Source organism: Salmo trutta, chromosome 31 (assembly GCF_901001165.1).
Source record: "Salmo trutta chromosome 31, fSalTru1.1, whole genome shotgun sequence".
Lineage (NCBI taxonomy): Eukaryota > Metazoa > Chordata > Actinopteri > Salmoniformes > Salmonidae > Salmo > Salmo trutta.
The window spans coordinates 2,890,866-3,035,044 of NC_042987.1; the positions used below are offsets into that span (position 1 = coordinate 2,890,866).

Consider the following 144,179-nt stretch of genomic DNA (forward strand, 5'->3'; position numbering starts at 1 on the left):
ACAATATAAAATACCATAGTTTAAAAACATCAGTGGCAGCGATACTATGGTATAGTGCAAATGTAGTAGATAAAACAAGCCATACATGTTGGAAGTGTGAAACTATGCTGTCTTATAATCACAGTGATCAGAATAATGTAAAGATATTTACATGCCTGACTACCTGTCTACCACCCCCACTTACCTACAGACTGGAGCAGAGGAATTACACTAGTATTAAAGGAATTACACTAGTATTAAACACTAATCAGGCTACTACAGTGGTGTTTACCTGTCAATCATCTAAGGGAAGTTGCCTAGGGGAGAAGACGGAAATGCCTTATCACATTTCAATCAAATTATGACATCAAAATACAGTGCATTTGGAAAGTATTCAGACCGTTTGACTTTTTACACATTGTGTTACGTTACTGCTATAATGTTTCAGGTAAGACCCAGATGCAGATAACGTCGAACTAACAACAGTTTATTAATCCAACAGGGGCAGGCAAAAGACAGGTAGGTCAAGGGCAGGCAGGGGTCAGTAATCCAGATAGGTGGGGCAAAGGTAGAGGACGGCAGGCAGGCTCAGGGTAGGCAAAGTTCAGTTATCCAGATAGGTTGGCAAAGGTACAGGACGGCAGGCAGGCTCAGGGTCATGGCAGGCAGAAAAAACGGGAAAACAGGAACAATCGAGAGACAGGAACAGAGGGGAAAACGCTGGTAGGCTTGATGAAACAAAACGAACTGGCAACAGACAAACAGAGAACACAGGTATAAATACACAGGATAAAGGGGAAGATGGGCGACACATTTACATTTACATTTAAGTCATTTAGCAGACGCTCTTATCCAGAGCGACTTACAAATTGGTGCATTCACCTTATGATATCCAGTGGAACAACCACTTTACAATAGTGCATCTAAATCTTTTAAGGGGGGGGTTAGAAGGATTACTTTATCCTATCCTAGGTATTACTTAAAGAGGTGGGGTTTCAGGTGTCTCCGGAAGGTGGTGATTGACTCCGCTGTCCTGGCGTCGTGAGGGAGCTTGTTCCACCATTGGGGTGCCAGAGCAGCGAACAGTTTTGACTGGGCTGAGCGGGAACTGTGCTTCCTCAGAGGTAGGGAGGCGAGCAGGTCAGAGGTGGATGAACGCAGTGCCCTTGTTTGGGTGTAGGGCCTGATCAGAGCCTGAAGGTACGGAGGTGCCGTTTCCCTCACAGCTCCGTAGGCAAGCACCATGGTCTTGTAGCGGATGCGAGCTTCAACTGGAAGCCAGTGGAGATAGCGGAGGAGCGGGGTGACGTGAGAGAACTTGGGAAGGTTGAACACCAGACGGGCTGCGGCGTTCTGGATGAGTTGTAGGGGTTTAATGGCACAGGCAGGGAGCCCAGCCAACAGTGAGTTGCAGTAATCCAGACGGGAGATGACAACTGCCTGGATTAGGACCTGCGCCGCTTCCTGTGTGAGGCAGGGTCATACTCTGCGAATGTTGTAGAGCATGAACCTACAGGATCGGGTCACCGCCTTGATGTTAGTGGAGAACGACAGGGTGTTGTCCACGGTCACGCCAAGGTTCTTAGCACTCTGGGAGGAGGACACAATGGAGTTGTCAACCGTGATGGCAAGATCATGGAACGGGCAGTCCTTCCCCGGGAGGAAGAGCAGCTCCGTCTTGCCAAGGTTCAGCTTGAGGTGGTGATCCGTCATCCACACTGATATGTCTGCCAGACATGCAGAGATGCGATTCGCCACCTGGTTATCAGAAGGGGGAAAGGAGAAGATTAATTGTGTGTCGTCTGCATAGCAATGATAGGAGAGACCATGTGAGGATATGACAGAGCCAAGTGACTTGGTGTATAGCGAGAATAGGAGAGGGCCTAGAACAGAGCCCTGGGGAATACCAGTGGTGAGAGCACGTGGTGCGGAGACAGATTCTCGCCACGCCACCTGGTAGGAGCGACCTGTCAGGTAGGACGCAATCCAAGCGTGGGCCGCGCCTTAGATGCCCAATTCGGAGAGGGTGGAGAGGAGGATCTGATGGTTCACAGTATCAAAGGCAGCAGATAAGTCTAGAAGGATGAGAGCAGAGGAGAGAGAGTTAGCTTTAGCAGTGCGGAGAGCCTCCGTGACACAGAGAAGAGCAGTCTCAGTTGAATGCCCAGTCTTGAAACCTGACTGATTAGGATCAAGAAGGTCATTCTGAGAGAGATAGCAGGAGAGCTGGCCAAGGACGGCACGTTCAAGAGTTTTGGAGAGAAAAGAAAGAAGGGATACTGGTCTGTAGTTGTTGACATCGGAGGGATCGAGTGTAGGTTTTTTCAGAAGGGGTGCAACTCTCGCTCTCTTGAAGACGGAAGGGACGTAGCCAGCGGTCAAGGATGAGTTGATGAGCGAGGTGAGGTAAGGGAGAAGGTCTCCGGAAATGGTCTGGAGAAGAGAGGAGGGGATGGGTCAAGCGGGCAGGTTGTTGGGCGGCCGGCCGTCACAAGACGCAAAATTTCGTCTGGAGAGAGAGGGGAGAAAGAGGTCAAAGCACAGGGTAGGGCAGTGTGAGCAGGACCAGCGGTGTTGTTTGACTTAGCAAACGAGGATCGGATCGACCTTCTTTTCAAAATGGTTGACGAAGTCATCCGCAGAGAGGGATGAGGGGGGGGAGGGGGAGGAGGATTCAGGAGGGAGGAGAAGGTGGCAAAGAGCTTCCTAGGGTTAGAGGCAGATGCTTGGAATTTAGAGTGGTAGAAAGTGGCTTTAGCAGCAGAGACAGAAGAGGAAAATGTAGAGAGGAGGGAGTGAAAGGATGCCAGGTCCGCAGGGAGGCGAGTTTTCCTCCATTTTCGCTCGGCTGCCCGGAGCTCTATTCTGTGAGCTCGCAATGAGTCGTCGAGCCACGGAGCAGGAGGGGAGGACCGAGCCGGCCTGGAGGATAGGGGACATAGAGAGTCAAAGGATGCAGAAAGGGAGGAGAGGAGGGTTGAGGAGGCAGAATCAGGAGATAGGTTGGAGAAGGTTTGAGCAGAGGGAAGAGATGATAGGATGGAAGAGGAGAGAGTAGCGGGAGAGAGAGAGCGAAGGTTGGGACGGCGCAATACCATCCGAGTAGGGGCAGAGTGAGAAGTGTTGGATGAGAGCGAGAGGGAAAAGGATACAAGGTAGTGGTCGGAGACTTGGAGGGGAGTTGCAATGAGATTAGTGGAAGAACAGCATCTAGTAAAGATGAGGTCAAGCATATTGCCTGCCTTGTGAGTAGGGGGGAAGGTGAGAGGGTGAGGTCAAAAGAGGAGAGGAGTGGAAAGAAGGAGGCAGAGAGGAATGAGTCAAAGGTAGACGTGGGGAGGTTAAAGTCACCCAGAACTATGAGAGGTGAGCCATCCTCAGGAAAGGAACTCATCAAGGCGTCAAGCACATTGATGAACTCTCCAAGGGAACCTGGAGGGCGATAAATGATAAGGATGTTAAGCTTGAAAGGGCTGGTAACTGTGACAGCATGGAATTCAAAGGAGGCGATAGACAGATGGGTCAGGGGAGAAAGAGAGAATGTCCACTTGGGAGAGATGAGGATCCCAGTGCCACCACCCCGCTGACCAGAAGCTCTCGGGGTGTGCGAGAACACGTGGGCAGACGAAGAGAGAGCAGTAGGAGTAGCAGTGTTATCTGTGGTAATCCATGTTTCCGTCAGCACCAAGAAGTCGAGGGACTGGAGGGTAGCATAGGCTGAGATGAACTCTGCCTTGTTGGCCGCAGACCGGCAGTTCCAGAGGCTGCCGGAGACCTGGAACTCCACGTGGGTCGTGAGCGCGGTGACCACCAGGTTAGAGTGGCAGCGGCCATGCGGTGTGAAGCGTTTGTATGGCCTGTGCAGAGGGGAGAGAACAGGGATAGACAGACACATAGTTGACAGGCTACAGAAGAGGCTACGCTAATGCAAAGGAGATTGGAATGACAAGTGGACTACACGTCTCGAATGTTCAGAAAGTTAAGCTTACGTTGCAAAAATCTTATTGACTAAAATTATTAAAATGATACAGTACTGCTGGCTGGTGAAGTAGGCTAGCTAGCAGTGGCTGCGTTGTTGACTTTGTTTGAAAGTGTAGCTGGCTAGGTAACCTCGATAGTTTCAGTACTACACCTTATCATGATACAAAGGCAACTATGTAGTTAGCTACCATAACACTAATCAAGACGCTCCTTTGTAATGTATTTAGTTTCTACAATGCAGCTCGTCGGTAATAGTTGGCTAGGTTTGGAAATGGCGTCGCGGGGGACGAAAATAGCTGGCCAGCTAACCTCGATAATTACTCTAAACTACACAATTATCAAACTATGACAAACTATGACAAAGATAACTTATTGACTAAAATGACTAAAATGATACAGTACTGCTGGCTGGTAAAGTAGGCTGGCTAGCAGTGGCTGCGTTGTTGACTTTGTTTGAAAGTGTAGCTGGCTAGGTAACCTCGATAGTTTCAGTGCTACACCTTATCATGATACAAAGGCAACTATGTAGCTAGCTAACACTAGCTAACCTGGCAAGCTAACCTCGATAATTACTCTAAACTACACAATTATCTTAGATACAAAGACGGCAAAGGCAACTATGTAGCTAGCTAACACTACACTAATCAAATTTCGTTCCGTTGTAATGTATTAGTTTCTACAGTGCTGCTAGTCGGTAGAAGTTGGCTAGCTAGCTAGCAGTTGTTGACTAAGTAGGAGAACGGTGGCGCGGCGCGGCACGGCGGACGAAAATAGCTGGCTAGCTAACCTCGATAATTACTCTAAACTACACAATTATCTTTGATACAAAGACAGCTAAGTAGCTAGCTAAAAAAATTGCTCAGATCAAACAAATCAAACCGTTGTAATGTAATGAGATGTAATATTACCTGCGGAGCGGAGTGCATTACATTTAAGTCATTTTTGCAGCACGACTACTCACTCCAAACCCGGAAGCAGAGGGATGGAGACAATCACCAAGACAGGTGAAACAGATCAGGGTGTGACATGGGTTTAACTCTGGACACATGAAAGGTGGGATGTATACAAAGGGTACGGGGCAACAGAAGACAAACAGCAGAGGGGCTAATAATTTTGGAGATGGGAAATGGGCCAATAAACCGGGGGGGGGGTTTGCGGGATTACACCCTGAGGGGCAGATCCCGTGTGGATAGCCATACCTTCTGCCCGAGACGATACCGGGGAGCCGGGGTCTGATGGCGATCCGCTTGTCATCGATCCCTGGAGGTGGTCTTGAGGAGGGCCGACCGGGCTCTCCTCCAGGTACGACGACAGCGGTGGACAAACATCTGGGCAGAAGGTATGCCGACCTCTTCTTCCTGCTCGGGGAAGAGGGGGGCTGATACCCCAGGGAACACTCAAATGGTGATAGGCCCATGGCAGAGCAGGGAAGGGTGTTGCGGACGTATTCCACCCACACAAGCTGCTGGTTCCAGTTGCTAGGGATGGAAGAGACCAGGCAGCGCAGAGTAGTCTCGAGGTCTTGGTTGGCTCATTCCGACGGCCCATTGGTCTGGGGGTGGAACCCAGATGACAGGCTGGCCGATGACCCAATGAGGGTGCAGAACGTCTTCCAGAACTGAGATGAGAACTGATGACCCCGGTCGGAGACCATGTCCACGGACAGTCCATGGATCCGGAAGACGTGCTGCACCATGAGCTGGGCTGTCTCCTTGGCCGTGGGTAGTTTGGGGAGAGAAATGAAGTGGGCGGCTTTGGAAAACACGTCGACCACAGTCAGGATGGAAGTGTTTCCCTCAGACGGGGGGAGACCCATGACAAAATCCAGGGATATGTGGGACCAGGGACTGTGGGGGACAGGCAGTGGTTGTAGAAGACCAGCCGGAGCTTGCCGAGGAGTCTTGTTCTGAGCACAGACCGTGCAGGCAGGTGATGAACGCGGCGACATCCGGAACCATAGTAGGCCACCAAAAGCGTTGTTGCACGAAGGCCAGGGTCCGACGGGAGCAGGGTGGCAGGCAAGCCTGGAGGAATGGGCCCACTCCAGGACCTTGGAGGGGACAGCGTCAGGCACAAACATCCGGTTATCTGGGCCCCCCCAGGGTTCGGCTGGGACCGCTACGCTTCCCGGACCTGTTTCCCTATACCCCAGCAGAGTGCCGTCACCAGGCACGAGGTGGGATGGGTGGTCTCGAGCTCCGGGGTGGTAACCGTGGGGCTATAGCGGCGAGACAGGGCAAACGGCTTGACGTTCTTGGACCCAGGCCCTTAAGAGAGGGAAAAGTTGACCTGGGTAAACAACAAGGCCTATCTCGCTTGCCTCGAGTTGAGGCACTTGGCGGTGCGGAGATACTCCAGGTTTTTGTGGTCAGTCCACACAATGAATGGATGGTCCGCCCCTTCCAGCCAGTGCCTCCATTCCTCCAACGCCATCTTCAACGGGTGAAGCTCTCCATTCCTCCAACGCCATCTTCAACGCGTGGAACTACGGGGGTTCCACCCCCGTAGTTCCTCTCCGTGGCATTGAGGTGGTGGGAGAAGGCACAGGGATGCAGCTTAATTAACTCTTACATCTAGATGTTCCGCTAGCGGAACACCGCTCCAATATCCAATGATAGGGCGTGGCGCGAATTACAAATTCCTCAAAAATCCAAAAACTTCAATTTTTCAAACATATGACTATTTTATACCATTTTAAAGACAAGACAATCCTTTATCTAACCACATTGTCCGATTTCAAAAAGGCTTTACAACAAAAGCAAAACATTAGATTATGTCAGGAGAGTACCCAGCCAGAAATAATCACACACCCATTTTTCAAGCTAGCATATAATGTCACAAAAACCAAAACCACAGCTAAATGCAGCACTAACCTTTGATGATCTTCATCAGATGACACTCCTAGGACATTATGTTATACAATACATGCATGTTTTGTTCAATCAAGTTCATATTTATATCAAAAACCAGCTTTTTACATTAGCATGTGACGTTCAGAACTAGCATACCCACCGAACACTTCCGGTGAATTTACTAAATTACTCACGATAAACGTTCACAAAAAACATAACAATTATTTTAAGAATTATAGATACAGAACTCCTTTATGCAATCGCGGTGTCCGATTTTAAAATAGCTTTTCGGTGAAAGCACATTTTGCAATATTCTGAGTAGATAGCCCGGCCATCACAGGCTGGCTATTTTGACACCCACCAAGTTTGGCACTCACCAAACTCAGATTTACTATGAGAAAAATTTGATTACCTTTGCTGTTCTTCGTCAGAATGCACTCCCAGGACTTCTACTTCCACACCAATGTTGTTTTTGTTCCAAATAATCCATAGTTATATCCAAATAGCGGCGTTTTGTTCTTGCGTTCAAGACACTATCCGAAGGGTGACGCGCCGGCGCATATCGTGACAAAAAATATCAAAATATTCCATTACCGTACTTCGAAGCATGTCAAACGCTGTTTAAAATCAATTTTTATGCGATTTTTCTCGTAAAATAGCGATAATATTCCGACCGGGAGACGCCGTTTTCGTTCAAAGACTGAAAATGTAAAATGGACTCTTCACGTGCATGCGCGCACCCGTTTCATTGTTCTCAGATCGACCACTATCCAAATGTGCTACTGTTTTTCAGCCAGAGACTGCAGAGTCATCATTCCCCGTTCTGGCGCCTTCTGAGAGCCTATGGGAGCCTTAGAAAATGTCACGTTACAGCAAAGATCCTCTATTTTCCATAAAGAGGCTATAGAAGGCCAAGAAATGGTCAGAGAGGGCACTTCCTGTATGCAATCTTCTCAGGTTTTGGCCTGCCATATGAGTTCTGTTATACTCACAGACACCATTCAAACAGTTTTAGAAACTTTAGGGTGTTTTCTATCCAAATCAAACACTTATATGCATATTCTAGTTTCTGGGCAGGAGTAATAACCAGATTAAATCGGTTACGTTTTTTATCCGGCAGTGAAAATACTGCCCCCTATCCTAAACAGGTTAAGGTCCAGGGCAGAATGTTGGGACAGGACAGCCCCCACTCCGACATCCGAAGCATCGGCCTCCACCACTAACTGACGGGAAGGGTCAGGATGAACTAAGATAGGAGCAGTGGTGTTTGAGGTCCCGGAACGCCCAGTCAGTGGCAGAGGACCACGTGAACGGAACCTTGGTAGAGGTGAGTGCAGACAGGGGGAAGCCAGGGTAAAGGCAGAAACCCCGGATAAAGGCAGAAAAGGTCAAAACCGTGAAAACAGGAACAATCCAGAGATGGGAACAGAGGGAAAAACGCTGGTAGGCTTGACGAAACAAAATGAACTGGCAACAGACAAACAGAGAACACAGGTATAAATACACAGGGGATAATGGGGAAGAGGGGCGACACCTGGAGGGGGGTGGAGGAAATCACAAAGACAGGTGAAACAGATGAGGATGTGACAACGCCCTTATTCTAAAATGGAATAAATAATTGTTTTTCCTCATCAATCTACTACACACATTACCACATAATGACAGAGCTAAAACAGGTTTTTAGAAATCTTTGCAAATGTATTACAAATAAAAACAGAAATATGTTATTTATGTAAGTATTCAGACCTTTTCCTATGATACTCGAAATTGAGCTCAGCTGCATCCTGTTTCCATTGATCATCTTGGTGTTTCTACAACTTGACTGGAGACCACCTGTGGTAAAGTCAATTGATTGAAAAAGAAAAAGAGAGCCTCGCACTCTAGGAGTTCAGATGCAATAATTGAATAACTAATAACCAACGTTTCGACAGACACGCTGTCTTCATCAGAGTATAGACAGCTTGTCTGTCGAAACGTTGGTTATAGATTATTAAATTATTGTGTCTGAACTCCTAGAGTGTGCGTCTCTCCTTTTCTTTTTCAAGTGTTCTACTCCGCTAGCCAGCACCTCACCTAAACAGGTGTGGGTTTCTTTCGCCTCCAAATTCAATTGATTGGATATGATTTGTAAAGGCACACACCTGTCTCTATAAGTTGACAGTGCATGTCAGAGCAAAAACCAAGCCATGAGGTCAAAGGAATTGTCTGTAGAGCTCCGAGACAGGATTCTGTTGATGCACAGATCTGGGGAGGGCCTTGGTCAGGGTAGTGGCCAAGAACCTGATGGTCACTCTGACAGAGCTCCAGAGTTCCTCTGTGAAGATAGGAGAACCTTCCAGAGGGATCACCATCTCTGCAGCACTCCACCAATCAGGCCTTTATGCTAGAGTGGCCAGATGAAAGCCACTCGTCAGTAAAAGGTACATGACAGCCCACTTTGAGTTTGCCAAAAGGCATCTAAAGGACTCTCAAACCATGAGAAACAAGAATCTCTGGTCTGATGAAACCAAGATTGAACTCTTTGGCCTGAATGCCAAGCGTCATGTCTGGAGGAAACCTGGCACCCCCATGAAGCATGGGGGTGGCAGCATCATGCTGTGAGGATGTTTTTCAGCATCAGGGACTGGGAGACTAGTCAGAATCGAGGGAAAGATTAAATTAGCAAAGTACAGAGAGATCCATGATGAAACCCTACTCCAGAATGCTCAGGACCTCAGACTGGGGCAAAGGTTCACCTTCCAACAGGACAACGACCCTAAGCACACAGCCAAGACAACGCAGGACTGGCTTCGGGACAAGTCTCTGAATGTACTTGACTGGCCCAGCCAGAGCTCGGACATGAACCTGATCTAACATCTCTGGAGAGACCTGAAAATAGCTGTGCAATGACGATCCCCATCCAACCTGACAGAGCTTGAGAGGATCTGCAGAGAAGAATGGAGAAACTCCCCAAATACAGGTGTGCCAAGCTTGTAGCATCATACCCAAGAAGACTCAAGGCTGTAATCGCTGACAAAGGTGCCTCAACAAAGTACTGAGTCTGAATATTTATGTAAATGTGATAGTTCAGTGTTTTATTTTTTATAACTGTTTTTTGCTTTTTCATTATGGGGCATTGCTTGTAGATTGATGAGAGAAAAAAACTAAAAATGTAATCCATTTTAGAATAAGGCTGTAATGTAAAAAAATGTGGAAAAGGCGAAGGGGTCTGAATACTTTCCAAATGCACTGTACATCTGAAAACAACTAAACAACAACAAGGATGCTAAAAACACCAATGTTCTGGAGAATAATTCCACTACTTTGGAAAACATTTATTGTGGCTTCATACTTTATTCATGGGTTTCTGATTTGTTCTTGGCAATTTCACATAGGCTACACATGTGAACGCATATGTTGCTAAACCAAGATGATGTTTCACTTAATGGATGTTTACTCTTATGGGGAACCATCTGTTGTGCTGGCAGTCGGGAGGCTGGCTACAACAGGGGGTGTGATGATGGAGTTTAGGAAGTTGTCTGATCCTGGGTCAGTTTTTAAGTCCCATCCATCCCAGAGCCATCTGGCTCTGATCCACCCTAACCCTCACTGCAATAACCCCCTAGGATAGGTTAAGGGTAATCTGATCCTAGGTCAGTTTTGAGTCCCCATCCATCCCAGAGCCATCTGGCTCTGATCCACCCTAACCCTCACTGCAATAACCCCCTAGGATAGGTTAAGGGTCATCTGATTCTAGATATGTTCCTACGGTGTTTATATGTTTGCAGCAGAGCGAGGTGATGGTTTCTCTTATATTTCAAGGGGGAATGGAAGGATAGAACATGAGCAGTGGTATAGAGAACCAGTACCAGGTCAATGTGCTGGGGTATGAGGTATTAGTGTTAAATATATACAGTACATGAAGGCAGTGTAAAGGGACTAGGCATCAGGATAGATAATAATAAGGTATTTTAGGTAGATATGTACATGAAGACAGGGTAAAGGGACTAGGCATCAGGATAGATAATAATTCGAGTAAAATAAAGAACAGAGTAGCAACAGCATATGATGAGTGTAAAATAGTTTGTTTGTGTGTATGTGTTTGTGTTGAGTTGGTATGTGTGTGTGTGTGTGTATGTGTGTTTGTGTTGTATGAAGTGTCAGTGTAATGTGAGTGTGCGTTTGCATATAGTCAGTGCAAGATAGGGTCAGTGTAGATAGTCCGGGTAACCATTAATTTACTATTTAGCAGTCCTATGGCTATTTAGCAGTCTTATGTCTCGGAGCCTGTTGGCTGGAGAGTCGATGCTTCGGTACTGTATTCCGGACAATAGCACAGTGGACAATCAATGGCTTGGGAGGCTGGAGTCTTTGGACATTTCTCGTGCCTTCCTCTGTCATCGCCTGATGGCAGGGAGCTTGGCCCCAGTGATGTACTGGGCTGTCTGCACCACCGTTTATAGCGCTTTGTGGTCGAGGGTGGTGCATTTGCCATACTAAGCAGTGATGCAGCCTGTCAATATGCTCTCAATGGTGCAGCTGTAGAACTTTTTGAGGATCTGAGGGCCCATGCCATATCTTTTCAGCCTCATGAGGGGGAAGAGGCGCTGTCGTGCCCTCTTCATGACTGTGCGGGTTTGTGTAGATCATGTTAAGTCCTTAGTGATGTGGACACCAAGGAACTTGAAGCTCCTGACCCACTCAACTACAGCCCCCAGCGATGTGGATAGGGGCGTACTCTCCCCTCTTTCTCCTGTAGTCCACGATTAGCTCCTTGGTCTTACTGACGGAGAGGGGAGGTTGTTACCATGGCACACAGCAAAGTTTCTGACCTCCTCCCTGTAGGCTCTCATCACCGTCGGTGATCAGGCCTACCACCTTCGCGTCATCAGTGTTGTTGCCTACACTCACCCTCACCGCCGTTTTGTCAGGAAGTCTAGGATCCAGTTACAGAGGGAGGTGTCCAGTCCCAGGTTCCCCAGCTTGGTGATGAGCTTGGAGGGGACTATGGTGTTGAACACTGAGCTGTAGTCTATGAACAGCATTCTCACATAGTTATTTCCTCTCTTGTCCAGGTGGGAGAGGGCAGTGTGAAGTGCATTTGAGATTGTGTCATCTGTGGATCTGTTGGGGCGGTATGCGAATTGGAGTGGGTCCAGGATGTGTCTAGGATGATGGTATTGATGTATGTCATGACGAGCCTTTCGAAGCACTTCATAATTACAGATCACAGATAAGTAATTTAGGCAGGTTACCTTGGAGTTATTGGGAACAAGGACAATGGTGGCAGTTTGAAACATGTTGGGATTACAGATTGTTATTATTAAAGGTAAGCATACCACTATTGCCCATGATTCAATTCCCTTTCTTTTTATTCTAATGTAGAGTCATTACATCAAAACCTCAGACATTTTTGTCAGGTTATATAGCAATAAACCCACATGGATTTCATACTGGAGAATAAAAACAGTGTCTCAAAGGTTTATCAAGATCAATTTGTATCTATGACATCTTTACAATTAACCTGACTGTGTGATCTAATAAATCCAGTCTGTGATTCTTCTCACATCTCATCTCACCCACATGTCATGAACCTATGGATTTATATGTGATGATGTCATTTCAGGGCATATTTCTACAATATTGTTAGGGTTACTGTACCAAACAGATGTGGCACAAGCCAGATTGTTTTCTATTTGATAAAGAAATAAATCAAGTAGGCTATGGTCTTGGCATTAGAAACCCTTGGCCATTGTATAGTGGGTTTACAAACTATTTGAAGTGGGTAAAGCTGACTGTGCCTTTTGAGGGAGAGCAAAGGGACAACAAGAAAAGTAAAGATGTTTCAATAACTTCTTGATTATGTGTGATGTGTTTTATGACATTGGTTACATTATTTCCCTATTTCTTCAGTTTGAAGCTTAAATTATTATACGGATACTGTACAGTGTAAGGCAGGTCACTGTACTCTGTGCAGTCTGGATTATGATTCTGTTTTCTAGTGCCCCCCTCTGGTTCATCGCAGGAATCGCAAGGCCCATCTGTTTGCAGGCGAATGCCATGGGGCTAGCTCGAGATTCTGCAAACCCAGCAAAACATTAACAAACATAGATAGCTAGCTTTGAATGAAAACTCACTTTATATAGAGACGTCCGCAGAAAAGTAATTATTAAACTACAGAAGCGGGCGTATCGGCTTGCTTGCAAACACAATTACAACACACGTTCAGCTAGCTAGTTAGCCTGCTAGCAACTTTCTCCAGCACGCCTCCCAGTTCCTGCACCACGAGCGTGAGGTAGGGTTAATTGTCGAACATTTGGGTATGTTGTGAGAGTGGGAAAACTATTCCAATATAATGTTATCGTAATGGGTAAATGTACCATAGATGACTGCATTGTCAAGTTTGGTAGCAAAGTGTTTTCACAAATCACTGGTGTACCACGAAACAATGCTAGCTAGCTGCTCGCTAATAACGTCGTTAGTGTAGTTCAAAGGCCTTGCTAGACATCAGGGTCGAGTAGCAGAGTGATCCGACTTGCTCCATGTTATGCTAGGTAGCATTTAGCACCTACATAGCTATGCTTAATGCTACATTTTTGCATAGATCTCCAGTTAGATGGCTGGCTAGCTAGCTAGCTAACTAGCTATATATATGCTAAATTAGAACATCTAGCTAGCCACTGTACATATAATTTAGCTAAGTTAAAATATATATAAACATTCAATAGAATGCCATGTTTTGTGGGGTTTGTTGTTGGAAACGGGCAATGGTTTTTATTTTCTGTTATTCCCCTTTTGACATTATGCTAGCTAACATGCTAGGCTAGCAGGTGCAGTGATTTCATACATTATTGTTTGTGAACTGCACAAATACCATGTAGGGAAATGTAATAAACTTCTAACAAGCTAGGTTGTTATTTGATTACCTGGAATAATATTGAGAACTCAGCAATTGTTGCTGCTACAAGATAAAAAGCTTACTGCCAGCATCTTCTCCATTTTAGTTATTGATAAATATATCTAGCATATATCATAGAGCAAGCAACAGGGACATGGTTTCCAGAGCACAGAGGTTGAAGTGACACATTGCCGTTGTCTTTGTCTCTCAGTCAATCATGTCAGGCATCAAGAGGAAGATTGAAGACAAGGACCCAGACTATGAAGACATCTCACAGGTTCAGGAGAACAAGCGACACAAAGTAGTGGAACAAAATGGTAAGACTGGAAGTTCTACAACACATGCTATTGTACTATTAAAGCCTTCCTGTACTTATGCACTTAGGCTGTATGGACAATTGCTGGTTCACAGTATCTTTAGGCTGATGCTAACATGTGACATAGCTCACACTGTCTGCTTTTTCATACTTTTTTCAAACTTGCCAGCGAGGGAAGCTACGGTGCAGAAGATTGAGGCCATTATCAAAGACCAGTTCTCTTTGGAGATGAAGAACAAAGAACATGAGATCGAAGTGATCGGACAGGTAACTGTTAACCTCATCTGCTGAATGAGTATCATGTCACCATACATGAATCACATCAGAACCATGAGGATACAAAAGTACGAACACCTTAAATGCATGCAAAGACAAACACTCTGTTTTCATGTTTATTACCTTTAATTGTGTGTAATTACAATATACAATATAGAGCTGGGATGATAAACCAAAAATTACTGACACCGACATCACCTTCCACTTATCGAAGCATTTCGCTTACTTCAGTAATTTTTGGTGATTTTGCTACCCAACGTTCCTGTAGATTATTCCACAACCATCATTTGGTCAACATTAATAGCCTATGCATTATGTTGACTCCTGCTATGAAATTATCTGCCTGTCCCTGTTTTGGCTGCTGTGTGAGCGAGCCACTCGCTCTTCCTCTCCCCACTGTGCGCACAGAGGAGGAGGGAGAGATGCATTGGGAAAAATACAATTTTCAAGGCAGAGAGTAGAGGCACAGCATTCTGTGAGTATATCATGTACAGTTGAAGTCGGAAGTTTACATACACCTTAGCCAAATACATTTAGCCAAATACACAACTCCTGACATTTAATCCTAGTTAAAGTTCCCTGTCTTAGGTCTGTTAGGATCACCACTTTATTTTAAGAATGTGAAATGTCAGAATAATAGTAGAGAGAATGATTTATTTCAGCTTTTATTTCTTTCATCACATTCCCAGTGGGTCAGAAGTTTACATACACTCAATTAGTATTTGGTAGCATTGCCTTTAAATTGTTTAACTTGTGTCAAATGTTTCGGGTAGCCTTCCACAAGCTTCCCACAATAAGTTGGGTGAATTTTGGCCCATTCCTCCTGACAGAGCTGGTGTCACTGAGTCAGGTTTGTAGGCCTCCTTGCTCGCACATGCTTTTTCAGTTCTGCCCACAAATTTTCTATAGGATTGAGGTCAGGGCTTTCTGATGGCCACTCCAATGCCTTGACTTTGTCCTTAAGCCATTTTGGAAGTATGCTTTGGGTCATTGTCCATTTGGAAGACCCATTTGCGACCAAGCTTTAACTTCCTGACTGATGTCTTGAGATGTTGCTTCAATATATCTACATAATTTTCCTACCTCATGATGCCATCTATTTTGTGAAGTGCACCAGTCCCTCCTGCAGCAAAGCACCCCCACAACATGATGCTGCCACCCCCGTTCTTCACGGTTGGGATGGTGTTCTTCAGCTTGCAAGCATTTTTTCTCCAAATATAACGATGGTCATTATGGCCAAACAGTTCTATTTTTGTTTCATCAGACCAGAGGACATTTCTCCAAAAAAGTACGATCTTTGTCCCCATGTGCAGTTGCGAACCTTAGTCTGGCTTTTTTATGGCGGTTTTGTAGCAGTAGCTTCTTCCTTGCTGAGCGGCCTTTCAGGTTATGTCGATATAGGACTCGTTTTACTGTGAATATAGATACTTTTGTACCTTTTTCCTCCAGCATCTTCACAAGGTCCTTTGCTGCTGTTCTGGGATTGATTTGCACGTTTCGCACCAAAGTACGTTCATTTCTAGGAGACAGAACTCGTCTCCTTCCTGAGCGGTATGACGGCTGCGTGATCCCATGGTGTTTATACTTGCGTACTATTGTTTGTACAGATGAACATGGCACCTTTAGGCATTTGGAAATTGCTCCCAAGGATGAACCAGACTTTTTTCTGAGGTCTTGGCTGATTTCTTTTGATTTTCCCATGATGTCAAGCAAAGAGGCACTGAGTTTGAAGGTAGGCCTTGAAATACATCCACAGGTACACTTCCAGTTGACTCAAATGATGTCAATTAGCCTATCAGAAGCTTCTAAAGCCATGATATCATTTTCTGGAATTGTCCAAGCTGTTTGAAGGCACAGTCAACTTAGTGTATGTTAACTTCTGACCCACTGGAATTGTGATACAGTGAATTGTAATTGAAATAATCTGTCTGTAAACAATTGTTGGAAAAATTACTCGTGTCATGCACAAAGTAGATGTCGTAACCGACTTGCCAAAACTATAGTTTGTTAACAATACATTTGTGGAGTGGTTGAAAAACGAGTTTTAATGAGTGTATGTAAACTTCTGACTTCAACTGTATTTCTCCCCTCTTAATATTGAGTTCATGGTACTAGGGTTTGGCGATGTCAACCTTGTGATTATGTACCCATAAAACATAGTGATATATAATAATAATTATAGTAATAATAATACATTGGACTTATATAGTGCTTTTCAAGGACCCATAAAAGAAAAAAAAAATGGGAGTCAAAACTAAACATGACTAAACAATACATGAATAAAAAGAGGGGTGGGCTCAAAAAAGGGAAAGAGTGTGATGTATTAGTGGATGGGGAGGGTTGGGATTTGGATACGAACCCGGTATGGGGTCGAGATTGGGGTTAGGATTCAAACCCGGTTTAGGGTAAGAGGTAGGGTAAGGGTTTGGTTAGGGTGCTGCTCAGTATGGGTGAAGAGAGGAGTGTATTTTTTTTTGGGGGGGGGGGGATTAAGGGTATACGGTGCATTCGGAAAGTATTCAGACCCCTTCACTTTTTCCACATTTTGTTATGTTACAGCCTTATTCTAAAATTGATTAAATAAATCATTTTCCTTATCAGTCTACACACAATACCCCATAATGACAGAGAAAACAGTTTTTTTAAATATTTTTTGGGCAAATCTATATAGCACATTTATTGAAATAGGCTACAGCAAATAGGAATTGGCAAATTACTCACAATGTCACTTGTATGCGGCCCTGCTGTGCACTTGATTTGAACTTGACTATCTGTTGTTTACAAACAGTGGAATGCTTACTTACGGGCCATTCTCAACAATGCAGAGAGAAATATAGAAAAGAATACACAATGAGTATTATTGTGGACGGGGCACCAGTACCGAGTTGATGTGTAAAGGCTCCAAGGTAATTGAGGTAGATATGTACATATAGGTAGGGATAAAGTGACTAGGCAACAGGATAGATAATAAACAGTAGCAGCAGCGTATGTGATGAGTCAAAATAGTTAGTGCATAAAGGGTCAATGCAGATAGTCCAGGTAGCTATTTGGTTTGCTGTTTAGTAGTCTTATGGCTTGGGGTACAAGCTTTCAGGGTCCCGTTGGTTCCAGACTCGGTTCATCGGTACCGCTTGCAATGCTGTAAGTTCAAAATTTAGGCTAAACCATCGTCAGTCACATTACAGTGTCGTCGCAATTTGACGATGGCTGTCAATCATTGTCGATAGACAATGTTATTGTAATATCGGCCAACCCTACATGGTACCACTTTACTACCTGAGTAGGCTATGTAGCATGGTTTTGATATGCCCGCGGAGCGTAGCTGAGCAGAGCACGCCATTTGTCGGTAATAGGCCTACATCAATTAGCCTAGGCCTAGTGCTTGAAAGTTTTTGTCAGACATTGTATTTATTTATAGATGAATCAATTAGCCTACATGGCTATCTAGCAACAAGATCATATTTACAGTAATCAACCTATCTAAAGAGTTCCCACTTCCTCAGGTGGTGAATAATAGGTATAACCTAGGCCAATATGCACAAAGATGTCTGCAAATTCATCTCCGCAGAGCCAGAAATAAATTGGATCATTTTGGATCCTATTTAGACAGGTTGCACATAAAAATATCAATCTTCTTTTTCCTGGATATGTTAGATGGAATAGCTTACCTTTTGAGTCATAGGCTACCATCTCAGTTGTCTTACTTGGCACTGGAAAAAAAATTGTCTAGACCATAATAAAAAAAAAAATGGTATGTTGTATTTATTGGTATCGAGCAAAATAGTTACATTTATTGCAATATGAATTTTTGTCCATATCTCCCAGCTCTAATACAATACTACTTTATTGTCCATATGTTACAGAGAACAATGGAAATGTGTAATCTCCGTTCTTAACACCCTCAGACAGCACACATCACACATACAGTTGAGACGAGCGCATGATCAAGCTGCAGTCCAGCACCCCTAGATGGAGAGCATGTTGCGCGGTTAAGGGCCTTGCTCAAGGGCCCAACGATAGGGGAATGTCTTGAGGATGTGAACCCAGCAGCCATCCATTTGCCAGATCAATTCCACCCTTTTTCCAAGGCCCGACCTGGGAATCAAACCGGCCTTTCGGCTACAGGTCCAACCCCTTAGCCGCTTGGCTACTTACATGCTTAAACTGTAGGAGAAAGGTTAATTACACGTTTATACTGCAGGAGAACGTTTCAGTGTTGCTGTTCTTTTCTCCGTTACAGCGTCTGAATGAGGCCAGGCGAATGATGGACAAGCTCAGAGCCTGTATCGTGGCCAATTATTATGCCAACGCTGGTGTGCCCAAGCTCCAAGAGGTAAGGTTGTTTTAAGTCTTATTTCTTATTTGTACCCACTTTGTATTCAACAACTATAAATCCTACAACTTCATCCCCTCTCCTTTCCTACGTTTACCAGCAGGCATCCAAGAGCGACCCGGCGGTGCTGAACCACCCGGCCATCAAGCGTTTCCTGGAGTCACCCTCCCGCTCCTCCTCCCCTCTCAACCAGGGCTCGGACGCCCACTCCCTGGGGCCCTCGGAGTCTGAGTCCCTGTCCCAGCAGGGTGAGGGGCCGGATAGGGACGGGGAGGGGGCCTGGAGAGAGGACAGGGGCAGGCAGGAGCGCAGGCCGGGCCGCAACACAGGGAAGGTGAGTGGACTCTAGAGTCTGAAGTGGCTTCCTCTCCCCGTCTCCTTTCCTTCATCTAAAAACCTGGTCAGGTATAAGCAAATTGCTTTCACCCATCCTGTATTTTCAGACCTATGCAGATGAGGCAAAGGAGCTGAAGAGAGGGAGGAACTGTAGATTATTGAGACGCACCCTTGGGAAGGCAATCATACGATGACCCTCATGATTATTACTGCAGCGGTAAAAGGCTTCTGATACACCCTCTAACATTAATACTATGACTGTCTTCTTTGTTGTAGGACACGTTTGGCATCCCGTCGTCAGGTGTCCTGTCGTCAGACGGGGGGGAGCAGAGGGTGACCTACCACACTACAGGAGATGAGGCTTCCAGGCTCTACATAAAGAAGACCATCGTGGTGGGAAATGTCTCCAAGTACGTGAATGACATTATCAATGAGTTTTTCAGTTTTTTTACTCAGTAGAATCTGAGTGCTTTTCAAGGCAGTGGTCCCATTCTTTTTTTTGACACAGTGAACTTTCTAAATCATTTCACAATGTTTCTAGTCCTTTGTGACAGATACAGGAAGATATGAACAACAGCAGTGTGTTGCAAGCCCTTGTTATACAGTTGCAGGGATGCAAACTCATAACTTTTGGGCAATATTTGCCGTTTGGATGTCTAAGTAGGTCAACCACATGAATCGTGTAGATCCGTAAAAAAGTGCGCAGACCCAAGACTGTCGCCCATCGACCAATCAGAGAGAGATGTGAACAGATCTTCTCCAGTGTGATCACTAAATATAATGGTGTATCTTTCTGATATCGACATTTATGACTGAGCACAGAATGCATCCCTACGCGTTCTACAAATACCACTGTAGAGCGTGATGTCAGATATTTCATATCAGAATGAGAGTTTCATCCAATATCACGTGTGATAGCTGTGAGCAGCCATCCCGCATCCCCTAACCAGCCATTAGCCTACTTAGCTGCTTCTCTCCGTCCGTTCTTTCTGCGCATCTCCATCAGTTTTTAAATGTTATTTAGCCGTGATGGCACGCCGCCGTGTACAGACAGCAATGCGTTTTCTGTTGTTACATCTGTTTTATTATTGGAGCGGCTCGCAGCGCGAGGGAGGTGAATACGTATCTTTTAATTTAGCCTGTAGGAACAAGCAGGCCGGTCGGACTAGGCAGAATGCTACTGCCGTAGAGAAAAAACGGAGCACAGTGACAGCCATGATTGCACCTTTACATCACTGAAAACCGCAAGTTTCTAACCCAAACCACCGGAGTTACCTTCTCCCCTTTCTACCGCGAATTGGCGCACATTTTATATACTTTTATTAACCCTGTCGCTGGCTGTTTTAAACTACTTGCGGGTCGCACGTTTTTGGTTTGATAGCAAACAACCTTGTTTAGTCATGTTACCTAGCTAGCTAGCTAACAACATGGTACTAATTGGCTATGCACACATTTGAATGGCACAGGAAAAACTGAAAAGGGATAAATAGCCAACTCAAGGAGATGCTTCAAAGGTAGGATGCATATGCCTTGTCAAATTATAAGCTACATTTAAAAAAATATTTTTCTGTTGTTCCTTCAATTCTGTTTAGCGCTTAACATTTGGGAGCATTGTGTGGGAGAGGGAATGAGAGTGGTGTGTGTGTGAGAGAGAGAGGAAGAGGGTGTGTGTGTGTGTGTGTGAGTTGTCTGAAGAGTAGGCTAACGATGGTTTCATATAGGCCTAGTGTGTTTTCTCCTTACTGCCACAATGAAATGCAGCTCATTATGCATTTATATTCCTCCTGCCCAATCACAGGTAGGCCTTTGGATATAAGCATTTTATACAGTAAAATGCAGTAAATTGTTAAGTAAAAAGTGTGAGGGGCAGGGGCAAACCCTGTGGTATCACAATACTACTTGCTTGGCCTGTTATCACATTGTTTGTAAAATGTTGGTATTGTCACAACCCCACTCTGAAAATAGGCACATTTTCGTGCAGTTTACAGATTTTTCACGTGTGTCCATGCAGGAAAATAGTGTCACCTTTTTGGGCCCTCACCAGTTTGCATCCCTGCAGTTCAGTTTCTCAGTAGGCAGTCAGCACACCTTGTTTTTGTGACCTCCCACCACAGTGAGCAGTTGGGTAACTGGGTGCCTGTCATGCAAGCCCAGTCAGAACTACACTATACAGAACTCCTGATCACTGACATGTTTTCTCCCTGGATCACAAGCCTGTGTTTAGCGGTTAGAGGGAGACACTCTACTAGAACGCAACAAGTAGGCTATGACGTGTGTCATAACGGTGACATGAAACAGTAATTGTTACTTATGTCCCTTGACTTAACAAAGTAGCTAGACTCCCTATCTGTAAAAGCTTCATCATGTACTAGCATCTTACTTTACTCTATGAAATGGATTTCAAATGTTAGCTACTGTTTAGAAGTTTGGGGTCACTTAGAAATGTCCTTGTTTTTGAAAGAAAAGCACATTTCTTGTCAATTAAAATAACATTAAATTGATCAGAAATACAGTGTAGACATTGTTAATCTTGTAAATGACTATTGTAGCTGGAAACGGCAGATTTTTTTAATGGACTATCTACATAGGCGTACAGAGGCCCATTATCAGCAACCATCACTCCTGTTTTCCAATTGCACGTGGTGTTAGCTAATCCAAGTTTATCATTTTTAAAAGGCTAATTGATCATTAGAAAACCCTTTTGCAATTATGTTAGCACAGCTGAAAACTGTTGTTCTGATTAAAGAAGCAATAAAACTGGCCTTCCTGCATACCTCTTTGTGTTTTCTCATTGTTTTTTATTCTCTACTTTTCTCTCTTTCTCTCGCTCTTTCTCCCCGTCCCCCAACTTATCTTTCCTTCTTCTTCCCCTTCTCCCTACCCTCCTTGCTTTTTCTCGATATCTTTGGTGGTCCTACAGTATGTGGCTCAGTTAGTAAGAGTGTGGCGCTAGTAATGCCAGGGTCCTGGGGCCACATATTCCTACCTAAAAACGGCTGCTAAATGGCTGAAATATATTATCTCCCTCCTGTCTCCCAGGTATATCCCTCCTGATAAGCGGGAGGAGAATGACCAGTCAACCCATAAGTGGATGGTGTACGTCAGAGGCTCCAGAAGAGAGCCCAGCATCGATCACTTTGTCAAGAAAGTCTGGTTTTTCCTGCACCCCAGCTACAAGCCCAATGACCTGGTGGAAGTCAGGTATGTTTGTGTGTGCGCACGTGTCTGTACTTTGGAGGTAGTGCTCGTCTTGTTATTGAATAGATCACTGGGGTGTTGTTTTTAAATTCAGGCCTCATGCAACAGCAGACAGATTGAGACTCTCTGTGCAACATGTTTTGATCTGATGCGCTACGACAGGGATGGGTAACTTTGATGGGGTGGGGGAAACAAAAAAATCTGAACTCATCATGAGGGGCAGCAGTGGCATGTGGGTCTGTGTACCCACATCCATACCAACACATGCAGTCAGAGCCGGCCCCAAAGCAAAAACATTTTGGGGGCACTCCTCCACCTTGCGGGCAAAATATTTTAGCCCCCCCTTGTCAGCGGAGTGAGTTAATTTCCTGCAATTATGCACATTTTGCCATGGGGTGTAGAGAATATTCTGCAGTTTTAAAGCAAATTTGCAGCAATTCTACACATTTTTCCATTCATCGGAGAGAAGATTTAGTAATTTTATAACACATTTCCTGCAATTCTACACATGCTGCCCTGATACATGCCATGTTAATATGATATCTGAGTGAGAGTGACTAACAAAATGTGCCCTGCATGCCCGGTTGGTCATTTGACCATGATTACTAGTTTAGATAGCTGGCTAGACTAATTTAGCAATCTAAAGAAAGGTTAGCTGACATGGGCTAATTGAGTGACTGTCAGTAACTGCTGATGCACAGCCAAATTTCAAAATTACACCTTGTGTATTCTAATGTTATACCTTTCAACAGTAAGTTGAGACCCCAAATTAGTTCCTTTTATTTATTATTAATTCGGGAGCCATTTGCCCTACCCTGAGCTAAGATGTAGTTTTGCCCGTATTTACACCATTTTCATTTCATTTTATAGATCAACAAAAGTTTTCTGAACAACTTCTGTTTGGCCAGACGACGATGTAGGCATAGCTAGTGCAGATATAGGCCTGTCTACTGTTAGACCAGGGTTTTTTCTGTATTAAAAAGGGGCTAAGGTGGTGGGCTTGGCAGGGGTCGTGGTCAGCGAGGCTGAAGTTTAGAGAACATTTTCTCAAATTTCTCCATGGAGCTGTGCGAAATCTTTGCAGTTTAAAGCAAATTTCTTGCAATTCTACCTATTTTGCCATGCAGGTGAGAGAAAACGTTACAGTTTTAATGGAAGTTTCATGCAGTTCTACATATTCTGCCATGGAGCTGAGAGAACATGCTGTTTTAAAGCTAATTTCCACCAATTCTATGCATTTTGCTATGGATAATCCTGTGTTCTTTTGCTCAAACATAATAACAAAATATAGTGCTTTCGGAAAGTATTCTGACTGCTTGACTTTTTCCACATTTTGTAACTTGATTACATTTTTTTTAAATTTTTTTTGCTTTTACATAAAGATTCAGACCCTTTGGTAGCGATTACAGCCTTGAGTCTTCTTGGGTATGACACTAGAAGCTTGACACACCTCTATTTGGGGAATTTCTCCCATTCTTCTCTGCAGATCTTCTCAAGCTCTGTCAGGTTGGATGGGGAGCGTCGCTGCACAGCTATTTTCAGGTCTCTCCAGAGATGTTTGATCAGGTTCAAGTCCGGGCTCTGGCTGGGCCACTCAAGGACATTCAGAGACTTGTCCCAAAGCCACTCCTGCGTTGTCTTGGCTGTGTGTTTAGGGTTGTTGTGCTGTTTGAAGGGGAACCTTTGCCCCAGTCTGAGGTCCTGAGTGCTCTGGAGCAGGTTTTCATCATGGATTAAAACATTTTTTAATAATGTTTTACCTTTATTTAACAAGGCAAGTCAGTTAAGAACAATTTCTTATTTTCAATGACGGCCTAGGAACAGTGGGTTAACTGCCTGTTCAGGGGCAGAACGACAGATTTGTACCTTGTCAGCTACAGGGATTTGAACTGGCAACCTTTCGGTTACTAGTCCAACGCTCTAACCACTAGGCTACCCTGCCGCCCCAAATAGATCTCTCTGTACTTTGCTCATTTCATCTTTCCCTCGATCCTGACTAGTTTTCCAGTCCCTGCCGGTGAAAAACATCCCCACAGCATGATGCTGCCACCACCATGCTTCACCGTAGGGATGGTGCCAGGTTTCCTCCAGATGTGATGCTTGGCATTCAGGCCAAAGAGTTTCATCAGACCAGAGATTCTTAATTCTCATGGTCTGAGAATCCTTTAGGTGGCTATTGGCAATCTCCAAACGGGCTGTCGTGCCTTTTACTGAGGAGTGGCTTCTTTCTGGCCACTCTAGCATAAAGGCCTGATTGGTGGAGTGCTGCAGAGATGGTTGTCTTTCTGGAAGGTTCTCCATTCTCGACAGAGGAACTCTGGAGCTTTGTCAGAGTCACCTCCCAGACCAAGACTCTTCTCCCCCGATTGCTCAGTTTGGCCGTGCGGCCAGCTCTAGGAAGAGTCTTGGTGGTTACAAACTTCTTCCATTTAAGAATGAATGAGGCCACTGTGTTCTTGGGGACCTCGACACAATCCTGTCTCGGATGCTCTACGGACAATTCCTTCAACCTCATGGCTTGGTTTTTGCTCTGACTTGCACGTTCAACTGTTGGACCTTATATAGACAGGTGTGTGCACCTTTCCAAATCATGTCCAATCAATTGATTTTATCACAGGTGGACTCCAATCAAGTTGTGCAAACATCTCAAGGATGATCAATGGAAACAGGATGCACCTGAGCTCAATTTCGAGTCTCATTGCAAAGGGTCTGAATACTTACGTTAATAAGGTATTTCCGTTATTATTTTTATACATTTGCAAAAAAATCTATAAACCTGTTTTCTTTTTGTCATTTTGGGGTATTGTGTGTAGATTAACGAGAAAATGTTTTATTTAATCCATTTTAGAATAAGGCTGTAGCGTAACAAAATGTTGAAAAAGTCAAGAGGTCTGAATACTTTTCGAATGCACTGTATATACTTCTAAATTCATTGTTTTTGATATTTTCAATTCTCCCTCACTGTCTAGCTTTTATTTTTATGATTTTTATTTCTCAAAGATTCCATAAAAGAAATATATAGGTCCATTGTCTTTTCTACATACTTTATCTTGTTTTAGATCTATAAGTTGACACTGGAAGGGTTTTTCCATCCCATTTTTTGGGGTTATTTTTTATTATTATTTTACAGTTTGGACTTAGACAACCTGGAAAAAAAGGCTACTGCGGTACACCCAAAGATTTAAGTTGCAGAAAAATCTCTGTTTGACTGGTTGAGTAGTAAACATTAGAGGTATTCACGAGTCCACCCAAACACGAAAAACCAACACAGGACCCAAAATTCTAACTTTTCACTCCGGTCCAGGTAGCTTGTCATCGGATCTCGGGTCTATGTAACTACAGCTGAGAGACCCGAATGGAGCCAACCACGGCTCTGCATAGCCTATTGCAGCCAAACTCAATTTGCGGTCCGGGTCCGGACCCAGAGAAGGGTCAATCCGGACATTTTATTATATAAAAGTCAATACATCATTTTTAGACAGCTTTAAAAAATAATCAACCGGGCGCAGCGGCCTCTTTACCTCATTAACATCTCTTTCTCTGTCTCTCTCGAAGCAACTGCTTCTAGTGCCCTGTCTAATCCAATCGCGTGGTTATATGCAAATACAAGAGGCCGCATCTTACCCAATCACATTAATCCAAATATCCTCAGCGGAACCTTGGTACAAGCAGGCAGAAAGAAACAGAAAGATTTGACTGCAGTTCAACTGTAAATATCACAGATAGAAGGAGCTTAGTTACCAGTAACTTTGTTAATATGGCTTGTTACATTTTTTACAAGTTTATTCTGAAAACCGTATATTCAAAGGCGAGTGGACGGAACAGTAATTATTCATTCTCCCCGCAACTAGCACAAAACCAATGTGCCTGATATGCAGTGAGTCCGTAGCTCTCGTGAAAAGTGCCAATGTTAAGCGCCATTATTACACCAGGCATAGTAAATTCGATCAGACGTATCCCCTGAGAACAAACAAGATAAACCAACTCAAATCCCAATATGAGAGGTCCACCAAAGTCCTTGTCAATTCCATGACAGCCCAACAGTATGCAGTGGAGTGTTCAGTGAGGATAGCTTGGGTTTTGGGAAAACACCCCAAAAAATGTTTCAGATGCTGAGATGGTAATATAATGCATGTGTGAAGTTGCTGACACCTTGCTCGAAGGTAAACGAAAAGATCAAATAGATCCCACTGTCAGATTCCACAGCAATGAGGAGAACTGAAATATTAGCTGAATATTTAACTTGATGAGGCCATTCAAAATGCACCATGCATTTCATTAGCTCTGCATGATACAACAGATAACACTGATAATGCCCAGCTTCTGGTGGGAATTCTGTGAGGAACTGTTGGACTTAACAAATCTAGAAGCACACACACGGGGAGAAGATATCCATGAGGCCATCAAAGGGATGCTGACCAAAAGGGGGATAGATCTGAAGTCTGTGGTCTCAGAGGCCAATGCCAGTTTCAATTACTTACTTCTGTACAACAATGTCAGATGGCTCAGCAAAGGCAGGGTTTTGGAACGCCTTTGGGCCATTCAGCTGGAAATCAAAGCTTTCTTATCAGAGCAAAAGATTGACAAGGCCACTCAGTTTCTGAGTTTTTGGAAGATGAGTAGAAGAAATTTTGACAGACATTACACCACACCTTAATCAACTGAATGTTAAGCTGCAGGGACGAGACAGTGTGTGATATGATAACAGCGGTCTGGGCTTTCCAGAATAAATTTGAGCTTTTTAAGGGAGAACTTGTCCACTTCCCCAATCTTTTGGTGCAAACGCTGGGAGACAAAGATGTTCCCAACCATGTTGATTTCATCCAGAAGCTGATGGATAACTTCAAGGCTCGCTTTGGTGACTTCATTGTTGGAAGAGAACTGCTGCTGCTCACCCAGATGCCCTTCTTGGTCACAAATGTGACAAAGTTGTCAGAAGAAGCAAAACCGGTCTTCCTGGTGGGTAGCTGTTGCGTCACTGCAAATGGAGTTGATTGAGCTGCAAGAAAATGTCTCTTTGAAGGAGCAGGCTGGTGGTTGTGACCCTGTCACTTTCTGGGGAAAGATGGTGCCTGCAGCTGATGTCTCTGTCCTCAAGAAACTGGCACTATACATATTGACCATGTTTGGCACCACATACAGTGGGGGGAAAAAGTATTTGATCCCCTGCTGATTTTGTACGTTTGCCCACTGACAAAGAAAAGATCAGTCTATAATTTTAATGGTAGGGTTATTTGAACAATGAGAGACAGAATAACAACAAAAAAATCCAGAAAAACGCATGTCAAAAATGTTATAAATTGATTTGCATTTTAATGAGGGAAATAAGTATTTGACCCCCTCTCAATCAGAAAGATTTCTGGCTCCCAGGTGTCTTTTATACAGGTAACGAGCTGAGATTAGGAGCACACTCTTAAAGGGAGTGCTCCTAGCCGCAGCTTGTTACCTGTAAAAAAGACACCTGTCCACAGAAGCTATCAATCAATCAGATTCCAAACTCTCCACCATGGCCAAGACCAAAGAGCTCTCCAAGGATGTCAGGGACAAGATTGTAGACCTACACAAGGCTGGAATGGGCTACAAGACCATCGCCAAGCAGCTTGGTGAGAAGGTGACAACATTTGGTGCGATTATTCGCAAATGGAAGAAACACAAAAGAACTGTCAATATCCCTCAGCCTGGGGCTCCATGCAAGATCTCACCTCGTGGAGTTGCAATGATCATGAGAACGGTGAGGAATCAGCCCAGAACTACACGAGAGGATCTTGTCAATGATCTCAAGGCAGCTGGGACCATAGTCACCAAGAAAACAATTGGTAACACACTACGCCGTGAAGGACTGAAACCCTGCAGCGCCCGCAAGGTCCCCCTGCTCAAGAATATACAGGCCCGTCTGAAGTCTGCCAATGAACATCTGAATGACTCAGAGGACAACTGGTGAAAGTGTTGTGGTCAGATGAGACCAAAATTTAGCTCTTTGACAACAACTCAACTCGCCGTGTTTGGAGGAGGAGGAATGCTGCCTATGACCCCAAGAACACCATCTCCACCGTCAAACATGGATGTGGAAACATTATACTTTGGGGGTGTTTTTCTGCTAAGGGGACAGGACAACTTCATCTCATCAAAGGGACGATGGACGGGCCATGTACCGTCAAATCTTGGGTGAAAAGCTCCTTCCCTCAGCCAGGGCATTGAAAATGGGTCGTGGATGGGTATTCCAGCATGACAATGACCCAAAACACACGGCCAAGGCAACAAAGGAGTGGCTCAAGAAGAAGCACATTAAGGTCCTGAAGTGGCCTAGCCAGTCTCCAGACCTGCATCCCATAGAAAATCTGTGGAGGGAGCTGAAGGTTCGAGTTGCCAAACGTCAGCCTCAAAACCTTAATGACTTGGAGAAGATCTGCAAAGAGGAGTGGGACAAAATCCCTCCTGAGATGTGTGCAAACCTGGTGGCCAACTACAGGAAGCGTCTGACTTCTGTGATTGCCAACAAGGGTTTTGCCACCAAGTACTAAGTCATGTTTTGCAGAGGGGTCAAATACTTATTTCCCTCATTAAAATGCAAATAATTTCACAACATTTTTGACATGCGTTTTTCTGGATTATTTTGTTGTTATTCTGTCTATCACTGTTCAAATAACGTTACTATTGAAATTATAGGCTGATCATTTCTTTGTAAGTGGGCAAACATACAAAATCAGCAGGGGATCAAATACTTTTTTTTTAAAAATACCCCCACTGTACAACTGTGAATTAACTTTATTAAAACCAAATATCGCACCGGGCTCACCAATGAACACCTGCACCATTTGTGCAAAGATTCAAAGCATTGGCAGGAGACCGAAAGTGTAATTTCTCTCATTAATGCAGGGCTAGGCCCAGAGTGACTTTTACATGAATATTGCATGGCCCACAGTGACGTTCTGTGCATTCAGATTATTTTTGTTGTTGTTAAACTCTCCTTTGTTCTCCAGAAAATATGTGACCGACTGGCTCAAATTGGTCTCATGTAGCAAAATTTGAAAGTGTTTTTTACATTGGACAAAAGTAGAGACTCAGAGCTACAAAATGGTATATCATACACTGCAGTTGAGGAACAATGGGAAAGTAATTTTTCTTTGAAAGTTGATCAACTTGTAAACTCACTTTTGTGAAAAGGGCCTTTGAATGTGTTGGTACTACTATTAGAGAGCCCTTCTTTGTCTACACCCATTCAACATCATTCACACCCTCTTAAGCTTTAGCCCCACCCATCTTTTTAAAGGTTGATCCGAATGTACTTACAGCAGTCAAGCACCCAAGCTAACTTACTAGCTACTTCCAGACATCTAAGTGAGAGAGAACAGCTCACTGAACATGACTCGCCCTAGCAGAGCTGGTTAGGCTGTTTACATGTTATCCAGAGCGTTGGTGACTGTAACTGTACTGCTGGCAACAATTGAATTACGTTTTTTTTGCCAACGTTTACTGTAGCTAGCTATACTATCTTAACCGTATACGTCATTCATGGTTGGACGCGTCTCCTGACGGATGCCATGGTTGTCCGTTTGAAGATGTAATCCGGAGACTGGTGTTTTCTCCATCTCCTAAGCTATCATAATCGAATTACACTGATTTCAAAACTCAGTCCTCCAGAAAGTGGAGAGCAACGCTTATGAAGTTTTAATACACGATACATTTAAAAACAATAGCCACGTTAGACAGGATTACCTAGACATACTGACCAGCTCAAATAGACAGAAGCGTGTTATATTGCAGACCATTATCTCAGCCAATCATGGCTAGCGGCAAGGTTGTTGGCTTCATCTTTGGCTAAACCAACTAGGCTCATAATTTAACCATTTTATTCGTATTTAAAACGACTCGTCTCTCGTTTAATGACAACAAAGACTTTACTGAAGAATCCCTACTGTTGACCAATCACCGACAAAGGGGCGTGGACTTCGGCTTCCGACTTTGGCTTGCCTCAAGACATTTATTTGTGCCCGAACAGTCGAAAAACCCTTGCCGAAGTCCAAAACAAACAAAAACGGCACAAAATGTCTTCATAATACTGTATATGCACAAACTCTTCCGAACTGTTCTGCTGGGAATGTCTTAACACTCCCAATGTAGTAATCAAACTGAAATGCCTTGGAGTAATAGTGCCCCATGTGACATGAGAAAATGCAGATAAACCTTCCAGCCAGCCAACAGGCGTTAGGTCAAGTTGCCCATAGACACTGCTCTAAGACCAGCTTGCCCTTTGGGATTTGTGGTGGGAAAGGTGATCCTAAACCTGTGCCTAAGGGCAACTTCTGCACAGAGCCCCCTGACGCATCTGAAACATATACTTTAGTTCCTATGATTTGTGTGAGCAGTATGAGTCAGAAATGGAGTCAACAGTACACATGAGTCATGACTAACCGTGCTGACACATCCTTTACCTACAAACAGTGTAATCACTCAGAAAACTAATATCTAATACCTCAGAATAGTTCAGGCCCCGGATTACTTAGAGCCCTTGTCACGGCATGCAGGTTGATCCTGCTTTACATCCCCATTCTGAATCAAAGTATCAGTCAGTGTTTTAAAAAAAATCCTCAGCCCTCTGGCTGTTTTTAGCTGACGAGACACAATGGTTTTCAGTAACCCCGATAGATGCATCCTGACTGACTGAGCAGAGGATTCAAACTTACTGAACCCCACAGAGATGTAGCTCAAGCTCTTTGCTGATTCTAACACATCCAAGGTCTTCAAGTGTGGGAATAACACAAGCGGACACACTGTCAGCTCAGGCTCTGGGCCACAAGGATGAGAACCGCAGGCTTCAAAGAGAGAGGAGATGAGAGAGAAAGCCTCCCGCTCATTGAATTTGGGGTAGAATGTCTACAAAGAACAATGAGTCAAGAGTATAGGGGGTGATGGGATACCTTCTCTGTCTGTCTGTATTTAATACTTAAAGGGGTAGTTATGATGTTTTCATGGATGATGTTTATTCTCAACCATGGTGTGTCTGTGTGTGTGTGTGTGTGTGTGTGTCATAAAGTATTCAAAATGTGTTTGTCCCTGATCTAAGTGTGTGTGTTTTCATGACTCTAATTGTGTCTGTTGTTAGTGAGCCTCCGTTCCACCTGACACGTCGTGGCTGGGGGGAGTTCCCTGTCCGCATCCAGATCCACTTCAAAGACCCCCGCAACAAACGCATAGACATCATACATCACCTCAAGGTCCGATTGTAGATTCATTACATCTTTATTTGCACTGGAAACGCATGTTTCGTTCACAGAGGAGCACTTCTGTCTCTCTGCATCACTCTGCCTTCCACTCTGTGTCTCTCTCTGTCTTCCTCAAAAGAGGACTCTTGGATGCCAATTAAGTGTAGTGGTTCTTTAAAGTTGTATAAGTCTAGCTACTTGAGAATGTTCTAAAGGTTCCTCACAGGCCTTTTGATTTCATAAGTGAGATTCACTGATATGGTTTCTTTCTTCTTTTTTTACACAGTTTTGAATGTTTTTTGTTACTCAGTCATTCTCTTTCTCTATATAAAAGTGCATAATAAATCCTACTGTCTCTCCCTTTCTCCCTATAGCTCGACAGAACTTACACAGGCCTGCAGACACTGGGGGCAGAAACAGTAAGTCTGTTATTCATTTACTGTGTTCAAACTTCAAGTCTACTAGCGAGACACATGTCTTACATTTCATGGGACCATAGCCCCAGCACTGATCTCAAACTTGACTCGTTGTGTTGAATACACCGGGTTGTTTTTTTACCACTGTGAACTTTGACCCTTGAACTTACTTTCCTCTCAGGTGGTGGATGTCGAGCTCCACAGGAACTCCCTAGGGGACGACTATGTGCTCTCTTCCTCCTCCCATGCCCACCACCACCAGCGTGCAGCCAGCCCCTCGTCCCCATCCTTCCTGCCCCAAACCCCGGGCCCTCTCTCTGGCCGCTGCAGCTCTCCACTCCCCCTCTCACAGGACAACCACCCCACCATCGCAGAGAAAGGTGAGATACATGGGAGGTTGTATACATTCAAGTCTCCTTTTTACTCACCTTTTCTATCAGCTAGGGATGTGAATGAGACTTTTAACTCTAGTCTACACCAGGTTCCCCCCCCCGGGTGCACGTTTTGGTTTTTGCCCTAGCACTACACAGCTGATTCAAATAATCAGAGCATGATGATGAGTTGGTTATTTGAATCAGCTGTGTAGTGCTAGGGCAAAAACCAAAACGTGCACCCAGGGGGGACCCTAGGACTGTGTTTGGGAAACCCTGGTCTACACCATAGAAGATCCAAACACACTGAACTGCAGAACATGTAGCTGTAACTGTTTCCATTGGAATTATGTCAATTTCTCCTTTTCAGTGAATCACGACCTGTCCAAGTGTGCCATGATTTTCTCTAATTTCTCTTTTTTGTTTCTTTAAATCCTTTCCTCCGCAGGCCTATAGTGAATTATTGATGATACTGGACTGAGAAATCATCTCTCTCTGCCTCTCTCTCTCTCTCTCTCTCTCTCTCTCTCTCTGTGCCAGGATGAGGATAATTATAATGAAGATTATGCCTAGAGTGGATTTTAATGGTTATCATCCTCCTTCTCACTCCTCTCTCTCCCTTTCTTTCTCTTTATTATCTTCCCCTTCTGTCCAGGTCTGCCCGTCAAAGCAGAGACTGGAAGGTCTGGGGTATACAGCGCGCCCCCCTCGGCTTCGGAACGCACCCCATCCCGTCCTAAAGTCACAGAGAAGATCACACTGGGTTCCCATGGCAACTCAGCCTTCCAGCCAATCACGGCCAGCTGTAAGATCGTCCCTCAGGGACAGGTGCCCAGCCCCTCCGAGTCCCCCGGGAAATCCTTTCAGCCAATCACCATGAGCTGTAAGATTGTGTCAGGTAACTATCTCCCAATGGGATCTGGCCGTATTGGAGTGGGGGGAGGGAAGGGGTTGTGAGTTGATTAATAATTCAATGGTGTTATTTAGATTTTTGTTTTCATAGTCAGTCAGACCCACTCTTAGTGTCAGTGGAGACATTTGTTTGATTTGTTTCGTTATTCCCCCAAAATTAAGAAACTATAGGCCAATCTCAGTTTAAAAACAGTCTTTTAAGATTGAAAAGGTTTTTAATTTCAAATGTGAGGCACAAGCGCCTTAAGGAAATCTTTAGATCGATTTTTGTTCATGGGCTTTTTTTTTAAGATACAGAGCTTTAGAAAAATGCATGTTTTAAAATGATAATATCTTTATAATGAGCATGTTGTTTGTGATTTTGTTTTGATCCCAAAGGTTCACCCATCTCCACACCCAGCCACTCGCCCCTCCCCCGTACCCACACCTCCACCCCAGTACACACCAAACAGGGCTCCTCCGTACTCAACAACCCTTACATCATTGTTGACAAGCCCGGCCAGGTCATCGGCATGGCAGCGAACTCCACGGGTACGCTACTGCTCCACTCCACAGCTCCACTCTTGCCCCTAGATTCTAGACACTGATCTCACTGATCTTCCCTAATGGTTAAAGTTATGATTTGGGTTAGGTTTTTGGATTATCTCCTGCAGCACAATGTGAGGATGTACTGTAGACTGTGCCTCCCACACAGCACATGATAATGGTGTTGTAGGCTCTCCTCGGCCACTGTAGGGCCAACGTTCCCCTCCCACACACCACCATTGCAAACATCCCAAGGCTGAATCTAGTGCACTCTTACTTCTCTCCTCTGATACTGATAAACCTCCACAGTTGACTATATTCTCTAACGTTCCTAAACCCTTTCAGTTGTCTCAAATCAAATGTATTTATATAGCCCTTCTTACATCAGCTGATATATCAACGTGCTGTACAGAAACCGAGCCTAAAACCCCAAACAGCAAGCAATGCAGGTGTAGAAGCACGGTGGCTAGGAAAAACTCCCTAGAAAGGCCAAAACCTAGGAAGAAACCTAGAGAGGAACCAGGCTATGAGTCCTCTTCTGGCTGTGCCGGGTGGAGATTATAACAGAACATGGCCAAGATGTTCAAATATGACCAGCATTGTCAAATAATAGTAATCACAGTGAACAGGTCAGGGTTCCATAGCCTCAGGCAGAACAGTTGAAACTGGAGCAGCAGCACAGCCAGGTGGACTGGGGACAACAAAGAATCATCATGCCAGGTAGTCCTGAGGCATGGTCCTAGGGCTCAGGTCCTCCGAAAGAGAGAATTAGAGAGAGCATACTTAAATTTGCACAGGACACCGGATAAGACAGGAGAAATACTCCAGATATAACATACTGACCCTAGCCCCCGACACAAACTACTGCAGCATAAATACTGGAGGCTGAGACAGGAGGGGTCAGGAAACACTATGGCTCCATCCGATGATACCCCCAGACAGGGCCAAACAGGCAGGATATAACCCCACCCACTTGCCAAAGCACAGTCCCCACACCACTAGAGGGATATCTTCAACCACCAACTTACCATCCTGAGACAAGGCCGAGTATAGCCCACAAAGATCTCCGCCACGGCACAACCCAAGGGGGGCGCCAACCCAGACAGGAAGACCACGTCAGTGACTCAACCCACTCAAGTGACACATCCCTCCTAGGGACGTCATGGAAGAGCACCAGTAAGCCAGTGACTCAGCCCCTGTAATAGGGTTAGAGGCAGAGAATCCCAGTGGAGAGAGGGGAACCGGCCAGGCAGAGACAGCAAGGGCGGTTCGTTGCTCCGGTGCCTTTCCGTTCACCTTCACACTCCTGGGCCAGACTACACTCAATCATAGGACCTACTGAAGAGATGAATCTTCAATAAAGACTTAAAGGTTGAGACCCAGTCTGCGTCTCTCACATGGGTAGGCAGACCATTCCATAAAAATGGAGCTCTGTAGGAGAAAGCCCTGCCTCCAGCTGTTTGCTTAGAAATTCTAGGGACAATTAGGAGGCCTGTGTCTTGTGACCATAGCGTACGTGTAGGTATGTACGGCAGGACCAAATCGGAAAGATAGGTAGGCGCAAGCCCATGTAATGCTTTGTAGGTTAGCAGTAAAACCTTGAAATCAGCCCTTGCCTTAACAGGAAGCCAGTGTAGGGAGGCTAGCACTGGAGTAATATGATCACATTTTTTGGTTCTAGTCAGGTTTCTAGCAGCCGTATTTAGCATTAACTGAAGTTTATTTAGTGCTTTATCCAGGTAGCCGGAAAGTAGAGCATTGCAGTAGTCTATCCTAGAAGTAACAAAAGCATGGATTAATTTTTCTGCATCATTTTTGGACAGGAAATGTCTGATTTTTGCAATGTTACGTAAATGGAAAAAAGCTGTCCTTGAAACAGTCTTGATATGTTCGTCAAAAGAGAGATCAGGGTCTAGAGTAACGCCGAGGTCCTTCAGTTTTATCTGAGATGACTGTACAACCATCAAGATTAATTGTCAGATTCAACAGAAGATCTCTTTGTTTCTTGGGACCTAGAACAAGCATCTCTGTTTTGTCCGAGTTTAAAAGTAGAACGTTTGCAGCCATCCACTTCCTTATGTCTGAAACACAGGCTTCCAGCGAGGACAATTTTGGGGCTTCACCATGTTTCATTGAAATGTACAGCTGTGTGCCATCCGCATAGCAGTGAAAGTTAACATTATGTTTTCGAATGACATCCCCAAGAGATAAAATATAGAGTGAAAACAATAGTGGTCCTAAAACGGAACCTTGTGGAACACCGAAATGTACAGTTGATTTGTCAGAGGACAAACCATTCACAGAGACAAACTGATATCTTTCCGACAGATAAGATCTAAACTAGGCCAGAACTTGTCCATGTAGACCAATTTGGGTTTCCAATCTCTCCAAAAGAATGTGGTGATCGATGGTATCAAAAGCAGCACTAAGGACATTGTTTGTCTTCAGGAAGGCAGTGAGTTGCTGCGCAACAGCTTCTTCTAAAATTTTTGAGAGGAATGGGAGATTCGATATAGTCCGATAGTTCTTTATGTTTTCTGGGTCAAGGTTTGGCTTTTTCAAAAGAGGCTTTATTACTGCCACTTTTAATGAGTTTGGTACACATCCGGTGGATAGAGAGCCGTTTATTATGTTCAACAAAGGAGGGCCAAGCACAGGAAGCAGCTCTTTCAGTAGTTTAGTTGGAATAGGGTCCAGTATGCAGCTTGAAGGTTTAGAGGCCATGATTATTTTCATCATTGTGTCAAGAGATATAGTACTAAAACACTTGAGTGTCTCCCTTGATCCTAGGTCCTGGCAGAGTTGTGCAGACTCAGGACAACTGAGCTTTGGAGGAATATGCAGATTTAAAGAGGAGTCCCTAATTTGCTTTCTAATGATCATGATCTTTTCCTCAAAGAAGATCATGAATTTATTACTGCTGAAGTGAAAGCCATCCTCTCTTGGGGAATGCTGCTTTTTAGTTAGCTTTGCGACAGTATCAAAAAGACATTTCGGATTGTTCTTATTTTCCTCAATTAAGTTGGAAAAATAGGATGATCGAGCAGCAGTGAGAGCTCTTCGATACTGCACGGTACTGTCTTACCAAGCTAGTCGGAATGCTTCCAGTTTGGTGTGGCGCAATTTCCGTTCCAATTTTCTGGAAGCTTGCTTCAGAGCTCGTGTATTTTCTGTATACCAGGGAGCTAGTTTCTTATGACAAATGTTTTTAGGGGTGCAACTGCATCTAGGCTATTGTGCAAGGTTAAATTGAGTTCCTCAGTTAGGTGGTTAACTGATTTTTGTCCTCTGAAGTCCTTGGGTAGGCAGAGGGAGTCTGGAAGGGCATCAAGGAATCTTTGGGTTGTCTGAGAATTTATAGCACAACTTTTGATGCTCCTTGGTTGGGGTCTGAGCAGATTATTTGTTGCGATTGCAAATGTAATAAAATGGTGGTCTGATAGTCCAGGATTATGAGGAAAAACATTAAGATCCACAACATTTATTCCATGGGACAAAACTAGGTCCAGAGTATGACTGTGGCAGTGAGTAGGTCCTGAGACATGTTGGACAAAACCCACTGATTCGATGATGGCTCCGAAAGCCTTTTGGAGTGGGTCTGTGGACTTTTCCATGTGAATATTAAAGTCACCAAAAATTAGAATATTATCTGCTATGACTACAAGGTCCGATAGGAATTCAGGGAACTCCGTGAGGAATGCTGTATATGGCCCAGGAGGCCTGTAAACAGTAGCTATAAAAAGTGATTGAGTAGGCTGCATAGATTTCATGACTAGAAGCTCAAAAGACGAAAACGTCGGGGTTTTTTTATAAATTGAAATTTGCTATCGTAAATGTTAGCAACACCTCCGCCTTTGCGGGATGTGCAGGGGATATGATCACTAGTGTAACCAGGAGGTGAGGCCTCATTTAACACAGTAAATTCATCAGGCTTAAGCCATGTTTCAGTCAGGCCAATCACATCAAGATTATGATCAGTGATTAGTTCATTGACTATAACTGCCTTGGAAGTGAGGGATCTAACATTAAGTAGCCCTATTTTGAGATGTGAGGTATCACGATCTCTTTCAATAATGACAGGAATGGAGGAGGTCTTTATTCTAGTGAGATTGTTTAGGTGAACACCGCCATGTTTAGTTTTGCCCAACCTAGGTCGAGGCACAGACACGGTCTCAATGGGGATAGCTGAGCTGACTACACTGACTGTGCTAGTGGCAGACTCCACTAAGCTGGCAGGCTGGCTAACAGCCTGCTGCCTGGCCTGCAACCTATTTCATTGTGGAGCTAGGGGAGTTAGAGCCCTGTCTATGTTCGTAGATAAGATGAGAGCACCCCTTCAGCTAGGATGGAGTCCGTCACTCCTCAACAGGCCAGGCTTGGTCCTGTTTGTGGGTGAGTCCCAGAAAGAGGGCCAATTATCTACAAATTCTATCTTTTGGGATGGGCAGAAAATAGTTTTCAACCAGCCATTGAGTTGTGAGACTCTGCTGTAGAGATCATCACTCCCCCTAACTGGCTGGGGGCCTGAGACAATTACTCGATGCCGACACATCTTTCTAGCTGATTTACACGCTGAAGCTATGTTGCGCATGGTGACCTTTGACTGTTTCATCCTAACATCGTTGGTGCCGATGTGGATAACAATATCTCTATACTCTCTACACTCGCCAGTTTTAGCTTTAGCCAGCACCATCTTCAGATTAGCCTTAACGTCGGTAGCCCTGCCCCCTGGTAAACAGTGTACGATCACTGGATGATTCGTTTTAAGTCTAATACTGCGGGCAATGGAGTCGCCAATGACTAGGGTTTTCAATTTGTCAGAGCTAATGGTGGGAGGCTTCGGCGTCTCAGACCCCGTAACGGGAGGAGTAGAGACCAGAGAAGGCTCGGCCTTTGACTCCGACCCGCTGCTTAATGGGGAGAACCGGTTGAAAGTTTCTGTCGGCTGAATAAGCGACACCGGTTGAGCATTCCTACAGCGTTTCCTTCCAGAAGCCATGAGAAAGGTGTCCGGCTGCGGGGACCGTGCGAGGGGGTTTATACTACTATCTGTACTTACTGGTGGCACAGACGCTGTTTCATCCTTTCCTACACTGAAATTACCCTTGCCTAACGATTGCGTCTGAAGCAGGGCTTGCAGCACAGCTATTCTCACCGTAAGGCGATCGTTCTCCTGTATATTATGAGTACAGCGACTGCAATTGGAAGGCATGTTAATGTTACTACTTAGCTTCGGCTGTTGGAGGTCCTGACGAACCATGTCCCGATAAAGCGTCCGGAGTAAAAAAGTTGAATGAAAAAAACTTGAGAGGGATAACTAAAAATATAAACAGTAATTAAAAAGTAAAAATGTGCAGTTTTACAGCAAATGTTCTGCAATTCTACACATTTTGCCATAGGTGGAGAGAAATGTTTGCAGTTTTTAATATGGTGTCTGAGTAAGAGTGACTAACAAAATCAATGGGTGACCCCCGGTCTGTTTAGACTAACTTACCAATCTAAAGAAAAGTTAACTGACATGGGCTGTTTGAGTGACTGACATAACAAGAGCAAAACTGCTGATGCACAACCAACATTCGAAATTGCACCTTGTGTATTCTACAGTAAATTGAGACCCTGACTGATTTCCCCAAAAAATGTATATATATACACAGTACCAGTCAAATGTTTGAACACACTTACTCATTCAAAGGTTTTTCTTTATTTTTACGATTTTCTACATTTTAGAATAATAGTGAAGACATCAAAACTATGAAATAACACACATGGAATCATGTAGTAACCAAAAAAAGTGTTAAACAAATCAAAATATATTTTATAAACTCAGCAAAAAAGAAACGTCCCTTTTTTAGGACCCTGTCTTTCAAGATAATTCGTAAAAATCCAAATAACTTCACAGATCTTCATTGTAAAGGGTTTAAACACTGTTTCCCATGCTTGGTTCAATGAACCATAAACAATTAATGAACATGCACCTGTGGAACGGTCGTTAAGACACTAACAGCTTACAGACGGTAGGCAATTAAGGTCACAGTTATGAAAACTTAAGACACTAAAGAGGCCTTTTTGCTGACTCCAAAAGAAAGATGCCCAGGGTCCCTGCTCATCTGTGTGAACGTGCCTTAGGCATGATGCATGAGGACTGCAGATGTGGCCAGAGCCAGGGCAATAAATTGCAATGTCCGTACTGAGACGCCTAAGACAGGGAGACAGGACGGACAGCTGATCGTCCTCGCAGTGGCAGACTATGTGTAACAACACCTGCACAGGATCGGTACAGCCGAACATCACATCACAGGATGGCAACAACAACTGCCCGAGTTACACCAGGAACACGCAATCCCTCCATCAGTGCTCAGACTGTCTGCAATAGGCTGAGAGAGGCTGGACTGAGGGCTTGTAGGCCTGTTGTAAGGCAGGTCCTCACCAGACATCACCGGCAACAATGTCGCCTATGGGCTCAAACCCACCATCGCTGGACCAGACAGGACTGGCAAAAAGTGCTCTTCACTGACGAGTCGCGGTTTTGTCTCACCAGGGGTGATGGTCAGATTCGCATTTATCGTCCAAGGAATGAGCGTTACACCGAGGCCTGTACTCTGGAGCGGGATCGATTTGGGGGTGGAGGGTCCGTCATGGTCTGGGGCGGTGTGTCACAGCATCATCGGACTGAGCTTGTTGTCATTGCAGGCAATCTCAACGCTGTGCGTTACAGAGAAGACATCCTCCTCCCTCATGTGTTACCCTTCCTACAGTCTCATCCTGACATGACCCTCCAGCATGACAATGCCACCAGCCATACTGCTCGTTCTGTGCGTGATTTCCTGCAAGACAGGAATGTCAGTGTTCTGCCATGGCCAGCGAAGAGCCCAGATCTCAATCCCATTAAGCACGTCTGGGACCTGTTGGATCGGAGGGTGAGGGCTAAGGCCGTTTCCCCTAGAAATATCCGGGAAGTTGCAGGTGCCTTGGTGGAAGAGCGGGATAACATCTCACAGCAAGAACTGGCAAATCTGGTCCATGAGGAGGAGATGCACTGCAGTACTTAATGCAGCTGATGGCCACACCAGATACCGACTGTTACTTTTGATTTTGACCCCCCCTTTGTTCAGGGACACATATTCCATTTCTGTTAGTCACATGTCTGTGAAACTTGTTCAGTTTATGTCTCAGTTGTTGAATCTTATGTTCATACAAATATTTACACATGTTAAGTTTGCTGAAAATAAACGCAGTTGACAGTGAGAGGACGTTTCTTTTTTTGCTGAGTTCATTTAAGAATCTTCAAAGTAGCCACCCTTTGCCTTGATGACAGCTTTGCACACTTTTGGCATTCTCTCAACCAGCTTTATGAGGAATGCTTTTCCAAGAGTCTTGAAGGAGTTCTCACTTATGCTGAGCACTTGTTGACTGATTGTCCTTCACTCTGCGGTCCATCTCATCCCAAACCATCTCAATTGGTTTGAGGTTGGGAGATTGTGGGGGCCAGGTCATCTAATGGATGGTGTATCGCTGCAGAATGATGTGGTAGCCATGCTGGTTAAGTGTGCCTTGAATTCTAAATAAATCACAGACAGTGTCACCAGCAAAGAACCCCTACACCATCACACCTCTTTCTCCATGCTTCACGGTGGGAACGACATATGCGGAGATCATCCATTCACCTACTCTGTGTCTCACAAGGACAGCAGTTGGATCCAAAAATCTTAAATTTGGACTCATCAGACCGAAGAACAGATTTCCACCGGTCTAATGTCCATTGCTCTTGTTTCTTGGCCCAAGCAAATCTCTTCTTATTATTGGTGTCCTTTAGTAGTAGTTTCTTAGCAGCGATTTGACTATGATTCACAGTCTCCTCTGAACAGTTGAGGTTGAGATGTGTCTGTTACTTGAACTCTGAAGCATTTATTTGGGCTGCAATTTCTGAGGCTGGTAACTCTAATGAACTTATCGTCTGCACCAGAGGTAACTCTGGGTCTTCCTTTCCTGTGGCGGTCCTCATGAGAGCCAGTTTCATCATAGCGGTTTTTGCGACTGCACTTGAAGAAACTTTCAAAGTTCTTGTAATTTTCCCCATTGACTGACCTTCATGTGTTAAAGTAATGATGGACTGTCATTTCTCCTTGCCTATTTGAGCTGTTCTTGCCATAATATGGACGTGGTCTTTTACCAAATAAGGCTATCTTCTGTATACCACCCCTACCTTGTCACAACACAACTTATTGGCTCAAACGCATTAAGGAAAGAAATTCCACAAATTAACTTTTAACAAGGCAAACCTGTTTACTGAAATGCATTCCAGGTAACTATCTCATGAAGCTGGTTGAGAGAATGCCAAGAGTGTGCAACGCTGTCATCAAGGCAAAGGGTGGCTCACCTTGGCTTTATCATACCAGAGAATCTTCTTTCTTGGTCAGAGTCCTTTAGACCTCTTGGCAAACTCCAAGCAGGCTGTCGTGCCTTTTACTGATGAGTTGCTTCCCTCTGGCCACTCTACCATAAAGGCCTGATTGGTGGAGTTCTGCAGAAATATTTGTCCTTCTGGAAGGTTCTCCCATCTCCACAAAGGAACTCTGGAGCTCTGTCAGAGTGACCATCGGGTTCTTGGTCATCTCCCTGACCAAGGCCCTTCTCCCCCGATTGTTCAGTTTGGCTGGGCGGCAAGCTCTAGAAAGAGTCTTTGTGGTTCCAAACTCCTTCCATTTAAGAATGATAGAGGCCACTGTGTTCTTGGGGACTTTCAATGCTGCAGAATTTTTTAGGTACCCTTCCCCAGATCTGTGCCTCGACACAATCCTGGCTCGGAGGTCCAAGGACAATTCCTTCAACCTCATGGCTTGGTTTTTGCTCTGACTCTGTGGGACCTTATATAGTCGGGTGTATACCTTTCCAAATCATGTCCAATCAATTGAATTTACCACAGGTGGACTCCAATCAAGTTGTAGAACCATCTCAAGGATGATAAGTGGAAACAGGATGCACCTGAGCTCAATTTCGAGTCTCAAAATGGTCTGAATACTTATGTAAATATGTTTTTCCTGTTTTTTTTATTGTTTTTTAATTATCAAAGAAATCTAAAAACCTGTTTTCGCTTTGTCTTTATGTGGTATTGTGTGTAGGTTGATGAGGAAAAAAATATATTTAATCAATTTTAGAATGAGGCTGTAACATAACAAAATGTGTAAAAAGTAATTCTTTCCGAACGCATTGTATATATTTTTGTTTTTGTAATTTGATCCGGGGCCTACATTATTTTGTGCACAGGGCCGCCAGTTGCCCATCCCTGGTGTGTACTGACTAGGCTACGCTTCATTGTAAATTCAATTACAGAATGTGTGTGTTGGCATTTGGCCGTTCAATGTATCAGTGTCAGTCTCAAGTGGAGCACAGTGAAATCACATTCTCCCACTGCTGTACTTCAGCGCTTTGTAGCTCTAATTCACATTCCAGTCATGTGCTCTGGTCTCCCACACAGCCTCTCCCATTTCCCATACATCCACCAACGCTTAGTTTCAACTGATCCAGGGCGGGCGGAGGGGTTTAAAGTGTTCCATGTTATTTCAAGCTGATGTTGGAGTTTGAGCTAATTCACTTAGTTTTCCTTAGTTTCTCTTTTTCTCTCAATAGCTTAGTTTTAGTGCTGTAACCCACCTAAAGCTTTTGAATTCAATACCCTTGTGAACCAGACAGATGCCATTACCAGGACCCAGTCTCAGGCAGTGACCAAAATATATTTTGATAATTGATTGATGGTCTCTGTCTTACAGGAAGTCCCACAGCCAAGCAGTCGGTTGCGGCCCAGGGGACTCGCTCTCCGGCCCCCAAGGTTCACACAGGCAGCTTCCTGTCCTCAGGGGTCAAGGTGAGTTACACAGAGCTGACATAGAGATCGCTCAAATGTCAATGGCCGTGTCACCACGGTAAAATATTCAGGAAAACTTTTTAATGGCCAGGTCCAGATTTCCCAAAAGCGTCTTATGGCTAAGTTCATTGTTAGAACCTTCATAGGAGCATTGTTAAATCTCAGAACTGTTTCCCAAAACCATTGTTATTAATGATGCACTTGAAAACGCACGTAATCTAACACCTGCCTCTGACAACTCGTAAAACAGCTAAGTGCGTCATTAGATGCTTATTTGTGCTTCACATTATACACAGATAAACAGATTTACACTAGCTGTGTTCGAATACTCATACTAACCGCACTAACCGTGCAATTTGTGACGTGAATTGAGTATATAGTATGCTTATTGGTCATAGTATGGATATAGTTAGTATGCCAAAAGTTCGCCAAAGTATGAAGTATACATGCAGAGGACACTATTTCCGTACTTTAGGGCCCATATGCAGCTCTTCAGGAAATGGGCATGGCTTCACATCGTTTTCAGATTTGACGAAAATGGCGGAAAATATGCAGCCAAAGTACAAGAGCGGATACAGATTTATTGCTTTAACTAATTATGACAAATGTTGAGCAATGTAATAAAGTAATGACTTTTCAAATGAGTTACCTTACACGTTATGTTGGCTGACTATTTGTTAACTACGCTGTCCTTACAAACCACATCATTACAGCAGTATGTACCGGTATGTTAGCTAGCTACCTAACGTTAGTTGGCTACTTATATATCAAACTTGCCAGTATATTAACTATAGGCTATCTAACGAACGACCCAACGTTTATTGAGTTGATTATTCCCGCCATTCTTAGTTTAGCTAAACGGTATAGTCATTGTGCGTTCTCAATGGGTGCTTTCGTAAATTCGCTCTGGCTATCTACTCCGATTTCAGAGCACTCTCGTCTGAGTGAACCAGAGCGCAGAATAATGAATTTACGAGCGCTCAACACCCATTGTATATGGCCGGTGTCAGTAAACGTCTGCAAAAAGCGTAGTTAAATTGTTGCCAGCAGCACAGTTAGTCACCAACGCTCTAGATAACATGAAAGCAGCCTAACCAGCTCTGTTAGGGCGAGTAAAATGGTCAGAGTGATCTCATTTGTGTCTAGCAAGCTAGCCGACGTTAGCTTGGGTGCTTGACTGACGTTGTAAGGTCAGAACGCTCAAATCAACCCTACTCCTCTGCCCGAGCGTCCAGTGTGCGCTCCGAGAACTAAACGCTCTGAATTTACAAACGGACCATCTGACAACGCTCTGAATTTACGAGTGCACTCTGGCACTCCAGATTGAATTTAAGAACACACCCAAAGTCGTAAAATGTCTAACTAGTAATTTGTTACGCTAGCAAGAGGTTGCATAGCAACAGCATCAACTTCCGGTAGACAGGTGAAGAGCTAGTACGCTCAACTGAAGGATACTGTTAATTTCCAGTATACTAAAATGAACTAATAGTATATAGTATGTAGTATATACTCATTAAGTATGTAGAATACAGTATGTTAGTATGGGTATTTGAACACAGCTACTGAGTGCCTTTATCACGGTAATGGCCCGCACCTTAAAGGGGCAGCTGAACATTTTTGTCTCATCTAATGACTCAAATATTTGGGGGTACGTTGTGATTCATTGAGCATGGAACACTCCAAAAAACATTTATACACACGATTTTATACTTTTACAATTTATTGTATCCCTGAATTTATTTGTGTGCTCATGAATATCAACTAACAGTATGTACTCCTTGTCAAATATTTTTGCATTAAATCCCTGAACTAATAATAATAAACAAGTCGTATCACTCAGCATTTTGTGGCAGGGCAGGCACTGATTCTTGATGTTCAGTTGTAGAACTGTTTATCTGTTTTACTTTTTACTAGAGGTCGACCGATTAATCGGAATGGCCGATTTAATTAGGGCCGATTTCAAGTTTTTATAACAATCGGTAATCAGTATTTTTGGACACCGATTTGCCAATTTTTATTTTATTTATTTATATATATATATATATTTTTTTTTACACCTTTATTTAACTAGGTAAGTCAGTTAAGAACACATTCTTATTTTCAATGACGGCCTAGGAACGGTGGGTTAACTGCCTTGTTCAGGGGCAGAACAACATATTTTTACCTTGTCAGCTCGGGGATTCAATCTTGCAACCTTACGGTTAACTAGTCCAACGCTCTAACCACCTGCTTTACATTGCACTCCACGAGGAGCCTGCCTGTTACACGAATGCAGTAAGAAGCCAAGGTAAGTTGCTAGCTTGCATTAAACTTAACTTATAAAAAACAATCAATCATAATCACTAGTTAATTACACATGGTTGATGATATTACTAGTTTATCTAGCCTGTCCTGCGTTGCATATAATCGATGCGGTGCGCATTCGCAAAAAAGGACTGTCATTGCTCCAATGTGTACCTAACCATAAACATCAATGTCTTTCTTAAAATCAATACACAACTATATATTTTTAAACCTGCATATTTAGTTAATATTGCCTGCTAACAGGAATTTCTTTTAACTAGGGAAAATGTGTCACCTCTTGCAACAGAGTCAGGGTATATGCAGCAGTTTGGGCTGCCTGGCTCGTTGCGAACTGTGTGAAGACTATTTCTTCCTAATGAAGACAGCCAACTTCGCCAAACGGGATGATTTAACAAAAGCGCATTTGCGAAAAAAGCACAATCGTTGCACGACTGACCTAACCATAAACATCAATGCCTTTCTTAAAATCAATACACAGTAGTATATATTTTTAAACATGCATATTTAGCTAAAAGAAATCCAGGTTAGCAGGCAATATTAACCAGGTGAAATTGTGTCACTTCTCTTGCGTTCATTGCACGCAGAGTCAGGGTATATGCAACAGTTTGGGCCGCCTAACTCGTTGCAAACTAATTTGCCAGAATTTTACCTAATTATGACCTAACATTGAAGGTTGTGCAATGTAACAGGAATATTTAGATAAAATACGGAACGCTTCCGTATTTCACTGAAAGAATAAACATTTTTTTTTTCAAGATGAAGGTTTCCGGATTCAACCATATTAATGACCTAAGGCTCGTATTTCTGTATGTTTATTATATTATAATTAAGTCTATGATTTGATAACGCTGCTTCGAGTTTGGCTGTTGTCGTTGTGTTCCTGGTTCGAACCCAGGTAGGAGCGAGGAGAGGGATGGAAGCTATACTGTTACACTGGCAATACTAAAGTGCCTATAGTCAAAGGTATATGAAATACAAATCGTATAGAGAGAAATAGTCCTATAATTCCTATAATAACTACAACCTAAAACTTCTTACCTGGGAATATTGAAGACTCATGTTAAAAGGAACCACCAGCTTGCATATGTTCTCATGTTCTGAGCAAGGAACTTAAAATTTAGCTTTCTTACATGGCACATATTGCACTTTTACTTTCTTCTCCAACACTTTGTTTTTGCATTATTTAAACCAAATTGAACATGTTTCATTATTTATTTGAGGCAAAATTTATTTTATTGATGTATTATATTAAGTTAAAATAAGTGTTCAGTATTTTTGTAATTGTCATTGTTACAAATAAATAAATAAAAAATTGCCCGATTAATCGGTACCGGCTTTTTTGGCCCCCAATAATCGGTATCGGCATCGGCGTTGAAAAATCATAATCGGTCGACCTCTACTTTTTACTATTGTATGTAAATAATTTATTTTAACATACACTGGTTAAAAGACTTGGGTCACAAAAATACATTTATTGTATTATAAACATTGCAAAGCAAGCTCATCCGTCATTTGTGATTGTTGGTGTAATTATGGCGAAAAAATATATTAATTCATACAACAATTATAAGCTTAAGAATGTGCACATGTCTGTAGAATATGCTTAAATGTTCCAAAATGCAGTTAGCGGAAAACACCATTCTCAAAGCGCAGAGTATGCTGGAGCGGTTTCATGTCACAGAAATTAAGAAAGATACATCAACTAACATGGGTTGCTAATATGACTAGGATTATCATCAACTAACAGGGTTACTAATATGACTAGGAATATCATCAACTAACATGGGTTACTAATATGACTAGGATTATCATCAACTAGCAGGGTTACTAATATGACTTGGATTATTATCAACTAGCATGGTTTACTAATGATTAGGATTATCATCAACTAGCAGGGTTACTAATATGACTAGGATTATCATCAACTAACAGGGCTACTAATATGACTAGGATTATCATCAACTAGCATGGTTTACTAATGATTAGGATTATCATCAACCAACAGGGTTACTAATATGACTAGGATTATCATCAACTAGCAGAGTTACTAATATGACTAGGATTATCATCAACTAGCAGGGTTACTAATATGACTAGGATTATCATCAACTAACAGGGTTACTAATATGACTAGGATTATCATCAACTAGCATGGTTTACTAATATTACTAGGATTATCATCATCTAACAAGGTTACTAATATGACTAGGATTATCATCAACTAGCAGGGTTGCTAATATGACTAGGATTATCATCACCTAGCATGGTTGCTAGTATGACTAGGATTATCATCAACTAGCATGGGTTGCTAATATGACTAGGAATATCATCAACTAGCATGTGTTACTGATATGACTAGGATTATCATCAACTAACGTGTTACTGATATGACTAGGATTATCATCAACTAACATGGGTTACTAATATGACTAGGATTATCATCAACTAGCAGGGTTGCTAATATAACTAGGATTATCATCAACTAGCAGGGTTGCTAATATGACTAGGATTATTATCAACTAGCAGGGTTGCTAATATGACTAGGATTATCATCAACTAACATGGGATACTAACATGACTAGGATTATCATCAACTAGCAGGGTTACTAATATAACTAGGATTATCATCAACTAACATGTGTTACTAATATAACTAGGATTATCATCAACTAGCAGGGTTACTAATATGATTAGGATTATCATCAACTAGCAGGGTTACTAATATGACTAGGATTATCATCAACTAGCAGGGTTTCTAATATGACTAGGATTTTCATCAACTAGCAGGGTTACTAATATGACTAGGATTATCATCAACTAGCAGGGTTACTAATATGACTAGGATTATCGTCAACTAACCTGGGTTACTAATATGATTAGGATTATCATCAACTAACATGGGTTACTAATATGACTAGGATTATCATCAACTAGCAGGGTTACTAATATGACTAGGATTATCATCAACTAACATGTGTTACTAATATGACTAGGATTATCATCAACTAGCAGGGTTACTAATATGACTAGGATTATCATCAACTAGGAGGGTTGCTAATATGACTAGGATTATCATCAACTTGCAGGGTTACTAATATGACTAGGATTATCATCAACTAGCATGGGTTACTAATATGACTAGGATTATCATCAACTAGCAGGGTTGCTAAAATGACTAGGATTATCATCAACTAGCAGGGTTGCTAATATGACTAGGATTATCATCAACTAGCATGGGTTACTAATATGACTAGGATTATCATCAACTAGCATGGGTTACTAATATGACTAGGATTATCATCAACTAGCAGGGTTACTAATATGACTAGGATTATCATCAACTAGCAGGGTTACTGATATGACTAGGATTATCATCAACTAGCAGGGTTACTAATATGACTAGGATTATCATCAACTATCATGGTTACTAATATGACCAGGATTATCATCAACTAGCAGGGTTTACTAATATGACTAGGATTATCATCAACTAGCAGGGTTACTAATATGACTAGGATTATCATCAACTAGCAGGGTTACCAATATGACTAGGATTATCATCAACTATCATGGTTTACTAATATGACTAGGATTATCATCAACTAGCAGGGTTGCTAATATGACTAGGATTATCATCAACTAGCAGGGTTACTAATATGACTAGGATTATGCCTTTGGCTGCTGGACAATAAAATAACATTGATTTGAAAACCAATAGAATGTGAATAATGCTGGTTTCAACGTCATAACACTAGTGTTTATAAAATAATTCCCTCAACATTTCTATGGCCGTATTTTAGCTAGGCTACTTTGAAACAAGGTAAGACATGCCTCATAAAATGACATAAAACGGCTAGGTTTAAAACAAATACGTTTATGGTTAAATGGTCTCATTATGTTTGTCAGTCATGACTGGCGTTTAGTCTACATTTAGTTAATTTAAATTCTCATTCAAGTTTCTGGCACCTCCCTGCTGTCGGCATCGGTTTCGACATGAGGCTATAGCCAATATGCATATCACCTTCACTTTTACATGTAGGCTTTTTTAATTATGTACAGGAAAAATACATTTGAATATTATTCCAATGTTGGCCTCTCTGATTGAATTCTGATCGTGGTAATGGTTTCATGGTGATTTTTGTGTGATTATATCTATATTGTTCTTGTCTGATTTTTTTTTTTTTTAACTAACCATGTTTTAGGCTATACAGTATTTGTTTACATTGACATTGTTTACAAACATTGGAGTAAAATAAAGTTATATTTTGGCTTATGACAGTTGAACTAAGGCATTTAAAAGTTATATTCTTCAAGAATGAATGGGTATATACACTGAGTATACCAAACGTTAGGAACACCTTCCTAATATTGGTGTTACAGACACTTTTTTTATTTTTGGACTAGTGACTTGAGCTTTTGGACAAGTAAAAAATCTGTCATGCTTGTCGGAAGGACAAGTGGCAAAAAAAAGTGAATGTCAAGCCCTGGTTAAAGCTATAATTTTGATATCATAGATGGTCAGTCCTTGCATATTCATAGCTACACTTATATATACAAAAGTATGTGGACAGCCCTTAAAATGAGTGGATTTGCCTATTTCAGCCGCACCTGTTGCTGAAAGGTGTATAGAATCGAGCACGCAGTCATGCAATCTCCATAGACAAACATTGGCAGTAGAATGGCCTTACTGAAGAGCTCAATGACTTTCAACGTGGCAATTTTCTGCACTGCTAGAGCTGCCCCGGTCAACTGTAAGTGTTGTTATTGTGAAGTGGAAATGTCTAGGAGCAACAATGACTCAGCCACGAAGTGGTAGGCCACACAAGCTAACAGGACGGGACCGCCAAGTGTTGAAGCGCATTGCGTTTAAAAATGGTCTGTCCTCAGTTGCAACACAATACCGAGTTCCAAACTGCCTCTGGAAGCAACGCCAGCACAAGAACTGTTTGTCGGGAGCTTCATGAAATGGGTTTTCATGGCCGAGCAGCCACACACAAGCCTGAGATCACCAGGCGCAATGCCAAGCGTCGGCTGGAGTGGGATAAAGCTACCTGCCCCAATGCATAGTGCCAACTGTAAAGTTTGGTGGAGGAGGAATAATGGTTTGTGGCTGTTTTTCATGGCTCGTGCTAGGCCCCTTAGTTCCAGTGAAGGGAAATCTTAACGCTGCACCAATGCAACGATTCTATGCTTCCAACTTTGTGGCAACCGTTTGGGGAAGGCCCTGGCCTGTTTCAGCATGACAAAGCCCCTGTAAATAAAAAGAGGTCCATACAGAAATGTTTGTCGAGATCGGTGTGGATAAACCTGACTGGCCTGCACAGAGCCCTGACCTCAACCCCATCTAACACCTTTGGGATGAATTGGAAGGCAGACTGCAAGCTATGCCTAGTCGCCCAACATCAGTGCCCGACCTCACTAATACTCGTGTGGCTGAATGGAAGCAAGTCCCCACAGCAATGTTCCAACATCTAGTGGAAGCCTTCCCAGAAGAGTGGAGGCTGTCATAGCAGCAAAGGGGGGCCCAACTCCGTATTAATTCCCATGATTTTGGAATGAGATGTTCGACAGGCAGGTGTCCACATACTTTTGTTAATGTCTATGAATTTGAGAGTGGTTACATTTCTCCAGCCCCAACCCTTTAGCTTTTTACCCAAGTGGTGGGATATGCTTTATTATTATTTCAACTGCAGATTGCCCCTTTCAAGTTTAAACCCTGAAAACACAGGCGTCTTCCATGAATGACTTTGATTACCAAAGTCTTAAGCTGTCATGAGTACTTTTCATAGAACTCTTTCAGTCCTAACAGTGTTGAGCTTCCAGGAGATTTATGTCAGAGCCAACCCAGCAGTCTGTGTGGTATAGTGACTTCCTGTCTCTGTAGACACTTCCTCCCTTGAACAACACTCTCTCTCTCTCGCTCTTTCGCTCTGTGTATTATTAATAGTGTGCCACTCTGCCAGGGTGCTATCTTCAGCAGCTGTAGGCAGCCACTTGGCAAGACATTTAACTTGGACATCATTCTAAAAGGGAATTGCATTGCAGAGGGAATAACTGCAAGGTTCTATATCTAAACACACACGTTTGTTTTGCTCTCCTTGTGGGGACCAAACAATTGATTCCCATTGAAAATCCTATTTTCCCTCACCCCTAAATGTAACCCTTAACCTAACTTAAACCTAACCCTAATTGTATCCCTAACTCCTAAGCCTAAAATAGCCTTTTTCCTTGTGGGGACCCACAGGTTGGAATGTTCCTTGTTTTACTATCCTTTTGAGGAGTTCTGGTCCCCACAAGGATAGTAAAACCCCAAAAAAACACAGAGATGGTGTCAAACCCCTGTAATAAAATCAACCCACTCCCCAAACTCTCCACAAATGAAACACAATTTCAGGGCAGATGAATTCCGACAGTACTGTAGGCAGGAACGCAGTGCTGCTGTGATACTCAGCATCAAACCTCAACCCACAGCACTGTCTCTTTCTCTGCTGGGCAGCACCAAGCCTTCTCTCTCTGCGAGGGGCTGAAAATAAAGCAGGGTCCTTTGTGATCTGTCAGCCGCTGTTATTAAAACCAATGCCTAATCACAACAATGATATTGACTTATTGTATTAACTAACCAATGGTGAGTGCTCACTCTTTTTTGCCTTGCTGTTTTTTTTCTAGCCTGTTTGGAAGGGGACAAAATATTAACACCTCTTGACTTATTCCACATTTTGTTCTGTTACAGCCTGAATTCAAAGTGTGTTAAAAAACATGTATTATATTAAAAGAATTACATCTGTGAGTCTTTCTGGGTAAGTCTCTAAGTGCTTTCCACACCTGTATTGTGCAGCATTTGCCCATTTATTCTTTAAAAAAAAATGCATCAAACTGTCAAATTGGTTCTTGATCATTGTTAGACAACCATTTTCAGGTCTTGCAATAGTTGTAGTACATTTACAGTACCAGTCAAAAGTTTGGACACACCTACTCATTCAAGGGTTTTTCTTTATTTTTACTGTTTTCTACATTGTAGAATAATAGGGAAGACATCGCAACTATGAAATAACACATATGGAATCATGTAGTAACCAAAAAACTGTTAAACAAATCAAAATACATTTAAATTTTAGATTCTTCAAAGTAGCCACCGTAACTGCAATGTTTTTGATTCATCCACAGCCATTAAACTCTGTATCTGTCTTAAAGTCACCATTGGCCTCATGGTGAAATCCCTGAGCGGTTTCCTTCCTCTGCGGCAACTGAGTTAGGACCCCAGTATTTTTGTAGTGACTGCGTATATTGATACACCATCAAAGTGTATTTAATAACTTCACCATGCTCAAAGAGATATACAATGTCTGCTTTATTTTTACCCATCTTCCAATAGGTGCCCTTTGCGAGGCATTGGACAACCTCCCTGGTCTTTGTGGTTTGAATCTGTGTTTGAAATTCACTGCTCAACTGAGGGACTTTAAAGATAATTGTATGTGTGGGGTACAGAGATGAGGTAGTCATTCAAAAATCATGTTAAACACTATTATTGCATTATTGAGTCCATGCAACTTATGTGACTTGTTTAGCAAATGTTTACTCCTGAACTTATTTTGGCTTGCCATAACAAAGGGAATGAATATTTATTGACTCAAGACATTTCAGCTTCTCATTTTTAGTTAATTTGTAAAAATTAGTAAAAACCATAATTCCACTTTGACTTTATGGGGTATTGTGTGTGTGTGTGTGTGTATGTGTGTGTGTGTGTGTGTGTGTGTGTGTGTGTGTGTGTGTGTAGGCTAGTGACAAAACATCTAAGTTGAATCCATTTGAAATTCAGGCTGTAACACAACAAAATGTGGAAAAAGTCAAGGGGTGTGAATCATTTTTTTAAACTGTTGCTTCTAGCACTGGTAGTCCTTGTGGTAATGTTCTTTCTCTACACTCGCTACTTCTGCAGGTCATTATCAAGCAGGAGCCGGGGGAGGTTCCCACTCAGCATCAGCAGCAGATGGTTTCCTCGGTAACGGCAGCCCAGCAGTCCGCCGCCGCAGCAACGCAGCAATTTGTCGCAGTGAAGGGAGGTCACGTGATCTCCATGTCGCCACAGAAACAGACAGGAGGGGCCAGCGGGGCAGGGGCTCCACCCAGCAAGGTATCAGACAGAAATACACGGACACATACACACACTCACACTTGAACTTCTAGTCATGGCTCATCCTATGTAACTACTGCTATACACACCTTTTCTATTCACATACTGTCTATACGCACCACTTACATACATATATTTATATTCCAGACTCTGGTCCGGACTCTGGTTCCTGTAATTCTATCCATTTTGCCATGTGGTTTTGTACTGTATATTTAAATACTGTATTCTCGACACAGCTCATTATAATATTGCTACTACTGTACATTGCTTTTAATGATACTGTTTATACTCACCGCATATTTATAATATAATAGCTCACTCTATATCTACTGCTGTACATATCATTCGTAGTATTTCTAGTGTAAGTTCATCCTGTGTAGATACGCATAGATTGCATTTCGATTACTCTTACAGTGCTATTTGGGTTGTTAATTGGATTCATTCTGACATTTATTCATTTAGAAATTGTTTGTATTTTGTTTATGTACTTGTTTGACATTGTACTGCTTTGTTAGGCGCAAATAACATAATAATTTCGCTGCACCTGCTTTAACATCTGCTAAAATGTGTACACGACCAATAAACATCGTTTTGATTTGACATGCACACACACAGAGATGGTTCACAGCCAGTAAGCACGGTATAAGAGAGCAAAGGCTTTGAACTGTAAAACTACATTTCCAATGTTCCCCCTCTCCAGGTTCTGGGTATCCCTGTAGGCTCCGCCCTCCAGGCAGCGGTGAAGCAGGTGGCCATCAGCAGCGGACAGATCCTAGTCGCCAAGGGTAACCCCTCCGTTTCCAAGGTGATCGGCGGGAAGCAGGTGGTTGCCCAGGGCGTCGCCAAGGCCATCGTCAGCGGAGCGGCTGGTAGCATCGTGGGTCAGCAGGTCGTTGCTAAGGCAACAGGGGCTGCAGGGGGAACAGGAAAGAGCGGAGGTGATGGTCACTTCACTTTTGTTCGTTCACACGCACACACACGTAAACACAAACAAACACACTTGACAGACAAACTCTCTCCCCCCTCTCTCTCTCCACAGTGATGGCTACCCTCCAGCTGCCAGCCAACAACCTGGCCAACCTTGCCAACCTGCCTCCGGGCACCAAGCTGTACCTCACCACCAACAGCAAGAACCCATCAGGGAAGGGCAAGCTGCTGCTCATTCCCCAGGGAGCCATCCTCAGAGCTTCCAACTCAGCAGGTAACACACACACACACACACACCTCATTATCCTTACCAACTCCTCTCCTTTCATTTCCTATTTTCTTCTTCCTCTCCGACCCCATCCTTGTATCCAATCCAGTTTGTCACATAAACAAACACCCACTGAATAGTGAATATGCCATGATGTTTTTCACCTCTTTGGTGTATGAATACAGGTTTATTTTGGTGTTTATGTCCGTATAGGATAGCAGTCTCTAGGTCAGGGTTTTCCAACCCTGTTCCTGGAGAGCTACCCTCCTGTAGGTTTTCACTCCATCCCCAGTTGTAACTAACCTGATTCAGCTTATCAAGCAGCTTATTATTAGAGTCCGGTGTGCTAGATTACGGTTGGAGTGAACCTACAGGATGGTAGCTCTCCACGAACAGGGTTGGAGTACCCTGCTCTAGGCGTATTATGCTGAAGCATGTCTATCTCTGTGTGTGTTTGTTTCTCTGTGTGAGAGCAGTCTCTGGGTGTATTATCAGGGATTTTTCTGCCATTGAAATCCTTGGGGCGGGCAGGAAATACGATTTTAGTGTTAACTAAAACGACTAAAACCAGTGGTGTAGTGCCGGAGAAGTGGGTATACTCAAACTGCCCCCCCGGCGAAGGAAAGGGAAAGGGGGATACCTAGTCAGTTGTCCAACTGAATGTATTCAACTGAAATGTGTCTCCCGCATTTAACCCAACCCCTCTGAATCAGAGAGATGCGGGGGGCTTCCTTAGTCGACATCCACGGCACCCTGTGTGAAAAATTCTATGAGAAACAGTGACATAAACTCTGAGTGACCTAAAATGATGAATCCCATTTTGGTCTTTCACAGTCAGGTCAACCCAAGCTGTACTGAGCAAGTAGGCTAATAGTAGGCCTACTATTGAAACAGATAAATTAGGCTGTCATCTGAGTGAGAAAGTCACAGGTTTCTGCTTTTCCATTACATTTTTTTATCAGGAGACCACTTTTGAGGTCTGGGAAAAATCTAGTGTAGTTATCCTTGAAGTGGGCAGGCACAGAACACTGTTGTTTGGTAAGCGACGTTTCTGTAGCACATGAGTTTGCAAAACAAATGTCCACTGGATTGATGCAAGTAATCATGATATCATTCTGCCAGGTAGGCATAGGCTACTTTGTAGCTAGTTAACATTTCATTGAGAAGGTTTTTGGGAACACCTTTACATCTACCAGAAGATGGATAGGCCTATCGTTAGCATCGCTATATTTTTCCTGTTCCTTCATTTTTTTAAACCTGGATGTTTTACTTCATATTATGAGGTGTGTCTTACCTTGCTTCAAAGTAGCCTATAGCCAAAATCCCTCCATAGAAACATGGAGGCAATTATTTTATAAAGACTTCCTCAAATGCGTTCTCCTGTTCTATTGGTTTTCTTTCAACTGTCTTTCACTTTCTAGCAGCCAAAGTCATTATCCTAGTCATATTAGCAAGCCATGATGTTGCGTCTTTAGATCTCACCAATTTCAAACGGATATGTCCATCTCTGTCTATGAGGCCGCACTCATTTGCAGTGAGCACATTGCATTTTGGAGCATTCGCCCGTAGGCCTACCGCTGTGTGTACATTGCTGCGCATAAAATGTGAAAAGATGATAGTTTATCATCATTTTAAGCTAAACATTCTGATCTGTTCCATCAGCCTTATTAATTGATATGGCGTATACCTCCACTACACTACTTTGATACACATTGTGGGGATTCAGAAGTGAGTATACGCAATTCCCGCTGAAAAATACCCTCCACTACACCACTGACTAAGACCAGATTTAAAGTATGTTGAAAAGATAATGGACCTATATATTTTTTATTAATCTTTGAGAACTAACAATCACCTAAATAAAAGCTAGACAGTCAGGGAGAATTGAAAATAACCAAAACAAGGAATTTAGCAGTATAAAGCATTAGCCATGGCAAAATGCATGGAATTGCAGGGAATTAGCTTAATTTTCTCTCAGTTGCATGGCAAAATGTGTAGAATTACAGGAAATGTTCTCTATAGCCGGGCCGTCCGCGCCCACCACCTAAGGCCTTTTTTGATTCAGAGAAAACCCCCTGTATTATGCTGAACCATGTCTCTCTCTGTGTTTATGTGTGTGCAGGTCAGCAGTCCCAGGGCAGCTCCTCTACAGGCTCTGGCTCCCAGACCCCCACCTCCTCATCCAGCAGCCTGCCCTCTAACCTCTCCTACACATCATACATCCTCAAACAGACCCCACAGGTACACACACAGGCGCGCGCACATACACACACATACACGCACAGGCGTGCACGCACACACACACACACACACACACACACACACATTCACCCTCACAGACCCTGCAGGTACACACACACACACCTCCTCAAATAGACCCCACAAGTACACACACACACACACACACACACACACACACACACACATTGATAAGCACGTCTTCTCACTCTCTCTCTGTTCACCCTTTTATCCTCTTCAAATAATCATTGAGTGAAACAAGCTGCTGCCTTTCATGTCTTATTCTTGTGGAGAGTCTCATGTCATGCTCAGAGTAGAATAAAAGTACTCTCTTCAGTCTCTCAAATCAATCACACTCGTTCATTTTAAAGACTACTTGCTAGCGGATTTTTTCTTCTTAAAGAATACATTTTTACTGTGTTGTGTTCATGAAGGCTGGGATTTTCCTTTCGTAAAATCTGTCTTCAGTATTCCGGTGCTGATTATTTGAAGACTTTTCCCTTTATAAAGTACATTCTCTGTGGGTAATTTACTTTAGTAAAGCCTATCTTTAGTATTTCAGTAGTGATTGAGCCTGCTGCTAGCTATATCCCTGAAGTAGATACATTCATTATCGAGCCATTGATCCAGCTCTTAACTCTAGAACAATGCCGTCTCCAACAACTTCTAATGAAGTATGTGCGTCCTCTCTTCCTCCCATCTGAAAATCTAAATCTGGGGCAGAGATAATTTCATGTCACCGCTCGCTGTTCTCACTCTCACGTCAGTCGAACCTTTGGGAAAACCTTTAGCATTTGCCGTCGGGGTGCCTCCACTCCACTGGTCGATAGCAGCAAATTAATGTGACCAACCACACACTTGCGCATGCACACATTTGCGAGTGTTTGTGTACACACACACACACACACACACACACACACACACACACCCCCCCTCCTACATCCTTAAACAGCCTAACTAAAGAAATCACCCACCCCTGTTATCTGCCTCCCTAAATGCTGACTAATTGTGCCAAAGAGGATGTTCAAATGTATCAACCACACTGTGCCACCCATTCATCCCACCAACCCTTATTCCCAAACTGTTGAATAAACCAATTAATAAACAACAAATAAATGTTACCATCCCCCTCCATACTTCTAAACTCTTCAAGAAAAGCTCTAACAAAAGCTCTCAGATGGTATTGTAAAACCCATTGCTGTTGATATTATCTGTTGGTGTCATAGCGACCAAGCTGTTTGTGATTGATCTTTTCCAGGGCACGTTTCTGGTTGGCCAGCCGGCGTCACAGGGCGTGGGGAAGCAGGGCGCGGCCAGTTCCACAGGTCACGTAGTGTCGTCCCCTGCGACCGTCACCCAGCAGGCCATCCGGGTCACAGCGGGTCAGAAGGCTGCCATCCTGGCTCAGGTCAGTACTGTCTAGACACAAAATGGTGGACAGGCATAGCCATAGTTACTTACACTATAGCCATAGTTACTTCTGGGGAGACGTGCAAGTTAGTGGTCATATAAGTTGTATAACAGAGCTTGACATTCAGGGCTGCCCGCTGGCCCGGAAACATCTGCCGAGCTCACCGGGCGAGTTAATCAAGCTTTCAAATGGCCCGCTTGGGCCTGTACATTTTCAAACTCCAAAACAGAAAAAAAGTATTTATATTTAATCCTTCACAATATTCCTGATGTCTGATGCCTCACACTTGTTATCAACCAGAATTCGTCAAGAATGTCAAAGCCTTCCGTCTTGAGTGAGCCCCGCCAGTAGGCTACGTCCTAGATACGCCAGAACCGTCTCAGCGGAGACGGGATGCCCATCAATTCAGAGTTGAACATCGGCATGCTCATTTAAGTCCTCCACCTCCTTTTCAGTCATTTTTCAACTCAGACACAGCGATGTCATTATTAGCTGCTTGCTTGTCAAGACATGAACAGTATTTACACAAATCACTTTTTGGTTAAATACAGAAATAAATAAAAATGAATATTGTAATAATGCTATTCTGTAGCCAATATAATTGTTAAAAAATAAAAAAAGATGAATTCCCAATGCTGTTAATGAGCTATGTTGTTTATGTATCAGCTGAATATCAACTGTCGGCTGTAAAGAGCGCTCAACTCTTCACAATGCTGATTGCAGAAACAAATGTGTTCTAATAAGACCAGCCACTGCGCAACATTCCTAAATTCAATCTCGGGGGAAAAGACAACAGTTTTGATGACAATTATTGAAAAGAGCAGGATCCCAGCTTTTAAGTGCTGTTAGATTTCTTTATCAACTCAAATGTTTGCGCAATTGGCATCGTTTTTACAATCTCTGTGTCTGGCATGACAATATAAAAGATTACTGCGGGTAGCGCGTCGGCCAATCGAATGCATAAACTTGCCAGTGTATTTTTTTTAGGACATTAAACAAGCAATGATGATATTTAGAGTCTGTGATCTAGCTAACGATTAGCCCTTTGTGGTAAACAATGCAGAGGAGCAACCCCATGCTTCAGCCAAGTAGCCACCATGCTGCATCAGACAGGTGATAATGCTTATTGCTAAAATACCTGCCACATACGAACCATGTACATTGCCTAAAGATATTGCTTTTCATCTTAATGAGCTCATTTCTGGAGATCGATGTCCGAGCCCCCGCGGAAATCCAATTAGCATAATACAAAAATCCCCATAGAAGTAAGCTAGAGACATCCTTTTTTTGTATGCGTCTCAATCCACCGCATCTGCCTATGTCACACTTCCCGCATCTGCGGTGAAAGATGACAGAGCTAGAGCGGTGTTTGTCAGACCATGAGACATCTCGAAAATTGGTCTTCTCACTAAGTCGTCTGTAGCGTCCGAATGGTTTGGCCTCCAAACTCTCACGAACACAATATTATTTTCTGTTTTGTTCTATGACCCCCACCTACTCATTCAAGGGTTTTTCTTTATTTTTACTATTTTCTACATTGTAGAATAGTAGTGAAGACATCAAAACTATGAAGTAACACATATGGAATCATGTAGTAACCAAGTAAAGTGTTAAACAAATCAAAATATATTTTATATTTGAGATTCTTCAAAGTAGCCACCCTTTTGCCTTGATGACAGCTTTACACACTTTTGGCATTCCCTTATTCTTTGCAAATGTATTTTTCAACTTGATTGTGGTCCACCTGTCGTAAATTCAATTGATTGGACATGATTTGGGAAGGCGCACACCAGTCTATATAAGGTCCCACAGTTGACAGTGCATGTCAGAGCAAAAACCAAGTCATGAGGTCGAAGAAATTGTCCTTAGAATTCCGAGACAGGATTTTGTTGAGGCACAGATCTGGTGAAAGGTACCAAATTATGTTGGCAGCATTGAAGGTCCACTAGGTCCCCTCCATCATTCTTAATTGGAAGCAGTTTGAAACCACCAAGACTCTTCCTAGAGCTGGCCACCCTGCAAAACTGAGCAATCGGGGGAGAAGTGCCTTAGTCAGGGAGGTAACCAAGAACCCGATGGTTCTGGCAGAGCTCCAGAGTTCCTCTGTGGAGATGGGAGAACCTTCCAGATGGACAACCATCTCTGCAGCTCTCCACCAATCAGGCCTTTATGGTAGAGTGGCCAGAGGGAAGCCACTCCTCAGTAAAAAGCACATGACAGCCCGCTTGAGAGTTTGCCAAAAGGCACCTAAAGACTCTCAGACCATGAGAAACAAGATTCTCTAGTCTGATAAAAGGTTGAACTCTTTGGCCTGAATGTCAAGCATCACGTCTAGAGGAAACATGGCACCATCCCTACTGTGAAGCATGGTGATGGCAGCATCATGCTGTGCGGATGTTTTTCAGCGGCAGGGACTGGGAGACTAGTCAGGATCAAGAGAAAGATGAACAGAGCGAAGTACAGAGAGATCATTGATGAAAGCCTGCTCCAGAGAGCTCAAGACCTCAGACTGGGGTGAAGGTTCACCTTCAAACAGAACAACGACCCTAAACACACAGCCAAGGCAATGCAGGAGTGGCTTCGGGACAAGTCTCTGAATGTCCTTGAGTGGCCCAGCCAGTGCCCAAACTTTAACCCGATCAAACATATCTGGAGAGACCTGAAAATAGCTGTGCAGCGATGCTCCCCATCCAACCTGACAGAGCTTGAGAGGCTCTGCTGAGAAGAATAGGAGAAACTCCCCAGAAACTCGTCATAACCAAGAAGACTGTAATCCCTGACAAAGGTGCTTCAACAAAGTACTGAGTAAAGGGTCTGAATACTTAGTTAAATGTGACATTTCAGTTTTTCTCTTTGTCATTATGGGGTATGGTGTGTAGGTTGATGAGGGGAAAAAACTATTTAATCAATTTTAGAATAGGGCTGCAACGTAATAAAATGTGGAAAAAGTCAAGCGGTCTGAATACTTTCCGAAGGCACTGTATTATGTGACTTGTTAAGCACATTTTTACTCCTGAACTTATTTAGGCTTGCCATACCAAAGGGGTTAAATACTTATTGCCTTAATACTTATTGCCTCAGCTTTTCATTTTTTATTAATTAGTTAAAATGTCTAAAAACACAACACTTTGACATTTATATGGTATTGTGTGTATGTCAGTGACAAAACAAATCTCAATTTAATAAATTTTAAATTCAGGCTGTAACACAACAAAATGTGGAAAAATTCAGGGGTGTGAATACTTTCTGAAGGCACTGTATATGTCATCATTGAGAGGGGCGATGGATTTATTTTTGTTTTCCTAACAATTAGGGTATTTTATGGTTAGCTATGATATAAGGTACTCGCCCAGACTGCAATTGGAACATGACATAACGCCAGACTCGGCCAACTTTTTGTGAGTTGCAGTGGGTACACAGTACACACACAGATACACACTGCCTTGTTGTTTCTAGGTCACACCATGCATGTTCTGAGGGATACATCTATAGCCAGCCAACTTTTCTACATCCGTCTATCCTCACAAAGGCACAAACATACTGTAGCACAACATTGGTGCACTAAAGGCATTATTATACCACCGTAGTAATGGTAATTTAATCTAGTAGCTTCAAGAGGATATAAGGGCAGTGATTTAAGACAGAATTTGCATAGATATAGAATACTATACCGTGTTACTACCTCCAGTAGGTATTATCCTAAAAGGATAATTATCCTATTATCCTAAAAATAAATGGGACTCATTGAGTGGGCTTTAAAAAGGCATTTCACAAGGGAGTTCTTGTGTTTTCTTATGTGTGTGTGTGTTGTCTGTTTTTTTGTTTGCCCTGACTATCAGATTAGAGTTAATAATTATGCCTTTCGGCAGACGTCTGAGCTTTAACTTCGGCTAATTATTTCTCTCTGTCCCTCTTTCTGTGTTTCCCTCCATTTAATTGCAAACATTCTCTCATCCTCTCCTCTGCCAGTATATTTTATCATTGCTGTGGTCTGAACTTATTAAGCGATTTAGTATGGAGTCAGGCAGTAGTTATGTCCTCTATGGACATATAGTTTAACTTCTCTTTTTCCTTTTATGGATTAGTCCCTCTTGAAAACAGCAGGTGCAAATACTACTAAACTAAGCTAGTAATTCAATCTAAGTGCCTTATAAGAGGCGAACCGTTAGAGGCGAACCGTTAGTCAACAAAGTCTTTCTTTTTTATTTTACTATTTGATAATCCTCTCCTCCTCTAATCCACGTCTCTAATAAATAGGCTATGGATGCATTTGTTTCTATTTTAATGATTGTCAATTTCATGTTCATACTATAGCGTAGCTGTCCCCTTCATACTTTACTAGTCAATTCATTATCTAATAGCCTACTTTTGGAAAGCCTCAAGTTAGGCCCTGGTTTTTTAATATGTTTTAAGGAAAGAAGTAAGATTTGTTCTTATGTCTGACATATGCTGGTGGATTTGATTGAGGGTTGCTTTTACCAGCGGTGTGCCTGTGTGAGTTTGCTGATTCTCTCTATAGGCCTATATGTCCATTCAGAAAGTTCCCCAAATGAACCTGTCTGGATCTCTTTAATAAGAATAAAATGCTATTTTCACGATGTGATCTCGTTGAAGAATATATGCCACTGCCATCGAATGACCGCAGCCTCAGGGTTTGTGATAATAATGAAATGTCATGATATCCACAAAGTGTAATGGCTTGTTCAAATTTTTATTAAGGAGCATATCTACCGACAGTATTGGGTGAGATACCATTTGAGAGGACAGCTGTATTAGTGTGTGTGTGAGACTATCGGTGTAGGACAGTGTGTTTGTGCGTGCACGCCAATCCGTGCTGGTGTTAGCTAGAAGAGAAGAGTCTGACACTCTCACCGTTCAATCTGTTTCAGCTTACATAACCACAATAGCCATTTTCACCTCTCTCCCAAATGACCCTCCCGTCCTGAGCTCCTCCCTCTGTTCCCTTGGGGCCTTGGCCTGCCTGCCTGGGTATTCACATCATGTGGCGTCATAATACTGGGGCTCAATGCTCTAAATTCTCTGGATTCTATTACAAAACGTTTTGAGTGCATGCTAGAGCTTTTGTGTCGGGTGTGTTTGGTCACGCTAAGTGCAGTTCGTTTGAGGACAGATCTGTCTCGTGGGTCAGTCAGAAACATCAGAGAAACACGGTGTAGATCACATAGATCTCTCTCAATGTAGAGCAGGAGTACTTGTGGAATTTACTATTGAACGATTGTCTCTAATTAGGCATTGTCTATTTTCTGCATAAGCATTGATAATATTGTCCTGCACCTTTTCCTATATGCTACACAGGGCACTTCCTGTAAGTTATAAGAATCAAGAATCAATAAAGTTATATCTAATTTATTTGTGTGGACTGTATGTTGATTGACAGGCGCTGGGCGGGTCCCAGGTGAAGCTGTCTGATGGCTCAGTGAAGACGGTAAGCACGGCGACAGCGGCCCACCTGTCTAAGCCGGCCACGACCATGCTTAGGATGACGGGCGGAGTCATCACAACCGCTAGCTCCACCCCCAGCTCTGTCTCCACTGCCGCTGCCACGGCAACTGCCAGTCAACCGGTGAGTGGGAGGAGTTTGGGGTATTTGGGGTTACCTCTGAATAGACCCTGTATCAGAACTAGATTATCTGGTCCTTTATGGAACCAAGAAGCTTCTCTTCCATGCCTGATTCCCATTTTGGAACTCCGCTCTTCCAGAACTGTTAATTAAAATGTTAGCATCTTTCCAGAGAGAAATGTGTTCCTTTGTTTCAGCTAGAACTCCCTAAACCCAATGGCCTAGCTTGATCAGTCTGCCTCTTAATTACAATGAATGGGATTTATCATTGAAGTTGCAGAAGGGGAGCGCAGGGCGGTGGACCCTAACATATTATGAAAGAGTTATGAAACTAGAAAGGTGTATTACCCGTAGTCTGTATCATTCTTTCTGTCTAAAAAAGTTGTTTATGTCAGTGTATTGATTTCATACACAGACTGAAACCATGTGGTGATATTTCAGACAATAAAACTGTGTGAATCGGTCTGTTTGTTTCTGTGTAACTACATCTTCACGAATGCCAGTTGTTTGTGGTTGTTTGGTTCCAGGTAGCGGAGGTGTCCGTTCAGGCCAAACCTGTATCCCACTCTATCCTGGTGGCAGCCAACCAGGCAGCAGTCATCAACGCCGCAAAGAATGCCAGCGCCGCTAACGCTGTTACCATGGCAAGGAACACCACGGCTGCCATTACCATGGCAAAGAACACCACGTCTACTGCCATTACCATGGCAAAGAAATCCACGGCAACCGCCGTTACCATGGCAAAGAGCGCCACCGGTTTGGTAACCATGCAGAAGGGTGCCATGGCGCCAACTGTCACCTTGGCAAAGGGTCCCACCACCTCTGGCACCGTTGTTACCGTTGCTAAGAGCATTACCAACATGCACGTCATCAGCATGGCCAAAGGGGCAGGTTCTATGGTAGTGGGTGTGCCCAAGAGTGCCAGCACGACATTGGTCAGTGCGGCATCGCTGTTCAGTGGGATGGTGGCAGGGGGAGGAAAGACTGCTGCTACCCTATCAGGTAGGAAGAGAATATCTCTTATGTTGTTTGAGAAAGTGGATTGCTGCTATTTTGGGACAGGTCTCAATTTTTTTTCTCAGTAGGATCGCCTGTGTAAAAACAAAGCATAGATTTAAAATAATTATATAATTTAAATGGCCAAATGCCCCATCCAGGCTCAGAGTTGTCTCCTGTGCTCTGGTCTTGTCCAGGTATGCTGAAGATCCACTCTGGCGGGTCCAGCTCCCAGCAGACAGTGCTGACCGTCCCTGCCAACCAGCCCAAACAACTGGGGGTGGGCACGGGAGGCGTACAGACCATACACATGCCCGTCAACAAAGGTCAGTCAGTCAGTCCATCCATGGTAAATTATTCCATAATATAGCAATCAATCCATCAGACAATCCAGCGTTTTTCCTGACATTTATTTTTCAGACAGTGACACAAATGCCCCAAAAAGCATATGAGTCTTCTATTGAAATCAATAGAAAGCCAGGTAGACAGACTTTCACAGCACCCGCTGAGGACTGGAGAGCAGAAGTCTGTGTGCTGTGGGATTCTACCTATTCCCCAGATCCAGACAAAGTACATGATGTGGGCAGGGCCTGGGAGATGGAGAGATGCGCTTCGGTGGGCTGAGGATTAAGTTAGTGCAGCTGGAGAGAGAGGGGGGGGAGCAGGCTTGTTGCGATATTAAAACTCCTCACACACACACACACACACACAGTGCACCTGGGCTTTAAATGAACTGGCTCGCACACTGTACTGAGGAGGAGGTCTAGCCATCAGCTGAGCTCCAGGCCTACATGTATGAATATAGAGGTTTTGGTGCGTAGTCATGAGGGCCAGAAAAGCAGTCACCTTCACAGCTCAAGTCACTGTTTTATTCATTATACATTCAGTATTCATGTGTGAGTTTGTTATTGTTGTCCCCTCGTGTGTGTGTGTGTGTCTGTGTGTGTGCGCGTGTGTAGTAGTCCAGTCCGGCTATGTGTGTAAAGGACCAGCTCCCAGTAGTAGCTCCACTCCCTCCCCTGGAGCAGGAGTGGCTGCAGCTGGAGTCTCCCCCAGTCCTGCTGCTGATGCCCAGGCCTCGCCTTCCTCCTCCCTCACCCTGCCCCTGGCCCAAGGTGAGAGGAGCACCATTCGCCTCCCTCTCTCTTGCCTCTCCTTCAACATCCTCCTGTCTCTCCTTCAATCCTCTCTGTGGGTGGCCCTCCCTTAATGCTTCAGTTACGGCTAGGCGAGCCGAACAAGTTTTCTCGCATACTCTCGTAAAAGACCTTCGCTTGAAAAATGAGAAAAAATTGGCAATACTACTGTTTGTCCATTTTTAGACGCCGTAGCCAGCATACACTCAGAATGAATCTAAGATGACTCAAGAAATCTGTCATGAATTTTGACGTTTTTGTCGAGGAGATCTTAGTAACGCAATTTTGCATCTGACTAGGATGGTGTAGTATTTCTCAAGTGAAAAAATGTACATGCGGGCGAGTCGTCTCAGGCACTTTTATTTAATTTTTGTATTTTATTTCACCTTTATTTAACTAGGCAAGTCAATTAAGAACAAATTCTTATTTACGGGGGCTGGGATTAAAAATAAACAAAATGGAAAATATAGGACAAAACACGCATCATGACGAGAGACAACACAACACTACATAAATAGAGACCTAAGGCGACAGCATAGCATGGTAGCAACACAACATGACAACAACATGGTAGCAACACAACATGGCAGCAGCACAACATGGTAGCAGCACAAAACAGGGCACAAACATTATTGGGCACAGACAACAGCACAAAGGGCAAGAAGGTAGAGACAACAATACATTGCGCAAAGCAGCCACAACTGTCAGTTAGAGTGTCCATCATTGAGTCTTTGAATGAAGAGATTGAGATTAAACTGTCCAGTTTGAGTGTTTGTTGCAGCTCGTTCCAGTCGTTAGCTGCAGCGAACTGAAAAGACGAGCGACCCAGGGATGTGTGTGCTTTGGGGACCTTTAACAGAATGTGACTGGCAGAACGGGTGTTGTATGTGGAGGATGAGGGCTGCAGTAGATATCTCAGATAGGGGGGAGTGAGGCCTAAGAGAATTTTATAAATAAGCATCATCCAGTGGATCTTGCGACTGGTATACAGAGATGACCAGTGTAGAGTAAGTATAGATGTGTATAGAGTGCAGTGATGTGTCCTATAAGGAGCATTGGTGTCAAATCTGATGGCCGAATGGTAAAGAATATCTAGCCGCTCGAGAGCACCCTTACCTGCCGATCTATAACTTACGTCTCCGTAATCTTATATGGGTACGACGGTCATCTGAATCAGGGTTAGTTTGGCAGCTGGGATGAAAGAGGAGTGATTACGATATAGAAAACCAAGATTATATTTAACTTAGCCTGCAGCTTTGATATGTGCTGACAGAAGGACAGTGTACCGTCTAGCCATACTCCCAAGTACTTGTATGAGGTGACTACCTCAAGCGCTAAACCCTCAGTAATCACACCTGTGGGGAGAGGGGCATTCTTCTTACCAAACCACATGACCTTTGTTTTGGAGGTGTTCAAAACAAGGTTAAGGGTAGAGAAAGCTTGTTGGACACTAAGAAAGCTTTGTTGTAGAGCATTTAACACAAAATCCGGGGAGGGGCCACCTGAGTTTAAGACTGTATAATCTGCATATAAATGGATGAGAGAGCTTCCTACTGCCTGAGCTATGTTGTTGATGTAAATTGAGAAGAGCGTGGGGCCTAGGATCGAGCCTTGGGGTACACCCTTGGCGACAGGCATTGGCTGAGACTGCAGATATTCTGACTTTATACACTGCACTCTTTGAGAGAGAGGTAGTTAGCAAACCAGGCCAAAGACCCCTCAGAGACACCAATACTCCTTAGCCGGCCCACAAGAATGGAATGGTCTACCGTATCAAAAGCTTTGGCCAAGTCAATAAAAAGAGCAGCACAAATTTGCTTAGAATCAAGGGCAATGGTGACATCATTGAGGACCTATACGGTTGCAGTGACACATCCATAACCTGAGCGAAAACCAGATTGCATACCAGAGAGAATACTATAGACATCAAGAAAGCCAGTCATTTGATTATTGATACGTTTTTCCAGCACTTTTGATAAACAGGGCAAAATAGAAATAGGCCTATAACAGAAAGGACCCCCTTTAAAAAAGGATGAACCGTGGCTGCCTTCCATGCAATGGGAACCTCCCCAGAGAGGAGAGACAGGTTAACTTTTTAGTGACAGGTGGCAGTATTCGGAAATTCGGATGAATGACGTGCCCAAATTAAACTGCCTACTACTCGGGCTCAGAACGTAGGATATGCATATTATTATTAGATTTGGATAGAAAACACTCTGAAGTTTCTATAACTGTTTGAATGATGTCTGTGAGTATAACAGAACTCATATGGCAGGCAAAAACCTGAGAAAGAATCCAACCAGGAAGTGGTTTGTAGTTTTTCAAGACTGGGCCTATTCAGTATACAGTGACTTAGGGTTCATTTTGCACTTCCTAAGGCTTCCACTAGATGTCAACAGTCTTTAGAAAGTTGTTTGAGGCTTCTCTGGTGAACAGAGAGCGAACCAAGGAAGTTGGAAGTTGTTGACTCAGGAAAGGACATGGCCTCAATTGCGTGCGTTCACGTGAGAGGTAGCTGTGTTCCATTACATTTTTGAAGACATTTGAATCATCCGGTTGGAATATTATTGAACTTTTATGTTAAAAAGGCCCTAAAGATTGATGCTATACATCGTTTGACATGTTTCTACAAACGTAAATATAACTTTTTTTGACTTTTCGTCGTGAAATTTTCGGCGCGCTTCCTACATTTGGAGTAGCTTACTGAACGCGCTAACAAAAAGGACATAAATGATGGACTTTTTCGAACAAAACAACATTTATTGTGGACCTGGGATTCCTAGGAGTGCATTCTGATGAATATCATCAAAGGTAAGTGAATATTTATAATGCTATTTATGATTTTAGATGACTCCAAAATGGCGGGTATCTGTATTGCCTGCTTTTGTTTTCTGAGCGCAGTCTCAGATTATTGCAAAGTGTGCTTTCCCCGTGAAGCTTTTTTGAAATCTGTCACAGCGATTGCATTAAGGAGATGTTTATCTATAATTCTTTGAATAACAGTTTAATATTTTATCAACGTTTATGATGAGTATTTCTATAAATTGATGTGCTCATGCACCGGAAGTTTTTGGAGGAAAGCATTTCTGAACATTACGGGCCAATGTAAAATGGGGGTTTTGGATTTAAATATGAACTTTATCGAGCAAAACATACATGTATTGTGTAACATGAAGTCCTATGAGTGCCATCTGATGAAGATCATCAAAGGTTAGTGCTTAATTTTAGCTCTATTTCTGGTTTTTGTGATGCCTGTCCTTGCTTGGAAAATGGCTGTGTGGCTTTTATTTTTTAGGCACTGTCCTAACATAATCTAATGTTTTGCTTTCGCTGTAAAGCCTTTTTGAAATCGGACAATGTGGTTTGATTAAGGAGAAGTGTATCTTTAAAATGGTGCAAAATAGTAGTATGTTTGAGAAATTTGAATTATGAGATTTTTGCTGTTTTGAATTTGCCGCCCTGCTATTTCACTGGCTGTGTCCCGCAGGTGGGACGGTAGCGTCCCACATAGCCCAGAGAGGTTAAAAAGGTCAGAGAATGGCTTGGTGATGATAGGGGCAGTAACTTTAAAGAAAGAAAGGGTCGAAACCATCTGACCCAGATGTTTTTTTGTTGGTCAAGTTTAAGGAGCTCCTTTGCACCTCGGACTCAGTGACCACCTGCAGGAAGAAACTTTGTAACGGGGCAAGGGAAAAAGAGGGAGGTGCATCGGGGCTAGTCGCATTAGAAGGGCTGGAGGCATGGCTGAGTCAAATAGGAATCCTGACTTAATGAAGTGGTGATTAAAGAGCTCAGCCCTGTGCTTCTTGTCGGTTACAACCACATCATCAATTTAAAGGGACGTGGGAAGCTGTGAGGAGGAGGGTTTATTCTCCAGGTCTTTAACCGTTTTCCAGAACGTCTTGGGGTTAGACCCACAGAGAGAGAACTGCTCCTTAAAGTAACTTCCTTTGGCCTTCCGGACAGCCTGAGTGCACTTATTTCTCATTTGCCTGAACGAGACTCAGTCAGCTGAGTATGCGTGTGCCGAACCTTTCGCCAAATGCAATTCTTGAGGTGGTGTAACTCTGCAAGAAAACGGTCGAACCAGGGCCTGAACCTGTTTTTTGTTTTCTTTGTGGAGGCATGTTTGTTAACAATACCACTGAAAATATGAAAAAAATAAGGTCCAAGCGTCTTCGACAGAGGGGATCGAGCGGATGCTATACCAATTTACAGATGTCAGGTCATGAAGGAAGGCTTGCTCATTAAAAAGTTTTTTAGCAAGCGTCTTTGACAAATCAGGACAGGTCGTTTCACTGAGCAGCCATTAAGAACACAGGCTGTAAAGCAGTGATTTCTAAGGTCATTACAGAAAACACCAGACTGATACCTATCAGGATTATTTGTGAGGATAACATTGAGAACAGTTGACTTTTCTGGGTGTTTGGAGTCATACCTTGTGGGATTGGTAATAATCTGAGAAAGATTTAGGGAGCCCCATTGCTTTAGGACTTTGTCAGGATGTTTAAGCATGTCCAAATTGGGGCTGGAAACAGTAGATGGGCCAGGGTGTACATTCACATTTCCAGATATCATTAACAATCAAGGCACGACAGAGGACAGGGAGAGCTCTGCAGTGTTGGTTTATGACATTTGAATATGCATTAGATGGCAACAAGATCATATTGTACAGCAATTTCATCAGGTAACATGAATACAAAGCCGGCGAGAGGTGGTTAGAATAGGATGAGAGGCCAAAAGTCTGTGTAACCAATAGAGAGTCAGAGTCCCGAGTGTGGGAACAAACATGGTCTTTCCCACGGTTGGGTGAACATGAAAGTTCATAGTCAACAAAGCATGCAGGAGTCATGAGGCAAATAGCAAAATGCACAAGGGAAAAAAATATATATAACGACTTGGGGCCATTCATTGTAAGTTTAGAGTCATTCGCCACAGCAGTGCATGTGTGCTGGAGGCAAGCGAAAGCTCGGGAGAGAGGGGGGAGTGTGGTGGGAGTACCTGTACCAGACAGGTGGAGATAAGTCAGGGCAGACGGTGAACAGATCGCCAGGTGGAATCCAAGCAGCAGTGCAGCAGGCAACGGGAGTAGGTGTCACACCCATTTGGGAGAAGCTTTTATTTTTGGAGGCAGATTTCTCATAGAAAATGCCAGTGGATGGTCACTGAACAGCGGGAGTGGTCTTCAAAGGCCTCTGGTTTGGGTGGGGTAGCCTGTGAGACTCCTGCCATTTGTTGGGCTCAAAGGCTTCGACACCTCTCACTTCACACCTCAGTTCTACTTGAAGTTATATCTGGTCTTTCTCAGTTCCAGGTTGGATGGTGTCCTCTGGTCTCTGCTGTTTGTTTGCCAGAGCATCCTCTGTATAGCTTGGAAAAAGGAATCTTTGGTAGTAGTAATCCTTCCAGGTAATTTTGTCCAAAATTAGGTTGTAGGTTTGGAGTTTTGATCTGGAGTGAAGGTTATGCTGTGGAGGCTAACATCCTGTATGTCCCTGCCGAAAAATCCAAGTTTATCTAACTCCAAATCTATCTTTTTGTAAAAAACATGTTGAAAAATGCGAGCGCTCACATGCAGCTGTGTCTCTCCCTCCCTCTCTTTTACCTCATTGACGAATCCCTACTGTTGACCAATTGCCAATGAGGGGTCGTAGACTTCGGCTAGCCGAAGAAACCGTTAACCAAGGTCAAAACGATCAAAAACGTCACAAAATGTTGTCATAATAAATAGTTAAATAAAGGTTAAATAAAAAGAAATAAAAAATGATATACGAACAAGCTGTTCCAAACTGTTTGGGCTGGGAAGGAAGCGTGCGGACGCCCTTTAGCCTTCCTTTCTCTTTCCTCCACACATTCAGCTCTCCATCTCTCCTTTTCACCTCACGTTTCTAACACTTAACAATTCCTCCACTTTTTACACTTCCACCCTCAACCCCTCTCTTCCACTCTCTCCCCCTTCTTCCTCATACCTCGGTCCTTGTAAAGGTTGCATTTTGTCTTGTCTTGTTTGTATTTTGAGCCCCGTCTCGTTCTCTGTATCTCCCGTCTCCTCTACAGTGAAGACAGAGCCGGGAGTCTGTACACCCGTCTCTGCTACACCTGCCCCGTCGCCCCCTGTAACAGCCCCTGTTGCCTTCTCCACCCATGTAGCTGCTCCTCCCACCGCCTTCGCCTCAGTCAAACTGGAGCAGGGGGCCGACACCAGCTCACACCACCACGTCGAGGTCATCAAGTAAGGACAACTCGGATGCGATATGAGTTATTACGAAGGGGTCCCAGGAGAACCTGAACTAAGCTCATACCACATCAGTTACACTATAAATGGTGTTGGCCATTGGCTAAAATGTAAGGACTACTTAGATCATCTCAGCCAAAACAGTAATATGCTATGAAAAGGACTGGCTATTTGCGAACAACGAAGCACCAAACCGTTAGCATAGCAGCACTAGCATTGTTCTACACCATAGAAGCAAAGTGGGCTATTGGATGTGGATGGTTTTGGCACTACACCCAGACCTATGGGTTTGCTTGAGAGTCTGTTGGTGTCTTGTGTGTGGTAATGTGTTTGTGCCTCTCCTGGCTCCTCAGCACGGACCACGTAGAGACCCTCATGCAGCTGCTCACCGCCGTGGTGAAGAAATCCCCCCTCATTGTACCCGACAAGAGTAAGCTCCCTTCGTCATTTCCTTTGTTCTCACTCCTGATTCTCTTTACATCCATTCTTCTTAGACGAGTCGCCACGTAAATAGAGCTTGAGTGAGACGGATGGGATGTTAAACCGGTGTCCTGACACTGTGGCCATTAAAAATCCCATGCCACTTATCGCAAGACCAAGGGTGTTAAAAGTCCCAACCTGGGGTCATTTCCATTTCTCATTCTTAATTGGCATATCACTCCTCACCTCTCCACCATGCTATCTAATGTGTGGTGAGCGTTCGGGCACATAATTAAAAATCCCATGCCACACCCGAGTGGTTGCCCCACATTGGGGGTGGATGAGGTGAGTTTCCCACTTACTATGTAAAGTGCTTTGAGTGCCTTAGTTGGTAGAAAGGCTCTATATAAATCCAATCTATTATAATTATTATTATGTAGATACTGTATGCTGTGTGTTGTATGGTTAATATTGTGTTGTATTGTTCAGCCGAGGACTCCCATCCATTCTGTGCGGTGTCTACTGAGCAGTATTACTCCTGGAACATTGGGAAACGCAGGGCAGCAGAGGTAAAGATTGTTTGTTTGTGTTGTTGGCTGTGTGTTTGTTAGTCTGGCTGTGTACAACATGTGTAAACATGTCAGAGTTCATTAGTGTTTTTTATGTGTCTGTTTACACATGACTTTGACTCTGCATATTTTCTGCTTACCTCATGTCTCCCTGTCCAGTCGGATTCTTCTCTCTCTCTATTTTTGCCCCGTCATCATCCTCCTCTTTCATCTCTACAAAATACACAAACACACACACACACACTTTTACCCCAGATGCTGCCTAGAGCCCCTGTAGACCCATTATCTATGGAGACAGTCTAGCCTGGTTTTCTACTCAATTCTCTATCTGACAGTCAGTCTCTCAGACAGCAGTGTTCTTTCTATACTGCCTGCCCCAGAGCCCAGAGCTCAGACTTATTCTACCCAGGAAAATAGTATGATGATTATGAGTGTGTGGGAATGGTCAACCCGGGGCTTACTACTGACTCAGTTATGGTAACTCCTATGAACTCATAAAGGAGGTTCAGAGGGAATAATGCCCCAAGACACGCTGGAGAGGGCTGGCTCTGTGCTGTCTAGCTAAAATCCAATTTGTTAAAATCCTCTGTTTTCTCCTTATCAAGACTCCATGTGATTAATATGTTAAATACTATTTGAGTGACAGCTGCTGAAAGGGAATAAAGGGAGATTTCTGAGAATTGTGAGGAATCAGAGCTGTCCTTCAATGAATTGTGTTGTACTATGTCTTCTGACCCATGTTTCACGTTGTGATTGTCATTAATAAAGAAATTAGGAAAGAAAAAAGGATTCAGAGCTATCTCCATTATAATTTGCAAAGTGTGTTGACTGTTTTGTATTTACTATGTATATACACGTCACTGCCAAAATAAAGGAAACGCCAACATAGTGTCTTAATAGGACGTTGGGCCACGACAAACCAGAGCAGCTTCAATGCACCTTGGCATAGATTCTACAAGTGTCTGGAACTCTGTTGGAGTGATATGAAACCATTCTTCCTTGATATTCCATAATTTAGTGTTTTATAGATTGTGGTGGAAAACTCTCTCAGGTACCGCTCCAGAATCTCCCATAAGTGTTCAATTGGGTTGATATCTATTGACTTGAGATGCCCATGGCATATGGTTTACATTGTTTTCATGCTCATCCAACCATTCAGTGACCACTTGTACCCTGTGAATGGGGGCATTGTCATCCTATGGCAGCATAGCCATGGTAGCCAAAATAATGGCCTGCTCAGGATTTTTATACATGACCCTAAGCATAATGGGATGTTAATTGCATAATTAAGCCAGGAATCACATCTGTGTGGAAGCACCTGCTTTCAATATACATTGTATCCCTCATTTACACTAGTGTTTCCATTATTTTGGCAAGTACCCGTGTGTTGACTTGAGTGCACTTGGAATAAAGTTGATATGGTTGTCTCATTGTAGCTCCAGCGTGCGGTGGCAGTGAAGCGTGTGGTCCAGGATGTATTGGAGCGCTGCCCCCGCCTGCAGGCCCTCACCCCCCCTAAGACCAGAGAGGTGGTCCAGTGGTGCCGACAGAGAGGCTACACACCCCCGGACCCCGAGCCCCTACGCAGCAGCAGGCCTGACGAAGGAACCATAGAGGACATCCTCACACAGATAGACAACGAACCAGGTAGAGTGTGGGTGGGGGGGTGGTGAAGAGGAGGGTTGTTGTTGTGCGTAGGCGTGTGTGTGAGAGATAGATTTGATGATTTTTGGAAGAGTGCGTGTCCATGCCTCTCCAGAAGAAATTTCACTGCAACTCTATTATGTGGCATTTTGAAACCTTTTTCAATGTTCAGTGTACTGTGTTATTAGTGCTAGTATGCAGGCCTGCCTGGTATTCACAGGCAGTCCTAATTAATTCTGTCCATTGTTCCTGTTCCTGCGTGGAGGAGAAAGGAGGCCAAACACCAGGCTGAGAGCCCAAACAGCCAAGCTCTGTTCTGCGAGGCTTTGCTCTGATCGCTATGGCCCAAATGCTCAAACTCTTTTGCTCTCTCTCTTTAATACACTCTCTCTAACTCACTCACTCTCACTGTCTTTCTCTGCATGTCTAAATACAAAGTTAGGAACAGATGTGCTCAGCCTTCACACCTGTTTAAAGCTCTCACCTGTTAGCCTATTTTCTGAAGGTTATTTTCAAGATGTAATTAATATAAAGAGCAAGGAAGTCTTTATTTACGGTACACCAAAGTTGTTTATTTACATTTCTCTAAATTGTCCATTTATCTTGATTCAATCTCTGTCCTTCTACTCCTTCTATGGAGTACAGAGCAATATACACTGTGTACAAAATGACTGACCAGGTGAATCCAGGTGAAAGCTATGATCCCTTATTCAATCAGTGTAGATGAAGGGGAGGAGAATGATTGAGACATGGATTGTGTATGTGTGCCATTCGGAGGGTGAATGGGCAAGTGCCTTTGAACGGGGTATGGTAGTAGGTGCCAGGTACACTGGTTTGTGTCAAGAACTGCAACGCTGATGGGTTTTTCACGCTCAACAGTTTCCCGTGTGTACAGTGCGTTCAGAAATTATTCAGACCCCTTGACTTTTTCCACATTTTGTTATGTTACAGCCTTATTCAAAAATTGAATAAATTGTTTTTCCTCGTCAATCTTCATACAATACCCCATAATGACAAAGTGAAGACAGATTTTTAGAAATTGTAGCAAATGTATAAAAAATGTAAACAGAAATACCTTATTTACATAAGTATTCAGACCCTTTTCTATAAGACTTGAAATTTTGCTCAGGTGCATCCTGTTTCCATTGCTCATCCTTAAGAAGTTTCTACAACTTGATCAGAGTCCACCTGTGGTAAATTCAATCGATTGGACATGATTTGGAAAGGTACACACCTGTCTATATAAGGTCACACAGTTGACAGTGCATGTCAGAGCAAAATCCAAGCCATGAGGTCAAAGGAATTGTCCGTAGAGCTCTGAGACAGGATTGTGTCGAGGCACATATCTGGGGAAGGGTACCAAAATATGTCTGCAGCATTGAACGTCCCCAAGAACACTGTGGTCTCCATCATTCTTAAATGAAGCAGTTTGGAACCACCAAGACTCTTAGAGCTGGCCGACCGGCCAAACTGAGCAATCAGGTGAGGAAGGCATCGTTCAGGGAGGTCACCAAGAACCCGATGGTCACTCTGACAGAGCTCCAGAACCTTCCCGAAGGACAACCATCTCTGCAGCACTCCACCAACCAGGCCTTTATGGTAGAGTGGCCAGACGGAAGCCACTCCTTAGTAAAAGGTACGTGACAGCCTGCTTGGAGTTTGCACCTAAATTACTCTCAGAACATGAGGAACAAGATTCTCTGGTCTGATTAAACCAAGATTGAACTCTTTGGCCTGAATGCCAAGCGTCACTTCTGGAGGAAACCTGGCACCATCCCTACAGTGAAGCATGGTGGTGGCAGCATCATTCTGTGGGGATGTTTTTCAGCGGCAGGAACTGGGAGACTAATCAGGATCGATGGAAAGATGTTAACAGAGAAATCCTTGATGAAAACCTGGCCCAGAGCACTCAGGACTTCAGACTGGGGCGAAGGTTCACCTTCCAAAAGAACAACAACCCTAAGCACACAGCCAAGACAACGCAGGAGTGGCTTCGGGACAAGTCTTTGAATGTCCTCGAGTGGCCCAGCCAGAGCCCAGATCGAACATCTCTGGAGACACCTGAAAAACCTGACAGAGCTTTAGAGGATCTGCAGAGAATAATGGGAGAAACTCCCCAAATACAGGTGTGCCAAGCTTGTAGCATCATACCCAAGAAGACTCAAGGCTGTATTCGCTGTCCAAGGTGCTTCAATAAAGTACTAAGTTAAGGGTCTGAATACTTATGTAAATGTGCTATTTCAGTTTTTTATATATATATTTGCATATATATATTGCATATATATATTACTTCTAAAAACCAGTTTTTTTCTTTGTCATTATGTAGTATTGTGTGAATATTGATGAAGGAAAAAACGATTTAATCCATTTTAGAATACGGCTGTAACGTAACAAAATGTGGAAAAAGTCAAGGGGTCTGACTACTTTCCGAGTGCACTGTATCAAGAATGGTCCACCGCCCAAAGGACATCCAGCCAACGTGACACAACTGTGGGGAGCATTGGAGTCAACATGGGCCAGCATCCCTGTGGAACGCTTTCAACACCTTGTAGAGTCCATGCTCTGACGAATTGAGGCTGTTCTGAGGGCAAAAGGGGGGGTTCAACTCAATATTAGGTTGTTCTTAATGTTTTGTACACTCAGTTTAGACGCTCACACATTTCACAGCTCATTTCACCCTGCAGCTACCTTAGGCTACCTAGATAGAGAACATTCGCTGTTATTGGAACCTCTACGTTTGTGTGTGTGTTAACTTGTGTGTGTATACATCATTTTGTAGAGTGCCCCTCTACCCTGGGTAGCTGTGAGGAGTTGGTCCAGCGGTTGGAGCAGCTGCAGACCCTGCTGAAGACTGAGCCAGAGGATGACAATGATCAAGTCCTAGACATCGTCAGTGTGACCCCACCCTCTCAGAAGTTAAAGGTCAAAGAAGAGGAACAGGAAACGGACCCCGAGCCCAAGTACTTCCTGGCCCCATGCCCCTCGGCCCAGTTCGTCAGCGACACAGCCCAACAGGTGAGGAGCTACAGTGCCTTGCAAAAGTATTCACCCCACTTGGCGTTTTTCCTATTTTGTTGCATTGCAACCTGTCATTTAAATGAATTTTTATTTGGATTTCATGTAATGGACATACACAAATGGTGAAGTGAAATGAAAATAAGAACATAAAAAAAATAATTAACACCGGGAAAGTGGTGTGTACATATGTATTCACCCCCTTTACTATGAAGCCCCTAAATAAGATCTGGTGCAACCAATTACCTTCAGAAGTCACATAATTAGTTAAATAAAGTCCACCTGTGTGCAATCTAAGTGTCACATGATCTGTCACTTGATCTCAGTATATATACACCTGTTCTGAAAGGCCCCAGAGTCTGCAACACCACTAAGCAAGGGGCACCACCAAGCAAGCAGCACCACAAAGACCAAGGTGCTCTCCAAACAGGTTAGGAACAAAGTTGTGGAGAAGTACAGATCAGGGTTGGGTTATTGAAAAATGTCCGAAACTTTGAACATCCCACGGAGCACCATTAAATCCATTATTCAAAAATGGAAAGAATATGGCACCACAACAAACCTGCCAAGAGAGGGCCGCCCACCAAAACTCACGGACCAGGCAAGGAGGGCATTAATCAGAGACCAAAGATAACCCTGAAGGAGCTGCAAAGCTCCACAGCGGAGATTGGAGTATCTGTCCACAGGACCACTTTAAGCCGTACACTCCACAGAGCTGGGCTTTATGGAAAAGTGGCCAGAAAAAAGCCATTGCTTAAAGAAAAAAGTAAGCAAACACATTTGGTGTTCACCAAACGGCATGTGTGAGACTCCCCAAACATATGGAAGAAGGTACTCTGTTCAGATGAGACTAAAATTTAGCTTTTTAGCCATCAAGGAAAACGCTATGTCCAGCGCAAACCCAACACCTCTCATCACCCCGAGAACACCACCCCCACATTGAAGCAAGGTGGTGGCAACATGCTGTGGGGATCTTTTTCATCAGGAGGGACTGGGAAACTGGTCAGAATTGAAGGAATGATGGATGGTGCAAAATAAAGGGAAATCCTTGAGGGAAACCTGTTTCAGTCTTCCAGAGATTTGAGACTTGGACGGAGGTTCACCTTCCAGCAGGACAATGAACCTTAGCATACTGCTAAAACAACACTCGAGTGGTTTAAGGAAAAACATTTAAATATATTGCAATGGCCTAATCAAAGCCCAGACCTCAATCCAATTGAGAATCTGTGGTATGACTTAAAGATTGCTGTACACCAGCAGGAAGCCATCCAATTTGAAGGAGCTGGAGCGGTTTTGCCTTGAAGAATGGGCAAAAATCCCAGTGGCTCGATGTACCAAACATATTGAGACATATCCCAAGAGACTTGCAGCTGTAATTGCTGCAAAAGGTGGCTCTACAAAGTATTGACTTTGGGGGGGTGAATAGTTATGCACGCTCAGTTTTTTTGTAGAGCAATACAAAATATTTCGCATCTTCAAAGTGGTAGGCATGTTTTGTAAATCAAATGATACAAACCCCCCAAAAATCAATTTTCATTCCAGGTTGTAAGGCAATAAAATAGGAAAATTGCCAAAGGGGGGTGCGTACTTTTGCAAGGCACTGTGGTCAGCACCGACAAATACGGGAGTTGGACGAAGTTTACCCTTACTCAGGATTGCACAACTTTGATCCTCCATGGCCACAGTGTGTGCTGGCTTTCCTTCTTGCCATATAAGTATACCGATTTAGACCTTGGAGGAAACCAAGTACGTGCGCTTTGCAGTGAAATTAAATTCTCAGTGGACAATTGTCCTTTGCAGACTAGAGGTCGGCTTTGAAAGTTGAAAAGCTCCTAAAAATGGCCAGCTTTCACTGTGCTGTATTAAGATGCTAGAGGATTGTGGGACAAGGAAAAACCTGGAAGAAGTGTGTAAAAATATACACTCCTAGCATCAGCACAACTGTGTAAAGTATTTTGTCGTAACATCATCTCCCATCTCCTAACTTAAGTCTCCCTCTTTCCCTCTTTCTCTCCCCTTCTCCCCAAACCCTCTCCTTTCTCCATCTCTCTCAGATTGGCGTGGCCTTTCAGCAGGTGGAGGTGGAGAAGAATGTTTTTGCTCCGGTGATTGAGGCCATGATTCTCAAGGTTAGTCACTCCGGATGCCTCAAACACAACACAGCATAATGAACAATGAGAATGAAAGTCGGCCTCACCTAAAGATAGGCATCATTCACGAGATTGACAGATACATTTTTCCTGTGTCCCTCTGTGCACCAGTCTTTGTTCTTGTTTTGATATCATTTTTATTTATTTATTTCACCTTTATTTAACCAGGTAGGCAAGTTGAGAACAAGTTCTCATTTACAATTGCAACCTGGCCAAGGTAAAGCAAAGCAGTTCGTCACGTACAACACCACAGAGTTACACATGGAGTAAAACAAACATACAGTAGAAAAATAGGTCTATATACAATGTGAGCAAATGATGTGAGATAAGGGAGGTAAAGGCAAAAAAGGCCATGGTGGCAAAGTAAATACAATATAGCAAGTAAATCACTGGAATGGTAGATTTGTAGTGGAAGAAAGTGCAAAGTAGAAATATAAATAATGGGGTGCAAAGGAGCTAAACAAATAAATAAATACAGTAGGGGAAGAGGTAGTTGTTTAGGCTAAATTATAGATGGGCTATGTGCAGTGATCTGTGAGCTGCTCTGACAGCTGGTGCTTAAAGCTAGTGCGGGAGATAAGTGTTTCCAGTTTCAGAGATTTTTGTAGTTCGTTCCAGTCATTGGCAGCAGAGAACTGGAAGGAGAGACGGCCAAAGGAGGAATTGGCTTTGGGGGTGACCAGAGAGATAGAAGATGAGAGACAGAAGATGTTCTGTGATGTTGTATAGATTCTAGGGTATGATAAGTGTTTCTGTCTTCTGTAGGCAACAGAGCAGTTTGCTAGTGACATCCTGAGAGAAGCTCTGGCTGGAGCCCACATAAAATCCCACCAGAACAGGTGAGACACACTCATTTTCCCCCTTCACACTGAGCTGGTATACTAACCACTGAGAATGTATTATATTTGTCCCTATTAAATACACTATTAGGTCAATGAATATCTTCCTGATGTGTCCTCAGGGCTCCCAGAGAGATCACAGCCATAAATATTCACCAGGCGTCCAGCAGCATCCCCACATGTGACTTCCTCACCAACACGCACATGGGCTACCTGACCAAGGAGGACTGATTACACACAACCTTATACACAACTTAACTAAGAACAACGGCCACCCAGACTGAGAGAGATACACGCACACTGGCTACTAGGGCTGGGAATTACCAGGGACCTCACGATACAATATTATCATGATACTTATGCACCGATACAATATGTATTGCAATTCTCACAATTCTATACGTATTGCTATTCAATACTGTGATTTAATTGCGATTTGATGTTCCAAACACATTGCTCACCATATGTCTGCTGCTGAGGGACAAGAGAGCCATGAGAACGAGTTTTTATCATGGAAATAAAAGTGATGAAAACAAATTGGCTCCCTATTTAAAAAGAAAATGAAGAACAAACTGAAGGAAAAATGCCAGAGTTTTGGTGCAGGTACAGACAGCTAGCTATTGTCAAAACGATACAATATATTGTCAGAAATAATGTCCCAATATGTAACTGTATCGATATTTCCCCCATCACTACTGGCTACTCACATCAGTCTCACTAGCTGAGAGACGGGCAGTAAGAGCTGCAGAAGGAGCATATGGACCTGCCTCTCTGGGGTTAAACTGAACTGTTGGCCCGGCAGAAGAACTCTCTGACAGACATTGACCACAACAGAGAAACAGTCAGAGCGCAGCAGGAATGCTCCGAACTCACCTGGAAGACCATCTCACCAACCGACATTTTAAACCATTAGTCAGCTACTTTTCATATCTCAGTATCATAAAGTAGAATCAAGAACACAGACAACACCGAACACCTGGGTGGAATTCAGGACTCCACAACCTACTGAACATTAAGATATGACATGATCCCTAAACCCTTATCTGAGTCCAAAACGTGTATGTTTCCTCCAACAGTTCTAGAATATTGGACCGTTGGCTTTCATCGTTTTCGAATTCTCAGCGCTGCTCAAGCTATTTCTCCAACCGTCGTCACATTCAAATGAATAGCGGGAGCCGTGTTGGTTGGGAATTTGGGGGAGGTGTGCAGTCAGGCTGTGCATCCCCTGCGGATGGTGGTCGTAGATCCAGATGTGTCACAGTGGGCCGCAGGACTATCGCGTCTCTGCGTCTGTGGACTCTGAATTAGCTTTATTTTGTTATGGGGTTCCCACTCCCCTGACATTTTAGTGATAAAAAATGTGGTCTCCGTTAAAAAAGTTGGAATACCGTTGCTTTACTCTATATGATGACAGATCAGTATATCTGTTCTACTCAATAAACAGTATTTATATAACGCTGTGCCCTACTGAATGCACCCCCGGGGATTAATCATAACATACCTGGCATAGCCGTTTCTTTCATAATCTGTTTTAGTTTGTATAACTGGTTTACCTAACAGTCAGACTAATGTACTGTATCCACTGACTTAATCACAGCTGGGCTCAGTCTGGTCCCTTAAAACCACCACACAATGTGAGATAAATGTTGTATTGAACATTGTGGGTCTTAAACATTGTCGAATGCTTCAAAATAGATATCTACGGGACAGTGTGTCTGGTGTCCTCTCTCTCACCTTGTAACGGGATTATGTGTGAATTAAATGGTTGAATTCTTCTCTCAAATGGCCACAACAATGCACGCCATTAGGCCAAATATGTGCTTTGATTGAAACTAAACACATGTAGGCTATGCTAGTTAACACCATCTGCTCTAGAATTTGCTCACTGGCCTAATTCAAAACAATAGTGTAGGTTACTTTGAAACTGTACCCTATAACTCAAGAAGATGTAAATGCATATCCTCATGAAACTCCGTTGAGATCAAATGGTCGGGATGCAAATGCTGCATGGAAGTTTCACCAGTAAAACTTGAAGAATTATAATTCATGATCGACAGTGAGAAATGCACAAGTACAGCAGAGACTGTGTAAAGTAGAGAATTCTGCACATGCGCAGAACCTTCGGGACCTTTAGCTGTCGTGAAGAAAGATCCAGAAAAGTCAGGTCCGCAGCCTCGGTCATTAAAGTATTGTCTGTCTGACAGTCACAGGGGGGAGAGTAAGTGGCTTACAGACCTACTGTACATCAGACCAGACGATGACCCCCCCCCCCCCCCCCCCCGATAACAGTCTTACTACCATTGTACTCCCATTGTACTCTTCTGGGAACAGTGTTCTTTTCATTCAGTCAATTCAAGAGATTGCAATTTGTTCAATTATTTTCCAAAAGGGATTTTAGAATCACAGATTATAATATTTGTTTCTTTTTTTTGTCCTGAATTGACTGAGTTGAAATGGAACAGGGCCCAATCCTGACTGTTGTGTTTGTGTCTAGACTGTTCTCAAGTGTCACATATCAGCCTGATCACAGATCTGTGTGTGTTTCAGCCGACTAAGCATGTATGCAATGACAACAATAGCCAGAGGAGTCGAGCTAAACATGCGCATACAGATCTGGGACCAGGCTAGATCGATATGTCAGTGAAGGAGTGCTATAACTTGAAGTGTTGGACAGTAGGGATGGAGGGGCCACACATTCATCTGTGTGAGTCCAAGATTAACGTTGTGTTTTTTACTTGGTCCACTCCCCTCTGGAGTAGGGTTGACCGTCAATTGTTGGTAAAGTGCATTTGTAATGTTATGTTTTCGATACAGTATGTATGTCCCTACCACTATGACTGTGTATTTGTGTACATTGTGTGTGTGACTGACTCCAGTTTTTGTTTGTTCACTTCATATCAAGCCCCGCTACCAGCAAAGTCATTACTATGGTGTGTTAGAATATGTGTTTGTGTGCATTATTTATGTGTTAGTGTGTATGTGTTGGGGTAAATGTGGTGTGAATATGGGTGTACTGTATGTACCTGGATACGAGAGTGAGAGAAAGTTAAGGGGAATTAATGAAAATATCTTTGAATATGATGCATTTTGGATGTTGTGTACATGGTTATTGGTGGACATTTAGCTTGTGTAGGAGTGAAGATGATAGGTGTTATGTTTCAGTATGAATCTGGTAAGTGTGTGGTGTGCTCACTCTAAACTGAGTGGTCACCTTGCCCGTTTGACCAAACTTTATGTATTGTAGAAATAATATCAATTGACCATTATATTTTCATTTTCCAGTGCACACCAAAAATATGATCAATATTCTTGTATTAAAATGGAAAACTTGTTTATAAAACTGTGGTTGTGTTTTTGAAGTGACTTAGTGTCTTGTTATCCCCCCTCCGCCCCAGGATGCCCTTTCCCGATTCCCTCAATCCCTCTTCCTCCCTCTATCGCTCTTTCTCTGAGAGCTTCTTCACACTTTTCAAAAAAATACAGTCGGCTACTCATATTACTCAAATGTAAACTTGCCCACTTGCTACATCTCGTCCGCTACCTCTGGAAGTAGAGCACGACACTCGTACGACAGTTGCCCCCCTTGAAGCAGGCCAGTGTAATCAGAATTGCCTCGTTGAGCCAACATTCCTGAATGGTAATAGCAGAGCAATGTTTTTGAAGCAGCTGGAATGCATTGACAGCCTGTTCCATTCATTTTCTAATAATCATTTAGCAGATGCTTTAATCCGAAGTTACTTCCAGCTATGCATGCATACGGTTGGCCCCAGTTGGAATCAAACTCATAACCCTTGGCGCTGCAAGTGCCATGCTCTACCAACTGTGCCACATTTTCTCCACCTCTCCCTCTCTCCTTTTAGCACAGTCTGGGTGATAGGGCTGCAGTAGATTTTGAGAGATTACAGGGTACTGGACTGATGAGGAGGCTTTGGTGGGATGGTAGGCTCAGATGGCAGTACTTTACATTCTCAGTGTGGCTCAACTCCCATGCTTCGCTCCCTTTTTTTATCCGAAAGGATGGCAAATGACATAAGAGGGATGAGAAAGGATCTGGTTCATTGAGGGATTAAACTCTTAAGTAGTGGCCTTCTTTGACCCTCGAATATCACTTACTATTCTAGAAGCCAGAAACACAAAGCCACAGGTCACTGACAGAGCCCACCTTTGGATACATCAGAGGCAGTATTTCATTTTAGATACCTAGGCAGGGATTAGAGACAGCCAGGTTTTCAGGTACTAGCCAGAATGACCCGACATGCAAACATCAGAGAGAGCCGTGTTTGTCAACAGATGCTCCCTGTGATCATATCAGAGCTGTGTGACATGCATTACATAATATGGTCATGTTCAGCATCCCTGACTGACACACATTTGTTCCAATAGTGGTTTGCTCATTACTCTTAGATCAGTGTAATGTTAACTATACATTTTGGTCAGGTTGCTGTAATGTTAGATCATTTATTTCAAACTAGGCAAGTCAGTTAAGAACACATTCTTATTCACAATGACAGCCTAGTAACAGTGGGTTATCTGCCTTGTTCAGGGGCAGAACGAAAGATAAACGAAATAATTTCTAACAGGCTTCCATTAAACTAATAGATTGAAAAAACAGGTACAGAATTCACTGCAAGTCATACAATGTACTGTACTATTATGTGTTGTGTTGTTGTTTCATTCTGTGGATCTTGTTGATGGACCAGGGAAATTAGTCATTATTGCTTCCGATTTAGTTGCTGTGAGCATAGATTTTGCCATGAACTGTTTGTGCATGCAAAACCACACACACCCCACCTCCGCTGTTGTAAGATGTTACATAAAAGGGGAACAAAGAAAACATGGTGTGCCACTCGATGGCTCCCGAGTGGCGCAGCAGTCTAAGGCACTATATCTCAGTGCTAGAGGCGTCACTACAGACCCTGGTTCAATCCTGGGCACAACCAGCCTTGATTGGGAGTCCCATAGGGTGCCGCACAATTGTTCCGGTTAGGGGAGGGTTTGGCCGGGGTAGGCCATCACTGTAAATAATAATTTGTTCTTAACTGACGTGCCACGTTAAATAGATTACCATTTTTTTAATCATCATCACACTTATGGAGATGCAGGCTGCTCTCTCTCAGCTTGTTCACTCAGATTCAGCTCCATCACATCAGATCAAAGGTGTTATAGCACACACATGACAATGTGTCTAACCACCTCATGTTCACCCTGTTGGATATTGGTTCACTATCTCAAGAATGAATCTGGTTTGTATTCATAAAGCATCTCCAGAGTAGGAGTGCTGATCTGATCTGTTTTGCCTTTTAGATCCTGATGAGTAAGATTATATGGGGGGATCCCAGATCAGCACTCCAAATCTTAGATGCTTTATGAATATGGGTCCTGATCAAAGAAAACAGTTCATCATATAGATACAGTAGATATCATATAAGATGGGTGTAGCAGAAACATCGACATCAATTGGACGAACAGGAGTTAAGAACCTAATATTCTTTTATTGTAATATACTGTACATTATATCATATTTTACTTTTTATTTTCTTAAGCAGATTTACAAAATGAACATATACACCAGAAACAACTATTTTCTCAAAATAGTTACCTACCAGTAATTGAATAGAAATGAAATAAATATATTTTTTGTTTCCGTTAATAAAAGACTAGCAAAGATCCACACACTTTCTGGACAAAGTATAGTTTGAGCATACATTTCTTGTCATTTCAATAGATCCAACAATATGTACAAAAATGATTTATTAACCTAAATCATTCCAACTCAACAGGCGCACACACATACACACAAACATACCTGTAAATACAGTACACACAAACACACATTACAGAGCAGCCGTGTTGTCTTGGAGTGTCTGACGGCAAAAAAGCTTGATTTCAAACTAGTTTGTTTCATGCAAATTACATTTTCATAGCAATAGAACAGAATTGTAAAATGATTTATCTTGTTTTATGACATCTAGTTTCTCATTCACTCTTGTCTCTGATTTACTATACTGGACGATAAGCTGACTTTTCCTTTCTGGTTACATTAAGAAGATGTACATTCCCTTGCATAGATTTTGTTATTGTGTGGAACGGACAGAGAACATTCCCTAATTGGTTCTTTGGACTCCCCGTAACCTAGTAGAAGGATTTGGAGAGTCTGTCATATGTTGAAGATTCTGGATCCGCTTTGAAAAACCGCAGAGGGGTTGGGAGAGAGCTTAGTCCTAACCAACTGCTCCTGCAAAAAGACACACAACACATGGGTTATTCAAAGATGACCACAGGCAATGCAGGTCTTGTGCTGTTCAGATAGGATATATGATATACACTCAGCGGCCAGTTTATTAGGTGCACCACCCTTTTCACGAAAATGGTTCGCTCGTACAGACAGTGAGTCCATGTGGCCATGGCTTGCTATATAAAGCAGGCAGACAGGCATAGAGGCATTCAGTTACTGTTCGATTGAACATTAGAATAGGCCAAACAAATTACTTAAGCGACTTTGAGTGTGGTATGATCGTCAGTGACAGGCGCGCCGGTTCCAGTATCTCAGAAACGGCCGGCCTCCTGGGCTTTTCCTGCGCGACAGAGTCTAGGGTTTACAGAGAACGGGGCGACCAACAAAACACATCCAGTCAGCGGCAGTCCTGTGGACGAAACCAGCTCATTGATGGGAGAGGTTGAAGGAGACTGTCAAGAATCGTGCAAGCTAACAGGCAGGCCACAAACAGGCAAATAATGACGCATTACAACAGTGGTGTGCAGAACGGCAACTCGGGACGCACAACTCTTTGGTTCTTGTCACGGATGGGCGATTGCAGCAGACGACCACACCGGGTTCCACCCGTTAGCGAAAAACAAGAAGAAGTGGCTCCAGTGTCCACTGGACAATTGAGGAGTGAAAAAACATTGCCTGGTCCAACGACTCCTGGTTCCTGTTGCGTCATGCTGATGGTAGAGTCAGGATTTGCCGTAGACAGCATGAGTCCATGGCCCCATCCTGCCTGGTGTCAACGGTACAGGCTGGTGGCGGTGGTGTAATAGTGTGCGGAATGTTTTCCTGGCACAAGTTAGGTCCCTTGATACCAATTGAGCAAATTTTGAACGCCGCACCTTGTAAAATCCACCCCTCAAACAATTCAAGCGGTTCTGGAGGCAAAGGGGGGTCCGACCGGTACTAGATGGGTGTACCAAATAAACTGGGCACTGATTGTATGATAATATGAGAGGTGACTTGTTTGGTTGTGCAGTCATAGTGCATCAGCCCTCCTGTCAGTGGACTGGTAGACATAATTAATCACAGCAAATACTGCTGATGCTACTTTCTGAAAGAACATCCAGCCGGAACCTACATGAATGGAACTTCACTCAACCCTGAAATGAAGTTTGCATGCTGCATCCATCAAGTAACGTGTTCTAGGCTTGATATGATGATGAGATATGGATCTGCATGTTCCAATGCAGTTGATTAGTAGTGGTAGAATGGCCAAACGGAAGGTTTGTTTGGCAGAGTCGTAGTCTGTAGTCTCAGTGGCAGTCTCTTCAGCCAATGAAAAATAGGATATGACTACTACTGTATTTGCTGGATGTGAGGCTGTGTCCGTACGTGAAATTTGTCAAACTGCAGCTTCGAAAAAAGTGGTGTGCGTGTGCTTCAGTCTGTTTGCATATGTGTTTGTGTGTATCTGTGGGTATGTTCACCTCCTCCCACACACACTCTTTTCCACTCAGTACAGCAGCCAGGCCTGCCTCTCTCCTAAATGAGATTCACGCTGAAATGACTGCAAGCCACTGCATCGCATCACACTGGCAAAATGGCAAATAATCCATTATTGCTCACTTTTTCGCTCTCTCTTCCTCTCACCCTTTCCATCCCTCACTCTGTTTTTTTCTTTCTCCCTCCCTCCCTTGATATAACCCTGCTGGTTTGGCTCATGACAGTGGCTGTAGTCATACACATCGTGGGAAAAGGGAAAAGTTCCAATTCAACCGAACAGGGAGACAGGAAAGAGAGAGAAAAAAGAGGAGCGGGTCTGGAGGGAGGGTGAAAGGAGAGATGAGAGTGAGGAAAGAGGTACAAAGGGAGGTGATTTGCAGGATGCTTTGTGTCTGCACAGTTTGATCCTCTCTTTATGCAGCCCATTGTAAACCACATCCCCATTTCTCCCGTTTATCTGTTTCGGTACAAAGCGGAAAAAAACTCTTTATATCACATTTAAAAGCTCAGGCAATGTTCTCCATCAGTGCTAAAAACAAGATTCTTAATGCCTCATGGGAGAAAACCCTCTCAGTAGATGCATTGATGGAACTACAGAATTTTATGTCTAAGTGTTTACCAGGAACATTCAGGAAGCACTCAGAAAGCTTGCATGTGTTTCAGAAATAAATGGCTTGTAGCCTCTTTCTTAACTGTAAGGGTACTGCTAATTTGATAAAAAATATACATTTTTAATCACTCACTCCCTCTCATAATCAAGTTTAGTGATTTTGATTCCAAAAGCATAATGAGGACTACAGTATTCATTCCCTTGATGGGTGGGTGAATGCTATGAAAGCGGATCAACTTCTCAGAGGTTTATCAGCACACACTGTAATGGTACTAACTGCTCACTACCTGTATGCATGGCTCTGTGCACTATGCTCCAACGTTACACAGCTGTGCTTTTGTCTATCCATGACCTTGATGAGTCAATGAAAAATGTGTCCATTGACTCATCATGTCGATGGACAATACCCTGAGTGCTGTGTGTGTGTGTGTGTGTGTGTGTGTGTGTGTGTGTGTGTGTGTGTGTGTGTGTGTGTGTGTGTGTGTGTGTGTGTGTGTGTGTGTGTGTGTGTGTGTGTGTGTGTGTGTGTGTGGAGTGTGGAGTGCTTGGTCAGAGAGCTTAGTGGGTTGGGGTGTCAATAATGACTTGGCAGTGTGTGGGGGCTGGGACTGAACACTGAACTGGATTGTTTAATATAGATCCCATGGCTTTTGCGTCGTGTTGGCAGATTGCTCGGTGACCGATAAAAACGATGGAGCACTAGGTTGTTGTTTTGGGGTAGAGGGGAGGTATTACTGAAGTAGAAGTTGATTGATGGGTTGGGGGTCCAATATGATGACCATAGCCTGTAGCTGGTATCTGATGTCTACTTTTCTGGGCAGGAGATACGGTCAAATCCTTTGCACACAATTTGTAAAACAGCTCTTACATAGTAGCCTACTGTAGTGTTGTACCTTTCCCTGCATGCACCCTGAACACACACACATCTCACCCTGGTTTTTGGGCCATGGTTATTAATAGACTATGACCTACAGATGACATATCTCATATTAAATCCTGTGGCCTGTCAAACACTGTTGGGCTGGCCTTCTACAACACAGCCGCATAGGCACAGGTCCGCCCAATCAGATTGAAGAGAAAAACAAGTGTAATTTTATTTTTATGCTCTCTACTTGTCAGTGTTCTAAACGGGACATTATTTGTCTTTTTCCCTAAACGTGCAAACGCCATCAGATAGAATGAATAGCAAGCGGTGCACTGGAATGACATTCAGATTAACTGGAATGACATTCACTCTCATAGGATGGGTGGCCAACAATAACTAACTCAAAGCCACACCCCCCACAAATATGACCGCATTGAGGCATATGTCACTGTGCTTGTACGGCTATATGCACCATGCCACTGCCCACTTCATTTGTTCATTTAGCGAATAAAACAGATCATAATCCAGTACCTTTATCACAGTCGACACACCTAGATTTTTAGCTTTAATTAGCATTAAAAATGCTAAATGTTCTCTCAGCCTCATCGCAAAATGTGTAACATAGCATGAGATTATCTATAAAACTGCACATTTTCCTCTCTACCCTATGGCAAAATATGTAAAATTGCAGGAAATTAGCTTTAAAACAGCAACTTTGTCTCTCAGCCTCATGGCAAAATGTGGAGAACAGCATGAGATTAGCTATAAAACTGCAAATGTTTCTCTTTGCCCCATGACAAAATGTGTAGAAATGCAGGAAGTTAGCTGTTTTCTACAGGCCCATCCACCCAAAAATGTCTGGCTACGCTACTGCTACAACAGAAAGACTATACACTAAAACATGTTCTCCCATGTGATTGGCCAAAAATATGTTTATTTCAACTTGTTATTAAACTGACAACTGAAACATTCCTAGCAAGCAGTGTGCAGGAGTTTCTTCTTTCTCTAATCTCTCTGCCATAGATGACAACGAGTGAAAGCGGAAAAGCCGAGTAAGTCCAGTCCAGCCCGGCCCGTCCTCTCCTACTCTCCGCTGGCAGATGGCACAGAGGAGCGTGGGCGGGGGGGATGGCACTAAACCCCTGGAGATTCCCCAAAGAGTTCCACTCCCTGTCACGCTAGGATCAAAACAGAAGAAGAGTTATAGTATTGCTCTTTCTCTCTCTGTCTATATGCATTTCCGTCTCTGTCCGTCCCCGCGCTCCCTCCCTACCTCCCTCTCTCCACACCTGAACCCACTTTGACACACCATCTCAGTGATTGAGTCTCCACATCCAATTGACCAGATGTCTGAATATTATTGACTTTCTTTTCTCCTCATGTAATGCCTGCTCTAACCAGGTCAATGTCATAAGCCTGGCCGTTTCCGGGTGTTACATAATCATCCGAAACAGCTGGGTCACTTTGAGCAGATTTAGGACAGGACAGGATGCTGTATCACCTAATTTATTCCCCTTGACTGCAATGTATTGAGAAAAACATTAGCTACTGTGACATTTTACCTTTCTGCAAAAACGGGTCAGGGTGACCTTCTCAGGCTAATAATGGGATGCTCTTAGAGATGCCTCAGCACCACTGGGAACACCTGGTACCTAGCTGGAACAATAGCTATATCCCAAACCATACCTTTACCCTATATTCCCCATCCAGTGTCTATGTCTTTCAAGTGGCTTTACCTTTAGCCAGAAATAGTACTATCTAAGGAATAGGACATCATCAGAGATGTATACAATGACTTCTATAGGACGAGATACTACCACTAAGACTTTGCTCACATCAAGGATCCGGCCCATTTTAAATAACATTGAAAAACAGGATTTGTGCCCTGAAACACACTGCGAAACACAAAAACAGGTGTCCTCTAACCTCTCCCATGGTTCCTATACTGAGGTCGGGTCTCTCTGGCAGGCTGCTCTGCTGGAGGCCGGTGGTGGTGGTGATAGGGGTGGTAGTGGCAATGGAGTAGGGCTGGAGTGGGGTTACGGTGTTTTGGGGGACGGTGGAGATGGAGGTGGTGGTCAGCAGGTCAGCAGTGGAGGTGCTGGGAGTATGGTCCCTCTGGTGAAGCTCTGTGTGTCTGAAAGACTCCCCGGCTCCGTTGTAGGCGGCTTGGTAGCTGGTCTCATTAGGGAGGTGGGAGACCCCCGACCCGGGACTGGCATACGGGGCAGGGGGGCGTTGTTTCCTGGTGGTCTTGGCTGGTCTTGCCCCCGTCCACGGCCTGTACTCCCGTCTACAAGGAGGAGGGGATGGAAGGGTAAGAGAGAGCGCTCACGGTCTGCAAATTTATTTTTATTTTACAAACACTGCAAACGATTTGTCCATTAACTTTTTTTTGCTCTTTATACTGTAGGCGAATTAACATAGAACATTTAGCAAATTCTGTATTCTTGTGTAAATCGAACCAACCAAAGTATGAAGGAACCAATCAGAGAGCAAGGTAAGGCCTAATGACATAGGCTTATCATTGAATGGTAATGACATCGATTGGGGCTACAGCAGAGGGGGTACAGGGGCTCAGGTGGGTTCTGTTAATGGGGCATACGTTTTCAGTTTATTGCATCTAGGGAATGAGGATGGTGGCATGCTGTCATCAAATAAAAAAACAACAACAGTATTATTAAAAGTTAGCTGCCGCAGCGGATTATCATTACCTCGGGATCTCAGGCAGAATAGCTTCAATTGGTTTTTTAATTATGGACTTTAAAAGAAAATGTGTGTCCAACACGGGGGGGTATAACAAGTGTGAGTTTATGAATAATTGAAAGCGTTTTGCTGTGTTTCTACTTCAGCAGCAGCCGACTTTCCAGATTAAAACTATTGATCATTTCAAACACACACACACACACACACATACACGGAACACAAAGACCTAGCCTGATAGCAATTTCCGTTGAAATAGTATTACATGATTATGGATACTGCAGATTATATTTGGGACAATGCCCCACTGTACATAATCCAACCAAATGATTTAACGAATTTCACAGCGTGCATCATTAGCTAAGAAATTAAAGCAAACTTGAAGCAGACCAATGGAATCGTTAGGTTTGAGCGCAATGGATTATCAATGTTTTTTTTTAGTGAGCGAAGAGCTTCAGGTGCTGAAATGAAAGAAACAGAGCGGTTCTGAAAGGACATCGTTAGAGTGATGGAACCTACCTGTAAGAGCTTTTGGCTGTTACCGTCCCCGGCTCCTCTCTCTCCACCATGTCCCTTCCAGTCTGGCTCGCATTGGGGTTACAGTTTACGGGGCTATCCGAACCAACTTCACCCCCTTTTCCGCCATTGCTAATCCAGGGGAAATTCTCCTTCTTCGGAATAGGCCAGGGTTTGTAATCCTGCTTGTACTGGGTGACAGTGGAGAAAGGCACACCGGTTTGGTGGTAGTCCTCCCGGGGTTTGAAGTTGGGCTCCCTCCGGCCCCTCAATGACCTATGGGTCCCCGGGGCATCTCCCGGTGTCTGGGGGGATCCGCGGTGTTCCGTGGTGGAATAGTTGTGCCTCAGAACCCGGTCCGTCGGTACCTGCCTGGTGACGGATTGTACCTCTTGGTCGGTGATGTCCGAGTAGTTCTGTATGGTCAGTGGCACTGAAAGATCGGATTTATCAAACTGGTTCCAAAACCGAGCCAGACAGCACACTCTGCTTATGCACGGCCAAGCCATGGCGATTTGGTTCGAATACAAAAAAAAATAGGCTAATCAAAGAAAAGGGGGAAAAAAGAAATGAAAAGAAGGAAAATTGAAAAAAAAAAATATATATATATATATCAAACGTTAGCTACATTCAGAAGTGCCGCGGTGTGTATGTGCCCATTCCTGCAAACCTTCGCCAGCGTGCTGTCTCCACGCCACCGCTCTGGAATGCCAAGATGGGAGCGGAGCCACTCGTGAAGCTGTCATTGCACATTCTTCTCACGTGGTACTGAAGGCTTCGAGTTGATGCAGAGAAATCTATAGCAAATGATTCATCTGAAGTCCAACAGAGAGAAAAGCTTTGCGATTGCTATTCAGGTCAAGTTATTCCATTACAAATTCAGCAAGAATATGCTATTCTCTCTCATTCCAAAACTGCATCAAACATAATGGGCCCATCATGCACAACCCATTATTAGCCTAGTAATCAAACTCATGTAGCCTATGCTTTCTGAACATACATCTGAAACTGACATTAGGCTCGGGGCTATATGGTCTAAACTTGAAGTATAAAAATAATAATTGACAGGTTAATCACATCATGGCTCTGACAAGGCTTTATAACTGAGTAATTGCAGACATCTGCTTTTGTGTGTAACCCTCCACATGGCTGCCATGAGACAGCTCTTGCTCATGTTGCCTCTGGTTACCACAGGTAAATAAACTGTTGACTCTACACTCAGGTAGTTGTCATATTTCCCAGATAAAGGCATTCATGTATAAACCAGGGAAGCTTGAAGATCCAGTCAATTAACCAATTATACTAAACAAAACTATAAACACAACATGCAACAATTTCAAAGATGTTGCTGAGTTACAGTTCATATAAGGAAATCAGTCAATTGAAATAAATTCATTAGGCCCTAATCTATGGATTTCACATGACTAGGCAGGGGCACAGCCATGGGTGAGCTTGGTAGGGCATAGGCCTATCCACTGGGAAGCTAGGCCGGCCCACTGGGGAGCCAGGCCCAACCAATCAGAATACATTTTTCAAATCAAATCACATTTTATTTGTCACATGCACCGAATACAACAGGTGTAGACCTTACCGTGAAATGCTTAATTACAAGCCCTTAACCAACAATGCAATTCAAAATCAGTTTAACCCACAAAAGGGCTTTCTTAAAGACAGAAATACTCCTCAGCACCCCACCTCCCCCCTCTGACGACCCTGCAGGTGAAGAAGCTGAATATGGAGGTCCTGAGCAGGTGTGGTTACATGTGGTCTGTGGTTGTGGGGCAGGTTGGACCTACTGCCAAATTCTCTAAAACGACGTTGGTAGAGAAATTAACATTCAGTTCTCTGGCAACAGCTCTGGTGGACATTCCTGCAGTCAGCATGCGAAATAGATGCTCCCTCAAAACTTGAGACATCTGTGGCATTGTGTTGCGTGACAAAACTGCACATTTTAGAGTGGCCTTTTATTTTCCTCAGAACAAGGTGCACCTGTGTAATGATCATGCAGTTTAATCAGCTTCTTGATATGCCACACCTGTCAGGTGAATGAGTTATCTTGACAAGGGACAAATGCTCACTAACAGGGATGTAAACAAATTTGTGCACAACATTTTTGCTAAATAATATTTTTGTGCGTATGGAACATTTCTGGTATCTTTTATTTCAGCTGATGAAACATGGGACTAGCACCACACGTATATATTTTTGTTCAGTGTAGCTGTAGAAAATCCAATTAACTCTTGTTTCTTGTGATTAGGCTACCTGTCACGCCCTGACCTTAGAGAGTCTGTTTTATTCTCTATTTGGTTAGGTCAGGGTGTGACTTGGGTGGGCAAATCTATGTTTATATTTCTTTGTTGGCCTAGTATGGTTCCCAATCAGAGGCAGCTGTTTATCGTTGTCTCTGATTGGGGATCATACTTAGGCAGCCCTTTTTCCCACCTGAGATTGTGGGATCTTGTTTTGCATTGTGCTGTCTAGCCCTGCAGAATGTTACGTTCGGTGTTGCATTTTCTTGTTTTGTTGGTGTTCATTATTAAAGGAAATGATGTACGCCTACCACGCTGCACCTTGGTCCACTCATTCAAACAACGAGCGTAACAGAAGATCCCACCACAAACGGACCAAGCAGCGTGGCCAGGAGGAGCAGACGGTCTGCAGTCCAGAGTCTCCAGCGACGGTCTGCGGTCCAGAGTCTCCAGCGATGGTCTGCGGTCCAGAGTCTCCAGCGACGGTCTGCGGTCCACTGGAGGTCCAGAGCCTCCAGCGACGGTCTGCGGTCTGGAGCCTCCAACAGGGTTTCCCAGTCCGGAGCCTCCAGCGACGGTCCCCATTCTGGATCCTCCAGCAACGATCCCCAGTGCAGAGCCTGCAGCGACGGTCCCCAGTCCGGAGCCTCCAGCGACGGTCTCCAGTCCAGAGCCTCCAGTGACGGTTCCAAGGCCGGAGCCTCCGGCGACGATCGGTGGTTCGGTTCCTCCAGCAGTGATCTACGGTCCGGAGTCCGCGACGACGATCTACGGTCCGGAGTCCCCGGCGACGATCCCCGCACCAGAGGCGCTACCGAAGTGGGGGGAGCCTCAAGCCGAGCGTGATCTGCGTCCCACACCGGAGCCTCCACCGAGATGAGATGCCCACCCGGACCCTCGCCTATAGGTTCAGGTTTGCGGCCGGAGTCTGCACCTTTGGGGGGGTTACTGTCACGCCCTGACCTTACAGAGTCTGTTTTATTCTCTTTTTGGTTAGGTCAAGGTGTGACTTGGGTGGGCAAATCTATGTTTATATTTCTTTGTTGGCCTAGTATGGTTCTCAATCAGAGGCAGCTGTTTATCGTTGTCTCTGATTGGGGATCATACTTAGGCAGCCCTTTTTCCCACCTGAGATTGTGGGATCTTGTTTTTGCATTGTGCTGTCTGGCCCAGCAGAACGTTACGTTCGGTTTTACATTTTCTTGTTTTGTTGGTGTTCATTATTAAAGTTAATGATGTACGCCTACCACGCTGCACCTTGGTCTCCTCATTCAAACAACGAGCGTAACTGAATTGCTTATAAAATGAAACTACCCAGTAAATAAGTCTCTAGATAAACTTGAAGATGGAGAGATATGTTTTTGTTTTGTCAATTATAGATGGAGTGCTGGCATGGGAGGAAGGGAGCTTAACTTCTATGGGCTACATAGGACGGTAGCGTCCCACCTGCGGGACACAGCCAGTGAAATATCAGGGCGGAAAATTCAAAAACAACAAAACGTCATAATTCAACTTTCTCAAACATACAACTATTTTACACCATTCGGTCCCGCGAGCGCTATTTTACACTTGGTCCTGCGAGCGCGCCCCTCCTTCTTTTTCTTCTTGACCTGCTTCTAAGTACGGTAATGGAACATTTTGACTTTTCGTCTCTCGTTCCACGCTCGCGCGTTATGACTTTGGATAAGTGATCTGTACGCACGAACAAAACGGAGGTATTTGGACATAAATATGGATTATTTGGAACAAAAACAACATTTCTTTTGGAAGTAGCAGTCCTGGGAGTGCATTCTGACAAAGACCAGCAAAGGTGAGAGAATATTTCTAATACTAATTCTGAGTTTAGGTTGCCCCGAACTTGGCGGGTGTCTGAATAGCTCACAGTGATGGCTGAGCTATGTACTCAGAATATTGAAAAATGTGCTTTCTCCGTAAAGCTATTTTAAATCTGACACAGCGGTTGCATAAAGGAGTAGTCTATCTATAATTCTTAAAGTAATTGTTCTGTATTTTGTCAACATTTATGATGAGTATTTTTGTAAATTGATGTGCACATTCACCAGACGTTTTGGTGGGAATACATTTTCTGAATATAACGCGGCAATGTAAAATGCTGTTTTTGGATATAAATATGAACTTTATCGAACAAAACATACATGTATTGTGTAACATAATGTCCTAGGAGTGTCATCTGATGAAGATCGTCAAAGGTTAGTGCTTCATTTCGCTGTGTTTTGGGTTTTATTGACACATGTCCTTGCTTGGAAAATGGCTGTGTGATTATTTTTGTCTATGTACTCTCCTAACATAATCTAATGTTTTGCTTTCGCTGTAAAGCCTTTTTGAAATCGGACAATGTGGTTAGATTAACGAGAAGTGTATCTTTAAAATGGTGTAAAATAGTTGTATGTTTGAGAAAGTTGAATTATGACATTTTGTTGTTTTTGAATTTTCCGCCCTGATATTTCACTGGCTGTGTTCATTGGGAAAAGAGGAGTGTCACAGGGTTGATGGATAAGGTAATACATTGCATTCAATGGGGTAAGATTAGCTTCATGTATGGACGCATAGAAAAAGGCATCACATACATGACACGCTAAACTCTCTTTCTCCCTTCCTCCCGCTCTCTCTCCTATCTCTTTCTCCCTTCTCTCTCTCTCTCTCTCTCTCTCTCTCTGTCTCTCTCTTTCCCCCTCCACCCCTCTCTCCACTTTCCCACCTACACAGATGGTATTTTGGTGCATAAGTCAATACATTGCATTCAAGGCAAAAAAGTTTGTGATAGAGCTGCAATGGGTAAATTGGTGAAATACTCAGACAGACATATCCACACACAGATAGACAGTAAGAGTTGAGGGTTCAGCCAGGAGGGGATATGAAGCTTGGGTTAGAGTTGAGGCTAGGTTTAGGGTTCAGCCGGGATGTGGACATAAAGCTAGGGTTAGGTCCTCAACCTTAGACATAATCCTAACCTTAACCCAATTAACAATTAATGTATGTGCCCCTCCCCCCACCACATGGCAGAAAGGTAGGCCTTACTTGAAGCCTGAATTAGTGCTTTTGAGTGACATTGGCAGAAGGGTTGAGCCAACATGTGGAAATTAAGTGAGGGTCAGGGTTAGAGTTAGGGTTGAGCTGGGATTTTAATGAAGCTAAAGATAGGTTTATGGTGAGAGAAAGAGTTGACCTGGGAGTGGACACGAAGCTAGGGTTAGGGTTAGGGCTTCAACCCTAGACATAACCCTAGCCTTAATCCAACTAACAATTCATTAATTTTCCCCTCCCCCACTACATGACAGAAAGGTGGCCTCACTTGAAGCCTGACCTATAGTTAATAATTTTGAGTGACATCAGCAGAATGGTTGAGGCTAGTTGTGATTGGTTGTGCGCAACTATGACGAAGCGTCCTTGCACACAACCAACTGTAACCTCATAGGGATGCCCTGTGTTGAGGTTCAGCTTCCTGTGGCAACAAGAAGTGTCTTAATTCATCCTCAACATGGTCCTTCATTCACTCCCTGCAGTTACACAAAACAACTGTCTCCCATCCTCTGTTGATTGGCCAATTCTGAACATAAAAACTCAGGGCATCGTTGAAGAGTGTCCCCAGGAAGCCGTACATTGAATTTCAGCTTCCTGTGATCACAGGAAGTGACTTAATTGGGGGTCATATGGGCAGTTTTGAAATTTAAAACAGTTTAGGGGGAAAGAGAGAGAGAAAAGGGGAGAGTAAGGGAGGGGGAGAGAGGGTGAAGGAGGGATGTGAGAGAGAGGGGAGGGAGACAGATGAGAAAAAGGGGAGGGGGAGAGGAGAGGAGGGGAGAGAGGGAATGAAAGAGGGAGAGAGAATGGAGGGGGAAGAAGGAGAGAGAGAAGGGGGAGAGTGAGGGAGGGGGAGAGAGGGGAGATAGAGAGGGTGAAGGAGGGAGGGGAGAAAGAGAAGGGAGGGGAGAGAGAGAGTCAATAGAGAGACAGAGGAGAGAGAGAGGAGGGAGAGGGAGAGAGAGAAATTGGAGGAGGGTGAGACATGGAAAGAAGGAGGGAGAGAGAATGGAGGTGTGACGAGGGAGAGAGAGAAGGGGGAGAGTGAGTGACAAGGAGAGAGAAAGGGAGAGGGTGTAGGAGGTACAGGGAGAGAGAGAAGGGAGAGGGAAAGAGAGTTGAGCGGAGGTGGAGGGAGGGAAAGAAGGAGGGGAAGAGAATGGAGGGAGAGGAGGGGGAGGGAGAGTGAGAGAGAAGGTGGAGAGTGAGGGAGGGGGAGAGAGGGTGAGAGCGAAATGGAGAGGGTGAGAGAGGGTGGAGGGGATGAAATAAGGTTGGGAGAGAGAAGAGAATGAGGGGGATAAAGAGAAGGTAGAGAGTGAGGGAGAGACAGACATGAGCTGAATGAGAAAAACATCAACCCTGTGACACTCATCTTTTCCCATTGACTGCAATATATTGAGAAAAACATAAACTCTGTGAAACTCATCTCTTCGCATTGACTGCCAATGGTGGAAAAAGTACCCAATTTTCATACTTGAGTAAAAATGTAGATACCTTAATAGAAAGTTACTCAAGTAAAAGTGAAAGTCACCCAGTAAAACTCTACTTGAGTAAAAGTCTAAAAGTATTTGGTTTTAAATATACTTAAGTATCAAAAGTAAATTGAATTGCTAAAATATACTTAAGTATCAAAAGTAAAAGAATAAATAATTTCAAATTCCTTATATTAAGCAAAGCAGGCATCACCATGTTCTTGTTTTTAAAATGTATGGATAGCCAGGGGCACACTCCAACACTCAGACATTATTTACAGATAGCCAGGGACACACTCCAACACTCAGACATTATTTACAGATAGCCAGGGGAACACTCCAACACTCAGACATTATTTACAGATAGCCAGGGACACACTCCAACACTCAGACATTATTTACAGATAGCCAGGGGAACACTCCAAAACTCAGACATTATTTACAGATAGCCAGGGACACACTCCAACACTCAGACATTATTTACAGATAGCCAGGGGAACACTCCAACACTCAGACATTATTTACAGATAGCCAGGGACACACTCCAACACTCAGACATTATTTACAGATAGCCAGGGGAACACTCCAACACTCAGACATTATTTACAGATAGCCAGGGGCACACTCCAACACACAGACATTATTTACAGATAGCCAGGGACACACTCCAACACCCAGACATTATTTACAGATAGCCAGGGGAACACTCCAACACTCAGACATTATTTACAGATAGCCAGGGGAACACTCCAACACTCAGACATTATTTACAGATAGCCAGGGGAACACTCCAACACGCAGACATTATTTACAGATAGCCAGGGGCACACTCCAACACGCAGACATTATTTACAGATAGCCAGGGGCACACTCCAACACGCAGACATTATTTACAGATAGCCAGGGACACACTCCAACACCCAGACATTATTTACAGATAGCCAGGGACACACTCCAACACTCAGACATTATTTACAGATAGCCAGGGGCACATTCCAACACTCAGACATTATTTACAAAAGATGCATATCTGTTTATTGAGTCCGCCCGAGCATAGGCAGTAGGGATGACGACGTGTTCTCTTGATAAGTACGTGAATTTCAGAATGTTCTTGTTCTGCTAAGCATTCAACATGTAAGTAGTACTTTGGGTTGTCAGGGAAAATGTACGGAGTAAAAAGTACAATATTTTCTTTAGGAATAAAAATAAAAGTTGTCAAAAATATAAATAGTAAAGTAAAGTACAGATACCCCAAAAAACAACTTAAGTAGTACTTTCAAATATTTTTACTTAACACCACTGTTGACTGCAATGTATTGAGAAAAACAACCCTGTGACACTCATCTTTTCCCATTGACTGCAATGTACAGTTGAAGTCGGAAGTTAACATACACTTAGGTTGGAGTCATTAAACCTCGTTTTTCAACCACTCCACAAATTTCTTGTTAACAAACTATAGTCGGTTAGGACATCTACTTTGTGCATGACACAAGTCATTTTTCCAACAATTGTTTGCAGACAGATTATTTCACTTATAATTCACTGTATCACAATTCCAGTGGGTCAGAAGTTTACATACACTAAATTGACTGTGCCTTTAAACAGCTTGGAAAATTCCAGAAAATTATGTAATGGCTTTAGAAGCTTCTGATAGGCTAATTGACATAATTTGAGTCAATTGGAGGTGTACCTGTGGATGTATTTCAAGGCCTACCTTCAAACTCAGTGCCTCTTTGCTTGACATCATGGGAAAATCAAAAGAAATCAGCCAAGACCTCAGAAAAAAAATGTAGACCTCCACAAGTCTGGTTCACCCTTGGGAGCAATTTCCAAACGCCTGAAGGTACCACGTTCATCTGTACAAACAATAGTGCGCAAGTATAAACACCATAGGACCACGCAGCCATCATACCGCTCAGGAAGGAGACGAGTTCTGTCTCCTAGAGATGAACGTACTTTCCTGCAAAAAGTGGAAATCAATCCCAAAACAACAGCAAAGGACCTTGTGAAGATGCTGGAGGAAACAGGTACAAAAGTATCTATATCCACAGTAAAACAAGTCCTATATCGAAATAACCTGAAAGGCCGCTTAGCAAGGAAGAAGCCACTGCTCCAAAACCACCATGAAAAAGCCAGACTACGGTTTGCAACTGCACATGGGGACAAATATCGTACTTTTTGGAGAAATGTCCTCTGGTCTGATGAAACAAAAATAGAACTGTTTGGCCATAATGACCACCGTTATGTTTGTAGGAAAAAGGGTTAGGCTTGCAAGCCAAAGAACACCATCCCAACCGTGAAGCACGGGGGTGGCAGTATCATGTTGTGGGGGTGCTTTGCTGCAGGAAGGACTAGTGCACTTCACAAAATAGATGGCATCATAAGGAAGGAAAATTATGAGGATATATTGAAACAACATTTCAAGACATCAATCAGGAAGTTAAAGCTTGGTCGCAAATGAGACTTCCAAATGGACAATGACCCCAAGCATACTTCCAAAGTTGTGGAAAAATGGCTTAAGGACAACAAAGTCAAGGTATTGGAGTGGCCATCACAAAGCCCTGACCTCAATCCTATAGTAAATTTGTGGGCAGAACTGAAAAAGCGTGTGTGAGCAAGGAGGCCTACAAACCTGACTCAGTTACACCAGCTCTGTCAGGAGGAATGGGCCAAAATTCGCCCAACTTATTGTGGGAAGCTTGTGGAAGGCTACCCGAAATGTTTTACCCAAGTTAGACAATTTAAAGGCAATGCAACCAAATACTAATTGAGTGTATGTAAACTTCTGACCCACTTGGAATGTGATGAAAGAAATTAAAGCTGAATAAAATCATTCTCTCTACTATTATTCTGACATTTCACATTCTTAAAATGAAGTGGTGATCCTAACTGACCTAAGACAGGGAATTTTTACTAGAATTAAATGTCAGGAATTGTGAAAAACTGAGTTTACATGTATTTGGCTAAGGTGTATGTAAACTTCCGACTTCAACTGTATGTATATATAAAAAAAATGTCAATCCTATGACACTCATCTTTTCCCATTGACTACAATGTACTGAGAAATATGTCAGCTACTATGACATTTTACCTTTTTACTAAAACATGCCAGGACGACGTTTTCCTATGATATCATGTTGGAAAATAATGTCTGAGGTTAACACAGGGTTAGGTGATATTATCTCATAGGACAATAGTATAAGATCAGTCAGTTAACATGACCCCACAAAAGAAACGTTATTTCTCAATGAGCCGTGGCAGAGTTAGCCTGCAGTGCCAACAAAAAGACGCCATTCCTATTGCTCTCTAATAATACCTGTTACAGATTTGCTAATGGAAAGCTTTACAAGGAATTTTTAACTAACCTTTTCTTGGTGACACTTTATTTATTCTCGATTCTGTAAAAAGTGTATCTTATAAATGTCTGTGTCCAGTTGCAGGAGATATTCAGAAATATATTAAATCCACGTTTTGCACTGAGTGAGAAGTTCTCTTGCTATTTTAACTGCCAGACATCTTGCTTTTCCCAAGAGGACCTAGTAGTTTCTATGCAATGCGGCTGCGGCCACGTGTAGAAGTACAGTACCAATCAAAGTTTGGACACACCTACTCATTCCAGGGTTTTTCTTTATTTTTACTATTTTCTACATTGTAGAATAATAGTGAAGAAATCAAATGTAGTAACCAAAATAGTGTTAAAGAAAACAAAATATATTTTATATTTTAGATCCTTCAAAGTAACCACCCTCTGCCTTGATGACAACTTTGCACTCTCTTGGAATTCTCTCAACCAGCTTCACCTGGAATGCTTTTTCAACGGCCTTGAAGGAGTTCCCACATATGCTGAGCACTTGTTGGCTGCTTTTCCTTCACTCTGCGGTCCAACTCATCCCAAACCATCTCAATTGGGTTGAGGTCGGGTGATTGTGGAGGCCAGGTCATCTGATGCAGCACTGCATCACGCTCCTTCTTGGTCAAATAGCCCTTACACAGCCTGGTGTGTTGGGTCATTGTCCAGACAGTGTCACCAGCAAAGCACCATCACACCTCCTCCTCCATGCTTCACGGTGGGAACCACACATGCAGAGATCATCCGTTCTACTCTGCGTATCACAAAGACACGGCGGTTGGACTCATCAGACCAAAGGACAGATTTCCACCGGTCTAATGTCCATTGCTTGTGTTTCTTCTTCTTATTGGTGTCCTTTAGTAGTGGTTTTGCTGCAGCAATTCGACCATGAGTGCTTGATTCAAGCAGTCTCCTCTGAACAGTTGATGTTGAGATGTGTATGTTACTTGAACTATGTGAAGCATTTATTTGGGCTGCAATTTCTGAGGCTGGTAACTGTAATGAATTTATCCTCTGTCTTCCATTCCTGTGGCGGTCCTCATGAGAGCCAGTTTCATCATAGTGCTTGATGGTTTCTGCGACCGCACTTTCAAAGTTCTTGAAATGTTCCATATTGACTGACCTTCATGTCTTAAAGTAATGATGGACTGTTGTTTCTCTTTGCTTATTTGAGCTGTTCTTGCCATAATTTGGACTTGGTCTTTACCAAATAGGGCTATCTTCTGTATACCACCCCTACCTTGTTACAACACAACTGATTGGTTCAAACGCATTAAGAAGGAAATAAGGAAATTCCACAAATTAACTTCAGTGAGAGACAGAATAACAACAACAAAATCCAGAAAAACTAATGTCAAAAATTGTATAAATTGATTTGCATTTTAATGAGGGAAATAAGTATTCCACCCCCTCTCAATCAGAAAGAATTCTGGCTCCCAGGTGTCTTTTATACAGGTAACGAGCTGAGATTAGGAGCACACTCTTAAGGGGAGTGCTCCTAACCTCAGCTTGTTAGCTGTATAAAAGACACCTGTCCACAGAAGCAATCAATCAATCAATCAGATTCTAAACTCTCCACCATGGCCAAGACCAAAGAGGTTTCCAAGGATGTCAGGGACAAGATTGTAGACCTACGCAAGGCTGGAATGGGCTACAAGACCATCGCCAAGCAGCTTGGTGAGAAGGTGACAACAGTTGGTGCGATTATTCACAAATGGAAGAAACACAAAAGAACTGTCAATCTCCCTTGGCCTGGGGCTCCATGCATGATCTCACCTCATGGAGTTGCAATGATCATGAGAACGGTGAGGAATCAGCCCAGAACTACATGAGAGGATATTGTTAATGATCTCAAGGCAGCTGGGACCATAGTCACCAAGAAAACAATTGGTAACACACTACGCCGTGAAGGACTGAAATCCTGCAGTGCCCACAAGGTCCCCCTGCTCAAGAAAGCACATATACATGCCCGTCTGAAGTTTGCCAATGAACATCTGAATGATTCAGAGGACAACTGGATGAAAGTGTTGTGGTCAGATGAGACCAAAATGTAACTCTTTGACATCAACTCAACTCGCCGTGTTTGGAGGAGGAGGAATGCTGCCTATGACCCCAAGAATACCATCCCCACCGTCAAACATGGAGGTGGAAACATTATGCTTTGGGGGTGTTTTTCTGCTAAGGGGACAGGACAACTTCATCTCATCAAAGGGACGATGGATGGGGCCATGTACCGTCAAATCTTGGGTGAGAACCTCCTTCCCTCAGCCAGGGCATTGAAAATGGGTTGTGGATGGGTATTCCAGCATGACAATGACCCAAAACACACGGCCAAGGCAACAAAGGAGTGGCTCAAGAAGAAGCACGTTAAGGTCCTGGAGTGGCCTAGCCAGTCTCCAGACCTTAATCCCTTAGAAAATCTGTGGAGGGAGCTGAAGGTTCGAGTTGCCAAACGTCAGCCTCGAAACCTTAATGACTTGGAGAAGATCTGCAAAGAGGAGTGGGACAAAATCCCTCCTGAGATGTGTGCAAACCTGGTGGCAAACTACAAGAAACATCTGACCTCTGTGATTGCCAACAAGGGTTTTGTCGCCAAGTACTAAGTCATGTTTTGCAGAGGGGTCAAATACTTATTTCCCTCATTAAAATGCAAATCATTTTATAACATTTTTGACATGCGTTTTTCTGGATTGTTTTGTTGTTATTCTGTCTCTCACGGTTCAAATAAACCTACCATTAAAATTATAGACTGATAATTTCTTTGTCAGTGGGCAAACGTACAAAATCAGCAGGGGATCAAATACTTTTTTCCCTCACTGTATATAACACTTTTTTGGTTACCAATTGATTCCATATGTGTTATTTCATAGTTTTGATGTCTTCACTATTATTCTACAATGTAGAAAATAGTCAAAATAAAGAAAAACCCTTGAATGAGTAGGTGTGTCCAAACCTTTGAATGGTACTGTAGATGACAGCATGTCACACCGCGTGACCAAAACAAACATCTACACACATGCAAGAGGCGTTTCTCACTCTACACAAAACGTGGATTTATTATCTTTCTGAATGTTCTATGGTTTTTGGAGAACCATCTGCAACTGGGCATGAACATTTATAAGACACACTTTTTACAGAATCTAGAACAAATAAAGTATCGCCAAGAACTGGTTAGTTGGAAAATTCCTTGCGAGGCTTTCCATGAGACAATCTGTAATGTGTATGGAGCATCACATATCTCGTTTACCATTCTATAGCTACATCTACCGGGCGGCAGCTGCATATTGGGAGGTGACATGTGGGGAAATATTCCATAAAATGCTGCACTGCTTCAGAGGAAGTTCCATTTCACCAGTGGAAACCTGATTCATCCACGCTTGGTTGCTACTGCTACATACCGTCAGTATAGTACAGCCTGCCTGTAGTGCAAGGTAAGGCCCCTGCCAAGAGTTCTGGAACTGATGGCACATGAAGTAATGTGCTTGCCCTTTAAATGCAGGGTTATTGGTTTAAACTGAATCTGCTTAATCTAAATCCCTATACCCAGTCTGATATGCTTTTTCCCAAACCCAAAGACCCTCCAGGATGATAGTGGACCTGGGCAGTGGGGGCTTGTCGGTGAGTGGTCAAAGGAGCCAGAGGATTCAGCTGGGCCATTGTACAACAGCAGTTATGTCATCAACCATGACATCATGCTGATCAAGGTACATGCCACACACACTGGGAAACTCAGTTCAAATCACGGATTGATTCCAGGATCTTGTATTCAAAACACTTGGAAGTAGACTTTGCACACAGCTGCTCTTCTACCATTTATTTTTCACGTGGCCATAGTATTCTGTAGCACTAGTTTGGTTATCTGGTACTAGTTTGGTTATCTGGTATCCAGCATAAAAATGCACCTGGTTTCCCTTGTACCGTAGAAACAGTGGCTTGCAAAAGTATTCACCCCCTTGGCATTTTTCCTATTTTGTTGCCTTACAACCTGTAATTAAAATAGATTTTTTGGGGGGTTTGGGTCATTTTATTTACAGAACATGCCTACCACTTTGAAGATGCTAAATATTTTTTATTGTGAAATAAACAAGAAATAAGACCAAAAAAAAGAACTTGAACGTGCATAACTATCCAGCAATTAAAGCTGCAAGTCTCTTGGGGTGTGTCTCTATAAGCTTGGCACATCTAGCCACTGGAATTTTTGCACATTCTTCAAGGAAAAACTGATCCAGCTCCTTCAAGTTGGATGGGTTCCGCTAGTGTACAGCAGTCTTTAGTCATATCACAGATTCTCAATTGGATTGAGGTCTGGGTTTTGACTAGGCCATTCCAAGACATTTAAATGTTTCCCCTTAAACCACTCGAGTGTTGCTTTAGCAGTATGCTTAGGGTCATTGTCCTGCGGAAGGTGAACCTCCGTCCCAGTCTCAAATCTCTTGAAGACTGAAACAGGTTTCCCTCAAGAATTTCCCTGTATTTAGCACCCTCCATCATTCCTTCAATTCTGACCAGTTTCCCAGTCCCTCCTGATGAAAAAGATCCCCACAGCATGATGCTGCCACCACCATGCTTCAATGTGGGGATGGTGTTCTCAGGGTGATGAGAGGTATTGGGTTTGCACCATACATAGTGTTTTCCTTGATGGCCAAAAAGCTACCTTTTTGTCTCATCTTCTTCCATATATTTGGGGAGTCACCCACATGCCGTTTGGCGAACACCAAATGTGTTTCCTTATTTTTTTCTTTAAGCAATGACTTTTTTTTGGCCACTCTTCCGTAAAGCCCAGCTCTATGGAGTGTATGGCTTAAAGTGGTCCTATGGACAGATACTCCAATCTCCGCTGTGGAGCTTTGCAGCTTCTTCAGGGTTATCTTTGGTCTTTTTTTGCCTCTTTGATTAATGCCCTCCTTGCCTGGTCCATGAGTTTTGGTGGGCGGCCCTCTCTTGGCAGGTTTGTTGTGGTGCCATATTCTTTCCATTTTTGAATAATGGATTTAATGGTGCTCCGTGGGATGTTCAAAGTTTCAGATATAAAAAAATATCCCAAAGCCAATCTGTACTTCTCCAAAACCTTGTCCCTGACCTGTTTGGAGAGCTCCTTGGTCTTCATAGTGCCGCTTGCTTGGTGGTGCACCTTGCTTAGTTGTGTTGCAGAGTCTGGTGCCTTTCAGAACAAGTATATATGTACTGAGATCATGTGACACTTCGATTGCACACAGGTGGACTTTATTTAACTAATTATGTGACTTCTGAAGGTAATTGGTTGCACAAGGTCTTATTTAGAGGCTTCATAGCAAAGGGGGTGTATACATATGCACGCACCACATTTCATTTTTTAATTTTTTAAAACAAGTACTTTTTTTTCATTTAACTAACTTGGACAATTTTGTGTATGTCCATTACATGAAATCCAAATAAAAAGCCATTTAAAATACAGGTTGTAATTTAACGAAATAGGAAAAACGCCAAGGGGGTGAATACTTTTGCAAGACACTGTATGAAGAGCTCTTCACGCCTCTGTCACAGCTGATCCGGCAGGCGATGCTAGGGGACAGGGTGGGATTGGTGGAGCTCCCAGGGACTTCTGATAGGGCCGAGGCTGGCCAGAACTGCATGGTGTCTGGGTTCGGTCTAACCAGAGAAGGGACCCCTCTTACACGGGCTGCTGAGGGCTGCTAACTTCACATACAGGACACAGTAACAGCTCCTATGAGGAATTATGAAGGAATTATCACACACATGATGTTCTGTTCCGGGGACCAGGGCTGGCCACATAAGCAACCACTTGGGCCACACTTCTTTTTTTTTGCAACTCAGTCGCAGTCTCAATTTACTGTTGAGAGTTAGAATAGTTTGATACATAAGGTGCAATTTGAAATTTGGTTTTGCATCAGCAGTTTTTATCTCTTTTGTCAGTCACTGACAGTCACTCAAATAAATTTGTAAGTTAGCTGGCTAGACTATCTAAACTTGGTTGAATTACAGACCGGGGGGGGGGGGGGGGGGGTCGTCCATTGATTTTGTTAGTCCCTCACTCAGATATCAAATTAACATGGCAAAAGTCATAGCAAAATGTGTCGAGGTCTCCGTCTGCTGGGAGAAATTAGAACTTGCTACTCAAAACATCAAATTGCCACTACTTGATTTAATTGTTTATTTAACCTTTATTTAATCAGGTAAGGCCCATTGAGGTTAGAAACCTCTTTTGCGAGGGCAACCTGGTAAGAAGGCAAAACAGGGAAATAGCAGCGTGTACATAAAATGTTACAAAAATACAAATAAAAGACAGTATCCATTTTTTTATGTTACTAGGCAAGTCAGTTAAGAACAAATTCTTATTTTCAATGATGGCCTAAGAACAGTGGGTTATCTGCCTTGTTCAGGGGCAGAACGACATATTTTTACCTTGTCAGCTCGGGGATTCGATCTTGCAACCTTTCGGTTACTAGTCCAACGCTCTAACCACTAGGCTACCTGCCAGCCCATGAGAGGGATGGACCGATTGAGACAAGATTGGAAATCTTGCTTCCACTTAATCACCGACAGATTAGCAACTTGACTAGAGATAAAAACTGTATAACATTTTAAACTATTCTTTCTTCTCTGGGGGGGGGGGACTCTGGTGTGTGTTACCATGCTGTTGGAGGTGGTGTCCTGGAGTGTGGGCTGTCAGATGGTCCAGTTCCCAGGGTTCTATACAGACGTCACACAATAACTGGACTGGGTACACACTGTCATCAACTCCAACAAGTGAGTGAAGAAGAAGCACATGCAAAGTGGTAGACTTCAGTTGAAGACCTCTGAGGAACATGGGGTAACTAAATGGATTGTGAAAGATGGGGCACACACAGGTTTGTATGTTTATATCGTAGATACTATAGTGGCCTCATAATCTTTTTAATAGAAATAGAATTTCATGTTCCAAGTACTATCACTTTGATTTGTGCCTTAATTTATTTATATAAATCACTGATTTATATTTACAAGTGAAAAAAACATTGTTCATCGATTGAAGTCATTTCTTTGTTGTTGTAATATTGCAAAAGGATGTGACAGTTTCACCTCTGATAGGGTTAGGGCTGCAGACCACGGCTGACTCAGCAACAGCCTGGTGTTCTATCAAAGCGCTCTCCACCTCATAGGGGCCAATATGGTACCTAAACAACCAACCCAGACATGGTCAACTAAACATTTTCATTCGGTTTCCCAGACTCAGATTGACCTTCTTCATGGACTGAGAAGAACTCAACCATAGTGTATTACCCAGCTGAGAGGTGACGTTATTAGCTCGACCCACAAACCCCAGGTAGCCATCTTCATCCATTACGACCCCAAAGTCCCCAATGTAGCACTCTTCTGTCCGCACAGGGTCACACTGCATAGATGTGTACACAAAAATATTACAACATTAAGTTACAAGGAAACAAACCAAAACTCAATCTCATAATGCTTTTCAGAAAGTTCAAATAGAAAGACCAATCAATCAAATAACCAATCATTACATTTTAGTCATTTAGCAGCTGCTCTTATCCAGAGCAACTTACAGTAGTTAATGCATACATTTCATACATTTTCATTTCATGCATTTCTTTTTGTACTGGCCCCCCGTGGGAATCAAACCCACAACCCTGGCATTGCACACACCATGCTGGCGTTGCAAACACCATGCTCTACCAACTGAGCTACAGGGAAGGCTTAATCATGGGGATATTTAATAAATCCCTATTGGAAGAAAACAGACAGGGAGACCTAGTGGCATCTAGTTGACTTGCAGTGAAGTGGTCCTTCATACCGTGTATTCAATAAAGAGGGAAAAGGTCCCCCTCCACTCCATTGGTCAAGACAGTACCAGCTTCATCTACCACCTGAGATAGGAACACATATGTCGCCAATGTCCGCATTTTGTATAAAAAAAGTGGCAACTTTATTGCATTCCCATTGATTATTTGTTGATGGTTTAGCACACGTCACATGAATGAATGACTTTGATCATCTCCAACACTGTTGCTGTGCTACAGACACACTGGTGGTTGGTCGACTGCACCTACCTGCATATCATACGCTGGTGAAGCCTTCCCGAAAGACCCAGCTTTGATCTTTGTGCCCTTAAAGGTACCTGCTATCAATACCTTGAAGTGAAATGACAGAGTAGCTAAGACACCATCTTTTTGTGCAACATTTTAAAACCTGTCTTGCAGGGCTCTCTAGTGGTAAAATTCAGTGCCTGCAGATCTGAAGTAATACATTTCCTTAAGATGTGCTGACAAAGAGGTAAGGGAATAAGTGTTTTCAGACCATATGGTGTATGAACACACATTCACACAAACACAAACACACACACACACACACACACACACCTCTAGTACAGCATGACTGTTGAAGCGGGGCATTTTATGGATGAAGACACCCAGGGAGCGTAGACACTGCTCCAGGCAGACTTGGCCTAGCATGTATCTGACATGTTCCACAGGACATCCCTCTCCGTCAGGCCCGACCAGTACCTCCACACAGACGAGAGAGGGAGGGAAGGAGGGTGATAGAGACAAACCTCAATTAGGGTTCATTTAAATAGGTTTTAGTCTAAAGCCATTAGTGCCAGTGCAATCTAAGTTCAACCCATGTTATGGTTGGGCTCTGGTTGTGGTTATGTTATGGTTGTGTTGGGTTTTTGGCTGTAGTTAAAGTTATGGTTATGATTATGATGGAGGGACTACCTTCCGTTGACAGTGAGACCTATCCCATAGCTGCTGCGGCTGGGTTGGGTCATCCTAGGTGACCCTGTGGTCCCACTGGTGAAGAAGATGGTCATAGGGTCATATTTGCGAGTCTCCACACACTCATGGTCGCTAGACGCATTTCTATGGCGAGAGAAAGTTGTTATTTTAAGTTGGGACGAAATGCTGAAAGTAACAAGCAATTAAAGGTGTAGAGCTCCATTTTTATGGAATGGTCTGCCTACCCATGTGAGAGACGCAGACTCAGTCTCAACCTTTAAGTCTTTACTGAAGACTTATCTCTTCAGTAGGTCCTATGATTAAGTATAGTCTGGCCCAGGAGTGTGAAGGTGAACGGAAAGGCTGGAGCAACGAACCGCCCTTGCTGTCTCTGCCTTGTCGGTTCCCCTCTTCCCACTGGGATTCTCTGCCTCTAACCCTTTTACAGGGGCTGAGTCACTGACTTACTGGTGTTCTTCCATGCCGTCCATGGGAGGGGTGCGTCACTTGAGTAGGTTGAGCCACTGACGTGGTCTTCCTGTCTGGGTTGGCGCCCCCCAAATTATGGTGGAAAATAAGTATTTGGTCAATAACAAAAGTCTATCTCAATACTTTGTTATATACCCTTTGTTGGCAATGACACAGGTCAAACGTTTTCTGTAAGTCTTCACAAGGTTTTCACACACTGTTGCTGGTATTTTGGTCCCAGCTCTCTGCAGGTCATTCACTAGGTCCCCCCGTGTGGTTCTGGGATTTTTGCTCATCGTTCTTGTGATAATTTTGACCCCACGGGGTGAGATCTTGCGTGGAGCCCCAGATCGAAGGAGATTATCAGTGGTCTTGTATGTCTTCCATTTCATAATAATTGCTCCCACAGTTGATTTCTTCAAACCGAGCTGCTTACCTATTGCAGATTCAGTCTTCCCAGCCTGGTGCAGGTCTACAATTTTGTTTCTGGTGTCCTTTGACAGCTCTTTGGTCTTGGCCATAGTGGAGTTTGGAGTGTGACTGTTTGAGGTTGTGGACAGGTGTCTTTTATACTGATAACAACTTCAAACAGGTGCCATTAATACAGGTAATGAGTGGAGGACAGAGGAGCCTCTTAAAGAAGAAGTTACAGGTCTGTGAGTGCCAGAAATCTTGCTTGTTTGTAGGTGACCAAATACTTATTTTCCACCATAATTTGCAAATAAATTCATAAAAAATCCTACAATGTGATTTTCTGGATTTTTCTTTCTCATTTTGTCTGTCATAGCTGACGTGTACCTACAGGCCTCTCTCATCTTTTTAAGTGGGAGAACTTGCACAATTGGTGGCTGACTAAATACTTTTTTCCCCCAATGTAATATCTGTGCAGAGAGAAAATACAGCAAGATAACTCTCTGCTTTTCATTGGCAGGTTTCACTGGAACTTGGCCAATCTTATAATTGCAAAAGAACATGAAGTTAAGGCCACCAAAATTAGAGAAGACTTGATGAGGAATAAAGTTGCACATAGAAGAGGGTCTTCTTGGAATGGTTTATCCAATTGATCTTAAAAGTATAATTTAAGGTTGAAAAGTCAGGAAAATGAAGCCCCTATAATCGTGTGTTGATTCCAACAGTTTTCCTAATGTAATGGGTACAGTTTTTCCACAAAAAGTTAAAAAGCATCTGGTCTACAGTTAAAAAGCATCTGGTCTACAGTGCGAAAACAAGGTTTTATACATTTTTGCAAATTTATAAAAAATATATAAAACAGAAAAACGTATTCAGATCCTTTGCTATGAGACTTGAAATTGAGCTCAGATGCATCCTGTTTCCATTGATCATCCTTGAGATGTTTCTACAACTTCATTGAAGTCCACCTGTGGTAAATTCAATTGATTGGACATGATTTGGAAAGGAACACTCCTGTCTATATAAGGTCCCACAGTTGACAGTGTAAGTCAGAGCAAAAACCAAGCCATGAGGTCGAAGGAATTGTCCGTAGAGCTCCGAGACAGGATTGTGTCAAGGCACAGATCTGGGGAAGGGAAGCAAAAAATGTCTGCAGAACTTCAGAACACAGTGGCCTCTGCAGAACACAGTGCCTCCATCATTCTTAAATGGAAGAAGTTTGGAACCACCAAGACTCTTCCTAGAGCTGGCCACCTGGCAAAACTGAGCAATCGGGGGAGAAGGGCCTTGGTCAGGGAGGTGACATATACCTCGATGGTCACTCTGACAGAAAGACAACCATCTCTGCAGCACTCCACCACTCTGCAGCACTCCATCAGTCCTTTATGGTAGAGTGACCAGACGGAAACCACTCCTCAGTTAAAGTCACGACAGCCCGCTTGGAGTTTGTCAACAAGCACCTAAAAGACTGTCAGACCATGAGAAACAAGATTCTCTGGTCTGATGAAACCAAGATTGAACTCTGTGGCCTGAATGCCAAGAATCACTTCTGGAGGAAACCTGGCACCACCCCTACAGCATCATGCTGTGCAGATGTTTTTCAGCGGCAGGGACTGGGAGACTAGTCATGACAGAGGGAATGACGAACGGAGCAAAGTACAGAGAGATTCTTGGTGAAAACTTGCTCCAGAGCACTCAGGACCTCAGACTGGGGCGAAGGTTCACCTTCCAACAGGACAACGACCCTAAGCACACAACCAAGACAATGCAGGAGTGACTTCGGGCCAAGTCTCTGAATGTCCTTGAGTTGCCCAGCCAGAGCCCGGACTTTAACACGATTGAACGTCTCTGGAGAGACCTGAAAATAGCTGTGAAGCGACGCTCCCCATCCAACCTGACAGAGCTTCAGAGGATCTGCAGAGAAGAATGGGAGAAACTCCCCAAATACCAGTTTTCCAAGCTTGTAGCGTCATACCCAAGAAGACTCAAGGCTGTAATCGCTGCCAAAGGTGCTTCAACAAAGTACTGAGTGAAGGGTCTGAATACTTATGTAAATGTTATATTTGAGTTAGGTATTTTTGTGGTTTTTGCTAACACTTCTAAAAACCTGTTTTTGCTTTGTCATTATTGGGTGTTGTGTGTAATTGATGAGGGGGAAACATTTTTTGCCATTTTAGAATAAGGCTGAAGTCACAAAATGTGGAAAAAGTAAAGGGGTCTGAATACTTTCCGAAGGCACTGTATCTCTTTGCTTATTTTATTATCAATATATAAAGATAAAGCGACATATGTTAGTCTAGAGATACCCTCAGCCTTGGTTATTAGGACTCTTCCTTTTAAAGATACTGTAAGTCCAACTGTAGCCATCGATTTAGCTTCTTCTTGGGTTAAAATTTAGGAAGACTAGATTTTTTTATCCATAGTAATGGTTATGCCTAAATATGTAAGTTCTTTCAGTGAAATACCACAATATGAGAGTGTCACAGAATCTTTGACAGCCATGAGTTCGCATTTACTAATGTTAAAACAGAATCCTTTTCCAAAGCATTTTGTCACATGGGTCGTCTAAAGGGGACCAAGGCGCAGTGTGTAAAGTGCTCATATTTCCTTTATTAATGATAACACTTAAACAAAATAACAAAAACAACAGCCAACAGTTCCGTCAGGTACATAGACAAAACGGAAAACAACTACCCACACCCACACATGAAAAACAGGCTGCCTAAGTATGGCTTCCAATCAGAGACAACGATAGACAGCTGCCTCTGATTGGAAACCATACCTGGCCAAAACATAGAAAACAAAAACCTAGAAATAGAAATCTAGAAAACCCACAATGAAACAGAAAACCAAAAAACCACCCAAAACACCCCCCTGTTACGCCCTGACCACTCTACTATAGAAAATGACCCCTTACAAGGGTCAGGACGTGATAGTACCCCCCCAAAGTTGCAGACCCTGACTGCACCCAAACAAAACCCAACAAAAACAACCCCAAACACAAAGGGAGGGTAGAGAGGGTGAAAAGTCTATGGCGGCTCTCGTGCTACACCCAGAACCTTCCTCTCCCTCCGATCCTCCAGCAACGGAGGTGGCTCCGGCTCAGGGCGTAACCCCCGTTCCGCCCACAGATCCCTCCGCTTCTGTACCACCGACCTGTGGAACATTAGAGGAATCGGACTGTAGATCATTACCGGAGGCTCTGCGCTGCCGACCACCGCTGGAGGTTCCGACCTACAGGCCGCCGCTGGAGGATCCGGGCTGCAGGCCGCCGCTGAAGGCTCCGGGCTGCAGACCGCCGCTGGAGGCTCTGGGCTGCAGACCGCCGCTGGAGGCTCCGGACTGAAGAGCGTCGCTGGAGGCTCCGGACTGAAGAGCGTCGCTGGAGGCTCCGGACTGAGGAGCGTCGCTGGAGGCTCCGGGCTGAGGAGCGTCGCTGGAGACCGGTGTGCTCAAAGCAGGCACCGGCCGTACTGGGCTATGGGGGCGCACTGGAGGAAGAGTGCGAGGAGCAGGCACAACTGGCTAGGTTGCCTGTCTGTGAAGAGAAGGGTGGGCTGACCGTTGATCTTGCTGCTCTGATTGGATAGAGCGAAGCTGTCTCTGATTGGATAGAGCGAAGCTGTCTGTAGACACTGACCACAACTGCTGACTACAACCATTGACCACAACCACACAACTACTGACCACAACTTCTGAACCACAACTACTGACCACAATCACAAAACTACTGACCACAACTACTGACCAAAACCACACCACTACTGACCACAACCACACAACTACTGACCACAACTACTGACTACAACCATTGACCACAACCACACAACTACTGACCACAACTACTGAACAACAACTACTGACCACAACCACAAACCTACAGACCACTACTAACCACAACTAGCTACTGACCACAACTACACAACTACTGACCACAACCACACAACCACTGACCACAACTACTGACCACACAACTACTGAACCACACAACTACTGACCACAACCGCAAAACTACTGACCACAACTACTGACCACGACTGACCACACAACGACTGACAACACAAGTACTGACCACACAACTACTGACCAGGTCCATACTGTATGGTACAAAGAACCTGGAACACAACCACGCAACTACACAACTACCGACCACACAACTACCGACCACACAGCTACTGACCACACAACTATTGACCACACAACCACTGACCACACAACCACAGACCACACAACCACTGACCACACAACCACTGACCACACAGCTATTGACCACAACTACAGACCACAACTACAGACCACACACCTACTGACCACACACCTACTGACCACACACCTACTGACCACACACCTACTGACCACACAACTACTGACCACACAACCACTGCCCACACAGCTATTGACCACAATTACAGACCACAACTACCGACCACACACCTACTGACCACACACCTACAGACCACACACACCTACAGACCACACACCTACAGACCACACACCTACAGACCACACAGCTACTGACGACACAGCTATTGACCACAACTATTGACCACACAACTACTGACCACAACTATTGGCCACAAATACAGACCACAACTATTGACCACAACTACTGACGACACAGCTATTGACCACAACTATTGACCACAACTATTGACCACAACTACTGACCACACAACTACTGACCACACAACTACTGACCACACAACTATTGGCCACAAATACTGACCACAACTACTACTTTGTTCTGCACTAGTTCTGGTCCAGCTCTGGTCCTGGGCTTAGCCAGCTAGCTTTGGTTCGCACTAGCTCTGGTCTGTACTAAAAATTATAACTACTTAAATGTGCATAAATTAGCATATATTACCAACCAAAAATATGTTTTACTATTGAACCGTTCATGCAAGAGACACTTTACCAACTTTCACATGTTCAGGCTATCCTATCCTATCAATCAATCAATCAATCAATATTTTCATTACCTACTTTTTCAACTATAACCAACCGCCACCATTACTACTGCAGACACTACCACTACTATAACTATAACCAGTCACCACCATTACTACTGTAGACACTACCACTACTATAACTATAACCAACCACCACCATTACTACTGTAGACACTACCACTACTATAACTATAACCAACCACCACCATTACTACTGCAGACATTATCACTACTATAACTTATTTCAAAATCATGCATACTTTAAAACAAGCTATCATACACACCACATATTCTTCAGGAAATGTACTATTCAGTGATCACGGTTAGCCTTAAGAGGTTGTTTATTAGATACACTGTAATTACAGCTAGTTATAAGTAGGTTTACATACAAACCAATTCTACATAGTTCTTCAAATACCCAAAAAATAAATAACCCAAAACATTATAATCATTACATCATCATTCAACTAAAATCAAACAAAATTAACACTGAACGTTTCACAAAAGTAAATGTTGCATCTATTTATCTGAAACCAACAGCATGAAGGATTCAGAGTTGCTTAACTTTCCTAAGAGTGTTGTCCATATGATCCTGCCTTTTATTCCTATCTGACAGAAGATTACTTTGGCTTTCTTCTTTCAGTTTTCACACGCAACAACTGTAGGTTAAACATTTTTGCTATTTATCTGCCCCACAATCCAAAGTAATAAGGTTGATATAGTAGTCTATCAAAGTAATCAGATCAATTAATTTACAACATTTCACTTTGACTATATGTCACTGCCTTTCTTTAAACTTTTTAAACTTCTTCCATTACCACAAACATACTTTTAAAGAAATAAAGCAAGCACCACAAATATACTTGTAAAGTTACCATCTAGTTGTTCTTTAGTTGTTTCATTGATAATTTATTCGACAATGATGGGGTCGTCACACTGTTCAGATTCTGTAACATCAAAAAAACGTATCAAATCAAATTGTATTTGTCACATGCACCGAATACAACATGTGTTGATCTTACAGTGAAATCCTTACTTACAAGCCCTAACCAACAGCGCAGTTAAAAAATACACTGCTCAAAAAAATAAAGGGAACACTTAAACAACACAATGTAACTCCAAGTCAATCACACTTCTGTGAAATCAAACTGTCCACTTAGGAAGCAACACTGATTGACAAAACATTTCACATGCTGTTGCGCAAATGGAATAGACAACAGGTGGAAATTATAGTCAATTAGCAAGACACCCCCAATAAAGGAGTGGTTCTGCAGGTGGGGACCACAGATCACTCCTCAGTTCCTATGCTTCCCGGCTGATGTTTTGGTCACTTTTGAATGCTGGCGGTGCTTTCACTCTAGTGGTAGCATGAGACGGAGTCTACAACCCACACAAGTGGCTCAGGTAGTGCAGCTCATCCAGGATGGCACATCAATGCGAGCTGTGGCAAGAAGGTTTACTGTGTCTGTCAGCGTAGTGTCCAGAGCATGGAGGCGCTACCAGGAGACAGGCCAGTACATCAGGAGACGTGGAGGAGGCCGTAGGAGGGCAACAACCCAGCAGCAGGACCGCTACCTCCGCCTTTGTGCAAGGAGGAGCAGGAGAAGCACTGCCAGAGCCCTGCAAAATGACCTCCAGCAGGCAACAAATGTGCATGTGTCTGCTCAAACGGTCAGAAACAGACACCATGAGGGTGGTATGAGGGCCCGATGTCCACAGGTGGGGGTTGTGCTTACAGCCCAACACCGTGCCGGTCATTTGGCATTTGCCAGAGAACACCAAGATTGGTAAATTCGCCACTGGCGCCCTGTGCTCTTCACAGATGAAACAGGTTCACACTGAGCACGTGACGACGTGACAGAGTCTGGAGACACCGTGGAGAACGTTCCAATTGAGCACATCTGGGACATCATGTCTCGCTCCATCCACCAACGCCACGTTGCACCACAGACTGTGCAGGAGTTGGCGGATGCTTTAGTCCAGGTCTGGGAGGAGATCCCTCAGGAGACCATCCGCCACCTCATCAGGAGCATGCCCAGGCATTGTAGGGAGGTCATACAGGCACATGGAGGCCACACACACTACTGAGCCTCATTTTGACTTGTTTTAAGGACATTACATCAAAGTTGGATCAGCCTGTAGTGTGGTTTTCCACTTTAATTTTGAGTGTGACTCCAAATCCAGACCTCCATGGGTTGATAAATTGGATTTCCATTGATTATTTTTGTGTGATTTTGTTGTCAGCACATTCAACTATGTAAAGAAAAAAGTATTTAATAAGATTATTTATTTCATTCAGATCTAGGATGTGTTGTTTAAGTGTTCCCTTTATTTTTTTGAGCAGTATATATAAAAAATTCAACAAAAAAAGAAGAAGAAAAAGTGACAAACAATTAAAGCAGTAAAATAACAACAGCGAGGCTATATAAAGGGGGTACCGGTAGAGAGTCTTTGACAATTTTTAGGGCCTTCCTCTGACACTGCCTGGTATAGAGGTCCTGGATGACAAGAAGCTTGGCCCCAGTGATGTACTGGGCCGTTCGCAAAACCTTCTGTAGTGCCTTGTGGTCGGAGGCCGAGCAGTTGCCCAACCAGTCAGGATGCTCTCGATGGTGCAGCTGTAGGACCTTTGGAGGATCTGAGGACCCATGCCAAATCTTTTCAGTCTCCTGAGGGGGAATAGATTTTGTGCCCTCTTAACGACTGTCTTGGTGTACTTGGACCATGTTAGTTTGTTGGTGATGTGGACACCAAGGAACTTGAAGCTCTCAACCTGCTCCACTACAGCCCTGTTAATGAGAATGGGGGTGTGCTCAGTCCTCCTTTTCCTGTAGTCCACAATCATCTCCTTTGTCTTGATCACGTTGAGGGAGAGGTTGTTGTCCTGACACCACACGGCCAGGTCTCTGACCTTCTCCCTATAGGCTGTCTCGTTGTTGTCGGTGATCAGGCCTACCACTGTTGTCATCGGCAAACATAATGATGGTGTTGGAGTCGTGCCTGGCCATGCAGTCAAGAGTGAACAGGGAGCACAGGAGGGGACTGAGCATGCACCCCTGGGGAGCCCCGGTGTTGAGGATCAGCATTGTTACCTAAACTTACTCCCTGGAGGTGGCCCATCAGGAAGTCCAGGATCCAGTTGCAGAGGGAGGTGTTTAGTTCCAGGGTCCTTAGCTTAGTGATGAGCTTTGAGGGCACTATGGTGTTGAATGCTGAGCTGTAGTCAATGAATAGCATTCTCACATAGGTGTTCCTTCTGTCCAGGTGGGAAAGGGCAGTGTGGAGTGCAATAGAGATTGCATCATCTGTGGATCTGTTAGGGAGGTATGCAAATTGGAGTGGTTTTAGGGTTTCTGGGATAATGGTGTTGATGTGAGCCATGACCAGCCTTTCAAAGCACTTCATAGCTACAGACGTGAGTGCTACGGGTCGGTAGTCATTTAGGCAGGTTACCTTAGTCCCTGTGCCCAAGAACACTATGGTGGTCTGCTTGAAACCAGTTTGGTATTACAGACTCAGACAGGGAGAGGTTGAAAATGTCAGTGAAGGCACTTGCCAGTTGGTCAGCGCATGCTCGGAGTACACATCCTGGTAATTCATCTGGCCCTGCGGCCTTGTGAATGTTGACCTGTTTAAAAGTCTTACTCACATCGGCTGCAGAGAGCGTGATCACACAGTCGTCCGGAACAGCTGATGCTATCATGCATGTTTCAGTGCTACTTGCCTCAAAGCGAGCATAGAAGTAATTTAGCTCATCTGGTAGGCTCGTGTCACTGGGCAGCTCGCGGCTGTGATTCCCTTTGTAGTCTGCAATAGTTTGCAAGTCCTGCCACATCCGACGAGCATCGGAGCCGGTGTAGTACTGTCAAGGGTGCGTAACTGGTGGCATGGAAGTCAAACGCAGGAGAGCAGAACTTGGTAAATAGCCGGAGCCGTTTAAAGTACGTAACTGCCGGCCTACAAAAATAACAAAACACATGGGCAACAAAACCCGTATCGCACCAGTCACAATAAGCACACATACTTACAATAAACAATTCCCGACAAGGACATGGGGAAACAGAGGGAACACATACAACATGTAATTAGGGAATTGAAACCAGGTGAGTGTGACAACCAGACAAAACAAATGGAACATGAAAAATGGATCGGCGATGGCTTGAAGACCGCGACGTCGACCGCCGAACACCATCCGAACAAGGAGAGGAACCAACTTCGGCAGAAGTCGTGACAGTACCCCGCCCCTTGACGCGGGGCTCAAGGAGTGCACCGACACTGGCCTCGAGGACGAGGAGGACGAGGCGCAGGGCGATCCGGACGGAGACGGTGGAAATCCCGCATCATAGAAGGGTCCAACACGTCCTCCTCCGGAACCCAGCATCTCTCCTCTGGACCGTACCCCTCCCAGTCCATGAGGTATTGAAGGCCCTTTGCCCGACGTCTCGAATCCAGGATGACTGTCAGAACCAGTCATCCACCGCAGGAGCTTCGGTCTGACTCTGATGCCAAGGAGCCAGAACTGGCTGATACCCTAACACACACTGAAAGGGAGAGAGGTTAGTGGAGGAGTGGCAGAATAAGTTCTGGGCCATCTCTGACCACACACCTACTGACCACACACCTAGTGTCAGAGGAAGGCCCTAAAAATTGTGAAATACTCCAGCCACCCAAGTCATAGAATGTTCTCTCTTCTCGCGCATGGCAATTGATACCGATGCACCAAATCTGGAATCAACAGGACCCTGAACAGATTCTACCCCCAAGTCGTAAGATTGCTAAATAGTTACAGTTGAAGTCGGAAGTTTACATACACTAAGGTTGGAGTCATTAAAACTTGTTTTTCAACCACTCCACAAATTTCTTGTTAAAACTATAGCTTTGGCAAGTCGGTTAGGACATCTACTTTGTGCATGACACAAGTAATTTTTCCAACAATTGTTTACAGACAGATTATTTCACTTATAATTCACTGTATCACAATTCCAGTGGGTCAGAAGTTTACATGCAGTAAGTTGACTGTGCATTTAAACAGCTTGGAAAATTCCAGAAAATTATGTCATGCCTTTAGAAGCTTCTGATAGGCTAATTGACATCATTTGAGTCAATTGGAAGTGTACCTGTAGATGTATTTCAAGAACTACCTTCAAACTCAGTGCCTCTTTGCTTGACATCATGGGAAAATCTAAAGAAATCAGCCAAGACCTCAGAAGTCTGGTTCATCCTTGGGAGCAACTTCCAAACACCTGAAGGTACCACGTTCATCTGTACAAACAATAGTACGCAAGTATAAACACCATGGGACCACACTGCTGTCATACCACTCAGGAAGGTGACGTTTTCTGTCTCCTAGAGATGAACGTACTTTGGTGCGAAAAGTGCAAATCAATCCCAGAAAAACAGCAAAGCCCCTTGTGAAGATGCTGGAGGAAACAGGTACAAAATAATCTATATCCACAGTAAAACGAGTCCTATATTGACATAACCTGAAAGGCCGCTCAGCAAGGAAGAAGCCACTGCTCCAAAACCGCCATAAAAAAAGCCAGACTACAGTTTGAAACTGCACATGGGGACAAACATCATACTTTTTGGAGAAATGTCCTCTGGTCGGATGAAACAATAATAGATATGTTTGGCCGTAATGACCATTGGTTTTTTTGGAGGAAAAAGGGGGAGGTTTGCAAGCCAAAGAACACCATCCCAACCGTGAAGCACGGGGGTGGCAGCATCATGTTGTGGGGGAGCTTTGCTGCAGGAGGGACTAGTGCTCTTCACAAAATAGATGGCATCGTGAGGGAGGGAAATTCAGTGGATATATTGAAGCAACATCTCAAGACATCAGTCAGGAAGTTAAAGCTTGGTCGCAAATGGGTCTTTCAAATGGACAATGACTCCAAGCATTCTTCCAAAGTTGTGGCAAAATGGCTTAAGGACAACAAAAACAGGTATTGGAGTGGCCATCACAAAGCCATGACCTCAATCCCATAGAAAATTTGTGGGCAGAACTGAAAACGCATGTGCGAGCAAGAAGGCCTACAAACCTGACTCAGTTACACCAGCTCTGTCAGGAGGAATGGGCCAAAATTCACCCAACTTACTGTGGGAAGCTTGTGGAAGGCCACCCGAAACGTTTGACCCAAGTTTAACAATTTAAAGGCAATGCTACCAAATACTAATTGAGTGTATGTAAACTTCTGTCCCACTGGGAATGTGATGAAAGAAATAAAAGCTGAAATAAATCATTCTCTCTACTATTATTCTGACATTTCACATTCTTAAAATAAAGTGGTGATCCTAACTGACCTAAGACAGGGAATTTTTTCTATGATTAAATGTCAGGAATTGTGAAAAACTGAGTTTAAATGTGTTTGGCTAAGGTGTATGTAAACCTCCGACTTCAACTGTAGATAGTCCGGGTAGCTATTGGTTAACTATCTATCTGTATTGACACTTTTTGCACTAAACTCTTTTGACTCATCACATACGCTTCTGCTACTGTTCATCTATCCTATTGCCCATTCACTTTATTCCTACCTATATGTTCTGCCTCAATTACCTTGTTCCACTGCACATCGACTCGGTACTGGTACCCTGTGTATATAGCAAAGTTATATACACAGTGTCGCAGCGGTTTAATATGGCGCTGCATCTCAGTATTAGAGGCATCACTACAGACACCCTGGTTCAAATCCAGGCTGTATCACAACCGACCGTGATTGGGAGTCTCATCGGGTGGCGCACAATTGGCACAGAATCGTCTGAGTTTGGCCGGTGTAGGTTGTCATTGTAAATAAGAATTTGTTCTTAACTGACATGCCGAGTTAAACTCAATGTGTTCCTTGTGTTATTATTGCTTTTTTTCTCTCAGTATTGTTGGGAAGGGCCCGTAAGGAAGCATTTCACTGTTAGTCTAAACCTGTTGTTTACGAAGCATGTGACAAATTACATTTTATTTTATTTGGTGGTTACTGACTTAATTACATGAGAATGGGCTAAAGTAACAAAATCCTTAAACAAAGCTTTCAGATGTCTGAAATGTATTCACTTTTATTGAAAAAGTATTCATTTCAGCAAACAAAGAAAGGCACACAACTCCAGAGGACAAACATAGGTAGGTGTTTCATAATTATTTATTTTTTGAACTATTGAGTTAGATTCCACAAAGCCTGGTCTCGGCTCCACTAAGTTGGTGAAGTGCTTCCGAAACTTCCTTCACCATGGTGTGGAGATTTGTCCGCTAGACAGACAACTAACTACTTGCATTCCACATTTAAGCAATATCAGAGCTTATTGGGTTAAATGAGCTTATTGGGTTACATTAGCATTTTGAGTTTAGGGGGTGTGTGACAAAATCTATCAATTGAACCACTTTTGCAGTAAAATATTTTACACAACCATTGCACACACATTGTATAAAAGGGAGACATTAATGATGTGAAGAAACATGGTTGTGTTTTGCTCTACCTTGAGTAGGAGTATCTCAAAAATGTGGGGGCCTTGCCACTAGTCTATTTGTCATCAACTCAGCAATGTCACTCACAGTCACAACATACTGGCAGTGACTGGCAGTACATGTCATGCTCCTTTTTATAGAGGAAAGCTATGATGTTTTAATTACTATACATTGTGTATATCATCCCTTGTAGTGAGTGACAGCGTTGTAATGGAGGATCCACCCGACCAAATCTCCAGGCATAAAGACGTGGACTACTGGGATGAGAGATTCAAGACAGAGCAGTCTTTCGTTTCAGTCCCCAAGTTCCAGAATCTACTGGAGCAACACGTCAAGTATGAGAATGCCATCCTTGTGCTTGGTATGTGTTTTGTCCTTACTTGCTCAGCTATAGCTACTTGACATACTTTCTGAAGAAATATTGGGCCTTAGACATATTGCACAAATGTAATATTTGTGTCATCATTTGGCAATGTTGATGAAAAGAGTGGATAGGGACTGTTTGAGTTTTGGCTCTATAGCTAACATGACAGAGCACAAGATGTCACTGTAAGACAACTTTTGAAAATGTCCATGGTCAGGTTGCTCATAATATAATTATCCCAACCCTGCAAGTTCTTCAGCGCCTGATTAGGGAATTCTACACAAGTGGTTGAAAGTAATTTGTGGAGATGTATGAGCAGGTTTTGTAGCTTTTTAGTGCTATGCATCAATTTGAGCTACAAACATTTTCCGTTCAGCACACGTCTTTCACAGATACCGGGAGCAGGCTGATAGCTGTTTTAGCCTACGCTGCCTATTATTTGAATGCAAGTGTTAACATCATGGATTGATTTTTAAAAATAAAATCCTATTATTCTTTGCTATCCTACAGACACCCTACCCAAGCCCATGTGGCTACCTATGCCAGTAGTGAAAACATTTCCTTGTGGAATATTACAGAATGTTTATGCTGACAAAGGTGTTCAACATGGTTGCATTATTTTGATGGAATATCCCTCAGAAAATGGTTTTATAGAGCCCTGAATAATACTATCCCAGTGCAGAGGATTCCAAAGTCAACCTTGCTGATATTTGTTTTTCTCTGGCTTAGTGTTGCACTGTAGTTACAGTGACCATGCATGGGCCTAGGGGGCACTGTTGCTACAGTGGTCTGTTATCACTACGCTACTGTAGGTTCCTTGTATGCACAGCAGCACTCTTGGTTGGGAGGGTGTGATGTTGAAAATGAGCATCAGGAAACGACAGGGGCTTTCTGGACTATGATGGGGGTAAGACCAGTGTCGTCAAGGGACTATGATAGGGTAAGATCAGTGTCGTCAAGAGCTAGGCACCCGGCATGCACTCCTCCATGGAAAACTGTCGTCTTTCACGCAACACTGGGAGAGAAATTTCCCTCAGATCAAACAGGTTCATTTAGATCTGATATCAAATCGCCTCTCTGCTCATACAGAGGTATGGTATTGACTACAGTACTGAGAAAACGTTTGTGAACCCTTTAGGAATTTCTGTATTTCTGCATAATTTTGACCTAAAATGCAATCAGATTTTCATCTAAGTCCTTATAATAGATAAATTGAACCTGATTAAACAATTAAGACAAAAACAAGTTATTTATTGAGCAAATTGATCCAATATTCAATTTCTTTGTGAGAAAAAGTATGCAAACCTATAGCTTGATCAGCTCAATTAAATCAAATCAAATTTTATTTGTCACTTGCGCCGAATACAACATCTTACAGTGAAATGCTTACTTACAAGCCCTTAGCCAAAAATGCAGTTAAGAAAAATGCCTGTTTTTTCTTTGTATTATCTTTTACCAGATCTAATGTGTTATTCTCCTACATTCATTTCACATTTCCACAAACTTCTAAGTGTTTACTATCAAATGGTATCAAGAATATGCATATCCTTGCTACATGTCCTGAGCTACAGGCAGATAGATTTGGATTTGTCATTTTAGGCGAAAATGGGGAAAAAAAGGGTGAGCTCCTTAAGAGGATCAAACTGTCAGTTTCACTTTATCTATTGTTAGGACTTACACAAAAAACTACATAAACGCAAAATGTAAAATGCTGGTGCCATGTTTCATGAGCTGAAATAAAAGATCCCAGATATGTTCCATTTGCTTATTTCTCTCAAATGTTTTGCAAAATTTGTTTACATCCCTGTGAGTGAGCATTTCTCCTTTGCCAAGATAATCCTCCTGGCAGGTGTGGCATATCAAGAAGCTGATTAAACAGCATGATCATTACACAGGTGCACCTTGTGCTGGGACAATAAAAGGTCAATCTAAAATGTTAAGTTTTGTCACACAATGCCACACAATGTCCACCAGAGCTATTTCCAGATAATTGAATGTTAACTTCTTTACCATAAGCTGCCTTCAACGTTGTTTTAGAGAATTTAGCAGTACTTCCAACAGGCCTTACAACCGCAGACCACGTGTAACAATGCCAGCCCAGGACCTCCACATCCAGATTCTTCACCTGCGGGATGGTCTGAGACCAGCCACCCTGACAGCTGATGAAACTGTGGGTGTGCACAACCAAAGAATTTCTGCACAAACTATCAGAAACCGTTTCAGTGAAGCTCATCTGCGTGCTCTTCGTCCTCAGCAGGGCCTTGGCCTGCAGTTCGGCATCGTAACCGACTTCAGTGTGCAAATGCTCACCTTCGATTGCCACTAGCACACTGGAGAAGTGTGCTCTTCATGGAATAATCCTAGGTTCAACTGTACCGGCCAGATGTCAGACAGTATGTATGGCATCGGGTGGGCAAGCGGTTTGCTGGTGTCAATGTTGTGAACAGAGTGCCCCATGGTGGCTGTGGGGTTATGGTATGGGCATGCATAATCTATGGACAATGAACACAATTGCATTTATAGATGGCAATTTGAATGCACAAATATACCGTGAAGAGATCCTGAGGTCCGTTGTCGTGCCATTCATCCGGTGCCATTACCTCATGTTTCACCGAGATGATGCTCGGCCTCATGTCTCAAGGAGCTGTACATGATTCCTGGAATCTGAAAATGTCCCAGTTCTTCCATGGCCTGCATACGGACCAGACATGTTACCCATTGAGCATGTTTGGGATACTCTGGATCGACGTGTACGACAGCGTGTTCCAGTTCCGTCAATATCCAGCAACTTCGCACAATCATTGAAGAGAAGTGGGACAACATTCTACAGGCCCCAATCAACAGCCTGATCAACTCTATGCGAAGGAGATGTGTCACGCTGGTTTTCTCATCCATATCCCTAACTTTTTTTTAAAGGTATCTGTGACCAAGGAATCTGAGGTATCTGTATTCCCAGTCATGTGAAATCCATAGATTAGAGCCTAATACATTTATTTCAACTGACTGATGTCCTTATATGAACTGTAGATCAGTAAAATCTTTGGAATTGCTGCATATTGTGTTTATATTTTTGTCCGGTGTATATAAACTCAGCATAAAAAGAAATGTCCTCTCACTGTCAACTGCGTTTTTGTTCAGCAAACTTAACATGTGTAAATATTTGTATGAACATAACAACATTCAACAACTGAGACATAACCTGAACAAGTTCCACAGACGTGACAAACAGAAATTGAATAATGTGTCCCTGAACAAAGGGGGGTCAAAATCAAAAGAAAACAGTTAGTATCTGTTGTGGCCACCAGCTGGATTAAGTACTGCAGTGCATCTCCTCCTCATTGACTGCACCAGATTAGCCAGTTCTTGCTGTGAGATGTTACCCCGCTCTTCCACAAAGGCACCTGCAATTTCCTGGACATTTCTGGGAGGAATGGCCCTAGCCCTCGCCCTCTGATCCAACAGGTCCCAGATGTGCTCAATGGGATTGAGATCAGGGCTCTTAGCTGGCCATGGCAGAACACTGACATTCCTGTCTTGCAGGAAATCACACACAGAACGAGCAGTATGGCTGGTGGCATTGTCATGCTGGAGGGTCATGTCAGGATGAGCCTGCAGGAAGGGTACCACATGAGGGAGGAGAATGTCTTCCCTGTAACGCACGGCATTAAGATTGCCAGATTGCCAGGATACTGTAGTTTTGAAAGGGACTAGAAAGAAGAACTACAATTCTCAGATCCTCCACTTCCTGGTTGACTTTTTCTCAGGTTTTGCCTGCCATATGAGTTCTGTTATACTCACAGACACCATTCAAGCAGTTTTAGAAACTTTAGAGTGTTTTCTATCCAAATCTACTAATTATATGCATATTCTAGTTTCTGGGCAGAAGTAGTAACCAGATTAAATCGGGTACGTTTTTTATTTGGCCGTGAACATACTGCCCCCTATCCCAAAGAAGTTAAGAGTGTGCTCCTAATCTCAGCTCGTTACCTGTATAAAAGACAGCTGGGAGCCAGAAATCTTTCTGATTGAGAGGGGGTCAAATACTTATTTCCCTCATTAAAATGCAAATCAATTTCTAACATTTTTGACATGCTTTTAAAAAAAAAAAATTGTTGTTATTCTGTCTCTCACTGTTCAAATAAACCTACCATTAAAATTATAGACTGATCCTTTCTTTGTCAGTGGGCAAACGTACAAAATCAGCAGGGGATCAAATACTTTTTTCCCTAACTGTAGTACAAAGGGACGGGGCAACAACAACAACTCCAGACGTTCGTCATTCTTCTTCATGACCTGATACAGCAACTTCTTCCTTATAGAGAAATGGGGGTAGGTTATTAGATTTACCCCCTCCACAGGCTTTCTGTCCACTACGGTCACCTGTTGGAGAGCGCTGGCCAAGTTTGTATCCTCCAGTTGGGCCGTGCCGAAGAGAGGCAGGCTCTGGTGCCATCTCATGGTCCATTGGGAACATGTCTTCCAGACTCGCCACCTCTCCCTCCAGTCTGGCTTCAGAGTCCCCCCTCCGAGAAGGGATCTGTTGATGACTGAGGGTCCACTTCCTGGAATCCACACATCCGGGCATCCCTCCTTCTGGTGTCCCTCCCACCTCTCCCACTTCCTCCTCCCTTCAGATTTCCTCGTGAAATCCTGTCAGATAAGAATCGGCACAGGCAGGTTTCGGACGACTCCCACTGGTCCTGTGTGTTGTCCCTTTGTGGTCTGTAGGTGGAGGAGTGTGGTTGGATAGTCCTTGGTCTCACCGTGTATGCACATGATAGCCACGGTGTCAGTCAGGTACGGGGACTGGGTGAAGTCAGGTCGGATCAGGGTCGCCATACAAAAGTTTCATAGTGTCCTGGAGTGAGTGGAGGGTTCCGCCTTCCATGGTTGTCCGCTGCGCAGGACCTCCAAAGCCAACTGTTGTCCTTCAACCAGTTTAGCTTCGAACAGGAGAGAGCGTATACATGTATCTATGGCCACTTTCTCGATGATCGTGAGTATCAGGGGCCAGCCTAATTAGATCATGCATTTGTGATCGGGGGAATGCTGTAAGATCATACGCCCAATCATGAAATCTTTGTGCCCTGCTAATCAGGGTGTAACCATACCGGTGCAGGATTTTCTTTTTCAGCACCTCGTAACGCGTCGCCTGGTCAACCGTCAGATCCTGATATGTCTTCTGTGCTGCGCCTGACAGGAAGGGTGCTAGCAGGCTGGCCCATTACTCATGGGGCAATTTCTCCCTAGTTGCCGTCCTTTTCCTGGCTTGTAGGTAAGCCTCGATGTCATCAGCCTCTGTCAGCTTCAATTTAAACCTACTAGGTTTGGGACGAGAGACTGCTGCACCTGCCGCTATGCCAGCCTGGGCGGCTGTCAGCTGGCTGAGTTCAGCTCACAGGAGAGAATCGTTATTGTCTTTAGCGGAGAAAAATACCAAAGAACGCGCTCTCATTCACACGCTTGGAAACACTACAGCCAAAATGGGAGCCACCTAGGAAAACTACAATTTCTGTCTCATTTTTCTAAAAACCAGCCTGAAACTATTTCTAAAGACTGTTGACATCTAGTGGAAGCCCTAGGAACTGCAATCAGGCACGATTTCACCCTATTATAAAAGTGCCAGCCATTGAAATCAGTGGTAGGCTGATTTTTTTTTTTTTGGGATGGTTTGTCCCCACATTATTTTAACAGTTTTAGAAAGTTTAGAGTGTCTTCTATCCAAATCCACCATTTATATGCATATCCTAGCTTCTGGGCCTGAGTAGCAGGCAGTTTACTTTGGGCATGCTTTTCATCCGGATGTCAAAATACCGCCCCCTATCCCAAAGAAGTTAAGAAGGAAAGAAATTTCACAAATGAACATTTAACAAGACACACCTGTTAATTTAAATGCGTTCCAGGTGACTACTTCATGAAGCTGGTGAAGAGAATGCCAAGAGTGTGCAAAGCTGTCATCAAGGCAAAGGGTGGCTACTTTGAAGAATCTCAAATATGACATATATTTTGACTTGTTTAACACTTGTTTGGTTACTACATGATTCCATATGTGTTATTTCATTGTTGTGATGTCTTCACTACTATTCTACAATATAGAAAATAGTCAAAATTAAGAAAAACCCTTGAATGAGTAGGTATGTACAAACTTTTGACTTGTACTGTATGGTGTACGTACTGTATGTGTGTCTAACTTAACTAACTAATTAATGGATTAATAGTCCCACTCCAATCCCTCTCTCTCTTTATCTCTCTCACCCCCTCCTAGTAACAGTAACGAACTCAATAATGACCCCATACTCCCAGGGGACATTCTTCCCAGTGGTGATGTACACGGCAATTATTGACTGTTGCACCATTTGCATTAGCAGTTAGTGACTAAGGTTTCTATGGTTCGTTGTGTAACTGTTTATGGCCCAGTAGTCCAACCCGCTATTCAGTCATCTAGCCACTCACATTACATCACTGTTCTCACGCCAGTCACCCCACTCACCACCATCGATTCTCCACAACGTGCATCAGTATTGGGTATCAAAGACCCCTGTCGCTAGATGGTCGTTAGCCTATATATAGAAGTAGTGGAAGTGTTTGACTCCATCTAGATTCTAGAGCAGCAGTTTCCACAGACATGTGTTGATTTAGGCCTGTTTGACTTGCTCACTAAAATGAAATGCACTGTTGTCTGTCAAGAAGCAAATGAGTTATAGCACTGAAAGATGATTTCATGAAGAGAAACAGATTTTCTTTTTAAATATATGAATGCTAAACTATAGTTTGATAGTTATTCAATTATTTTAAGCTCCCATGTGAGATCAAAACAACCCCAAAATATAGAATGGTTCTCAATTATTTTGTGAAATCTCTCAAAATCAGTACTCCATACTACATGTCAGACATGGGGAACTCATACTGTATATCGATGCTGGTTAATACATTTATTGAATATTATGTGAATCCTAAAAATTAAAAGGTCCAATTTGGGTGCAATCAATTTGCTTCATTTGTCAGAGATCAACATACATGTCAACAAAATAATGCTGCAGGAATGCTAATGTGATCTGTTTCTAACTACAGAAACAATTTCAGAACGATCTGAGATGGTGGGTTGAAATGACATGGAACGACTTGTGTCAGAAGTTCATCTCACTCACTCACTCTGCTAAATACTGACAGGATGGAAAGGTAGTGGGTTATAGGGGGAGAGTACATGTTAGGGGGTAAGAAGAGAGAGAGGGATGGAGAAGTCAGAAGTCATGTCTGAACAACTGTCAAGAGCTGCCCAGCTGGTATCAGAGCTACTGTCACCCACCCCACGGCAACTAGTAAGCTTTGCTCTTCTTCCTCCTAGTCCTCATTCCTCCTCCCTTTCCTAACACATGTATGTCCCCCTTGTGTCCTCCTCCTTACCCTCCTCTTTCTCTCTTCCTCCTACTTTCCCCTTTCTCGTGATTTTCCTCACTCTTTCCATTCTGTCGACTCCCTTCTACTTCCCACCCCTCCTCCCCCTCTTCCTTTTCCCTTTTCCTGCCTTTTCTCTCTCCAGCCTCCACTTGTGAACACCCACACACATTTTCCCTCCCCTCCTCCTCCCTCTCTCTATTTCTCATCCATGTCCTCTTTTCTTCACCATCTCTTAATTTATCAATGTACAGCATTGATTAAAAGGACACAGGTGTGTGTGTGTGTGTGTGTGTGTGTGTGTGTGTGTGTGTGTGTGTGTGTGTGTGTGTGTGTGTGTGTGTGTGTGTTAACCCCCTGGGTGTCTTGTTGCTCTAGCTGTCCCCCCTCCCTCCCCCTCTCTAGCTTTCTCCCCTCTCTCCCTTGTGGAAACAGGGAGCAGAGTTCAGGGTGATAAAACTGAGGGAGGATGGGAACCTTTCAGGACAATAATAAAATGAGGAGGGATAGTAGCGATGGCAGCCATTTTGATACGGTTCAGTCCATTTTTCCTGGGTAAGATAGATGGTGCTCCAGTAGATCACCTACGATCTGAGCCCGTATCCACAAAGCTTCTCAGAGTAGGAGTGTTAATCTAGGATCAGGTCCCCCTGTCCATGTGATCTTGTTCATTATGATCCATTAAGTACACATTTCACTGTCAGTCCACACCTGTTGTTTACGAAGCATTTGATTCATAAATTCTGATTGATTGATCCAAAAGTTAAAACTGATCCAAGATGAAGGATCATGAACTGTCCTCATGACCACACCTCAGAAAGCAGGCATGACAACAACAATAAATTAAATGAATGGCCATATAAAAAAATGACATTACATTTGCATACCATTGACTGCTAAGGATTGATATAGTCTATAATGAGTCTGATAGATGGTCTAGGCCTGTCTGTAGTTTGTAGGTTATGGATGAGCTAAGACAAGAGAGCTATTCTGATATGTGGTACATATTGCATGTCAGGGGTCTCCCATTACAAAATTCAGCCATAGGCCCATTTTTTCTTGAGCGGATGGTTGGGGGACTTGTCACGATCGTCAAAAGGAGTAGACCAAGGCGCAGCGTACTTAGAGTTCCACATGTTTAATAAATAAGAAACTCACCAAAAACAATACAGAAGAAAACAAAACGTGACGTTCTGGGCTGAAAAAAGTGCTGCCTAAGTATGATTCCTAATCAGAGACAAATATAGACAGCTGTCTCTGATTAGGAACCATACTCGGCTCAACACAAATAAATATAAACCATAGAATGCCCACCCCACACCCTGACCTAACAACCTAGAGAAATAAACCGTCTCTCTCAGGTCAGGGCGTGGCAGGACCGGAATATAGTTTAAAATAATTTGTACATGGCAAATTTACCACAAGAATCCCAAAAAGATATAGTATTTGACAAAAACAGAATAATTTATAACCTTGATTACATTGGAATACGATCACATATGCCCCTCTATTTATGCAAGGGAATACTTGGGAACAGATTTCCAAAATTAAAATCACTTTGAGCAATTTGTTTTGTGATTTTACAGTCTTTTATGTCCAAGAACGAAAATTATATATATAAAAAATGATGAGCTCAAAGTGATTTGAAAACTTGGTCAGAAAACTTGAGGGGCCAAATAAATCACCGCCAATTGTTGAACCCTGCAGTATATGCTATATTTGTATTTGTATTTATTAGGGATCCCCATTAGCTGCTGCCACTGTCCTGGTGTAACAACGGTCGTCTAAAGGAGACCAAGGCGCAGCGTGTATAGTGCTCATTCTTTTCTTTAATGAAAAACACTTCAACAAAACAACAAACGACCGACAACAGCTCCGTAAGGTACACTTGACAAAACGGAAAACAACTACCCACACCCAACCATGAAAAACAGGCTGCCTAAGTATGGCTTCCAATCAGAGACAACGATAGACAGCTGCCTCTGATTGGAAACCATACCTGGCCAAAACATAGAAAACAAAAACATAGAAATAGAAATCTAGAAAACCCCACATAGAAACAGAAAACCAAAACCACCCAAAACACCCACCTGTCACGCCCTGACCACTCTACTATGGAAAATGACCTCTTACAAGGGTCAGGACGTGACACCTGGGGTCTAAACACATTAAGGCACATAAAACAAAAGATAGAACAGTACATCATATAACATTATTACACCACTACATATCTACAAAACAAAATGTGTAATACCACCATATAACAATATTACAATGTACGTGTGTGTAGAGTGTGTGTGCTAGCATTTGTGTTCGTGTGCCTGTACCTGTGTGTGTGTCTCTTCACAGTACAACGCTGTTCCATGCGGTGTATTTGTATCTGTTTTTTAAATCTGACTCTACTGCTTGCATCAGTTCCCTGATGTGGAATAGAGTTCCATGTAGTCATCACTCTATGTAGTACTGTGCGCCTTGGGGATTGTGAAGAGACCTCTGATGGCATGTCTTGTGGGCTATGCATGGGTGTCCGAGCATTGTGCTAGTAGTTTAAACAGAAAGCTTGGTGCATTCAGCTTGTCAACACTTCTTGCAAAAACAAGTAGTGATGAAGTCATTCTCTCCTCCACTTTGAGCCATGAGAGATTGACATGCATATCATTAATGTTATCTCTCCGCATACATTTAAGGGCCAACTGTGCTGCCCTGTTCTGAGCCAATCGTAATTTTCCTAAGTCCCTCTTTGTGGCACCTGACCACACGACTGAACAGTAGTGCAGTAGTCCAGCTATAGACAGTGTCTTTAGTGTGCACATGCAGTAATAGGGGAGGCTGGAGGTTGTTTTATCTGCAGTGTCCTTTGCTCTGAACAGGAGACACACACACCAGCAAAGAAACAGCGTCTAGTTATGTATTGTGTGTGGGGTATGTTATGTAATGCTGCTGCTCTAGCACCAGAAAAACCTGCAAAGGACGGAATAAGAACAATAGATTAGGTGCATCATCTGAAGGAAGGAAATTATGAATAAATGAATGGATGGATAAATTAAGGAATGAATGAAAAGGAATGAGGTTGAGGAGAGGTGGTGTGGATGGGCATCCAAACACCACCACTTTCATGGAAACTCGCCCCCCTCAATGCTGCCTTTTGATTGGTTTGTTACAGGAAGCCTTAAGGATGCAGCAGTCAGTCAGTGGGGTTACCCTCCCTGCCTGCCTCCCTCCCTCCCTCGTTCCTTTGCCGCTGTAAGGACTGGTGCTGCTTATGAATGAGCTCAGGGCCGCAGAATGTGAATGAACATCTGAAAAAGCAAGGAATGGGGGGAATGGAGGAGGGGAGTGGAGGGTGAATGGAAATCAAAGAAAGAGGGAGAGGGAGCGAGCGAGCGAGCGAGTGAAGGGTGGATGGGAGGAATGATAATTACAGAGGAGGCGAAGGGGGAAGAGGAGGAGGAGAGGAAGAGGAGAGCGGGATTATGGAGGTATATTTAATTTTGAAATGTCCATATTTGCAGATAAAAGCTGAATTGCAGCATACATAGGCCTAGTAAGTAAATAAGTTAAAAATAACAGATTGTGTGCTGGTCAGAGGGTGAATGGAAAAGACAAAATATTCAAGTGCCTTTGAACGGGTTATGGTAGTAGGTGCCAAGGGCACCAGGTTTGTGTCAAGAACTGCAATGTTGCAACAGTTTCCTTTGTGTATCAAGAATGGTCCACCATCCAAAGGACATCGAGCCAACTTGACACAGCTGTGGGAAGCATTGGAGTCAACATGGGCCAACATCCCTCTGGAATGCCTTCGACACCTTGTAGAATCCATGCCCTGATTAATTGAGGCTGTTGTGAGGGCGGGGGGGGGGGGATGCGCAACTCAAATATTAGGAATGTGTCCTTAATGTTTTGTGCACTCATTGTACATGGCCTCTTGTCTGAGACACACATTTGTTGTAGTCCATTGAATTTGCAAGCTTCTGGGCAAAGGATCTGCAGAGGTGGGTGCGACGGGACTCAAAGGACTACAACCCAGGTCATTGCATGCAGAGTCATAGGAGGTTTTACATGGCTTTGCTCATTGGTGGGTTGAGCTTCATCCTGTTTTGTTCTGACCAGTCAGCTAGTTTGCTTAGGTCCTGCTGTACGGTGGAAGTGTCACATATGGGTCTTGATTCGCTGAGGTTCAGGTCAACCACAAAGTACCAGGAGTTGAATAGGGTACCCTCTGATGCACCCTTGACGTCAGCTAGGGCTGCACAATTAATATATTTTTTTATCAAGGTTTCAGTATTTACATTCGCAATATCCATATCTCAAGAGGCTACAATATTTTGAAATGCCACTTAGCCATCTTTAACATGCGTTATTTTATTATTTTGATTTATTTCTCGAGTTGACGGAGTTCTCTTTCTGCCTCTCCTCTTTTAGCCGCTTCCCAATCCCACACACACCAAGCCCCACTCCCTGTCACTCAAGCATGCAGTTCCTCCTGCTCTAGATTCACTCAAAGATGGTGGATAAATGAAGATAGTTCACTCAGACTGTTTACCATTGAAAAGAAATGGCCAGTTCCTGTCTACTTAAGGGGATTTCGCTCCCATAGACACCAATGCGATAGCAGCTGGGTCTGGTCTACTTAGTTCATTGACTTCCATTGAAACAGAAGAAATGAGGGAGTGGGATGAGTCACTTCCTCTTTCATCTCTGATTCACTCTGTATGCAATGAGCAATTGACCAAACAACCACATACAGTCAACAGACTTTTCCAAACAAGAACGGCACAGCTTTCTAATTTGCTTCTTAATATAAATCCACATGTTTTCTATATTATACTATTCGTTTGTGTAACTTACTCTCTGCAAAATGCTAGTTAGTTGGGTTTAGCATGCTGCAAATGTGCCTTAAAAAAATGTGTGTTAGCCCCTAATGCTAATTGCTATCTAGCTAGCTAGCTGGCTAGCTAAATTGACTGAGACTACTACATTTTTGATCTAATGAAGGCATTATATCAGGATTGTTTTGCGACAGTTTGTTCTTAATCAGAGAGGAAAAGGCGAAGAGTACTCTAAAATAGTTGACTCAATGTACCTATCAACTTAAATCTAATTATGGTCCCATGGGAAACACTGACCAACACTTTGGTTCCTACTCTGTCACAATGATCTTCTATCTTACTTTTACATTCGTTGTCATGCTAAACAAATCTGCATTCCAAGTACCCAGTGTATTCCAACTATAAAATTAGAATGATGATTCTATTTCTATGATTCCAACAGTTTACCCAAGTATTTTGATCTATAATCACAAGTAAATTCATAATGGAAATATTATTATTCATTTATTTTATATATATTTTTTTGCCTATATCGTGAAGCCCTAACATGAGCCACGAATACAATTGGACCAAGCCGTGTGCCCACCCGAGTTGCTGGAAGGGGGGCCAATAGGATCACACATGCACAGATGCATGCACACACAGATGCACATTCACACAGACGCATACTTGCACTCACAGGCATGCACACAGACATGGGCACACACACACACACACACACACACACACACACACACACACACACACACACACACACACACACACACACACACACACACACACACACACACACACACACACACACATAGAGAGACACACATAAACACCATTAACTAACACACAGGCATGCACTCTACTCTCCCTGTGCAAGCCATGCTTGAATCCGGGTTCGGATGATCGATGGGCTTGGCACTGATAAACAGAGTGCAGAAAGAGAGGGAGTGTCTATGTTTCTGTATTTGTGGACGTATTTAAGTATACTCGTGGGGACCAGAATTGTGGGGACTAGGTTAGAATTAGCTTTAGGGTTAGGAGTTAAAGTTAGGTTTTGGGTTAGGGTTAGGGTAAGGGCTCGGTTTATGGGTTAGGGAAAATAGGATTTTGAATGGTTATAAGTTGTGTGTCCCCACAAGGTTAGTTAAACAAGAGTGTGTGTGTGTGTGTGTGTGTGTGTGTGTGTGTGTGTGTGTGTGTGTGTGTGTGTGTGTGTGTGTGTGTGTGTGTGTGTGTGTGTGTGTGTGTGTGTGTGTGTGTGTCTGTGCTTGCATGGTGTTCCATTGAAGGACTCTCCTCTGTGTAAGTGGCAGTGACTCTGAAAGCCCTTGGCTCTGAGAGGACTGGAGCAGAGCAGGCAAATATGTCAAGCCACCCACACTAATACTATGTTGATAATACTATGGTAATTGAAGGGTAAGAGGTAGGCGATAACTCAATCTAAACAGTCACTGCTACCAGGTAGTATATTGTTCATTCACTGAATAGATAGAACAGAGCAGATTGACTTCACACTATTACATGCTATTTGTCATAGTCTTTCTAAACACCTGTATGGGGTACAAATATAATGATGAGCATCTGTACTACTGCAATGGAGAATGATACTGGGAGTAATTATGTGCAACCTCTAGTTGTCATTTCCCACTCTACTGTTGGTATGATGGTAATCTTTTCACGTAGGAAATTATGCTTTGTATTGGTGACTACTAAGTATTTTTCAAACCTCCAGCTTTGGGCTGGATGTGTCAATGTGCACTTCATATATGGATAATCTATGAGAGAATTACTGTCTTACCTCAATTAGCCACGAAACCTCTAGTTTGAAAATAACACTTTTTTCTAGAAGCTGTGCTATGTCATTTTACCTACATTTTCTCCCAAGTGGGCCTGCACCTTAGTAAATCGAGTTCAACCAATGAGCTTCAGACCCTCGCTATTTGAGTGACAGCTAGCAAGAGGCACATCATGCACACAGCAGAGCGAGAGACAGAGCAATTACGTGATGCACGTCTGCACATAGTACACCATTTTCAGGGGACAGTTTTGACTCGTGAGCACTACTTTCAGAACTACTGGATAAAAAGTATACAAAAGCACCGGAGAATCCCTTGTAGTCATCTCTTTACATTGAGCCTGCGGTATCATTAACTGTAGTAGAGTTGGGCTAGCACAATGCCCCCATACATCCACCCACGATTTACTGCAGAGAGAGAGAGAAGCAGGGTGAGAGAGCAAGAGAGAAAGAGAGAGAGAGAGGTGCAGGAAAGGAGGGGTGAGAGAGGGAGAGCCAATGAGTGTGGAAACAAAGGGAGAAAGGGAGTGAGAGAGCGACAGCGAGAAAGATGGAAGCAGATGAGGAGGGGTGAGAGAGGTAGTGAGCTAGTTAGTGAATGAATGAGATGGATGGAGCTTGTCTTTGTTTTGTGTTTAGCTGCAGAGAAGATTACAGATGAAGCTACTGGTCGAATGATGTAATTATTGTCACACACACACACACACACACACACACACACACACACACACACACACACACACACACACACACACACACACACACACACACACACACACACACACACTCAAAGGCCTCCTCTTCAGGGCCAGTGCGTGGAGACGATGCAGGATGCCCTAGTGCCCCTATGGGTAGAGTGGTTGGATCGTGACGTGAGTGGGTTGATTCATAAATCTGCATCCGTGTGCATGTAGTGTACAGTGCCTTGCAAAAGTATTCACCACCCTTGGCATTTTTCCTATTTTGTTGCATTACAACCTGTAAAATTAATGGATTTTAATTTCGATTTCATGTAATGGACATACGCAAAATAGTCCAAATTGGTGAAGTGAAAATACAAAAATTACTTGTTTCAAAAAATTCTAAAAAATGTGAAATGTAAAAGTGGTGCGTGCACATGTATTCACCCCCTTTGCTATGAAGCCCCTAAATAAGATCTTGTGCAACCAACTACCTTCAGAAGTCACATAATTAGTTGAATGAAGTCCACATTTGTGCAATCTAAGTGTCACATGATCTGTCACATGGTCTTAGTATATATACCTGTTCTGAAAGGCCCCAGAGTCTGCAACACCACTAAGCAAGGGGCACCACCAAGCAAGCGGATCCACGAAGACCAAGAAGCTCACAAAACAGGTCAGGGACAAAGTTGTGGAGAAGTACAGATCAAGGTTGAGTTATAAAAAAATATCAGAAACTTTGAACATGCCACAGAGCACCATTAAATCCATTATAAAAAATGGAAAGAATGTGGCAGCACAACATTTTACATTTTAGTCATTTAGCAGACACCCTTACCCAGAGCGACTTACAGTAGTGAATGCATACATTTCATACATATTTTTTTATTTTTTGTACTGGCCCCCCGTGGGAATCAAACCCACAACCCCAACATTGCACACACCATGCTGGCGTTGCAAACACCATGCTCTACCAACTGAGCCACAGGGAAGGCCAACAAACCTGCCAAGAGAAGGCCACCCACAAAAACTCACGGACCAGGCAAGGAGGGCATTAATCAGAGAGGCAACAAAGAGACCAAAGATCACCCTGAAGGAGCTTCAAAGCTCCACAGCGGAGATTGGAGTATCTGTCATTAGGACCACTTTAAGCCGTACACTCCACTGAGTTGGGCTTTATGGAAGAGTGGCCAAAAAAAAGTCATTGCTTAAAACCTGTTTGATCTAGGGGGCAGTATTGAGAATTTTGGAAAAAAATATGTGCCCATTTTTAACTGCCTCCTACACCAACTCAGAAGCTGGAATATGCATATTATTGTTCAGGTTTGGATAGAAAACACTCTGAATTTTCTAAAACAGTTTGAATGGTGTCTGTAAGTATAACAAAACTCATATTGCAGGCAAAAACCTGTGAAAAATAGATTTAAAAAAAAGTGAATTTTGTGACTGTACTATTTAGTGTCATTGTTTTAAAGATACCATAGTGAGAAAGGATTCAGTTCGCAACTCCTACGGATTCCACTAGATGTCAACGATCTTTATAAAGTTGTTTGAAGCATCTGTGATGAATACAGACCGAATTAGAATGCTTGTAAATTGACACGTCATCACTTCATTTTTTGCGCCTGCGCATAAATCTGAGAAGAGTGTCTTTGTCATAATCGTTTATTCTAGACACTTGATAGGTTGTGTGAAAATATTACTGATGTTTACTGATGTTTCACGTTAAAAATGGACCAAAAGATTAATGCTAAACAACGTTTGACATGTTTGAACAAACGTAAATAGATTATTTACTAGGTTTTTTTTAGCTTTTCGGCGTGACTTTACACAACCCACCACGTTTTGTGGGAGCCTACTGAACGCTAACTATTTGGTGTTATTTGGACATAAATTATGAACTTTGTCAAAAGAAACCACATTTGTTCTGGACCTGGGATCCCTGGCAGCGCCTTCTGATGGAGATAATCAAAGGTAAGGGGATATTTACAATGTTATTATCGATATTAGAAGATGCTAACTGTATAGCTTAGCTTATAGCTTAGCTTATTGTTAATAGCATAGTACCACGTTTATTGCAAAATGTGATTTCCCAGTAAAGTTATTTTGAGATCTGGCCATTCGGTAGCAATTACGAGATGATAATATATTATTCTTTGAATGACAATATTATAATTTACCAATGTTTTCGAATAGTAATTCCGTGATTTGTAATGCTGGATTCACTGGGAGCATTACAAAAAAAAAAAATTCTGAATTTCACCGCGACTGTAAATGCTGTTTTTGGATATAAATATGAACTTGATGGAACTAAAAATGCATGTATTGTATAACATAATGTCCTATGAGTGTCATCTGATGCAGATTGTCAAAGGTAAGTGCATAATTCTAGCTAGTTTTCTGTCTGTTGATGCCCTTCTTTGAATTGGCTAAACTTTACACACAGCTATTGTCAATGTACTCTCCTAACATAACCTAACTTTATGCATTCTCCGTAAAGCCTCTGAAAATCGGACAGCGTGGTTAGATTTAGGAGATATATCTTTCAAATGGAGGAAAATAGTTGATTATTTGATTATTTGAAATGATTACTCTTGCAGTTTTGAATTCCCCGCCATGGTCACATGACAATGAATCCCAATACCGGGATAAGATCGGGATAAGATCCTCAACAGGTTTTAAAGAAAATGGTTAACGAGATATGTGATGCTCCATACACATTACAGATTGTCTAATGGAAAGCCTCGCGAGGAATTTTCCAACTAACCAGTTCTTGGCGATACTTTCTTTGTTCTAGATTCTGTAAAAAGTGTGTCTTATAAATGTCCATGCCCAGTTGCAGATGGTTTTCCAAAAACCATAGAACATTCAGAAAGATAATAAATCCACGTTTTGTGTAGAGTGAGAAACGCCTCTTGCATGTGTGTAGATGTTTGTTTTGGTCGCGCGGTGTGACATGCTGTCATCTACAGTACCAGTCAAAGGTTTGGACACACCTACTCATTCAAGGGTTTTTCTTTATTTTAACTACTTTCTACATTGTAGAATAATAGTGAAGACATCAAAACTATGGAATAAAACATATGGAATCATTTGGTAACCAAAAAAGTGTTAAACAAATCAAAATATATTTTATATTTGACATTCTTCAAAGTAGCCACCCTTGCCTTGATGGCAGCTTTGCACACTCTTGGCATTATCTCAACCAGCATCATGAGGTAGTCACCTGGAATGCAATTAACCTGTTTGGGATAGGGGGCAGTATTTTCACATAGATTTGGATAGAAAACACTCTAAAGTTTCTAAAAC

General features: G+C 43.3%; 3 protein-coding genes and 1 pseudogene across 6 annotated transcripts; 2 read left to right on the forward strand and 2 right to left on the reverse strand.

The window, feature by feature from the left end:
• Positions 1–12,817: 12,817 nt before the first annotated feature.
• Positions 12,818–84,639, forward strand: LOC115169341 (YEATS domain-containing protein 2). Of its 3 annotated transcripts, none has more exons than XM_029724865.1 (30): positions 12,818–13,111; positions 13,901–14,006; positions 14,175–14,272; positions 18,522–18,614; positions 18,715–18,948; positions 19,227–19,360; positions 21,990–22,151; positions 31,252–31,363; positions 31,726–31,770; positions 31,949–32,147; positions 32,794–33,036; positions 33,429–33,581; positions 43,343–43,437; positions 53,678–53,872; positions 54,573–54,810; positions 54,912–55,073; positions 57,190–57,308; positions 58,564–58,713; positions 64,115–64,300; positions 64,825–65,299; positions 65,491–65,619; positions 66,253–66,408; positions 72,487–72,661; positions 73,018–73,094; positions 73,574–73,653; positions 75,090–75,300; positions 78,077–78,312; positions 80,367–80,441; positions 81,228–81,301; positions 81,424–84,639. In XM_029724865.1, exons 2-30 carry the CDS (start codon positions 13,907–13,909, stop codon positions 81,530–81,532), a joined length of 4,515 nt encoding a protein of 1,504 aa, XP_029580725.1. In that variant the 5' UTR covers positions 12,818–13,111; positions 13,901–13,906; the 3' UTR covers positions 81,533–84,639. The 3 variants fall into 3 exon arrangements, with proteins under 3 accessions (XP_029580725.1, XP_029580724.1, XP_029580727.1); XM_029724864.1 differs by having other exon boundaries at positions 12,818–13,086; XM_029724867.1 differs by lacking the exons at positions 81,228–81,301; positions 81,424–84,639 and having other exon boundaries at positions 12,818–13,086; positions 80,367–80,493.
• A 2,134-nt stretch (positions 84,640–86,773) lies between these two features.
• Positions 86,774–94,457, reverse strand: LOC115169342 (MAP6 domain-containing protein 1). Of its 2 annotated transcripts, none has more exons than XM_029724869.1 (3): positions 93,713–94,457; positions 92,417–92,783; positions 86,774–87,536 (listed from the first exon to the last, which is right to left on the reverse strand). In XM_029724869.1, the coding sequence occupies exons 1-3, from the start codon at positions 94,216–94,218 to the stop codon at positions 87,459–87,461; spliced, it is 951 nt and encodes a 316-aa protein (XP_029580729.1). In that variant the 5' UTR covers positions 94,219–94,457; the 3' UTR covers positions 86,774–87,458. The 2 variants fall into 2 exon arrangements, with proteins under 2 accessions (XP_029580729.1, XP_029580728.1); XM_029724868.1 differs by lacking the exon at positions 86,774–87,536 and adding an exon at positions 91,278–91,668.
• Positions 94,458–110,836: 16,379 nt separating this feature from the next.
• On the reverse strand, positions 110,837–124,933 carry LOC115169153 (acyl-coenzyme A synthetase ACSM4, mitochondrial-like). Its single transcript, XM_029724656.1, has 6 exons — positions 124,917–124,933; positions 112,536–112,679; positions 112,270–112,322; positions 111,684–111,686; positions 111,123–111,177; positions 110,837–110,978 (listed from the first exon to the last, which is right to left on the reverse strand). Exons 1-6 carry the CDS (start codon positions 124,931–124,933, stop codon positions 110,837–110,839), a joined length of 414 nt encoding a protein of 137 aa, XP_029580516.1.
• A 1,090-nt stretch (positions 124,934–126,023) lies between these two features.
• Positions 126,024–144,179, forward strand: part of LOC115169343 (EEF1A lysine methyltransferase 4-like) — a 140,233-nt pseudogene continuing 122,077 nt past the window's right edge.

What these genes read in the sequence shown, in the direction of transcription:
- LOC115169153 (XM_029724656.1), bottom strand. An exon ending in GGTCTCACTGTCAACGGAAG is followed by an intron (nt 112,323 to 112,535) that starts GTAGTCCCTCCA and finishes GTCTGTGTGGAG; the next exon opens with GTACTGGTCGGGCCTGACGG. An exon ending in GATGAAGATGGCTACCTGGG is followed by an intron (nt 110,979 to 111,122) that starts GTTTGTGGGTCG and finishes TTGGTTGTTTAG; the next exon opens with GTACCATATTGGCCCCTATG.
- LOC115169341 (XM_029724865.1), top strand. Translation starts at nt 13,907, where the DNA reads ATGTCAGGCATCAAGAGGAAGATTGAAGACAAGGACCCAGACTATGAA. An exon ending in CCCCACCATCGCAGAGAAAG is followed by an intron (nt 32,148 to 32,793) that starts GTGAGATACATG and finishes CCTTCTGTCCAG; the next exon opens with GTCTGCCCGTCAAAGCAGAG. An exon ending in CAGGGGCTCCACCCAGCAAG is followed by an intron (nt 53,873 to 54,572) that starts GTATCAGACAGA and finishes CCCCCTCTCCAG; the next exon opens with GTTCTGGGTATCCCTGTAGG.
- LOC115169342 (XM_029724868.1), bottom strand. Translation starts at nt 94,218, where the DNA reads ATGGCTTGGCCGTGCATAAGCAGAGTGTGCTGTCTGGCTCGGTTTTGG. An exon ending in ACAGCCAAAAGCTCTTACAG is followed by an intron (nt 92,784 to 93,712) that starts GTAGGTTCCATC and finishes TCCTCCTTGTAG; the next exon opens with ACGGGAGTACAGGCCGTGGA. An exon ending in GTATAGGAACCATGGGAGAG is followed by an intron (nt 91,669 to 92,416) that starts GTTAGAGGACAC and finishes TTTTGATCCTAG; the next exon opens with CGTGACAGGGAGTGGAACTC.